The sequence below is a fragment of the Lampetra planeri genome, chromosome 70 (genome assembly GCF_965212315.1).
Source record: "Lampetra planeri chromosome 70, kcLamPlan1.2.h2, whole genome shotgun sequence".
NCBI classification, from domain to species: Eukaryota; Metazoa; Chordata; class Hyperoartia; order Petromyzontiformes; family Petromyzontidae; genus Lampetra; species Lampetra planeri.
Genome location: NC_136175.1, coordinates 672181 through 797273, shown reverse-complemented (window position 1 = coordinate 797273; position 125093 = coordinate 672181). Strand labels below are relative to the sequence as shown.

Sequence of the window (125093 nt, the reverse complement as noted above, 5' to 3'; positions counted from 1 at the left end):
TGGATGGCTTCATGAACAAAATCTCTGATGATAGCCGGTGGGTTTGTAGAGTACCTTCGTCTTGGGAAAATCATATTCGTGTGAGCCCACAGCGTTAAAACAATGATCAGCAACGGCAGAGGTGTAGTGACATAAGAAGGGAGGGGCTGCTGGGGGCTCTGGGACCCTGGGTGGGCCAGACGCTTATCTTGAGATGGTGACATGCTGCCAAGGATTTGGAATTGTCATGCTGGCTCTCAAATATCTTGGGGTGCAGATCCTGACCAGGATGGCCCAGCGGGTGTTGCGTGTCTAACACGAGAGTTGTGGTCCCGTCATGCTATGGCTGATGGCTTGACCTGACAGCCCGGAGATAGAGACACTCCGTGGCATGTCTAGCCTAGGGGGCTGTGTGCTCACATGGCTCGGAGAGTGTGGTCCCGTCATGCTATGGCTGACGGATTGACCTGACAGCCCGGAGATTGAAACACTCCGTGGCATGTCTAGCCTAGTGGGCTGTGCGCTCACAGGGCTCGGAGAGTGTGGTCCCGTCATGGAATAGCTGATGGCTTGACCTGACGGCCCGGAGGTTGAGACCCTCCGTGGTGCGTCTGGAGCAGTAGGCTCGCCCTGACGGCCCGGAGATTGAAACACTCCGAGGAGCGTTGAAACAGTGGGCTGGAGATTCGTGGTGTTCAGGTGTAGTTGTCCCATTACGTTGGGACTGTATTCCTCAGTTGTTAGGGTGCATGTAGTGCAGGGAGTGAATGATGGGTCGTCTCAGATCGGTCGGTACAGCTATATGCTGCGATGCGAGTCTTGGAGAGAGATTGGGTCTCAGCTCGGTCGGAACAGCTATATGCTGCGATGCGAGTCTTGGAGAGAGATTGGGTATCAGCTCGGTCGGTACAGCTATATGCTGCAATGCGAGTCTTGGAGAGAGATTGGGTCTCAGCTCGGTCGGTACAGCTATATGCTGCGATGCGAGTCTTGGAGAGAGATTGGGTCTCAGCTCGGTCGGTACAGCTATATGCTGCGATGCGAGTCTTGGAGAGAGACTGGGTTGAAGCCCCCCGATATGGCCGACGCGTGCTACTGGTTGTGATGCCGCGAAGGAAAGGCGGTGGGGTGGTAACACGGAAATTCCCCCCCGATATGGCCTACGTGCGCAGTTTTAGGATGGAGGTGCCACGTTGGAAAGGCGGGGGGTGCTAACGGTTGACATGTAATGTCGGTGGTGGTCCTCATTGAGGGCTGCTGGGACGCAAGCACGGGATGCCTTTTGGAGATGCGGTTCGTGCGTGCGGCCACCATTTATGGACAGGAGCAGGCAGATTTATTTTGTTTGTGTCATGTCAATTTAATATATATCTTTTAAAATGTAGATACTGGAGCAGCCCTGAAGTGCGACTTCTTTGCCCAGTACATAGGTCGGCCCTGAAGTACGACTTCTCGACCCGGGACGTAGACAGACGTCCAGATTAGTGTGTGTAGAGGGATGCTCGACATGTTGGTCTTCGCCTTCTCTCCACCTGACGGATGGGAGGCTGGCAGGGTGGTGTGGAACCCTGCCATCCATGCGGTGGTTGTGCATCCAACGCGTCGGAATCTGTATATTTGTTGTTGTTAATTCCCCGTTTTCTATGCTGATCCCAAGGAGGGCTAGGTGTGCCGCGGGTCGTTTGTTCACGTGTCATTGCTTCACCTTTTTGTTGATTGATGCTTGTATATAGTGTAGAGTTGTACAGGTTGGTTATGGTATTTATGGTTGCTTTCTTGTTCTCTTTTCTTTTCCTGTTGAGGCTCGCATATTTTTTTTCTCTCTCTCTCTCTCTCTTTCGTTAATTTAAACTTTCTAATTATTGACAGCCGGGACGGCTGGAGGCTACATAAAGGGGGGTAATGTAGTGACATAAGAAGGGAGGGGCTGCTGGGGGCTCTGGGACCCTGGGTGGGCCAGACGCTTAAGCCTCTTTGCACCAGGCGTTGGGTTCTCAGGCGGGTCCAGACGCTTAAGCCTCTTGGCACCAGGCGTTGGGTTCTCAGGCGCCTAAGCCTCTTGGCGCCGCCAACGGGGGGGGGGGGGGGGGGGGGGCTGTGTGTGCTCTGTGGGATGTCTGGTGGCGCACACGGCACCACCCCTCGTTGGACCAGGCATAAAAGGAGAGCTCCCTGGACGATCAGGGCCCAGTTGTAACTCAAGACCCAAGACCCACGACCAGCCATCTGAAGACCCTGGGATGCTGTGAGAGCCAGTGGTGGGACTCTGGAACTCCCGACTCTACGACCTTGTGAGGGTGAGTTCTAGAGCGTAGCCAGAGTAGTGTATCTAGGCTGTGTACCTAGGCTGTAACAGAGTATCAGGACTGTTGGAGAGTTGGAGTGTTGGACTGTTGGAGTGCTGGAGTAGTGTTGTATCGTAATAAAGAAGTTACATCTACAAGTGTCTCCGGAACCCGTTACAGAGGTATTGGCCCTACCGTGTTTCAGATCTGCCTTGTGTTCGCGAACGCGGTCCGAGACATGTCGTTTCGTTTCCCCAATGTAACTGCTGCCGCAGCCACAACATAATTTGTCAGGAATCACATCCTTTACAGATGGGATCAAATCACGGATTTTGTGTACTATGTTGAAACGAACCTGGATCTTGTGTTTGTTTAAGATTTTGGAAATATTTTTGGTAACCCCTGCTATGTATGGCAAGGTGATGGTTTTGATTGGATCCTCAGATGGTTGTCTCCCCATGGCTGGGGAGACAGCTTTGCAGATTGTACGATCAGAATATCTATTCATCCTGAGGGCTTGGTGTACGTGCACCAACTCACTTGTTAGGTGGTGTTGGTCGGAGATGCAACGGGTCCTATGGTGTAGTGTTTTGATGATGGAATTCTTCTGGGCTGGATGATGGTGGGAGTCAGGCTTTAGATAGGCATCCGTGTGGGTGGCTTTCCTGTAGACCAGGCATGTCAAAATTTCATACGGCCCGCAGCTTCGGTCTTATAATGTGTTATTTATGGCTCGCTAGCTCTGTCAGAATACAGAAATCAATAAACTTTAAAGATGTCATTCCTCCTTTCACCACACGGTGGCAGCACCATTCTAATGCTATCTGGCTCTGCATCCGTGCCACGAACCCTTCTCGAATCATTTCTGCCATGGCGATTGCAAAAAAAGAGAGAAAAGTTGACATTGAGGGCCGCCGCTTTCAGGAGCGGTGGGAATTACAATACTTCTTCACTGAAAATCGAGGCAATTGTGTATGTCTAATTTGTAAAGAGACGGTTGCCTTGTTTAAGGATTTCAACGTAAAGCGACACTACGAGACTAAACATGCTACAACATACGACAAGCTAACAGGGCGTGACCGAGCTTAAAAAGTGAAGCAACTCCAAGCTGCTCTGGCATCGCAACAGTGATTCTTCACGCGAGCCTGTGAGTCAAAGGAAAACTTCACCAAAGTCAGCTACGAAGTGGCCATGTTAATAGCTAAACATGGCAAACCTTTTACTGAAGGTCCGTTTATCAACTGGGTCATGAAAATGGTGGAGAACATTTGCCCAGAGAAGAAGCAAGAATTTATGAATGTTTGCCTGGCACGCAACACTGTGGCACGGAGAGTTGAGAACATATCGTCAGATATTCAGAGACAACTGGGGGAAAGGGGAGTGGCTTTTGATTATTTCTCATTAGCCTGCGATGAAAGCACCGATGCATCTGACACTGCACAACTACTTATTTTTTAAAGAGGAGTTGATGACAACATGAACGTGACAGAGGAGTTGCTTGACCTCAAAAGCCTTAAAGGGCAAACCAGAGGAACAGATGTATTCGTTTCTGTTTGTGAGGCTGTTGATGATATGAAACTACCATGGAGTAAAGTTTATGGGATCATTTCCGATGGTGCGCCTGCCATGGCTGGTGAGCGAAGTGGATTGTCCACACTGATCTGCAATAAAGTCAGCGAAGAAGCAGGCAACGCTATTAAACTTCAATGTATCATTCACCAGCAGGCTCTCTGCGCCAAACATCTCAAATTTGACGATGTTATGAAACCAGTGGCAAAGGCAATCAATTCTATTCGCTGTAAAGCTCTATACCACCGACAGTTTCAGCAGTCTTTGTGTGACATCCAGGCTGAATACGATGACGTAATATATCACAACGATGTGAGGTGGCTAAGTCGGGGGTCCGCACTGCAGCGATTTTTCTCAAAGAGGAAATTGGAGATTTTTTGGGTGAGAAGGGACAACCAATGGAAGAACTGTCCGATCCGGTATGGCTGGCAAATGTGGCTTTTTTGGTTGACATAACGAAGCATCTGAATGCGCTGAAAGTTAATCTTCAAGGAAAAGTTGCAGTGGTGAGCCAGCTATATGCTCACATCAAGGCCTTTGGAACCAAACTGCAACTTTTCCAAAGACACTTGTCCCAAACAGAGCCCTGCACCGCGCACTTCCCAGCTTTGAAAGAGGTCATTGACAGTTTCCCACAGGACAACATTGGTGCGCAAATGAAGTTATGCAACAGCTATCGCATCTCTTTCTGTGGAATTTAACAAACGCTTTCGGGACTTTGCAGTTATTGAAAATGACATTGCTTTTCTCTTCTCCTTTCTTTGTGGACCCTGATGATGCTCCACCACTGCTGCAGCTGGAGCTCATTGAGCTGCAGTGTGACGATGAGTGCCGCGTGAAACACCAGCAGTGTTCTCTTGTTGACTTTTACCGGCAGCTGGACAAAAGCAGGTTTCCAGAAATGCGGTCATTCGCTAATAAAATGCTGAGCTTATTCGGCTCCACATATTTGTGTGAGCAAACATTCTCAGTCATGAACTTATACAAGAACCGATTGAGGTCAAGGATGAGTGACTCCCACTTGCGTGACATTTAACGCATCTCAAACACTGCCCTCAAGCCAGACCTGGTCTCTTTACTGAACTCTAGATCTCAGTATCACCCTTCTCATTAGTGTCAGCAAGTTATCTGTTCCCTGATCAATCTGAAATTGAGTGTTTTGAACGGTAACATCTGTCACTATTAACAGTGAAAAGCCTAAAGCACACTAATGCACTTGGACTTATGGCACTTGTTTTATTAAACTATTGAATAAGATTTGGTTATAACTGTTGATGTTATGTACCTGTAGATGTGACAGAAACTATTGCTTTCTGAAAGATCTTGTAAAAGACAAGGGCAAAAATCACTTGTTTTAAAGTGTAATGATAACAGACCACTTTGCATTACTTATACAGTAACTCCTGTTTAAAATGTTCATGAGGCAAAGATATTTAACTCATGTAAATTTAAGGTATTCTATACAGTTTGTTCAATGTTATCTGACTGAATGAAAGGCAGAATTGTGTTTTTAGAGTTGTTCACGTCTGCCTGAGTGGCTTATATTTGGTTACATTGTCATTTGAAAAATAAAGGTAATTGTGACAATGAAAATTGTTTTATAACAGTGTGTATTTTCACGTAACTTTTGTGGTGAAAAAATGTCAGAAGGAACTATTGGCCCCGGGCATCTTCACTTAATCAAATTTGGCCCTCTTGGCAAAATTTTGGACACCCCTGGTGTATGCGGTCGGCTGAACGGTTAGGGTCTTCTGGGTTTACAGTTCCATTTCATGGGCAGGCTTTATGGAGAGGGAGCCGTTTTCTAACGGGGGAGAGGGAGAGGGTGAGAGGGAGCATAGCAAGAAAAACATTATTTGGAAGGCGTAAGTGGGGGGTGTGTGTTATGGACTAACTGCCAACGTGTTAGATGAGTTAGGGTGCTGTGAGCCTGCCAGCTTCCCGTCACACCGCCCCCTCTCTGCGCCAATAACGGGGGCTCCGGGGTGACTACTGCTCTTCTCTGTCTCGGGTCCTACTCCGTGGTACATCCGGAGAGGGGCTCGATTGGGTGGGCAGAAAAGGAAGTGGTTTCAAGATTGTTTTCGATTCTGCCGGCTTTATAACCGAGATGTTCCATTTAGGCCAGTGTGTACAATCAATGTTACCAATGTTTTAGGGAGGGAGGTTAAGGGTCCTTCCAATTGCTCAGTATGACCTTCCCAGTCAAGATGTTTCAAGGCCTGAAGTGGGGTGTGACTTTGAAATGAAAGGGGGTTTTTGACCCCAGGAGGGAGGAGTCGAGTGGTCGTACAGAGTTTGTGTTGCTAACTCTGTTATCGTGTCTAGTGATGTCTGCATAGGGTTCTGCCACGTCAGGACATGTCCAAAAGGCATGCAAATATATTTTGAGGTGGTGCCTTATGGGCACCTGGGGCAGTCCGGTGGAATTAGAGAATTTTACTCTCCTCTCATTAGTGACGTATGTTCCATGCGTACATTTAAACTCGTTTTTTTTTAGTGGGTGCGATCTAGGGCCTGTCGAAGGGGTACACCAATTTTGTGCCTACTGTTAGGTGGGGGGGGATAGGTTGACAGAGCGGTTTCTCCCACAGTCCCATAGTCCTTGGCCTAGCCAGGTCCACCTTTGAGTGGAGGAGCGGTATGCTTCTGCCATGTATTTCTCGTCACCTGACACTAGCCACTTGATCGGGGGTCAGGTGCATTGGAGATCAGTATTCAGGGTTTTGATAACAGCGTCCCTTGATCTAGAGTCTTACCTATAACAGTGGGAGTTTGCGAGGCCACACAAGTGGATGTGGTTCCTTTGCCCCTCAGTGTGGTCACGATAGAGAGGGCGTGGCCGTCTCACAACTCGCAGCCACAAGAGACTCTGTGGTCCTCGGCATGGCGTGTCCCCGCACTCCAGCAGTAGACACACTGCTCCGACGCGTCTCCGTACAGTACACTCAGCACGGGGTATGGCATTCGCAGTTTCTGAGGTGGCACTGCTTGAGGTTCCTGTAGCAGTGGGTGTGGCTCCTCCATATTCCAGCAGTGGACCAGACCCTCCTGCAGCACGAGGTTTGGTTGCTCCACACTCCGACATGTTCAGTCCTTCGTGCTGGTGGTTGTTGGCTGATGGCTGGTTCCTGTTCCTGCCGCGTGAGTCATCATTTCTCTGACTTCCCAAAAGTGCTCTTTGGTTCTTTCGGTAAAGTCACATATAAAGATAAAATAATAAATAAAATACTAGCATACGACGTTTTGATTGCAACACAAGCAATCATCATTAGGTATAAATGAAATAGAAACACAAATCTAGTATACTTAGAAATGTAATGTAATACAACAGAGAGTCGGATAACATAACAGTCAACACCCTATCTGGTTGATTACGTTCTTCCTGAGAATGCTAAATTTGAGAGAGAGATAAAACACAGAACCAGAGACATATAGACAGACATATAAGCAGACAGATATCACAGAGATACATAGAGAGAGAACAAACATAGGCACACAGAGAAACCACGCCTCTGTGTCGAGGCCTTAAATAGAGAGAGGGGGCGGGGGCGGAGAGAGAGGGAGGGGTTAGAGAAATTAGCATGTCAATGCGTAGCACGGTGAGTGGTACGGTGCCAAAGCTTGAGAGAGGGGGCGGGGGCAGAGAGAGAGGGAGGGGTTAGAGAAATTAGCATGTCAATGCGTAGCACGGTGAGTGGTACGGTGCAAAAGCTTGAAAAAATTAAGAGACAGGGAGAGAGACACACTGAATTAATTAACCTAGCAAAATTTCGAAATGTAATGTAATGCAACACAGATAGTCGGTCAACACACAATTAACGCATAGCCTGGTTGATTACGTTTTTCAAAGATTGCTAAGTTAGAAGTTAAGTGTGAAATTTTAAAGAGAGACAAGACACAAACACGAAAAACAGACAAAAGCAGAGAGGGAGAGAGGGACAACAGCCGATAACACACAGAGAGAGCAGAACATAACAACGACAAAACGAGTGGAGACAGAGAAAGTACACTAAATCAAATAAACCTAGCAAAATTTCGAAATGTAATGCAATGCAACACAGAGAGTCGGTCAACACACAATTAACGCATAGCCTGATTGATTACGTTTTTCCAAAGATTGCTAAATTAGAAGTTAAGTGTGAAATTTGAAAGACACAGACACGAAGACCGATACACAAGCAGAGAGAGACAATAAAAACCCAGAGAGAGAGAGAGAGAGAAAAAACAAACTTAAAATTTCCCCGTAGAAGTGGTTCAAACTTAATTTGGAGCTTTCATGACTGCAGGAATTACTCTTTGGTTCTTTCGGTAAAGTCACGTATAAAGATAAAATAATAAATTAAATACTAGCATACGATGTTTCGATTGCAACACAAGCAATCATTATTAGGTATAAATGAAATAGAAACACAAATGTAGTATACTTAGAAATGTAATGTAATACAACAGAGAGTCGGATAACATAACAGTCAACACCCTACCTGGTTGATTACGTTCTTCCTGAGAATGCTAAATTTGAGAGAGAGATAAAACACAGAACCAGAGACATATAGACAGACATATAAGCAGACAGATATCACAGAGATACATAGAGAGAGAACAAACATAGGCACACAGAGAAACCACGCCTCTGTGTCGAGGCCTTAAATAGAGAGAGGGGGCGGGGGCGGAGAGAGAGGGAGGGGTTAGAGAAATTAGCATGTCAATGAGTGGCACGGTGAGTGGCAAGGTGCAAAAGCCTGAGAGAGGGGGCAGGGGCGGAGAGAGTGGTCTTTGTGTTGCATTTTTTAACACTTTCATTTGCATAATCTGGAGCAGATCAAACCTAGATGCTTTGTTGAATGAATTATGCCCAGACTTGTATCACTTTTCATATCATATTTAGGCATGCTCCAACTCCCACTTTCACAAACAAGCAAAACTTTTCATACCCCCCCCCACCCTCCGCAAACACACATCGGACAAGCTGAATGTTGGAGGATGGATTCTCTTTCACCTCATCACAAGTGTAGTGTAATAGCGCCGGCCGGTGGACAGCAGCGACAGCTGTTGTGGACAGACAATACACATGCCGGTGAGGGCATGCACGGGGTGTGGGTAGAGAGGGGAACTAGGGTAAGGGTCAAGGAGAACGCAATCTGGAGGCCCCTGGAACTTGCTAGCGGGTTCGAAAATGGGGGCGTGGTCAGGGCGGAGCCAGGCCGTGCTGGGTAGCATAAAATGAGCCGAGAGCGGGGGGCTCAGGGCGGCCGGTTCTGGGAGTAGACTCGTCTCGTCGTTGCTGTCGTCTCGTCGCCCTCGTCGCTGCCATCTTAACGAGATATTTCGCTGCTGGAAGTTGTTACGTATCTCAGTCAGCACCATCAGTGTTTGACGGTTAGGGTTGTGTACAGGCTAGGCGAGTCCGCACGTGGCCCGACAATTATTTTATTTACCACTTCCATCCGCGCCTCTTTCCCGCACTGCGCACGTGTCTCAGTCATAGTTTTGGTAAGCACACAAGCTGCTAACTCCTAGCCAAAATGAGTAAAAAAACAAACGTCGCTGGAGAACTTATTTGAAAAGGGGGAAAGACCCAATGATGAACCTCCACCCCCCCCCCCCGGTCCGTGAAAAAATTGTCTTCCACAAAACTGGTCCCTGGTGCCAAAAAGGTTGGGGACCAAATGCACGTTGATTCTAAATATGGAGGGAAAAAACGGAGAAAATTCCACGTGACAACGGGGAGAACATGCAATATGTACAGGCTTCAGGATCTGATCGAACCCACGACTTTCTGTATACCAGGCGAGGTAGTTAACATCTCGCCACAGTGGCGCCCTTACGCTGGGCTTTGTCTACTTGCGATCTTACCATTTCACCCAACTCCAACACACTCGTGGTGCACTCTACTGGATGTGAATCCGCAAAAACTTTAAAATCACACGTTCTGCGGCTTGTTTCCCCAGGGTAACCTGATACTGCACCCCCTTCCCACAAATTTGTTATTTAAACCTTATGGCGGTACCCCGGGGTATCATAGTACCCCGGCTCTCGCATAATGTCCGTGATGCAGTCATTTTTAGTCTGTTGATGGCCAGCAATGCGGCAATCGACTCATCTCGACGAGCTATGCACAATGACTATTCAAAGTTGTATTTTTCGATAACAGATGTTTTTATGCTAATGTTTGGCGTTTCGACATCACGGAGTAGCACTGATTTCGTATTGATTGGTACCCCAGTCGCGGAGTTAAGTACACACCTGTAAAAAAGTAGTGTCCCAGAAATAAAATATTTAATTGCCTCGGCCATTTTGTATTATTATCGCCATAAGGATCCTTCGTCAGAAACACGATGACACAACAGCACCACAGTTCACCACATCCAATAGTACCGTCTACAACATTCGGCAGCACTGTCACCCACTGTCAGGAGATCGCGACCAATATCATCCATAACGGAGGTTTGTTTCTTGGGTTATATCGTGTAAATATATAAATGCGTCCTTAAACCCGCCTCTATATAAGAAACGAAACAGGTGGACTTCTCCACAAATCTGGCTGTCGCCTGGTGAAACTAGTTGCAATTACTGGCAAAACGTCGGACTCACATTGTAAATGTCGCTTGGCTCTCCAACACACCGGTGTGCTGTACTAGTGACAAATTGGCACGTTCTGTTTACGTCACAACCCTTACTAGTTGGCTGTGTCGGGTGGTGGCGGGTTTAACGACACATTTATATATTTACGCGATCTAACCAAAAAACAAAACCTCATGTCAAGAGATCCTGGCCAATTCCCTTGGCTCCCACTGGCTCGAATCCACCCGCTTGCACATACTCCTCTCTGGCACAGGGCGGCGCTAGAGACCGCTTCGCTATCCAGGGAAGTATGTCGGTTCACACCGGCGCCACTGACACCTGCAGTCACCCCCATCCGCTCCATCGCCTCCACTGTCTATGCCGGGGTCGGGGGGGACCAGCCAGCTGAGACGGCCGATGCCTTCCTCCCCCAGGGCCGCATGTGAGAGGAGGGGCGGCAGATCAGCCTCGGACGTGGATGTCGGGACATATAAGGGGCCGTCCTTAAATGACGTCACGCTATTTTGGACGATTTTTGACTCCCCCCCCCCTTCGTCACACGACGTCACAAAAAGTCAGACCCCCCCTCCCTCAAATATGACGTCACAAAGCTCTGCCCCCACCCCCCCAAAAAAACATGCTTCAAATCGCTTTAAACTATTGTCATTGTAGTGCGTATTTAATGTGGCGCTGCACTCTGATGTTGTAGGAGAAAACATTTGTTAAAACGTCTATTTAATTAAGTAGAACGTGTTGTCTATGTTAATTTAAAGATTCGCATTTTGATGTGACGTCACATTTCTCAACCGCCCCCCCCCCCTTCGTCACACATCGTCACAAATGTCTGACCCCCCCTTCTAGGTGCGTGACGTCATTTATGGACGGCCCCTAACTCGCACACGAGCCCTGAACATGGTCCCACGGTGATGGGTGGGGGGGGTGATTCAGCATTGGGAAGGGACCTCTTAGGATTCTTCAGGATGATTATCCTCCTGGTTCCCCAAGGCGAATGGGTTGCCAGGGATGTGGTTGCTGTTGACATCCGTCCGTGCGTTGTGTCACCCTGGCTGTCTTGTGTTTTTTTCCCACCTTCCCTCGCCGGAGTTACGCTGTGGGTGTGTTTCTGCCTGCAGGATTTGTCATTTTTCTTTCCATTTTAGAGCGTGAGCATGCTTTTGTTGTTTCCCGCTTTCCCCAGCCGTTGTGTTGCTCGAGCGCGAGTTGTCATTTGGGGAATGTGCTGCGGGGGGTGTGCGTCCGCGCGCCGAGGTGGGACGCACACACAGGAGAGCGATGCATTCAGGGGCGACTCGCGCCGACACTTTCTTTATTGGGGCAACATTGTGCAATGTATCTAGGTATTGGGCTTGCACCGGCGCCGTGCAGCGGGGTTGTTTCGTCGAGGAAGACTTCGCTTTAAAGGGGGGGGGGGGGGGTGGGGGGGGATGTAGGATACTCAGGGCAGATGTAATGACCACGGCTGTGATAACCTAGAAGAGGAAAGCAGCACGTAGCTAAGAAAAGAGCCTCATAGCTCTCCCATAATGTGTTGGAGGAAATGCCGTACGGGGGGGAGTCACGGGCGGAGAGAGATAGAGATGGCTGTGTAAGGGGAGCTGGACAAGAGACATAATTAGAGTTAATACTTGACTGTCTCCCTCGTGGAGTTCATTACACTGTTAACACTGTCACACTGTGCAGAAATCTATTCTCAGGTATTTACACTCACTGACACTGTTACCCTGCACTGAGAGCTATTTCCCAGCATCTCTTCATTGTCAGTGTAATGATGAATGCTACACTAAAACAACATATCACGAAATAAATTATCGGCTAAACAGTGTATCAAAAAGTGTAAGAACGTGTCAGTTGGTGATAGTCTGAGAAGTGCAATCAAACATGTTGAAGAAGCGTTGAAATTGAATGGGTACAATGATGCACAAAATCAAGAGGGCACTGAATGCTAAAAACCAAATCAAATAACACGACCATTGAAACTGACCAAGTAAATACAACTATGAAAACACCGTACATTATGGGGGTAGCTGAAAAACTAGCTATATGTTTGGAAAAACAAAACATCCTAGTCAACTTTGGCATGGTACATAAAATACAGAAATCAATATCTGGTACAAAAGATGTATTACCGAAGCTATCAACAGAAGGTGTGAACCGGATTAATTACTCTTGTGGAAAATGCTCTGTTGGGCAGAAAGGACGAAGGATCAGCATGAGACTAAAATAACACCAAAGGAATATGAAATACTCCCAGAACACGCATGCCAACAAGGATACTCAATTGATTTTGATAATGTTGAAGTCTGTGCAAACCTAATTACTACTGGCCAAGACTAATTAGAGATCTATTGAAATTGAGAGAAATAAAAATATTTAACCATTTGGATAGCGACAGACTTAGTGCTGCTTGGAAGCGAATCATCAAATAATACATTGTTTAAATACATGCCTATACAGGTCACCGTACTCTTTGGTTCTTTCAGTAAAGCCACGTAGTTAAAAATCAAATAAAACAAATCACGGCGTTTTGATTGCAACACAAGCAATCTTAATTAGGTGGGACAACCACAGCAAGAATTTTTTTTTGCTGACGTCGGCAAGAGAGCTGCCGTGGCAAGAGGTTATATAGGTAAGAAAGAAGGGAGGAACAAGGGGGGAGAGAGAGAGAGAGGGGGGTGGTGTAGGGGGAGGGGGGTGCTGCGTGAGCCCCCCGAGGGAGAGAGGACGTGAGGCTGGGGGGGGGGAAGTGGGCGGGGCTGGAAGTTGGAGGCTGGGAAAGCTAGGGATGCGGGGGGAAATTAACTCAGAAAAATAAACTTGTACCCGGCAGATATGGTGGAAACAACCGTACTTAAATGAGGATTAACTGTGAACGGACAATAACAGGTACTGCTATTTTAGTGCACACAAATGACAGGAGGTACAAGAACAATGGGATTGCATAATGTGCATGCATAATGTACATTTAATACCATATAAATAACCCAACCGGTAATTGAAACCTATTGTAATTTATATGCATTCATTAATCCCCCCCCCTTCGCACAAGAAGGGCTCACAAGCGACGTCATCACGTTTGCGCCTCTATTTAAGGAACGAAACAGGATTTCTTCACATCTGACTGCTGCCTGATGATGCTGGTTGTAATTACTGGAGAAACGTCGTACTCAGATTGTAAATGTTGTGGATTTTCTCTTCAACACACCAGTGTGCTGTACGAGTAACGAATTGTTATGTTCTGTTTACATGACAAACCTTACTAATTGGCTGTGTCGGGTGGTGGCGGGTTTAACGACACATGTATATTCACGTGATCTAACCCAACAAAAAAAAAACTTTTGATGGAATGTATCACTGTCTATGCAACCACTAATCTATCGCGCTTCCTCTGTCCTTTAACACCCTGGGGTACAGCACTGCATTAAACGAGGTGGTGTCCCCTGTATTTAACAAGGTGGCATTCTGTGTATATAAGAGGTGGAGAAAGACTCTTGAGTAGTAGCCAATGTGCATCTTCTTAAAGGCTCCCCAGACAGTTACAGGCAAGCATGAGGCTTACCACGAAGCACAATGCCTCAGTCTTCACCAGTTTAAGTCAGCAGCAGTAGCCAACCTCCAAATGTTCACACACAGCTCCAAAGTTGTCACAGTCTCTCCAGGTAGAAGGTCTGCTGGGATCTCCTGACAACCTCACAGGCTGGATAGAACACGCATCAGCCTCCCCCTGCACAAGATGGCGTCCGTCTCCTCTCCAAAGATGGCATCACCTATCCTGAGATGGCATCTCCTCTCCAAGATGGCAGACACCTCATGACCTCTTCCTGAAGATGGTTTTTACCACCAGAACATTCTCCCAAAATATATATTTATGGAGGCTGTGTGTCATTACCAAATCTTCCAGGAGAGCCCCATCCCACTCCTGAATTGCTGATGTAACCTGCTCACCCTATCCCTCTCCTCTCGTGATTGTGTAGTGACTGTGATTGTTACTGTGTGGTGCCGGGCTTACGAAGCCACGGTGGATAATGTGTTGGCATTATGTGTAGCTCGCTTACTGGGCGTAGTACCAGCCCTAGCGGGGCTTGGGTGAGCGTGTAATAATAAAAACGGCGATGACTGCTGCTGCTGTTTGTAATCCCAATGGAGTCATTTACGTAGCAATGTTCGAATTCGGAAAATTTAGTCAGCGCGGATGCACCACGCACAATGTGCGTGGTGATTGGCTTGGTAATTTGAAGGGAAAATAGTATGAGATGGTGGTCGGTGTAACCAGCTTGGAAAACTCCCAGTGCATGTGTAGAGGAGTAAAATGGGGACGTGACGTCAGGTGTGCCGTTCAGTGCGATGACGTCACGTCTCCTAGGGTACTTAAGGGATACCCCGTGACGTAAGCGGGGTCACTGTGGGAACGGGTAGAGTAAGCAGGGTGAAGAGGGAACCAAGGGTAGAGAGAGGGATCGAATAGTGAGTCGGAGGAGAAGCCGGTGGTAGCCATAGAGGTGCTTCTCTCTCCGGTCGGTGGAGTCGGCAGAGTCCACGATCCAACACGAGAGAGAGAGAGAGACCGGAGCTAGCCGGCAGGGACCCGGACTCAAAGTAGGACCCCTAGCCCCTGTGTAATATTGTAACAGCGTCGATCCTGGTCAGGTTCCAGAACCAGGTTGAACATACTCTCAACATTTGTTGAGGAAGCTCTGGTGGGGCCTGGTGATGACCAGGTTATAGCAAGCCAAGGTTGACTCGAGGTGGCTATCAATGGAGGCTGGGGTATTGCCAGGGCAATTAAAGTCTGCAGTAAGCACGAGCCTGTGAGATGGGTTAGGAATGAGGTAAATAAATTCGGAAAGCTCGTTTAAGAAGGTAGTGATGCTGCCATCTAGAGGGCGGTAGATGTAAATGATGGAAAAGCACTCAGTAGTGAGGGACACGGACTGGACCTCAAAGGTGGCGGGAGCCATTGCTAGAGCTCTTTAATTTTCAAGTGTGCATTGTAGACGTCCGCTAAGCCACCACCCCGCTGGTTAGTTGCGCGAGGTTTGCGAAGAACCTTGTATCCCGGGGGTACGATTTACAAAGAGATGGCTGGCGGGGAGTCTTGCCTGCACCAGGTCTCAGTGATGAGCAAAAGGTCGATGTGGTGGTCAGAGATATCGTCAATCAGGGCTGATTTGTTGGTAATGGATCATGCGTTAAGTAGGCCGAGGCGGATGGGTAAAGGTGGATGCGAAGATCCGAAGAGGCATGGCGTCAAGGGATCAGAGGAAATAGCTGGTTGAAGGTTGACCTGTGAACAGCCGCCCCGACTGCCTCTGCAACCAGGGTGCCGATGCAGTCTCTGACTGCATTGGTGTCTCCACTGTATGGCCTAAATTTGCCGAAATCGACAATTGCTACGTAAATTACTCCATTGGGATTACAAACAGCAGCAGCAGTTATCGCCGTTTTAATTATTACACGCTTTTTTTTTAACTCACTCTGTCTGTTGTTGTCGTTGTTGTTGTCGTATCCTCAAATCTTGTAACTCAATTTTAACCCACTTCTCAATGTGGTATCGACTGAAAACTTGGTATACTTATGTCATACTGATGACAATACCATATTCTATGATAAAAAAATGAAAAAATTAAAACTATCTTTTTACACACTTTCTATGAACTCACTCTGTTGTTGTATCCTCAAATCTTGTAACTCAATTTTAACCCACTTCCCAATGTGGTATCGACTGCAAACGTAGTATACTTATGTCATATTGATGACAATACTATATTCTATAAAAAAAAATTTTAAAAGTATTTTTAAACATTGATTTTTATATGTTATGATTCGGCTTGGGTCTAATTGTCCACGCTCAACTGATGTTGGCTGTAAATCACCACGATCCCTTACGTTATGGCAAGCTTTGCGGCCACTTCCTGGAGTCGTGGAGTTCTGCCATTACGAGTAGGGTCCATTTCATTAAAGCGTGTTTTAAAAAAAAGTATTTTTAAATATTACTTAAATCTGGCAACAGACGAATGCCCCAGGTCACTCTTGCACATGAATCTATCCATATCTCTCTCACCTTGAGTTCTGACCTGGTCACACAGATTCAACTTGACACTTGAATCCTCATTATCATGATAGTTGTAGTGATGCGTGTGGCTATGTTTACCACTCACAGAGCGTCATCGTGTTGCTGATGAGGATGGACGAGGTGAACCCCCAAGTCATCATGTGGCGAGGAAGAGAGGACGAATTCTGTGAAATAAAATCGGAACCATCATCAGCAACATTTATATCGTAATTTTCATCATCATCATGATCAACATCATAAGCAAGATTTATATTATTATCATCATCTACATGAAGAACATCATCATGTGTGCATTTTGTGAGCTTGTGTTGGAGTGCTTATTAACTAATATAGGTGTTTATTTGTTTTTATGGAAATATATGTTTTTGTAGGCTTCGGGCAGGCTGAAGCGTAAGCAAGGGGTGCTTATGTCTGTCTTCATGTTTATGTAGCGAGATCAGTTTGTGCGAGGGAAACCACTCCACCTAGTACTACTTCATACCAATATCCATCGTGGAAACACCCAATTAAGCTTGTGCTGGAGGCCGCAGGGCAACAGGTGTTTTCTGCCAAACTTCATTCGGTGGGGCCAGACTCTACCCTTCCCTCAGATATAGGGGAAGAATGACGTTGGCGATGTGGAATGTCCGAACGCTCACTGCGGAGGAGAGGCTGCCATTCCTCTGTCTGGAACTGGACCAGTACCGCTTGAACCTCTGTGGTATACAGGAGGTCGGGCAGACTAGCTCCAGACACCATGAGGGGTGGACAGTTCTCCACCTGGGGACAGAAAACTGCCAACAACGGAGAGTGGTTCTGCTTCAGAACTAAATAATGAAGGTGATATGGGAGCGTCGAGGCAACGTGTTAGAAGCTGCAAGTCCCAGCTGGTGTGGACTCGCTTATCCAATAATGGAAGGTGAGATATGGCTTACACATCTATAGAAAATGAACATTAGTGGAGGGATGGAGACAAGGCTGGATAAAGTGGCCGCTTGGGATAAAGTTATCTTGTTAAGTGATTGAATGCCCGAGTGGGTTATGGCATTTGGGCCAGAGTGATTCGAAGGCATGAGCCAGATCAGCTCAATTAACAATGGTTGGAAACTGATAGACTTCTATCTAGCCCATGGGCTCGTAATCACCACACTATTTTGGCATTGGGGCATTCACACAACATCATCGATGCATGCCGGGTCCAAGCAAGAACATCTTCTGGACTACATTGTGACGTAACAGAAGATGCAGTCCATTGTACTTCACACCAATACCTACAATGGAACTGATCTCCCTATTGACATTTGGCTTGTCATCTGTAATATTTGCCTGCTATGCGTTGACTATGATGACAAGCGTTCATCTAGGATCCCACAATAGCTTGGTCTCAGATAATGTATGATAGTTGCATGTATAGTGGGTCAATAACTAGAGGAGATTCTAGATTTGAAGCTTTCGTGACTGCAAGTATTCATATTCTTAGGTTTTTTCAGTAAAGTCACGTAGGTAAAAAAATCGAAATTAATAAAAGTAAAATAAAAACAAAATAAAAATCACGACATTTCGGAGGCAACACAAACTAGATGAGAGTCTCTCTGAGGCAAGACGTATTTTTATTAACAAATCCCTAACACAAAGGGGTAGCCTCTCACTGGCTATCCTAACCCTTCTTGAGTGAAGCTTGGTCTTCACTGGTATGTAAGCTGGAGCCGACCCTTGCCAAGGGTACGGCTCTGCCCGTGGGCTCTTCTATTCAGTCTTCACTGGTATAGCTTAGAGCCGACCATTGCCAGGGGTACGGCTCTGCCCATCGGGCTCTTCTCTTCAGGAGGCTCTTGATCTTTGGGTGGACGACGACTGCCGGGACCGTTCAGAGGTCCGGCTTTTATACAGGTTCGTGGCTCGCTCCGTCCCGGCCACACCTTCCTTCCAGAACCTTCCACCAGGTCCTGGAAGGGTGACGTCATCCCCTAGCCCCCTCCTGGGGTCTGGGGTCCGCGTCCCTGGATCCGCTATCCCATAGGGGTTGCCGTTGGCCCCATGGTACAGAGTCTTTCGACATTGGGCTCAGTCACTCGTCTGCTCCCTATATACACGTGTGGGATATTACCAAAAATGGATCTCATTGTATTTGGCAAGGAAGACCTCTGTTCAAATAGGCGAATCCACTATCACAAAGCACTTCTGTGGGGTCCTCCAGGGCTCCGTGCTTGGACCACTATGATGTGCTGTCTACACATCTAAAATCAGTCGACGAAGCTTTGGAGTTATGCTGATGACATTCTATTATACACATGGATAAATCCCGCTAATGGTCAAGGAATTGAAAATATCTCTGAGTGCACAACAGCCTTGCAGTTCGGGTCGCATGATCTTTATTTAAATGCAGCCAAATCTGAAGCCATACTCATTGGCACCCGACAACGGTTCAAGTCACCCTCTCTTCTGCACAACATCATGATTACCGGCACCACCATTCTCTTTACAAACCGCATCAAATACCTTGGTGTCACTCTGTATTTCGCCTTGTCTCGGGACATTTAAGTCAACTACATCATAACAACTCAAGGCTCTTCATCGCCTACGTCCACTCATTACCATCGATATTGCCAACACCCTTGCTTTCAGTATAGTTGGGTCTCGCCTCGACTACTTTAATTGCCATTCTCTCCAAGTCATCATCAAAGCAACATCCTGAAATTGCAACAGTTATGGAACAACCCTTGCTCGTGTCGTGGTTGGTGTCCATCATATACAACTCGACTCAGCCATCACTTTCCGTACTCTTCATGGGCTCCCTTTCGCCAGGAGGACAAATTATGAAATCGCCTGTCTTTGTCATCGCGCCTTAACCACCGGTTCCCCACCATACCTCGCCTCCCTAAGCAGCAGCACCACTCAAAATCTGCTTTGGCCACCAAGGACTCGAAATGTTACAGCCTCACGTCGGTTCTCTGCTGTCGCCCCCTCGGTGTGGCACTTTATCCCTTTGCACATCCACAACATCAAATGCGTTCCGACTTTCAAGAACCATCTAAAGGCCTCTCTGTTTGGTCAGGCTTTCGAGCAGCCGTGCACTTGGCACCGCGCCTCTGAGTTGTTAACTTGTCTGCAAAATCTCGCGCGTTATGAATGTCATTACTATTGTAGTGGCATAGCGATGGCTGCTGGCGGAAAGGGGTAACTGCAGTGTATGAGAGTACCCATGTCAGCAAGCCACGACAGTCACGAGAGGGGGACATCGAGGGGAAAGGTCACAGAGGGGGGCCCATCCGCTAGTAGGTTCCAGAGACGGAGCGTGGCCGGGGCGGAGCGAGGCCACTCTAAGAGTATAGGAGGGGCCCCTGTGAGAGACCTCGTGGCTGTTGCTGGAAGTGGGATCCCCGTTGTGCTGCTCAAGATCATCGTTACCATCTCGTCGCCATCGTTGCTGTCGTCACGTCGCCATCGTCGCTGTCGTCTTCACTCGATATTGCGCTACTAGATAGTTGTTGGTTGTAACGGTTCAGCGCTGTGAGTATTAGACAGTTAGTGTTGTGTATAGGCTAGAAACAGTAATAGTGTGTACCCACGTAGAGTTGTGTATAGACGAGCGACTGTAGAGTGTGCACCCACGTAGGGTGTGTACCATCTCGATAGTGCTCGTTAAATAAAAGAAGTGCCTCCAAGTCTAACTGTCTCCGATTTGAGTCACTACACTATCGTTAAAATAAGACTTAAAAAATTGGGGTTTTATTCAAAATCAAAAATTGTTTTCCCATTTAATTTTGCTGCTTATAGATCAGCTACTAACGAAACACCAACTTAAACCGCTTTCTCATTCTACTCTTCGATCTGCACTGGATGTACCATACAGGACTGATGATTGTGACCTCTACTTAAAATTAAATCTCACATCACTTGATGCAACAAGAAATATACATTGGGCCCTGTTCATCCATAAAATCCGAATTAACAAATATGTGCTATACTTAGCTAATGCATTAACGCATTGTCAAACTCAAGAAACATAATACATCAATTTAATTACCTTTTAACTATATCACAAACAAGAATTTGAAGAGGTGACAGTTTTTGCTATTGCAGCACCAAACGTTTTGGAACGGCCATATTTCCTCCCTTAATATCATAAAACCTCCTCCAAAACATACCCTGAAGCAGAAGATGAGTCCTGGACACAACTGCCTTTGTAAATGTGACTTTCATAGTTACATTTAATGTACAATTTTATTGAGCGAATGTGTGTTGCCTTGTTGTGGTCTGGGACTATTCTTGCTTTTGTTTTGCTGTCTTACCCAAGCTGGGGAATTGGCATATTCATGCCATTTGAACTTACATATTTGATCTATTTTACGTATTTATTTGAGTAATTTGCCTTCCTTTCCTATACAGATGTAGTGGTGGTATTGACGTGCGCCGACTGTGACAGTGATGGATCACGGGGCGGCGCGGGGTGCGGGGTTGGGCACGCGTTGTGGGCGTGGTGTGGACGCGCGCGCCGGGAGTGACAGATGACGAGGCGGCGCGGAGTGAGTGGTGAGGCACGATGAGATGTGGGAAAAGAGGATCGTAGCCAGCGCCCGGCGATTGGTCGAATAAGCGGGTGCTCGCAGCGACGTCCGCAGGTGGGGTATAAAGGGGGACGCGCGAGAGCACCCGAGGAGAGTTACCCAGTTGAAGACCCGAAGACGGAGCTGAAGACCTAGTGAAGCCGAGTAGCTCAGTGGCGTTAGTCGCCGAGTAGCTAAGTGGATGTTGGTCATCCGAGTAGCTCAGTGGCGTTAGTCGCCAAGTAGCTAAGTGGGTGTTTGTCACCCGAGTACTAAGTGGATGTTGGTCATCCGAGTAGCTCAGTGGCGTTAGTCGCCAAGTAGCTAAGAGGATGTTGGTCATCCGAGTAGCTCAGTGGGCGTTAGTCGCCAAGTAGCTAAGTGGGTGTTTGTCACCCGAGTACTAAGTGGATGTTGGTCATCCGAGTAACTCAGTGGGCGTTAGTCGCCAAGTAGCTAAGTGGGTGTTTGTCACCCGAGTACTAAGTGGATGTTGGTCATCCGAGTAGCTCAGTGGGCGTTAGTCGCCAAGTAGCTAAGTGGGTGTTTGTCACCCGAGATACAAAGTAGGTGTTAGTCACCTGTAACCAAGTTTGATAAAATAAAGAGTGTGTTACCCGTGAAGTCGTCTCCCGTGGAGTTACTACATTACAACTGGCGTCAGAAGTAAACCTGTCTTCAAGAAGTATGGACACAAGGAAGACTACCCGTACCCACGAGCGAGGTCGGGATGACGACGGCGTACCGGGGACACCAACCTCGGGAGGAGAGGACGAGGAGTGGCCGCCGATGCAGCACCTCGCGGTGATGGCCGACGCTCTGCTTGCCTCCGACACCAGCCTCCAAGACGCACACTCCCGGTTGGCGGAGTTGCTGCTCGCCGCCGCTGCAATCTTGGCCGAGATCTCCGTTCCAGCGGGCGGGAAAACGGCTGCGGGGTTGGAGGAAGGAGCGAGGCTGGCGGGATCCCGCCAAACGGCGCTTCGCGCCGAAAGCCTGGAAGTTCCCGCCGTTTTTGAGGGGCCGCCATTGATTGGCGGGAAAGACGGACGCCACGTGGCCGGACACCTCCGCGCAGCGCAGCCCACGTCATCAGCGCGCGCCGGAGCCCTCCATTTTGCGCCTGACAACCGAGCCGACATTTTACACAACTCCAGCGGAGCGCGGGAAAATCTCTCCGACGTCGACGACGATCGGGTCCTCCAGCAAAGATTGCCCGCGCTGTCGGCGTTCAAGGCGGATGGGGGCGACTGGGGAGCCTTCCAACGAAGGTTCCTCGCTCATCAGGAGATGTCGGGGTGGTCCGACACCACTGCCCTGCGTGCGTTGCCAGCGATGCTTGACGACGACGCGCTTGCAGCCTTCACATCTGCTGCAAGGTCGTCCCGCTCTACGCTCCAGGCCGCACTACACCTGATGGCGAAGGTGTTCGGGCCGCCCTCCACGTGCCGCCACCAGTTCTACGATCGGCGGAAGGTGGCTGGGGAAACGACGCTAGCCTACCGCACGGCACTGCTCGCCTTGGCGGACGCGGCTTTTCCCCGCATGGATAAGGAGGGGAAGGACGCCATGGTGACGGAGCAGCTGCTGGTGTTGGCCCACGAGTTGGGGGTCCCCATCAACGTGGCAGACGAGATGGAGATCTGCTCCCTGGCGATCGCCACGAGCATTCACGCGTACGAGGTCCTCAAACGCAAGCCGGGGGTCGTCTGCAAATGGCCGGGGAATGTGGCACTGGCCGCCACGATCGCCGAACCTCAGCCAGCTGCGGTGCAGGAGCGGGGCTTCGCTGCATCGTGTCCGGGGGAGTGGAGAACGGGAGGTCGTTCGCCCACACGTTTGCCCCGCAAGCTGGAGCAACCGAAACCTACGACTTCCGTCGTCTGCTACAACTGCGGCCTTCGGGGTCACGTCGCAGCCGGGTGCCGGGCCCCGCGTCCGCGCGCCGCAGGACCACGTCGGGACGACGACCAGGGCCACAAGTCATCCCAACAAAACCCGGCAAGTCGCGGCACCTCACACGTTCGGTCCACAAACACGGCACATTCGGGTCGCCGCTTCGCGGTGGGGGGTTCGCGGCTGGGTGCCGGGGGTTCAATTCGGCGAGGGGGGTCCGTACGCGGCCCGCAAGCAGTCGAGTGGTCCGAATTGGCCCACAGGATCGTGGCTGCGTCAGCCGGGTCGTCCGTGGTAACGGGGTTCATTGACGGGGTTGAGGTCCGGGTGCTTGTTGACACGGGTGCGTCGGCCACCATCATCTCGGACCTTATTTATAACATTCTTCCCGTCCAAAGTAGACCCCTTCTGCCGGTAGACGTGCCATTTTATGCGGCGAATGGGGGATCCCTGGGGATCATCGGCCAGATTCGGGCGACTATTTGCATTGGGGACATTAAATTAGCGGGCCCTATTTTTGTATCATCATCGCTGGCCGTTCCCTGTTTGCTAGGTACGGACTTTTTGTCAAAAATGCCCATCAAAATTCTTATTGATCAGGCCTGCATAGAGCTTCCGTCAGGTCGGCGGGTTGCCTTCTTGTCGAGCCCTATCAAAGTGCGCACGGTTTGTGCGACGGTGCAGGCGCTAGCGACTCACACTGTACGGGTACCCCCGGGATCGCAAATGTTAGTACCCCTTCGGTTCAGGAAGCCACTCGAGGTGGGTGCGGAGGCACAGGGGGTGCTGTTGGGGCCGTCAAACAGAGCCAGTAAGGGCCTCGACTTAGCGGTTGCTCAAACCGTGGTGAGAGGGGACAGTGAGCCGTTCGTAATGGTCCTGAATACGGGGTCGCGGCCGGCCGTAATTGCGCAGGGAACGGTGCTGGCTCACGCCGCGCCGCTGCCCGTTGAGGAACGGCTCGTGGCTCAAGCAGATTTTACCGTCGAGTCGCATCCTCAAAGTGATGAGGGGACTGAGTGGTTGGACTCGCTGTGTGCGGGTTCTGATAACTTGTCCGGGGTGCAATTGGGAGCATTGAGGGGTTTGCTCATCGAGTTTGCTGACGTGTTCAGCAAACATAAGTACGATATCGGCTGCACTGACCTGTTGCGCCACCACATAGCTATAGGGGACGCGGCCCCTATTCTTCAGAATCCCTTCCGGCTCAGCCCGGCCGAGAAGGAACATGTGCAATCGGCGGTTAATGATATGTTGGCGGCCGATATCATTTCGCCCTCTTCTAGTCCGTGGGGTGCTCCTATTGTCCTAGTAAAGAAACAGGACGGGTCCTTGCGGTTTTGTGTCGATTTCCGCCGCTTAAACAAAATCTCGATGGCGGATGCGTATCCGCTCCCCAGGATGGATGAGTCGCTGGATGCCTTGGCGGGAGCGCAGTTTTTTTCCACACTCGATCTGCTTTCTGGATTTTGGCAATTGCCACTCGATAACGAGTCTAAACCTAAAACTGCTTTCCGGACACCTGGGGGCCTTTTTGAATTCAACCGTTTGCCCATGGGCTTACATTCCGCTCCCGCCACGTTCCAGAGACTCATGGAATTGGTTTTGTCGGGCCTCCAATGGGATACCTGTTTGATTTATCTTGACGATATTATCGTCTTTAGTCGGACTTTCGAGGAGCACCTCCAGCGACTGAGAGCGGTGTTCCTCAGGATGCGTTCCGCTAAGCTAAAATTTAAACCGGCTAAATGTTTTCTGCTTCGGGAATCGGTCAGGTATTTGGGCCATATCGTGAGTCGTTCAGGGATCTCGACGGACCCTGCTAAGACGCATTGCGTCAGCTCATGGCCAACGCCAACCTCGGTCACGGAGGTTCGTAGTTTCATTGGTTTTGCCTCCTATTACCGTCGTTTTGTCAAGCAATTTGCCACCATAGCCAAGCCCCTGCACGCTTTGACGGCTAAGGGTGTGAGGTTTCACTGGGGGGCAGAGGAGGAGGATGCGTTCTGCTCCCTTTGTGACGCTTTGGTGCAGGCTCCCCCCTTGTGTTACCCCGATTTCACACAACCGTTTTTGCTTGACACGGACGCCAGCAATACGGGTATCGGGGGGGTGCTCTCACAGTTGGTCGGGGGGGTTGAACGGGTGGTCGCCTACGGTAGTAGGGTTCTTTCCCCCGCAGAACAACGCTATTGCGTAACTCGTCGTGAATTGTTAGCCATTGTGTTTTTTACACAGCAATTCAGGCCGTATCTTTACGGCCGTCATTTTACGGTCCGGACGGACCATGCGGCTCTACAATACGCTATGCACGTGGCGCAGCCATCGGGCCAATTGTCCCGATGGTTGGAGGTCCTTCAAGACTACCAATTCACGACGATTTACCGCAAGGGGTTGCGGCACTCAAACGCGGACGCCTTGTCGCGGTTGCCGCCGTGCACGGACTGCACATGTTTGTTGGGATCAGCGCGGTGCAAACCCCCGGTCGCCGGCACCCCGGGAGTTGCGCTCGCCGCCACTGACACCCCGGGAGAGGACGCGCCCACGGGGAGGGATTCGCTGTTGTCGTTGCCCCTCATTGAGTGGGGCCGCCTCCAGATGTCCGACAGCTCCCTACTTACGCTGCGTCGGAAAGTTGGCGCTCCCGAAGAAGGGGAGGCGCGGGTCGGTTCCTGGGTGTGCAGACAGGGCCTTTTGATGAGGTGGGACAACATGTCCCGGCGTCACGTGCTCGTTGTGCCTGTTGCTATGCGGGGTAGGGTTGTTCTGGCAGCTCATGAACGGCTCATGCATCTGGGTTTTCACAAAACGCTCGCCCTAATCCAGCGAGACTATTATTGGCCGGGGATGGGTAACGACGTGGCGAATATTCTTAAGGGATGCGTAGGGTGCGCAAAAAAGAAACCGCCACCATTGGCAGCTAATCCACCGCTGCAATCCATTCAGGTTTCGCGTATAAACGAATTGGTAGCGTTGGACATCTTGGGGCCCTTTCCGGTTACACCAAGGGGAAATAGGTTCCTGCTGGTTGGCGTGGAATACTTCACCCGATGGCCTATGGCATGGCCGCTCGCCAACCAGTCGGCTGCGGCGGTGGCGGACGCCTTTGTCCAGGGTTATGTGTTGGACAAGGGCGCCCCCGAACGCTTGCTGACGGATCAAGGGAAGAATTTTTCGAGCGTTTTGTTGCGCGAGGTGTGCGACCTGTTGGGTACAAAGAAAGTGCGTACTTCCCCCTACCACCCGCAGACTGACGGGATGGTTGAGCGTCTGAACAGAACGATTACGTCTATGTTGTGCCAACAGGTCTGCGACGATCAGGTTGATTGGGACTTACAGGTGCCGGGGGTACTCGCGGCCTATCGAATGGCCCCTCATGCGGCGACAGGGTTTTCCCCATTTTTTCTTATGTATGGGCGGGAGGCCGATCCGGCCATGGACGTCCAACTGGGGATTTCCCAGCCACGTGCAAAATCTAAATTGGCAGACCACATCAAATTTAATATCGCCAAATTGACTGAAGCGCGGGAGGCGGCAAGGTTGAATTCGCGGTCGCGGCAAATTGCAAACGAGAAATTGCATGAGCGGAGGGTGCATACGCATGATTGGAAACCAGGCGATAAGGCCTGGCTGCATTGTCCACATGCACCGTTGGCTACGTCCCCCAAGTTGTTGAGACCTTGGAGGGGACCGGTGGAAATTGTGCGGGTTGCACGACCCCAGAGTATACAGATTAAATGGGGGAAACGCCGTTGGTATGTGCACCCCTCCCGACTGAAGCCCTATGCGGCACCGTGTGACCCCGTTCTGTGCCGTGACGACCGGGCGTGTGATGTGACCGTCGACTCGGGGAGGGAGGTGTCGCAGGCTGCTCCTCACGTGTCTCCACCTGACCCACCCCCAGGTGCCTCGGGCTTGACGGCTGCTGACCGTCGAGAGCCTGAACCCCGGGGCACGCACGAGTCCTCGATGCCTGGCCGATGTCTTCCTGAACCGCCGGCACCACCGGACGTTCAACCGCGTCTGGTGCCGTACGACGGACCGGCAAGGCGGACTCGGGCTAGGTCTCAACAATTTTCATGAGGACGGTTTTTTTGTGCTCTACACCGAGCTCGCCCGGTGTTCCTCTCTGCCGGGGTAATGTCCCGTTGTAGGGACGCTCGGAAGAAAAGGGGACACTGCACGAGTCGAAAGAAAAAAAAAAAAAAAATTTCCATTTATTTTTTTGTATACACATTGCTATTGTCACTCGCCGGTTTGTATATATTGTTCTTGTTGTTGTGTTGTGTTACGGGGCACACAGGGAGGGTTTGTATATTTTTGTAGCAGCCGGGGCGGCTGCGAGCTATGTGGTAGGGGGTGATGTAGTGGTGGTATTGACGTGCGCCGACTGTGACAGTGATGGATCACGGGGCGGCGCGGGGTGCGGGGTTGGGCACGCGTTGTGGGCGTGGTGTGGACGCGCGCGCCGGGAGTGACAGATGACGAGGCGGCGCGGAGTGAGTGGTGAGGCACGATGAGATGTGGGAAAAGAGGATCGTAGCCAGCGCCCGGCGATTGGTCGAATAAGCGGGTGCTCGCAGCGACGTCCGCAGGTGGGGTATAAAGGGGGACGCGCGAGAGCACCCGAGGAGAGTTACCCAGTTGAAGACCCGAAGACGGAGCTGAAGACCTAGTGAAGCCGAGTAGCTCAGTGGCGTTAGTCGCCGAGTAGCTAAGTGGATGTTGGTCATCCGAGTAGCTCAGTGGCGTTAGTCGCCAAGTAGCTAAGTGGGTGTTTGTCACCCGAGTACTAAGTGGATGTTGGTCATCCGAGTAGCTCAGTGGCGTTAGTCGCCAAGTAGCTAAGAGGATCTTGGTCATCCGAGTAGCTCAGTGGGCGTTAGTCGCCAAGTAGCTAAGGGGTGTTTGTCACCCGAGTACTAAGTGGATGTTGGTCATCCGAGTAACTCAGTGGGCGTTAGTCGCCAAGTAGCTAAGTGGGTGTTTGTCACCCGAGTACTAAGTGGATGTTGGTCATCCGAGTAGCTCAGTGGGCGTTAGTCGCCAAGTAGCTAAGTGGGTGTTTGTCACCCGAGATACAAAGTAGGTGTTAGTCACCTGTAACCAAGTTTGATAAAATAAAGAGTGTGTTACCCGTGAAGTCGTCTCCCGTGGAGTTACTACATTACACAGACATGTATCGCCTAACGAGTACGATACGTTCCGCGAAAATTGCTTGTTAACAGAAAATTATTTAAACGACCATCGTTTTCCCATTGACTGCAATGTTCAAAGCTGAGTTACGTTTCCGTCCCAACATTTCCCACACTTTAACAACCTTTTTAACGTGAGATTTTTTGTATTTAATGTTATAAAACATTAAAATGCAACACTTTCCACATGAAGAACCACGATGTTTGCATGTGCATGTCCTCTGCGTATGCAATTAATTAGCACCGCCACCCACCCCCGCACCCATCACTTGCCCATCCACCCCTCCATCCATCCATCCACCCCCACCCACCCCTCCCCCCACCCCTCCCCCCACCTATCCATTTCAGTGCCACCACGAGGCAGCACAGCAGAGCTGATATGCATAGTGCACTTCTTTCGCACCATACGTAGCCAACCGTGCAAATCAGAGGTGCGGGGGGAATAGTTCCGGATTCAGGTTCTTGTAGGCCCTGAGCACTCCTGTTTCGTAGGCCATCAGTGATAAGTTTCTACAGTTGTTACTGCTGCCCATGTTACTCGCTTGTTTCACGCGTACTTAGTCCAGCCGCTGGACAGATGTCATTATTGATACCTTAATTATTTAGTCTGTGTCCCAATTCGATGAGAGTGCAGTAGGCCGCAGAGAAGCAGCTTTAATTTTAAATTATTGAAGAAAATACAAGGTAATCCTAAATTTTATTAAAGCAAAAATGTCTTTAACTATTACTATCGTCATTTTTTGGTTCTTTCGGTAAGGTCACGTAGAAATAAAATAAAATAAATAATAATGGAATACGACGTTTCGATTGCAACACAAGCAACCCTCATCAGTTGTGAATGCAAGCTCGGAGAGAGACACATATACAGAGAGAGAGAGAGACACATAGACAGAGACACACACAGAGAGAGAGAGACAAACACAGAGAGAGAGACACGCAGAGAGAGACACATAAAGGAAAGACACACATACAGAGACACACAGAGAAACAACGCCTTTGTAACCAGGAATTATATATATAGAGGGGGGGGGGGCAGAGAAATGTGCATGTCAATGAGAGCGGCAGGGGGAGAGAAATTGGAAGTTTGAGAAAACAAACCTAGTAAACTTAGAAATGTAATGCAATGCAACACAATAAGTCGGCTAACACAACAGTTAACACTTTACCTGGTTGATTACGTTCTTCCAAAGATTGCTAAGTTTACTAGGTTTGTTTTCTCAAAGTTACATTTTCTCTCCCCCTGCCTTCCACTTACAAAGGGGCAGCTGTTTTTATTTTTGAAATCGTTGCCTGTTTGTTGTCCGGATGTCTATATGACTGCCATGTTTCCGTTCATGTTTTGGGCAGCGTGTCTCCATCCTCTCATCACGGGTTGGAAGTAAAACAAAAATACCTTTACACCTCTTATAGCTTGGTGCAGTACCACTTTTTGTAGTCCGTGACTCTGCAAACGACTCAAAGTACGTTTTGAGCAACGTTAACAGCACTCATGTCGCGGTTTGGAACTCTTGCATGGTATTTGATATATTAGGGGAAGGCGCCCCCCCCCCCGCATACATAATTTACTGCTGTCTTATGCTATGTTAGCTACTGGAAGACAAAGGCTGTTGGTGACGCTCTGATCCTATGGAAAACATATGATCTTGGTCGTGTGTGATTGACATATTTCGCATTGTATCTCTTCTGAAAGACCCTAGGCTTAATACTCCCATAATTATTATTTGGTTTATGCTTAACCAAGATTTGTGGTATACCATAATTGTTTCCAAGGATATTCCGATGGTCCTATTAACCTTTGTTCCCCGTCTGTATCGCCAGGGATCCGCGCTTCTCAGTTATGTTTTGATATCCTGAGATTAAACATATAGCTAAGCTTGTCTCTACTTTTGGAATTTTAAACCCCAGTCAGCTCGTAATGATTAACTGCCCTTGGGTGGATTTCGCTGTCTGGCGGAGGTTCGTGACCCCTGTTGTTTCCGTCTTGTGTTTTTTTTGGCCTTTTGTTGTCTCGAGGGAGGAGTTGGCAGGTATGCGTCACTGCACATTTTTTTGGAACTCGCTGAATCCATATATATGTAGAAGAGTAGTGTGAGTAACCATGAGAGGGCATACAGAAGTAGGTGCGAACGAGTTGACGGCAGAGGATGACGTGATGTTAAGGGTGCTGTAAGGGGGTACCTTTGGGAACAAAGGCGGGTCCGAGTTAGGTGGAGGCGCCGCCCAAGGGGTACTTAAGGGGGACCCCGTGATGAGGGCGTGGTCGTTGTGGGAGCCCGGAGTAAGGATCGGCTGCAGGAGGTCTCTCCCACTCATCGCCGGACGGTGTTGGCTGAACCCCCGCCCGGGGCAGATGCGTGGGAGAGCCAAGGGGATAGCCGAGAGCGGGGTTCCAATTATTCAGTGAGGATCGGCTGAGAGAGAGTGGGTTCTTCTCTCCTCGTTGCCGGGCGGTATTGGATGAGCTCCCGCCCCGGCCCGTGTGAGAAAGCTCAAGGGACAGCCGAGAGTAGGACGACATAGTGTTCGAGGGTCCAGGGTAAGGGCCCAGAATAGAGAGTACCTACCCCTGGTGTGAGCTTGAGTGCTGAATGTAATAGCGTTTAATGAACGGCAACAGCTCTTATAGTAAATTATGTCTCCGCGTGGTTCTACGACACAACATATATATAAGAAAATCTATTACGTAAAAAATAGACAATATCACTCTTTATATTAATTTTTGTAAAAAGCATTTTTCCAACAGTCACCATACCATCCCCAAATGGACTGTATGGTGGAACGCCTGCATAGAACCCTGACATCCATGCTGTCAGGCGTCCTGGCAGCATACAGGATGACTCCCCACGCTTCCACGGGATTTTTGCCATTTTCCTCATGTATGGGAGAGAAAATGAACCCTCCATGGAGGTGCAATTGGGTCTGTCAGAGAAGAAGGGTAAGACGATATTGCCTACGCCCCTGCAAATTACGCTGAAGCGCATTTCGGCAGCATGCAAAGCGGCCAAGGTGAACACTGCCAAAGCGCAGGTGGCTATTGAAAGAAATGCAGGGCGGTATGACCATGTGCTGCCATGGGCCATAGGGGACCGGGCGTGGTTGCACTGCCCACAGATGCTGCTCTGAACGTCCCCTAAATTGCATCAGCCATGGCAGAGTCCCGTGGAAGTAGTGGAAGTCAAATGGCCGCATTGCGTGCATATACGGGTGGGCCGTCGCCGTTGGTTTGTCCACCCTTCCAAAACTGACACCTCATCTCCAAGCATTGTATGGCTGGTGTGTCAGAAGGATTGTGTTGTGCCGCCCACAATTTCTGAGCCCCTGAAGGTTGGGGGGCCACGAGGTCTCGCCGAATGCGAGGGACCGCCGGCTGCGACCTGGCCCACATCACCTGCGAAGTTGGGGATGGAGCCAACTCCTCCCGGGCTTTTGTGTGACCCCACATCACCTGTGAAGGATGTGAAGATTGCCTCCAAGCATGGACCAGCGTCAAGGACTCGGTCGAAATGTTCTATGTTCCGATGAAAGGAATATCCCTGTGTGTGTGTATTAGGGGGCTTTGGGGTCGCGTTCGCGCATTACGCAGACGGGGAATTTTTCTTTCTTTCCACCTCTCTTTTTCTCTTCTCTCCTCTCCCTACCTCTACCTTCAAGAGTTGTAGCTTGAGTCTTCCTTTTCGATTGCGGATTGTACTGCCCTAACAAAAACATTGTCATTGTCTTTTTTTTACTGTTTATTGTGGAACTTTTCTGTCCAACGTGTTTTGATTTTGTTAGTATTAGCCGGGACGGCTATCTTTTAAACATGGGGGGGGGGGGGGGGGGGTGATGTAATGACAGGGAACCATCTGTTAACCTGGAGGATTAATCACGGGTATGGGTGTGTTATATAATATCCAACTATAAGGGGGCGTAACTGGGCTAAGTTAAAGGTGAGGTCAGTCGGGAAGCTTCGGGAACCTGCAAGAGGGTTCTAGAAGGGGGCGTGGCCAGAGGCGGGGCCTGGCCACGCCGAGGAGTATATAGGGGGGGCGTGACCGAAGGTTCGGGGCTGTCGTGGGGTCCGGGTCCTGGCTGCCGTCGCTGTCTTCGCCGTCATCTCTTCTTCATCATCCGGCCGCATGTCCGATCCGCTGTTCGGCTCCCATCGTCGTCGTCGCTATATTCGTCAGCCAGCTATATAGTTAGATGCCGACGATGGGGCTGTGTTGATGGGTCAGCTATGCATAGCCCCGTATGTCGCTCAGTGATTGTGCCTCTAATTATGAGCAATAAATAAGGAGCTCTCTACACGTCGTGTCTCGGAAATCGCTCACTACACATGTGTTAAACCAATGGTGCTGATAAGATGCACTCAAAGATAAAAGACCATGTGGCTGATGGGATGTGTAAAAATAACTTTTATATTTTACATGGAGGGACAGATTTGATGTGAATGAGGCAAATTGTCTGATTATTTATGTATTTGAATCATGTCCACGTGATGCAAGCACATCCGATGAACTCCATCACAATCATCATCACTCTCATTAAGTCTATACATCTTTTATTACAAATAAATTTACATAACATCACTGAAATCAAGCAAATGTTATAAAGGCAATCACAAAACTCAGCAAATAGATAATTCCCTCAATACACAACACAACGTAATATGTACCGTCATTGTGGAGAATACTCTTTGGTTCTTTCGGTAAAGTTACGTAGGTATAAAAATAAAATAAATCACGATGTTTCGGGCGCAACACAAGCGTCCGTCATCAGGTGGGAAAGCATGGCCTGCTGCTGATGCAGACTGTTTAAAACACTTGATGCAGACTGTTTTAAAACACTGTTTTAAAACAGATGTATAGACTTAATGAGAGTGATGATGATTGTGATGGAGTCCATCGGATGTGCTCGCATCACGTGGACATGATACAAATACATAAATAATCAGACAATTTGCCTCATTCACATCAAATCTGTCCCTCCATGTAAAATATAAAAGTTATGTTTACACATCCCATCAGCCACATGGTCTTTTATCTTTGAGTGCATCTTACTGTTTTAAAACAATCCCACCTGATGACGGACGCTTGTGTTGCGCCCGAAACGTCGTGATTTATTTTATTTTTATACCTACGTGACTTTACCGAAATAACCAAAGAGTATGGATTCCTGCAGTCACGAAAGCTTAAAATCAAGATTGTGGAGAATTTATATGCTGATGAGACTCTGAATGTCGAAACCGGTCCAGAGTATTTCTCGTACTAAACTAATGGTTCAAACAAAAGCTTGACATTGCTGCTGATGTGTCACTAAATGTGGAAACTGATGTGTAATTTGTGGTGGAGAGAGTTTATTTGCTCACAGAGCTCGGCCAATAATTGGTTCGATGTTATTGTAATAATCAGTTTCATGTAAATTAGTGTTTATATGTAAGTATGTTCATATAATCGTGAATATATGTTACTTATGTTAATGTATGAATAATGATAATTGTCCCACGTTTTAACTCCCCAATTCCTAGCTCATTTGAATAAATCTTACTCAATTTCCCAAAACACATGTGTTTAGTAGGTATATCTTATAATCTGGTACATGTGTTTATGAGATGACTGTGTTTGCTGTGTTTAATTCTTGAGTACATTGCAAACATAATCAGCATCACTTCATAAGCCTGCAAAACACAGACACAACAGAGTTACACAAGGCTAATGGAGAGCCACAGCCTCGCACAAAAACACACAGACTCACTGACACATGCACTCACAGGGAAAGACGGAAACTCACATAGAGACATGCAGATTCACAGAGATGCACAAACTCACAACAAGACACAAGGACTGACAAAGACACAAATTCCCATACATAAACACACACACTCCCACAAATACATACGGACTCACACAGGGACTCATATACTCCCACAGTGACACAATTATAATCCTCATAGAGTGTCTCCATTGTATGGTCGTAATTTACTCCATTGCGATTACAACAGCATCAATCATTTCCCCTTTCTGGCAGCAGACAAATACACGAGGACAGCTGCCACTGGGGGTGCTATAGGCGAAACCATATTAGAGGTTTTGGGTTAGATCGCGTAAATATAAATGCGTTGTTAAACCTGCCACCACCTGTCACAGCCAATTAGTAAGGTTTGTCACGTTAATAGAACGTGTCAATTCGTTACGAGTATAGCACAATGGTGTGTTGGAGAGTAAATCCACAACATTTACAATTCGTGACTTAAAGCTTTCGTGACTGCAGGAGTTCATATTCTTTGGGTCTTTCGGTAAAGTCACGTGACTTTACCGAAAGACTCAAAGAATGTTTACAATTCGAGTATGACGCTTCGCCAGTAATAACAACTAGCATAATCAGGCGACAGCCAGGTTTGTGGAGCGATCCCATTGTTTTGTTTTTAACCACGCACTTGGGGTGCCATACGTTGACCACACAGCGGCAATCATCGCCCCCTACTGGCAACAGACGAATGCCCCAGGTCACTTTTGCAAATTCGACTATATTCTGATCTCTCAACTGGTTTCTCACCTTGAGCTCTGGCCTGGTCACACATTAAATTTGACACTTGAACCTTCATCTTCTTGGTTCTTTCGGTAAAGTCACGTAGAAGGCAAGTAATAAAATAATAAAAATAAAACATAATAAAATAATTCTCACGACGTTTCGGCCACAACGCGTGACTTTACCGAAAGAACCAAGAAGATGAATCCCTGCAGTCACGAAAGCTTAAAATCGAAATTGAACCTTCATCATTACTACGATGGCTGTAGTGATGCGTGTGGCTTTGTTTAACACTCACAGAACATCAGTGCGATACTGATGAGGATTGATGCGGTGAACTCCCACATCAACACACTGCAAGGAGGGGAGGACGAATTCTTGGTCGTTGGGGACCAATCCCTGGTCGTCAGGGACGATGTACTGGTCGTCGGGGACGATGTACTGGTCGTCGGGGACGATGTACTGGTCGTCGGGGACGATGTACTGGTCGTTGTTGGTGATATCTGTACATCATAAGCAGCATTATTAATATCATCATTAACATCATAAATAAGATTGATATTAAGATCAGCATCATTCTTATCAGCAAAAAAGAACATTATCATCATCATGAAAATCATCATCACCAACATGAATAATATCATCATCCGCAAGATCTCGATTTAAAGCTTTCGTGACTGCAGGGATTCATCTTCTTGGTTCTTTCGGTAAAGTCACGTAGAAGGGAAGTAATAAAATAATAAAAATAAAACATAATAAAACAATTCTCACGACGTTTCGGCCACAACGCAAGCAGCCGTCCTCAGGCGAAGAATGAAACACCACCAAGCTTGGAGCGTATATTTAAGCTGGGTTAGCTTAAATATACGCTCCCAGCTTGGTGGTGTTTCATTCTTCGCCTGAGGACGGCTGCTTGCGTCTGCTTGCGTTGTGGCCGAAACGTCGTGAGAATTGTTTTATTATGTTTTATTTTTATTATTTTATTACTTCCCTTCTACGTGACTTTACCGAAAGAACCAAGATGATCCGCAAGATCAATAATACATTTATTATCAATATCATCTGCAACTTGAAGAACATGACCATCGTGCATACGTTTTGTGAGTTTGCGTTCGGGTGCTTCATAAATAACAAAGTATGTGCGTGTTTATTTATCTTATCTTTTTTTCTTTTTCTTATATATAAAAGTCTCCGCGCGCTCGCGCTTGCGGTGGATTTGGCTCTCAGACGGTGGCCTTCACGTAGAATTTTTTTTGCCAGGCGGCACGTCCCAAGCCCCGCGGTGGGAATAGGCGTTTCCGTTTTCCCGTCCGTAAACTTTAAAGTAGTTTCATTAACACTTTTGTGCCGTTTCTATTATTAATTATTTACTTATTGCGCGCCATCGACCATACCAACTAACGACAATTGCGTTGGGGGGGGGGCGGACCCTGCCAAGTGATGCGCGTTCGCTCCAGCTCACGGTGGACATTTCCTTTTACGCGTTTAACAGCCAATACAAACACACATGACGCTGCGGATATTTCTTCACAGTGTGATGTCCTCTTGCCCCCCCCCCCCAACACGATGCGTCCAGTTTATACTACAGACTCCGTAGATCATATTTTTTTAGTGCTTACATAGCATTATTCTTGCACGCCCGGGGGATGCTGGGGGGGGGTAGAGGCCCAGCCCCTAGCCTGGCAACGTGCCAACTCCGCCGCCTCGCCAATGTAGGCCAGGACGGGGGCTACGCATGGCACAAGGCCTCAACATGGCTATGGTAAGTACAAAGTTCCTTGCTTCTTACGCTAACAACTCAAGTCCATTATTTACTATTGTTGTGCAGATAATTAATCACGTTCATTGCTTATTATTAAACAAATACCTTGCCAGATATTACATTAATTATGTTTGTGTGCAGATAACAACTCAGGTTCATTGTTTACCATTATGAAACAAGTTCACAGATGTTATAATAATTATGTTTGTGTGCACAAAACGAATTTTTCATTATTATGTTTATAAGTATTCGCTTTTTTTGCTGAGCTTTTATGACGCTGCGACGGTCTACTGCCAGTCTGTGATGTGGCCTGCTGCCTGCTGATTAATTAACGTCAGTGCACTGCCACTCTATTATCTACTCTGCTCATTTTCCTTTTGACCATTATGAGTGTATGCCAGTCTATAATCTGCTGCCTGCTTCTTTACCTCACCCAGTGTACTGCCAGCCTTTCATGTCGACTGTATTCTGCTTTTTCAGCTGCTGCCCGTATTGCCAGATTTTTATGTCGACTATCAATAACACTGGTCAACAAAAAAAGCATTTTTTTCCGGCTTGGACTTTTGTAGCTGTTTTAGACTAATTTCAGGGTGCCGATTCCAAATCTGATCTCAGATTTGCTGTATCACATCTCATTTTTATGCTATCGGCATACCCCATTTTCATTGATTTTACCCGAAATGAACTCCGTCACTTATGATTGCAAGTTGTTGCGAGTCAGTGACTGCTTTAGTGTTAAAATATGGTGCTGTATTTTTATGATAGTGTGTTTATAATATAATTGAATGTAGATATCCACATTTATTTAATATATTTCTTCTGCAGTTTTGATTGAAAATGCAATATTTGATATCTCGAAAACCTGATGTGATAGACAAAAACTGATGCCAGATTTGGAATCAGCACCCCAAACTTACATTAAAACCGTTGGAATACCTTATGCCAGAAAAAGTGTGTTGACCAGTGTAATTATGTCATTGAGTCGGGGTACTGGCAGTCTATAATCTAGACTGTAGCCTGCTTCTCAACTTACCTCTGCGCACTGCTGCTCTTTAATTTACACTTATTTCTGCTTATTTCTTCAATGCATTTCTATTGTTTCGATTGCTCACGTCACGCTATTTCCTCATACGTAGTACTGCCATACTGATAGCTGTGCCATCATCGGGGATTGCTGTGCACGTCGATGTGTGTGTGCGTCGATGTGTGTGTGTTTGAGTCCATATGTGTGTGCGTGTAGGTCCATACGTGTGTTTAAGTCCATGTGTGTGTCTGCCTTTTCGACCGGACAACGCCCGATGTGTGTGTGTACGTCGAAGTGTTTGTGTGTGTGTCAGTCAAAGTGTGTGTGTCAGTCCATTTGTGTGCGTATCAGTCGCTGTGTATGTGTGAGTTCATGTGTGTGTGTTAGTCGATGTGTGTGCATGGCTCCATCTGACTGTGTAAGTCAATGTGCGTTTGTGTGTCTATGTGTGTCAGTCGATGTGTGTGCGTACGTCGATGTGTATGTGTGTGTCAGTCCATATGTCTGTGTGTTAGTCCACATGTGTGTGTAAGTCCATACATGTGTGTGTCACTCGATGTGTGTATGTAAGTTAATGCGTGTGTGTCAGTCGATAGGTGTGTGTTAATCCAAGTGTGTGTATCTAAAGTACATGTCTGTGTGTCACAGTCCATATGTGTATGTGTGTGTAGGGCAATGTGTGTGTCAGTCTATGTATGTGTAGTGACAGAGAAAGGTCACTACTGTGTCGGCCCGTACGAAGGCTGGGGGCCCCAAGGGGGTGCCTGGGGGGTCACGTGGTGGAGGGATCCGGACCCTCCCAGAGGTGGGGGAAGTGAGGCGTGTCCTGGGAAGGGAGGCGTGGCCTGAAGAGAGCCAGCCACGCCGGGGCGGAGCCAGCCACGCCAAACCAAATATAAGGGTGGTGTGAACGCAGAGCGAGGCGGCTGTTGTACTGTACTCCAAGGTGAAGACATCTTCGGTCGTCAAGTCCCGAGTCGTCGTCCTGGGCCAGGCAGGCCGTTGCCTGCCTGGTCCAGTCTGTGTCGTGTTCCAGAGTGTTAGTGAGTTGAGGAAGGTGGTCACCACCTCATGTAGAGTGTTATATTATTTACCGTTTAATAAATAGTGTTGCCTCCTAGTTGCGTGTGTGTGCACCTAATTTGAACCTACTACATATGTGTGTGTAAGTCTAGTCTGGCAAAACAACCCCCTACCTCTTCGCGGTGCCGGACGGGCAACACTGTCGTGGATATTGCTGTGTGGGGAGGACCAATGCCCATTGGCCTCTCCCCTCATGGCGTCTGTGACCACCACAGTGGCTAAACGGTGGCTCTGGACGGGTGCGAGGGGCTGGTAACCCCTCCACCTTCAATTAATTACCACGAGACTACGATATAAACATAAAAATTTAACAAATAAGCTTGTGCCGGAGGCCCCGGGGGGACAGACTTCTATGACGTCTCCTGGCCAAACCCCAATTGGCGGAGCCAGGAGATTGAATCTTCACCCTCGGGGCTCCTCCAGAAACAACGAAAAACCACTGCGGATGGCCACGTGGAATGTTCGAACGCTCACTGCAGAGGAGAGGCTGCCACTCCTTTGTCGGGAGCTGGACCGATACCGCCTGGATCTCTGTGGCATTCAGGAGGTCCGGTGGACCGGTTCTGGCTCCTGCCACCATGAGGGGTGGACAGTCCTCCACTCAGGGCAGGAGACTGCCAAACAACAGGGTGTGGCTCTTCTTCTGAACAAAAGAATGAAGGGGGCGTGGGAGCGTGGCGGTGATGTGTGGGAAGCTGTAAGCCCCAGGATACTTTGGGCTCGCCTTCCCATCAACCGGAGGTGAGGAGTGGTGGTCGTGGTTACTTATGCCCCCACCGAAGACGAACATCCGTGGAGGGATGCAGGCAAAGCCGATGAGTCAGATGCTTTCTATGAACTCCTGTCACAGGTGCTGGCTAAAGTGGACACTCGGGACAGAGTCATCTTGTTGGGTGACTTCAATGCCCGAGTTGGTCATGATGCTGGCACCTGGTCTGGAGTAATTGGAAAGCATGGGCCAAATCAGCTTAATAACAACGGTAGGAGGCTGCTAGATTTTTGTGCAGCCCATGGGCTTGTAATTACCAACACGCTTTTCCGGCATGGGCGCATCCACACAACATCATGGAGGCATGCCGGGTCCAAGCAAGAACATCTGTTGGACTACATAGTGACGGACCAGCGGATGCGAGCCCATGTCCTTGACACCAGGACTTACCGTAGAGCTGATCTGCCCTCTGACCATCGACTAGTCATCTGTAAGATGCACCTGCCATTCTTCCACTCCGGTGGTTGGTGTACACCTAGGACCCCATTCCAACCTAAAGTGGCCTGGTCTCAGCTGATGAAAGTTGCAAGCGAGAATTTCATCATCGCTTGCAGCTGGGGTTGGCATCGTCCCCCACTCCTCCTGATGTCGAGGGTAAGTGGGCAAGGTTTAGGCAGCTGCAATGGCTGCTTTGGGTACGCGGTCCAGACCTCCCCAGAAACCCTGGCTGACAGAGGAGGTGTTCAGGTTAGTTGAGAAAAAGCGACAGGCCCACTCTCATTGGCTACAGCATCCCACGTCAGAGAATGAGGAGGTTTACCGCAGCCTTCGCTCGGAGGTTCGGAGAGCCGTAAGGCGCTGCAAGGATGGGTGGTGGTCGCGGGTTGCTGAGGAGATGGAGTCTGCCTCAGTGGCCTGCGATCACAAATCACTATTTAACTCCATAAAAAAGTAACCTGCAGCACCACACCTATTACCATCATTAGGGGAAAAACGGTGATCCAATCTCCGACCCCCAGGAACAGGTTTGCAGATTTGCTGAGCATTTCTGTGAGGTCCTTGGGGAGGGGAAATCCCTCAGCCAGGAAAACATCATGGCCCAAAGTGGGGATAACCCTGCTAGGGCTGCGGTGCCTCAAATATTGGAAAAGGTCACCCCCTGTGAGTGGCTGGCTGAGGTGCCATCTGTTGAGGAAGTACTGAAGGCGATCCGGAGTCTGAGACCAGGAAAGGCACTGGGCAGAGATGATCTCCCAAGCGAAATGCTCAGGGATAGTGGCGTTTGTGCACAGACTGCCCTATATGACATCATAACAACAGTCTGGACCACTGGACGGGTTCTGCAGGATTGGAAGGATGCCCTGGTGGTCCCCCTCTTTAAGAAGGGGGACCGCACAGACTGTAACAACTACAGGGGCATCTCACTCCTCAGTGTGCCGGGAAAGGTCATGCAAGGATTATTCAACATCGCCTTGCTAGGCACGCTGAGGAGAGGCTTGCGGAGCCCCAATGCGGTTTCAGGAAAGGGCGGTCCTACACAGATGCCATATTTTCTGTCCGTCTGCTACAGCAGAGGTGTAGGGAATTCCAACAAGACCTACATCTCTGCTTTATTGACCTGGTCAAGGCCTATGATACCATCAGTAGGCCTGGGCTCTGGGTTGTTCTTCATGCTTTCAGAGTCCCTGACCCTCTGCTCACGATCATTAAGGACCTTCATGATGGTGAGTGGGCCCGGGTAAAACTACGTGGCCGGGAGTCGGAGCCTTTCTCTGTACACCTGGGGGGTGCGACAGGGATGTCCTCTGGCTCCCACATTATTTAACATCTATTTTGACCGCGTAGTTCGTGAAGCCTTCAATAGCTGTACCGGGGGAATTTCCATCTGGTACAGATATAATGGGAGGCTGATCGGTGCCCGGGTGCGATCAAGGGATTGCTCCCTATTGGTCAACCACGTTATGTATGCCGATGATTTGGTAATATCTGCTCATTCAGAAGACGAGTTGGAGACGCTGCAGCTGAGACTGGAGCATGCCCCACCAAAACTAAGCACCTGCCTGGGTATTTTGTACCATTGGACACTCCACCCCCACAATTCCCAATCGGCGATGGGGCGGTAGTGGAGAGAGTGGAGAGTTTCCCATACTTGGGCAGTGTGCTTATGACTGGCTCCAGTTTAACAGCAGAGGTCTCAATCCAAATCAGTCGAGCGCCATTATCTTTTTATCGGCTGCGTTACGCTGTGTGGAAGCTACCTGGTCTCTCGCTCCACATGAAGCTCCAGGTCTTCTCGCCCACGCTAATTCCCTCCCTTCTCTATGCTTGCGAAACGTGCACCCCCCTAATGGAACATCTTCGCCGGTTAGAAACATTTAGGCTGGCCTGCTAACGATCCATCCTGGGTTCAACCATATGTGTGTGTGTGCGTCTAAGTCGATGTGTTTCTATGTGTGTGGGTCGATGTCTGTGTGTAAGCCCATTTGTCTGTTTGCCTTTTTCGCCCGGGCAACGCCGGGTTCTTAACGCTAGTATATATATACACATTGAGGTGCTGATCGATGCTCGGGTATGGTCAAGAGATGGCTCCCTATTGGTAAACCATTTAAGGTAATTGCTGCCCACTCTGAGAAAGTGTTGGACATGCCACTGCACCTGAAAAATCCTACTTAGAGATGGAGCCTTACCATCAACCCCACAAAAAAGGCACCTACCTGGATATTTTATGTCATTGAATGTCCTCCCCCCCCTTTCACTCTCTATGAGGGAAGGGGCAGTTATGGAAAGAGTGGAGAAGAGTTCGTACCTGGGCAGTGTGCTTATTACCAGCTCTGGTGTGGCATGAGAGGTCTCACTCTGAATCCGTCAAATGTTAATTATATTTTCATCAGCTGAATAATGCTGTGTGGAAGCTACCTGGTCTATTGCTCCATATGAAGCTGCGAGTGTTCTTGGCCCAAGTGAGCTTACAAAACATGGAGCCCTCCAAGGGAATGTCTGCACTGTCTTTAAACATTCAGGCTTGCCTGCTGATGATCTTTCTTGGATTTAAACAAATTGCATTGCGTGACAGACTCACATATCCTTGTAAGATCTGGACACACTCCAATTAATGAGTTCTTCCAGCAGTCGAGACTGCATTGGCTCAGTCATCTAGCTTGCATGCCCAACTACTACATGCCCAAGCAGCTTCTGTTTGGCCAGATAGATAGGGCTAAACAGGCGCGGTCAGGGCTAGAGAAGAGAGGGACTGATATAGAGCTGATTGGACTTGCCAATGACTGATACCAGCGATGTCCAGATTAGCCTCTGTGGAGGAGGTTCATGAAGGACGCTACTGGCCAGTTGGAGGCAGTCGCCCTCCAGCAAGAAAGGAGATTGCAGGAGTGACGCTCATAACAATAAGCTGGGTGCCTTGACAGCTAAAACGTCATATGTCAGTCAAACCATGGCATCTGGGTCTGTCCTGTGACCTACTGCCAAAAAGCCTTTGATACGACACGTGGCCTCAAAGTGGACTTAGCGTCGCACAAGCGCCGTGGTGACACCACTGCCACGTAGTGGATACGTAATCAACCAGGCTATGCGTTAATTGTGTGTTAACCGACTCTCTGTGTTGTATTACATCACATTTCGATATTTTGCTAGGTTATTTAATTTTCGTGTGCCTTTCTCCTAGTTTTCAAGCTTGCGTGCCCGTGCCACGTCGTCATCCATGTTTGCAGCAGCGGTACGTTGCCGTACACTCATTGATGTGCTGGTTTTCTCTGCCCCCTCCCTCTCTCCGTCCCCGCCCCCCCTCTCTATGTTTAAGGGACCGTCACAGGGGCGGCCCCTCTCTTTGTGCCGAGGTGTGTCCTCTCTCTGTGTGCCGTTGTGATGTCTGTCTGCTTGTATGTCTGTCTATAGTTTTCTAGTTAGATTTTTGTTACTATTTCTTTTATGCCTGATGATGATTGCTTGTGTTGCAATCGAAACGTCGCTATTATTTTAATTTATTATTTTATCTTTAGACGTGACTTAACCGAAATAAACAAAGAATAATTCCTGCAGTCACGAAAGCTCCAAAATTAAGATTGAACCACTTCTACGGGGAAGTTTTAAGCTTATCCTTTTCTCTCTCTGGCTATGTGTTCTCTCTGCCTGTGTCCTCTCTTTGGAATTTTCACACTTAAAATTCTAACTTAGCAATCTTTGGGATACGTAATCAACCAGGCTATGCGTTAATTGTGTGTTAACCGACTCTCTGTGTTGTATTACATCACATTTCGATATTTTGCTAGGTTATTTAATTTTCGTGTGCCTTTCTCCTAGTTTTCAAGCTTGCGTGCCCGTGCCACGTCGTCATCTTGTTTGCAGCAGCGGTACGTTGCCGTACACTCATTGATGTGCTGGTTTTCTCTGCCCCCTCCCTCTCTCCGTCCCCGCCCCCCCTCTCTATGTTTAAGGGACCGTCACAGGGGCGGCCCCTCTCTTTGTGCCGAGGTGTGTCCTCTCTCTGTGTGCCGTTGTGATGTCTGTCTGCTTGTATGTCTGTCTATAGTTTTCTAGTTAGATTTTTATTACTATTTCTTTTATGCCTGATGATGATTGCTTGTGTTGCAATCGAAACGTCGCTATTATTTTAATTTATTATTTTATCTTTAGACGTGACTTAACCGAAAGAAACAAAGAATAATTCCTGCAGTCACGAAAGCTCCAAAATTAAGATTGAACCACTTCTATGGGGAAGTTTTAAGCTTATCATTTTCTCTCTCTGGCTATGTGTTCTCTCTGCCTGTGTCCTCTCTTTGGAATTTTCACACTTAAAATTCTAACTTAGCAATCTTTGGGATACGTAATCAACCAGGCTATGCGTTAATTGTGTGTTAACGGACTCTCTGTGTTGTATTACATCACATTTCGATATTTTGCTAGGTTATTTAATTTTCGTGTGCCTTTCTCCTAGTTTTTCAAGCTTGCGTGCCCGTGCCACGTCGTCATCTTGTTTGCAGCAGCGGTACGTTGCCGTACACTCATTGATGTGCTGGTTTTCTCTGCCCCCTCCCTCTCTCCGTCCCCGCCCCCCCTCTCTATGTTTAAGGGACCATCACAGGGGCAGCCCCTCTCTTTGTGCCGAGGTGTGTCCTCTCTCTGTGTGCCGTTGTGATGTCTGTCTGCTTGTATGTCTGTCTATAGTTTTCTAGTTAGATTTTTGTTACTATTTCTTTTATGCCTGATGATGATTGCTTGTGTTGCAATCGAAACGTCGCTTTTATTTTAATTTATTATTTTATCTTTAGACGTGACTTAACCGAAAGAAACAAAGAATAATTCCTGCAATCACGAAAGCTCCAAAATTAAGATTGAACCACTTCTACGGGGAAGTTTTAAGCTTATCCTTTTCTCTCTCTGGCTATGTGTTCTCTCTGCCTGTGTCCTCTCTTTGGAATTTTCACACTTAAAATTGTAACTTAGCAATCTTTGGGATACGTAATCAACCAGGCTATGCGTTAATTGTGTGTTAACCGACTCTCTGTGTTGTATTACATCACATTTCGATATTTTGCTAGGTTATTTAATTTTCGTGTGCCTTTCTCCTAGTTTTCAAGCTTGCGTGCCCGTGCCACGTCGTCATCTTGTTTGCAGCAGCGGTACGTTGCCGTACACTCATTGATGTGCTGGTTTTCTCTGCCCCCTCCCTCTCTCCGTCCCCGCCCCCCCTCTCTATGTTTAAGGGACCGTCACAGGGGCGGCCCCTCTCTTTGTGCCGAGGTGTGTCCTCTCTCTGTGTGCCGTTGTGATGTCTGTCTGCTTGTATGTCTGTCTATAGTTTTCTAGCTAGATTTGTGCTACTATTTCTTTTATGCCTGATGATGATTGCTTGTGTTGCAATCGAAACGTCGCTATTATTTTAATTTATTATTTTATCCTTAGACGTGACTTAACCGAAAGAAACAAAGAATAATTCCTGCAGTCACGAAAGCTCCAAAATTAAGATTGAACCACTTCTACGGGGAAGTTTTAAGCTTATCCTTTTCTCTCTGGCTATGTGTTCTCTCTGCCTGTGTCCTCTCTTTGGAATTTTCACACTTAAAATTCTAACTTAGCAATCTTTGGGATACGTAATCAACCAGGCTATGCGTTAATTGTGTGTTAACCGACTCTCTGTGTTGTATTACATCACATTTCGATATTTTGTTAGGTTATTTAATTTTCGTGTGCCTTTCTCCTATTTTTCAAGCTTGCGTGCCCGTGCCACGTCGTCATCTTGTTTGCAGCAGCGGTACGTTGCCGTACACTCATTGATGTGCTGGTTTTCTCTGCCCCCTCCCTCTCTCCGTCCCCGCCCCCCCTCTCTATGTTTAAGGGACCGTCACAGGGGCGGCCCCTCTCTTTGTGCCGAGGTGTGTCCTCTCTCTGTGTGCAGTTGTGATGTCTGTCTGCTTGTATGTCTGTCTATAGTTTTCTAGTTAGATTTTTGTTACTATTTTTTTATGCCTGATGATGATTGCTTGTGTTGCAATCGAAACGTCGCTATTATTTTAATTTATTATTTTATCTTTAGACGTGACTTAACCGAAATAAACAAAGAATAATTCCTGCAGTCACGAAAGCTCCAAAATTAAGATTGAACCACTTCTACGGGGAAGTTTTAGGCTTATCCTTTTCTCTCTATGGCTATGTGTTCTCTCTGCCTGTGTCCTCTCTTTGGAATTTTCACACTTAAAATTCTAACTTAGCAATTTTTGGGATACGTAATCAACCAGGCTATGCGTTAATTGTGTGCTAACCGACTCTCTGTGTTGTATTACATCACATTTCGATATTTTGCTAGGTTATTTCATTTTCGTGTGCCTTTCTCCTAGTTTTCAAGCTTGCGTGCCCGTGACACGTCGTCGTCTTGTTTGCAGCAGCGGCACGTTGCCGTACACTCATTGATGTGCTGGTTTTCTCTGCCCCCTCCCTCTCTCCGTCCCCGCCCCCCCTCTCTATGTTTAAGGGACCGTCACAGGGGCGGCCCCTCTCTTTGTGCCGAGGTGTGTCCTCTCTCTGTGTGCCGTTGTGATGTCTGTCTGCTTGTATGTCTGTCTATAGTTTTCTAGTTAGATTTGTGTTACTATTTCTTTTATGCCTGATGATGATTGCTTGTGTTGCAATCGAAACGTCGCTATTATTTTAATTTATTATTTTATCTTTAGTCGTGACTTAACCGAAAGAAACAAAGAATAATTCCTGCAGTCACGAAAGCTCCAAAATTAAGATTGAACCACTTCTATGGGGAAGTTTTAAGCTTATCATTTTCTCTCTCTGGCTATGTGTTCTCTCTGCCTGTGTCCTCTCTTTGGAATTTTCACACTTAAAATTCTAACTTAGCAATCTTTGGGATACGTAATCAACCAGGCTATGCGTTAATTGTGTGTTAACGGACTCTCTGTGTTGTATTACATCACATTTCGATATTTTGCTAGGTTATTTAATTTTCGTGTGCCTTTCTCCTAGTTTTTCAAGCTTGCGTGCCCGTGCCACGTCGTCATCTTGTTTGCAGCAGCGGTACGTTGCCGTACACTCATTGATGTGCTGGTTTTCTCTGCCCCCTCCCTCTCTCCGTCCCCGCCCCCCCTCTCTATGTTTAAGGGACCATCACAGGGGCAGCCCCTCTCTTTGTGCCGAGGTGTGTCCTCTCTCTGTGTGCCGTTGTGATGTCTGTCTGCTTGTATGTCTGTCTATAGTTTTCTAGTTAGATTTTTGTTACTATTTCTTTTATGCCTGATGATGATTGCTTGTGTTGCAATCGAAACGTCGCTTTTATTTTAATTTATTATTTTATCTTTAGACGTGACTTAACCGAAAGAAACAAAGAATAATTCCTGCAATCACGAAAGCTCCAAAATTAAGATTGAACCACTTCTACGGGGAAGTTTTAAGCTTATCCTTTTCTCTCTCTGGCTATGTGTTCTCTCTGCCTGTGTCCTCTCTTTGGAATTTTCACACTTAAAATTGTAACTTAGCAATCTTTGGGATACGTAATCAACCAGGCTATGCGTTAATTGTGTGTTAACCGACTCTCTGTGTTGTATTACATCACATTTCGATATTTTGCTAGGTTATTTAATTTTCGTGTGCCTTTCTCCTAGTTTTCAAGCTTGCGTGCCCGTGCCACGTCGTCATCTTGTTTGCAGCAGCGGTACGTTGCCGTACACTCATTGATGTGCTGGTTTTCTCTGCCCCCTCCCTCTCTCCGTCCCCGCCCCCCCTCTCTATGTTTAAGGGACCGTCACAGGGGCGGCCCCTCTCTTTGTGCCGAGGTGTGTCCTCTCTCTGTGTGCCGTTGTGATGTCTGTCTGCTTGTATGTCTGTCTATAGTTTTCTAGCTAGATTTGTGCTACTATTTCTTTTATGCCTGATGATGATTGCTTGTGTTGCAATCGAAACGTCGCTATTATTTTAATTTATTATTTTATCCTTAGACGTGACTTAACCGAAAGAAACAAAGAATAATTCCTGCAGTCACGAAAGCTCCAAAATTAAGATTGAACCACTTCTACGGGGAAGTTTTAAGCTTATCCTTTTCTCTCTGGCTATGTGTTCTCTCTGCCTGTGTCCTCTCTTTGGAATTTTCACACTTAAAATTCTAACTTAGCAATCTTTGGGATACGTAATCAACCAGGCTATGCGTTAATTGTGTGTTAACCGACTCTCTGTGTTGTATTACATCACATTTCGATATTTTGTTAGGTTATTTAATTTTCGTGTGCCTTTCTCCTATTTTTCAAGCTTGCGTGCCCGTGCCACGTCGTCATCTTGTTTGCAGCAGCGGTACGTTGCCGTACACTCATTGATGTGCTGGTTTTCTCTGCCCCCTCCCTCTCTCCGTCCCCGCCCCCCCTCTCTATGTTTAAGGGACCGTCACAGGGGCGGCCCCTCTCTTTGTGCCGAGGTGTGTCCTCTCTCTGTGTGCAGTTGTGATGTCTGTCTGCTTGTATGTCTGTCTATAGTTTTCTAGTTAGATTTTTGTTACTATTTTTTTATGCCTGATGATGATTGCTTGTGTTGCAATCGAAACGTCGCTATTATTTTAATTTATTATTTTATCTTTAGACGTGACTTAACCGAAATAAACAAAGAATAATTCCTGCAGTCACGAAAGCTCCAAAATTAAGATTGAACCACTTCTACGGGGAAGTTTTAGGCTTATCCTTTTCTCTCTATGGCTATGTGTTCTCTCTGCCTGTGTCCTCTCTTTGGAATTTTCACACTTAAAATTCTAACTTAGCAATTTTTGGGATACGTAATCAACCAGGCTATGCGTTAATTGTGTGCTAACCGACTCTCTGTGTTGTATTACATCACATTTCGATATTTTGCTAGGTTATTTCATTTTCGTGTGCCTTTCTCCTAGTTTTCAAGCTTGCGTGCCCGTGACACGTCGTCGTCTTGTTTGCAGCAGCGGCACGTTGCCGTACACTCATTGATGTGCTGGTTTTCTCTGCCCCCTCCCTCTCTCCGTCCCCGCCCCCCCTCTCTATGTTTAAGGGACCGTCACAGGGGCGGCCCCTCTCTTTGTGCCGAGGTGTGTCCTCTCTCTGTGTGCCGTTGTGATGTCTGTCTGCTTGTATGTCTGTCTATAGTTTTCTAGTTAGATTTGTGTTACTATTTCTTTTATGCCTGATGATGATTGCTTGTGTTGCAATCGAAACGTCGCTATTATTTTAATTTATTATTTTATCTTTAGTCGTGACTTAACCGAAAGAAACAAAGAATAATTCCTGCAGTCACGAAAGCTCCAAAATTAAGATTGAACCACTTCTACGGGGAAGTTTTAAGCTTATCCTTTTCTCTCTCTGGCTATGTGTTCTCTCTGCCTGTGTCCTCTCTTTGGAATTTTCACACTTAAAATTCTAACTTAGCAATCTTTGGGATACGTAATCAACCAGGCTATGCGTTAATTGTGTGTTAACCGACTCTCTGTGTTGTATTACATCACATTTCGATATTTTGCTAGGTTATTTAATTTTCGTGTGCCTTTCTCCTAGTTTTCAAGCTTGCGTGCCCGTGCCACGTCGTCATCTTGTTTGCAGCAGCGGTACGTTGCCGTACACTCATTACTTCCCTTCTACGTGACTTTACCGAAAGAACCAAGAAGATATATACAATCAGCAGGGAACCCACCACGCACACAACACACGGTGAAGCCAACATATGTACATCCGAGGAGCGGGGAACACACCACCCACACAACACCCAATGAACACAACAGCTATGTACACATTTTCCGGCCTCACAACAGTTTGCGCATTTTAGCGCGCGTCCTTGCAGCGGGCCCCTCACACGGGGTAACCGCGCGTGGCGGACCATCAGGTGGCAATTGTCCGTCTTGGGGTGAGCATTCATCCGACTCCGCGTGACCCTCGGTATCCGCAGGAGGGGTGATCGGGCGTGAGCCCGTCACTCCTGATGCACCTGAAGGTGGCACAGCCGGCAAGGCATTAGGTGAGAGCGACGGAGACGGACCCAGCGAGTCGGCCGACCCCCCACATGTTTGGCCACGCGCGTGTGAAGTGGGATTGCGTACCGCAGCGAAGGGTTTTAACCTAGAGGGGTGCACGAACCATCGCCGCTTCCCCCACTTGATGCGCACGCACTGCGGTCGTAACACCTTCACCACTTCCACAGGGCCCCGCCACGGCCGCACCAGTTTAGAGGAGGTTGCCAGTGGCACCTGGGGGCAGTGCAGCCATGCCTTGTCCCCCGGCTTCCACTGCAGCATGTGCGCTCGACGCAATCTGAGGCGCTCATTCCCCTTCTGACGGAGGTCAGAGTTTTGCATTGCAGCATCCCGTGCCTCGGTCAATTTGTCCAGATTAAATTTAACGTGGTCAGCCAGATTAGTTTTTCCCTGCGGCACGGGGATCTGCAACTGGGCACGAACAGGCGGGTGTGGTTCTTGGCCGTACATGAGGTAAAAGGGAGAAAACCCCGTAGCTGCATGGGGTGCCATCCAGTACGCCGCCAAGACCCCCTGAATTTGTAGGTCCCAATCCGTTTGCGAGTCCGAAACTTGTTGTGATAACATGAACGTGATGGTGCGATGCAACCGTTCGACCATCCCGTCAGTTTGTGGGTGATATGGGGAGGTCCGAATTTTCTTTGTGCCCAGGAGATCACAGACTTGTCTGAGTAGTTTACCGGAAAAATTTCTGCCCTGGTTGGTCAGCAGCCTCTCCGGAGCACCTTTGTCCAGGACATAACCCTGAACAAAGGCCTCCACGATGGCTGCTGCCGACTGGTTGGCCAGAGGCCAGGCCATAGGCCAGCGTGTAAAATACTCGACACCAGTCAACAAATATCTATTCCCCCTGGGGGTGGCGGGGAATGGTCCCAAAATGTCCAGAGCGACCAGCTCGTTTATCCTGGACACTTTGATCGATTGCAAGGGCGGGTTAGACTCCCGTGCCGGCGGTTTGCGTTGTGCACATTGAGGGCATGATCCCAACAAATCCCCAACATCCCTCGTCATGCCAGGCCAATAAAAATCAAGTTGCAGCAAGGCGAGAGTCTTTTGGGTCCCCAGGTGTAGGAGGCGCTCATGAGCGGCCCATACCACCCTGCCCCGCAACCCAGTAGGGACCACCAGCCGATGTCGACGCGACTTCCCATCCCAATGCATCAGCAGGCCTTGGCACATTTCCCATGCGTCGGAACCACCTCTTTTTCCCCCCGCCGCACCGCCAACGCGACGTCGCCACCCGAGGAGGGAGACATCCTCCATCTGGAGGTGCCCCCATTCAATGACGGGCAACCCCAACAGGGAATCTTTGCCCTGTTGTTCGATCGAATTAGTAACTACTGTATCGTCGTCGTTGGCGGCCGCCAAGACAGGAACCGAGGAGGCATGCACACTCGGAGGTGGTTGGCAAGCGCGACAGAGCGTCCGCGTTGGTGTGGCGAACGCCCTTACGGTATGTGGTTTGGAAATCGTAATCCTGGAGGACCTCCAACCATCGGGACAATTGTCCCGATGGCTGTTGAACCCTCAGGGCGTACTGCAGTGCCGCATGATCTGTGCGGACGGTGAAATGCCGCCCGTACAGATATGGGCGATACTGTTGGATGAAATGGACAATTGCCAACAGTTCCCTACGGGTGACACAATATCGTTGCTCCGCTGGAGACAACACCCGACTGCCGTACACAACCACACGTTCCACGCCGTCAACCACCTGGGAGAGCACGCCCCCAATACCCGTGTTGCTCGCATCGGTGTCGAGCAAGAATGGTTTTGAAAAATCTGGGTAAATCAGGGGAGGAGCGTTTACCAAAGCGTCCCGAAGGGAGAAAAAAGCAGCTTCCTCCTCCTGACCCCAGCAGAACCGAACCCCTTTTGATGTTAAAGCGTGTAGGGGTTTTGCTATAGTCGCAAAATTAGCGACGAAGCGTCTATAATACAACGCAAACCCAATAAAACTCCTAACCTCCCACTGAGGTGGGAGTCGGCCAGGAGCTTACACACTGCGTTTTGGCGGGATCGGTAGAAATACCTGAGCGCCCCACGATGTGCCCCAAATAACGCACCGACTCGTGTAACAAATGGCATTTTTGGGGCTTAAATTTCAAATTAGCAGCCCGCATCTTTAGGAAAACCGACCGCAACCTCTGGAGATGTTCATCAAAAGTTTTGCCAAAGACAATGACGTCATCCAAATAAATCAGGCACGACTCCCATTGCAATCCAGCCAGAACCAATTCCATCAACCGCTGGAAAGTTGCCGGCGCTGAGTGTAAGCCCATCGGCAACCGGTTGAATTGAAACAGGCCGTGCGGAGTACGGAAAGCAGTTTCAGGCTTTGAATCATCGTCCAGAGGAAGCTGCCAGAATCCCGAAAGTAAGTCCAATGTGGAGAAGAATCGCGCTCCCGCCAAGGCGTCAAGCGATTCGTCCATCCGTGGGAGCGGGTATGCGTCGGCAACCGTAATTTTATTAAGGTGCCGAAAGTCAACGCAAAACCGCAACGAACCGTCCTGCTTCTTAACCAGGACGATCGGCGCTCCCCAAGGGCTGTTGGAGGGAGAAATGATGTCGGCGGCTAGCATGTCATCAACAGCCGATTTGACATGGTCCTTTTCGGCGGGACTCAACCGAAAAGGATTCTGGCGTATTGGCGCGATGTCACCCGTATCAATATGGTGACGCAGCAGATGAGTGCAGCCCAAATCGTATTTATCCCGACTGAAAACGTCGGAAAATTCCCTCAGTAGTGTCTTAAGACGTTGACGCTCTAAATTTGACAGGTCCGTCGATCCCGCACAAAGCGCCTCGAGCCACCCTTCATCGCTGTCCGAATGTGGACGCGGTGCAGGGACAGCGCCGACATGACTCGCAACGGGTTCCTCACAGGGCACCGGCGTTGCGTGAGCAAGCACGGTCCCCTGTGGGACCACCACCGTCTGCGAGCCCACATTGAGGACCGCGATGAAGGGTTCTCCTTCCCCTCTCACTATGGTCTGGGCCGGGAGTAAATTAGGTCCACTGACCCCGGCCCTAGACGGTCCCAACAGAACCCCTTGAGCCCCAATGCCCTTAGCGAAGGGCCGCCGAAGTTTCAAAGGAATCAACATTTGCGCCCCCGGAGGAACGCGCACCGTTCTATCTACGAACGCCGGCACCGTCGCGAACGCCGTCCGGCTCGTAGCGGGGGATGGCAGAAACGCCATGCGTCGGCCCGATGGGAGCTCAATGCATCCCTGGTCGATTAATATCCTAATCGGCATTTTGGCCAGGAAGTCCGTCCCCAGCAGGCACGGAACCGCCAGCGAGGAGGAAACAAAAATCGGCCCAGACAATTTAATATCCCCAACACAAATTTGGGCACGAATTTGTCCGATGATGCCAAGTGAACCCCCGTTAGCAGCAAAGAATGGCACGTTAACAGGCATCAAAGGACGGCTTTGGGCAGGGAGAATGTTATAAATCAATAATGGTCGCCGATGCTCCTGTATCGACCAGGATGCGCACCTCGACCCCATCGATGTGACCCACAACGGCCGACGACCCTGACGACGCGGCTACAACCCGATGGGCCAACACGGACCACTGGCTGGGTTCAATCTGAGTACCCAGAGCGGTGCGTGTTGGTGCCATGGTACGCGATATTGGCCCGCCCTTCGCTGCGGTGTTTGAGTGTGTGACGGGCGTGTGCGTGGGCCAAGGATGAGGGGTGCCGCGACTCGCCGGATTATGATGGTGGAGCTTGTGACGAGGGCCGGCGTCCCGTTGAGGTGTCGTCCTGCGCTGCCCAGGAGAGCGGCACCCCGAGGCGACGTGGCCCCGGATGCCGCAGTTGGAACAGCGTGGAAGCGCTGGTGACGACGATGGATGTTGTAGACGGCTTGAACCGGCCCGGTCCTCCCGTACTCCCGCTCCATGCTGCCGTCGATGGTCGATGGCGCAAATCTCTTCCGCCGGGAGGGTGGCCGCAGCGACGGCACGCCCGCTCGCCGCCTTGCTGGCCTTCCGTCGTTGAGAGGACAGGTTTGCGTGGAGAAGACAGGCCGCTTGGAGGGAGCACATCTCTGCATCGTCCTGTGCGACAATGACGATGTCTAAGTCGTCCGCCAGCAAAAGTATCTTCTCTGTCACCATGGCGTCGACACCCTCGTCGTCCATTCGTGGAAAGGCCTCCTTCGCCAGTGCCAGGAGGCTTGTGCGGTACGCCAGGGGCGACTCCTTCGTCCCCCGCTGGCGATCGTAAAAGAGTTGGCGACAGTCCGATGGTGGACCATATACCGCCGACAGCACCTGCATCGCCTTCCGCAGCGTGGAGCGCCTCTCCTTCGGAGCCGATGTTAGAGTGGCGAGGGCGTCGCTGTCGAGAAGTGCTGGCAGCTCGCGGAGAGCCTCGGCATCTGTCCACTGTGCCATCTCCTGGTGAGCGAGGAAGCGCCGCTGGAAGCCGCCCCAGTCGCCATCCTCGCCCACAAATTCCTTGAGTGGAGGTAGCCGCTGATGTAAGGCAGCGGCTGCAGAGGAAGAACGCACTCCCTCGTCCGCCTCACTCAACTCAGCGTCGGCACGAACCAGCGATGGCATCGCCGGTCGCACCCGTGGTGACGTTCCGCCCGTTGGTGGTGACGCGGCAGGTACTGTACTCCCGCCGTTGGGCGCGATGCTTAGAGCGGCCACGCCCTCAACAGCAGCTGCGGCGATGGCGGGAGTTTCAAAATGTTGCTCCGTGGAAATGGCGGGAAGGCGCTGTGGTCGTCGGCTGCCGTTGCCCCGTGGCGGTCCCGCAGCCCCCAGCTGCGTGATGGTGTCGAGCATGGCGGCTGCGGCGTACAGCAGCTCGGCCAGCTTCGCGTGCGCCTGCCTCAGCCCCTCCATCGACGGCTCCCCTTCCTCCAGCTGCTGTGGCGTGGATGCGCCCAGCCCCGGCTGGTCGATGGCATCTTCAGCCGTCTCGGGCCCTCCGACTGCAGTGGTGTCTTCTGCCTCTGGTACCCCGACTCGAGTCGTCCGGCGTGTATCCATGTTCGTACTTTGTTTCACTTCTGACGCCAGATGTAGTAACGCTTATGACTCGTTCACACCGGAGTTGGAGGCACACTTGTTTATTCAACACCAACGTTGTGACATACACATTTGAGGGGGTATCGGCCCCCTCACCCGTCTATCTGAGGACACACCTCTTAGCTAACCCTAGCCTGCCTCTGAGTCCTCCACTCATGGGCTAGGGGAGGCTATCTTGGCCCGACACTGGTCAGTCGGGCCCGGTACCCAGAGTCCAGACCAGCACTGGCTCTGGCTCTGGTACCACGCCACTGGCTCGAGCCTGCGCGGTCCTGATAAGGACGGCGTACCAGGGGAAGTCCAGGGCTCTATCTAAGACGTCTTCCGTCTTCTCTTCTTTAGCTCAACATCACTCCCGAGCCCTTCGATACATTCCCCTTTTATACTCAACCCCTCCCTGAGGGGTGGGGCCCCGGGGGATCATAACGACTGAATCGACCCCCCAGGGTGTCTGGCGCGGACGTCGCAGAGGGCACCTGCTCGTGCACTCATGTAGCCCCGCCTACTGTGTTTGTTTACCATAGGCTGCCATGCATAACGGGCTCTCTCTCTAACACCCCTACACTTCTCTGGGTATAGCTGTGTGTATCTCCGTCTCTTTGTGTGTATTCATGTTTGTGTGACTCTATCTGCGTCGGTGTGTGTCTTTATCTCTGTATATGTCTCCATGTTTCTCCGTGTCTTTGTGTGTCTCTCCGAGCCTCTTGTGTCTGTTTCTCTGTTTGTCTCCGTGTGTGTAGATGTCTCTACATGTATCTCCATGTCTGCGTGTCAACCGTATGTCTCAGTGTTTGTTTGCCCAATTTTGCATGCGCGTCTCAAGGAGTTGACAGGGCTGGGGTGGGGGCTGACGGCTTTCCGTCGTACATCGCCGCCACTAATGCAGAGGGCAGGGCGGGAGATGGAGAGTGGGGGCTTGAGTTGAGTGGGTGAGTCACTCTTCGTATGAATCAGCGGGTAACTGATAATTATCTGTGCGAGTGATTTTCTGTATGCGTGAGTGAGTAGGTGAGTGAGATAAAAGAGATGCACAGACTCGTACAGAGATGGGCATGCTCGTTATGAGTTACACACCGTCGTGGGGAACTGCATCCCCGTGATGGAGGTGATCCAGGCACTGTAGCCGGACACGCGGGTGAAGACGCTCGGCTTTGTGTCCAAGTTGCAGATGGAAGACCCGAAGCTCGTGAGGCCGTGCACCTCCCACCCTCTGTCCGTCTTACAGTTCAGAGGGCCCCCCGAGTCTCCCTGCATATAAGGACAATTTTAATAATAGTAACAATGACTTAGTTTTATACAGCACTAGCGGTTAGTACCCGGCGTTGCCCGGGCGAAAAAGGCAGACACATGTAGTTACACACGCAAATCCATTGATACACAAAAATAGAGTTACACACACAAATGGACTCGCACATACATACATAGACTGAACAACAACTGCCATTCGCCACTAAGTTGCGGTTACGTCACAACAACGCTTGTGCCAGGCTATGTGCACCTTGAGGCCATGTGAAGTGTCGAACGCCCGTTGGCAAGAGGTCACGGGGCAAACCCAGATGGCACAGGTCGACTGACTGAGACGACTGGCTGATGCAGCACCTGTGGCCCCTACTGTGGCAACTTTCTGTGCTTTAGCCACCCGGCGCTCCGCTCGTTGTTGTGAGCATCGCTCCTCCGCCCTCCGTTGTTGTTGGAGGGTGACTGCCTCCAACTGGCCAGTAGCATCTTTCAGGAGCCTCCTCCACAGTGGCCGATCTTGACACGGCTGGTACCAGTCATCCGCAAGTGGACTCAGCTCCAAGTCTTCCTGTAGCACATAACTCCATGTCTTCTCCAGCCCCTGCCGCACCCATTTAGCCCCCTCGATCCGGCGGAACAAAAGCTGTTTAGGCATGCGGTGGCTGGCCATGCAGGCTACATGACTAAGGCAACGCAGCCTTACCTGCCGGAGGTCACCGATGGGACTTTGTCCACATCTTTCAAGGATTTGTGAACTCCTCACACAATGCAGCCTGGTTAAAGCCAGGATGGATCATAGGCAGGCCAGCCTAAATGTTTCTAACCGGCGAAGATGTTCCATTAGGGGGGTCCAAGTTTCGCAAGCGTAGAGAAGGGAGGGAATGACCATGGCTGAGAACACCTGAAGCTTCGTACGGAGTGATAGACCAGGTAGCTTCCACACAGCGTTACGCAGCCATTGAAAAGATACTGCAGCTCGACTGATTCGGAGTGAGACCTCTGCTGTTAAACCAGAGCCGGTCATTAGCACACTGCCCAGGGAAACTCTCCACTGTCTCCACAACTGGCCCATCACCAATTGGGAGTTGTGGGGGTGGAGTGTCCGATGGTACAAAATAGCCAGGCAGGTGCTTAGCTTTGGTTGGGCTGATGGTAAGGCCCCACCTGTTGGTGGCAAGCTCCAGGTTCAGCAGCAGCACCTGGAACTCCTCCTCCGAGTGAGCAGCCATTAGCAGATCATCGGCATACATAACGTGGTTGAGCAATAGGGAGCCATCCCTTGACCGCACCCGGGCATCGATCAGCCTCCCACTGTATCTGTAGCAGATGGGAATTGTTCCGGTACAGGCATTGAAGGCTTGACGAACTACGTAGTCCAAATATATGTAAAATAATGTGGGAGTCAGAGGACATCCCTGTTGCACCCCAAGGTGTAAAGGGAATGGCTCTGACTCACGGCCACGTAGTTAGACGCGGGGCCGCTCACCATCATGAAGGGCCTTAAGGATGGTGATGAGTGTGTCAGGGACTCGGAAAGCACTAAGAGCAACCCAGAGGCCAGGCCTACTGATGGTATCATAGGCCTTGAGCAGGTCAATAAAGCACACGCATGGACTAAGATGCACACATGGACCTACAGACACGCTGTCGTCCACACCGGGCAGCCCGGGGTCCCACTCCTCAGCGGGGGTTGAGTATAAAAAGGGGATGTGTCAGAGGGCTCGGGGAGAATGTTAAAGCTAAACCAGTGAAGACCGAAGATCGTCTAGCTAGAGCCCTGGACTCCCCTGGGACGCCGCCCTTGTCAGGGCCGCGCAGGACCGAGCCAGCGGCGTGGTCCCGAGAACCAAAGCTAGTGCTCTGGGACTCCGGGTACCGTAGCCCGACTGACCAGTGTCGGGCCAGACAGCCTCCCCTAGCCCGTTAGTGGAGGACTAAGAGGCAGGCTAGGGTAGCTAGCGTGTGTATTCCCAGCTAGCCGGGTGAGGGGGCCGATACCCCCTCGAGTGTTATATGCCCACTGTTGTGCTGTGAAATAAACCCGTGTGCCTCCAACTCCGGCGTCAAGAGTCGTCAACGGTATTACATCTGGTGTCAGAAGTAAAAATCTACGAACATGGACACGCGCCGGACAGCTCGAGTCAGGATACCGTGGGCGGAGGACACCGCTGCAGTCGGAGAGCCCGGGACGGGTGAAGAGAGCACGGAGCAGTCGGGGCCAGATACGGCTACGCCGCAGCAACAGGAGGGTGGGGAGGTGTCGGCAGAGGGGCTGAGGCAGGCGCACGCCAAGCTGATGGAGCTGCTGCACGCCGCTGCCAGCATGCTGGACCACATCACTCAGCTGGGGGCTGCTGGACCGCCACGGGGTGACGAAAGCCGACGACCACAGCGCCTTCCCGCCATTTCGGCGGAACACCAATTTGAAAATCCCGCCATCGCCGCAGCTGCTGTTGAGGGCGTGGCCGGGTTGAGCATCGAGTCCAACGGCGGGCATACAGTACCTGCCGCGTCATCACCAACGGACGGCACGTCACCACGGGTGCGACCGGCGATGCCATCGGTTGTTCGAGCCGCGGCACAGCCGGGTGGGGGAGACGGAGTCGCGGCACAGCCGGGTGGGGGAGGCGGAGTCGCGGCACAGCCGGGTGGGGGAGACGGAGTCGCGGCACAGCCGGGTGGGGGAGACGGGGGAGTGCGACCTTCCGCGGCAGCCGCTGCGTTACATCAGCGGCTACCTCCACTCAAAGAATTTGTGGGCGAGGAAGGCGACTGGGGCGGCTTCCAGCGGCGCTTCCTCGCTCACCAGGAAATGGCGGAGTGGACGGACGCCGAGGCTCTCCGCGCGCTGCCAGCACTCCTCGACAGCGACGCCCTCGCCACTTTAACATCGGCACCGAAGGAGAGGCGCTCTACGCTGCAGACGGCGATGCAGGTGCTGGCTGCAGTTTACGGTCCGCCGTCAGACTGTCGCCAACTCTTCAACGATCGCCAGCGGGGGGCAAAGGAGTCGCCTCTGGCGTACCGCACAAGCCTCCTGGCACTGGCAAAGGCAGCCTTTCCACGGATGGACAACAAAGGTGTCGACGCCATGGTTACGGAGAAGATACTCCTGCTGGCGGACGACTTGGAGATCGTCATCGTCGCACAGGACGACGCAGAGATGTGCTCCCTCCAAGCGGCACGACTCCTCCACGCAAACCTGCTCGCGCAACGACGCAAGGCCAGCAAGGCGGCGAGCGGGCGTACCGTGGCCGCAGCCACCCTCCCGGCGGAGGAGATCTGCGCCATCGACCATCAACGGCAGCAGGGAGCAGGAGTACGGGCGGACCGGGGCGGCTCGAGCCATCCCGATCATCCGTCGTCATCACCAGCGCTCCCGCGCTGCTACAACTGCGGCATCCGGGGCCATGTCGCCTCGGGGTGCCGCTCTCCTCGGCAGCGCGGGACGACACCTCGACGGGACGCCAGCCCTCTTCCCAAGCTCCATCATCATAACCCGGCGAGTCGCGGCACTTCACATGTTTGGCCCACGCACACACCCGCCACACACTCATACACCGCACCGATTGGGGGGCCAATATCGCGCACCATCGCACCAACACGCACCACTCTGGGTACTCAGATTGAACCCAGACAGTGGTCCGTGTTGGCCCATCGTGTTGTAGCCGCGTCGTCGGGGTCGTCGGCCGTTGTGGGGCACATCGACGGGGTCGAGGTGCGCATCCTGGTCGATACGGGAGCATCGGCGACCATTATTTCGGAGTTAATTTACAATATTCTCCCTGCCCAGAGCCGTCCTTTGATGCCTGTTAACGTGCCATTCTTTGCTGCTAACGGGGGCTCACTTGGCATCATCGGACAGATTCGAGCCCAAATTTGTATCGGGGATATTAAATTGTCTGGGCCGATTTTTGTTTCCTCCTCGCTGGCGGTTCCGTGCCTGCTGGGGACGGACTTCCTGGCCAAAATGCCGATTAGGATATTAATCAACCAGGGATGCATTGAGCTCCCGTCGGGCCGACGCATGGCGTTTCTGCCATCCCCCGGTAAGAGTCGGACGGCGTTCGCAACGGTGCCGGCGTTTGTAGATAGAACGGTGCGCGTTCCTCCGGGGGCACAAATGTTGGTTCCTTTGAAACTTCGGCGGCCCTTCGCTAAGGGCATTGGGGCCCAAGGGGTTCTGCTGGGGCCGTCTAGGGCCGGGGTTAGTGGACTTCATTTACTTCCGGCCCAGACCATAGTAAGAGGGGACGGAGACCCCTTCATCGCGGTCCTCAATGTGGGCTCGCAGACGGTGGTGGTCCCGCAGGGGACCGTGCTTGCTCACGCGACGCCGGTGCCCTGTGAGGAACCCGTCGCGAATCACGTGAGTGCTGTCCCTGCGCCACGACCACATTCGGACAGCGATGAAGGGTGGCTCGAGGCGCTTTGTGCGAGATCGACGGACCTGTCAAATTCAGAGCGTCAACAGCTTAAAACGCTACTGCGGGAATTTTCCGACGTTTTCAGTCGGGACAAATACGATTTGGGTTGCACTCATCTGCTGCGTCACCATATTGATACGGGTGACAGCGCGCCAATACGCCAGAATTTGTATCGGTTAAGTCCCGCCGAAAAGGACCATGTCAAATCGGCTATTGATGACATGTTAGCCGCCGACATCATTTCTCCTTCCACCAGCCCTTGGGGAGCGCCGATCGTCCTGGTTAAAAAGCAGGACGGCTCGTTGTGGTTTTGCGTTGATTTTCGGCGCCTTAACAAAATTTCGGTTGCCGACGCATACCCGCTCCCACGGATGGACGAATCGCTGGACGCCTTGGCGGGAGCGCAATTCTTCTCCACATTGGATTTACTTTCGGGATTCTGGCAGCTTCCTCTGGACGATGATTCAAAGCCTAAAACTGGTTTCCGTACACCGCACAGCCTGTTCCAATTCAACCGGTTGCCGATGGGACTCCACTCAGCGCCGGCAACTTTCCAGCGTTTGATGGAATTGGTTTTGGCTGGATTGCAATGGGATTCGTGCCTGATTTATTTGGATGACGTTATCGTCTTTAGTAAAACTTTTGACGAACATCTCCAGAGGTTGCGGGCGGTTTTCCTAAAGATGCGGGCTGCTAATTTGAAATTCAAACCCCAAAAATGTCATCTGTTACGCGATTCGGTGCGTTATTTGGGACACATCGTGGGGTGCTCAGGTATTGCTACCGATCCCGCCAAAACGCAGTGCGTCAGCTCCTGGCCGACTCCCACCTCGGTGGGAGAGGTCAGGAGTTTCATTGGCTTCGCGTCGTATTACCGATGGTTCGTCGCAGATTTTGCGACGATTGCGAAACCCCTACACGCTTTAACATCAAAAGGGGTTCGGTTCCACTGGGGTTAGGAGGAGGAGGCTGCTTTCTGCTCCCTTCGGGACGCCCTGGTAAAAGCTCCTCCCTTGATTTACCCCGATTTTTCTAAGCCTTTTTTGCTCGACACCGATGCGAGCAACACGGGTATTGGGGGCGTGCTTTCCCAGGTGGTTGACGGCGTGGAACGGGTGGTTGCGTACGGCAGTCGGGTGTTGTCTCCGGCGGAGCAAAGATATTGTGTCACCCGTCGGGAACTGTTGGCAATTGTCTATTTCATCCAACAGTATCGCCCATATCTGTACGGTCGGCATTTCACCGTCCGCACAGATCATGCAGCACTGCAGTACGCCCTGCGAGTTCAACAGCCATCGGGACAATTGTCCCGATGGTTGGAGATCCTCCAGGATTTTGATTTTGAAACCACCTACCGTAAGGGCGTTCGCCACACCAATGCGGACGCTCTGTCGCGCATGCCAACCACCTCCGAATGTGCATGCCTCCTGGGGTCGGGACGTTGCAGGCCAGCAGGGGACATACCGGTTCCGGTCCTGGCGGCCGCCGGCGACGACGAAACATTGGTTCCTAATTCAATCGCACAACAGGGAAAAGATTCCCTGTTGGGGTTGCCCGTCAATGAATGGGGGCGCCTCCAGATGGAGGATACCTCTCTCCTCGGGTTGCGTCGTCGCGTCGGCTGTGCTGGGCAGGGCAGGGGTGATGCCGACGCATGGGAATTGGTGCATGGTCTGCTGATGCATTGGGACGGGAAATCCCATCGACATCGGCTGGTGGTCCCTTCGGGGTTGCGGGGCAAGGCGTTGTGGGCCGCACATGAGCGCCTCCTACACCTGGGGACCCAAAAGACCCTCGCCTTACTCCAACTCGATTTTTTTTGGCCAGGCATGACGAAGGATGTCGGGGATTTACTGGGGTCATGCCCTTGGTGCGCGCAACAAAAACCGCCAGCACGTGTGTCTAACCCACCCTTGCAGTCAATCAAAGTGTCCAGAGTTAACGAACTCGTCGCGCTGGATATTTTGGGCCCATTCCCCGCCACACCCAGGGGCAATAGATATTTGTTGACGGGTGTGGAGTATTTCACTCGCTGGCCTATGGCCTGGCCCCTTGCCAACCAGTCGGCAGCAGCCATCGTGGAGGCCTTTGTTCAGGGTTATGTCCTGGACAAAGGTGCTCCGGAGCGGCTGCTGACCGACCAGGGCAAAAAATTTTCCGGTAAATTGCTCAAAGAAGTCTGTGAGCTCCTGGGCACGAAGAAAATTCGTACCTCCCCGTATCACCCGCAGACTGACGGGATGGTCGAGCGTCTGCATCGGACCATCACATCAATGTTGTCACAGCAGGTGTCGGACTCACAGACCGATTGGGACTTGCAAATTCAAGGGGTATTGGCGGCGTACCGGATGGCCCCCCACGCAGCTACGGGATTTTCACCCTTCTACCTCATGTACGGCCGCGAACCTGACCCGCCTGTTCGTGCCCAGCTGCAGATCCCCGCGCCTCAGGGAAAAACTAAATTGTCTGACCATGTGAAATTTAATTTGGCCAAATTGACAGAGGCACGGGATGCTGCCATACAAAACTCTGACCTCCGTCAGAAAGCGAACGAGCGACTCAGACGGGGTCGGGCGCACATGCTGCAGTGGAAGCCGGGGGACAAGGCATGGCTGCACTGTCCCCAGGTGCCATTAGCAACCTCCTCTAAGCTGGTGCGGCCGTGGCGGGGCCCTGTGGAGGTAGTTGAGGTGTTGCGACCGCAGTGCGTGCGTATCAAATGGGGAAAGCGGCGGTGGTTCGTGCACCCCTCTAGATTAAAACCATTCGTCGCAGTACACATCCCCACTTCACACACGCGTGGCCAAACATGTGGGGGGTCGGCCGACTCACTGGGTCCGTCTCCGTCGCTCTCACCTAATGCCTTGCCGGCTGTGCCACCTCCAGGTGCATCAGGAGTGACGGGCTCACGCCCGATCACCCCTCCTGGGGATGCCAAGGGTCACGCGGCGTCGGATGAGGACTCACCCCAAGACGGACTGTTGCCACAGGATGGTCCGCCACCCGGGGTTACCCCGTGTGAGGGGCCCGCTGCAAGGACGTGCGCTAAAATGCGCAGACTGTTGTGAGGATGGAAGATGTGTACATAGGTTGTGTTCATTGTGTGTTGTGTGAATGGTGTGTTCCCCGCTCATTGGATGCGTATGCGTTGGGCTCACCATGTGTTGGGTGTGTGGTGGGTTCCCTGCAAATCGTATGTATGCTGTTTTACGGAATTCGTATTTATTTGGGGGGGGGGGGGGGGTGCGTCGGGTTGGTTTCTCTTCTTGCTGTTGCGTTCTTGTTGTGTTCTTGTTGTTGTTCTTGTTATTGTTGAAAAATAGTGAGGCACACACGCGGTCAGGGGGTAAATGCGCTTTTATTGTCGTTTTTTTTGTATGTTGGCAGCCGGGACGGCTGCAAGCTATGCGGGGGGGGGGGGAGGGGGGTGATGTAGGGGTGTTAGAGAGAGAGCCGTTATGCATGGCAGCTTATGGGAAACAAACACCGTGGGCGGGGCTACGTGAGTGCACGGGGGGGGGGGGGTGCTCTCAACGACGTCCGCACCGGGCAGCCCGGGGCCCCACCCCTCAGCGGGGGTTGAGTATAAAAAGGGGATGTGTCAGAGGGCTCGGCGAGAATGTTAAAGCTAAACCAGTGAAGACCGAAGATCGTCTAGCTAGAGCCCTGGACTCCCCTGGGACGCCGCCCTTGTCAGGGCCGCGCAGGACCGAGCCAGCGGCGTGGTCCCGAGAACCAGAGCTAGTGCTCTGGGACTCCGGGTACCGTAGCCCGACTGACCAGTGTCGGGCCAGACAGCCTCCCCTAGCCCGTTAGTGGAGGACTAAGAGGCAGGCTAGGGTAGCTAGCGTGTGTATTCCCAGCTAGCCGGGTGAGGGGGCCGATACCCCCTCGAGTGTTATATGCCCACTGTTGTGCTGTGAAATAAACCCGTGTGCCTCCAACTCCGGCGTCAAGAGTCGTCAACGGTATTACACACACACAGCGACTAACACACACGCACATGGGCTGAGACACACACACATATCGAGTCACACACACAAACACATCGACTTACAGACACACACACATATATGGACTCACACACACATAGACATGCACTTGAGATACACACACATGGAGTTACACACACATATCGACGTACACATACAGGGACTTACACACATACATACATAGAGTGACACACACATTGCCGTACACACACATACACATGTGGCCTATGACACATCGACTTGAGATATACACACATGGAGTTACACACAAACATATGGACTAAGACACACATACATGGACTTACACACACACACAGCGACTGATAGGCACACAAATGGACTGACACGCACACTTGGACTGACACACACACATAAACACTTTACGTACACACACACATGGGGTATTGTCCCTTCGAAAAAGACAGACACACACATGGAGTTAAAAACACGCATGGCTGTACACGCACACACATATGGCCTCAAAGACACACACATCGACGGGCACAGCAATCCCCGATGATGGCACAGCTATCAGTATGGCAGTACTACGTATGAGGAAATAGTGTGACGTGAGCAATGGAAACAATAGAAATGTATTGAAGAAATAATCAGAAATCACAGACTGGCAGTAGACCGTGGCAGCGTCATAAAAGCGCAGCAAAAAAGGGAAAATTGAGCAACGTAAAAATGCAAAAAGACTTTTGTGCACACAAAACAATTATTGTAACATCTGTCAACTTGTTTCATAATGGTAAACAATGAACCTGAGTTGATATCTGCACACAATATCTGGCAACGTATTTGTTTTGTAATAATAATAAGCAATGAACGTGATTAATGATCTGCACACAAACATTATTATTGTAATGTTTGTGTACTTATGTGTTTAAACAATAGTAAACAATGGACTTGAGTTAGCGTAAGAAGAAAGGAACTTTGTACTTATCATAGGCATGTTGAGGCCTTGTGCCATGCGTAGCCCCCGTCCTGGCCTACATTGGCGAGGCGGCGGGGTTGGCACGTTGCCAGGTTGCCATGCTAGGGGCTGGGCCGCTACCCCCCCCCCCCAGCATCCCACGCCCGTGCAAGAATAATGGTATGTAAGCAGTAAAATATTATTATCTAGGGAGTCTGCAGTATAAACTGGACACATCGTGTTGGGGGGGGGGGCGAAGAGGACATGACACTGTTAAGAAATATCCGCAGCGTCATGTATGTGTTGGCTTTAAACGCGTAAAAGGAAATGTCCCCGTGAGCTTGAGTGAACGCGCAACTTGGTAGGGTTCGTCCCCCCCACGCCATTGTCGTCAGTTGGTACGGTCGATGTTTCGCAATAAGTAAATAATGAATAATAGAAACGACACAAATGTGTTAATTAAACTACTTAAAAGTTTACGGATGGGAAAACGGAATAGCCTATTCGCACCACGGGGCTTAGGGCGTGCCGGCTGGCAAATTATTTCGGTCTTAAACCTCCCCGTCCGAGAGCCAAATTCCCCGCAAACGCGAGCGCACGGAGACTTTTATATATAAGATCGTTCATGACGATTGGCATCTTGTAGCGCATGACAATATGCAAGGTGTGGAGGCATGAGGAAGAACGGCAGACATGCCAATATAATTTGTGTTTCCAAGTGGGAGGAAACAAGAACACCTACATAAACAAAGCATGTTCGAGGTGGCAACAGCATCTGATACATCACATGCGGATGGAACAGATGGGGATTAGCAGGCTACACCAAGCGCCAAGGAAACTGTACAGCATTATAGGAAGCAACTGCACAGCAATTGTGAGTAGCACTCACGTGGCTCTGAAAATAGGGGCCTAGAGCACAACGTGAAGCCAGGAAGACAGGCCGGGCTTAGATGTCCTCGTGCCGAGCCACCAGAGCCCCAATGAGTTGGGCGAGTCTCATTACCCAACACACCTAACATTACAAAAACATATCAAATGCATTGTCATGCATTCTAAACGCATTCTACCGTAAACACTGTGAAATGTTGTCAAAGATAGTCTTGCAACCTACGGTGATATACTGTGTTGTGTTTATTTTGTACTGTGTGACATAGTGTGGTTATGTACAGTAATCACCATTCAAGTGTGTTGCCCTGCAAGTCATGAATCTCACAGTGCAAACATATGGAGCTTGAGATTCTAAAACGATCACAAACAGGGAGCTGCAATTCACTGGAAACACGTGGCAAGCATAGTGTCAGATAGGGATGGCTTCCTCGCACGAAGACTGTGTGGAGGCTATGTGAAATTAAGATATAATTTAGCCAACCTGGTGCAGGTGAATGCGAAATCCTACTAGCAGGTGTTTTGCTGCATTGGAATTGCAATGGCCTCTGATGACTGACACAAAGCCAGCGTCCTCTTGTTAATAATGTATTTGCATGAAGGGTGTATATAACTATTACACTCACTTGGCAAGTAGAGTGAAGGCTGTCGCCTGCACAGATCATGCTGGGCTTCACTTTGATCCCCCAATACTCGTTGCTGCTGCATTTGGCGTAGCTGATAAAGGGAAGCTTCGCTTGTTGAAGAGTGTCGGGCGATGGGCCATTGGCTGATGAAATGCAATAAATATGACAAATACAAAAGAAAAATTAGTGTTGTTGTGGTGTATACATGAAACGAAGTAGGGGCGGTGACATGGGCCAGCCGTAGCATGCTAGCATCTTATTGAAGAGGTTTGTGGTCCGACATCATCAGGACCCCTTGGTTATAACTGCAGGTGTATTTACCATACCATTCTAGGTTCTGTCTGTGTCACAGTGCACATTAACCATCCCATAACATCATTTGAAAACAGTATGCCAGCGTCGTGGTCCCAAATAAAAAAAAATGTATTTGTTTATTTCGGTAAAGTTACGTAGATAGAAAAAATAATAAAAATAAAGTGAATAAAAATACCACGACGTTTCGATCGCAACAAAAGCGGTCGTTATCAGGAAAAGGGGTTAGCCTCTAAAGGCACACTGTTTATAAAGGTTTGGAGATGGGCATAGCCCAAGTGTATCAGCAGCACAAGCAATGCATTGCTGCTGCATTGGCATTGCTGCTACATTGGCAATGTTGGTGCTGCCGCATTGGCATTGCTTGTGCTGCTGATACACTTGGGCTCCGCCATCTACAAATCTTTATAAAGAGTGTGCGTTTAGAGGCTAACACCTCTTCCTGATGACGACCGCTTGTGTTGCAATCGAAACGTCGTGGTATTTTTATTCACTGTATTTGTATGATTATTTTTCTAAGTACGTGAATTTACCGAAAGAACCAAAGAATATGAATTCCTGCGGTCACGAAAGTTTTAAGTCGAAATAAAAAAACAACTATTTGAAAATTGCTCAATTGGGATTACACATAGCACCGTGGCCCCTACTGTGAAACTACTGCAGACTATCTTAAAACAGCACCTTCATGATATCCTCGTCTCATAATAATAGCGTGAATATCAAATGTACTTAAACAATATTTTAGATCGGCAGACAATATGCCTCCCTCCACACAGATAAAATGTATTCGTGTTTTTTTATACATCTCATCAGACACACGTCCTTCTTGCAATGTATATTTGACCAGCATTGGTTTAAGCAAGCATGACTGCTGATAAGACACTGAATGTCGACAATGTTCCAGAGTTTTGATTGTGTGGAACTAATGCTGATGAAATTATGCACTCTCAGAGTCTTTGTTTTTTGGCGTGTTTCTAAATGTGAAAACTACATTTTAGGTGGGAATCAAGTAAGAACAAGAGGAATTTATAAGAGAGAACAACATTTTAAATTGAGGAACTGCAAAGAGTGAAAGAAAGTGTGGTTGATGAATTTGGAAATGTATGCATTCAATGTCAGTTGCCTTTTATAGAAGTAAATATTTACGCGATCTAACCCAAAAACCTCTATTATGGATAACCTAATGGCATTAATACTTCTATTAAAGGCAACCGACATTAAATGATACATTTCCAAATTCATCAACCGCACTTTCTTTCACTCTTTGCAGTTCCATAATTTAAAATGTTGTTCTCTAGAAGTAGGGTTTTACCCTTTAAGTGGTACAAAAACTGACACCTTTATACAAGGCATCATGTTTGCAATAACCACAACACAAGCAGTCAAAATGCAAACAAAAAGAGACAACTCTAATAATGATATGCATTGTCCTTGAAGTTGATTGGTCCACACCCGAGACAGCTTTTCTTAGAGCCTAGTCTCCATTGGTGTTGGACCAGATGACGCCAAAAGGCGTACAACTCAACATTGTCGACATTCATTGTCTTATCAGCAGTCAGAATTGCTTAAACCAATGCTGGTCAAATTATACATTGCAAGAAGGACGTGTGGCTGATGATATGTATAAAAAACACTAATTTTTTCGTGTAGGGAGGCATATTGTCTGCTCATCAAAATATTGTTACAGTACATTTGATATTCACGCTATTATTAATCTCAATAATGGATATTGGTCGCGAAAGCCTACGTGTTAAGCCATTTGGTTACGTAGGATAGTAATGAAATCATATTGCAGTTTCCTTTGTAAATTGAGGACAGAAGATTCAGGAAAATATAGGGTTATATCATAAGCATAGACATTTATTTATGTACGCAATTGCTTTATGCTGGCATTATTTATACAAAGGGAGAAGCATGATGGACCTTTGTTGAGCCTGGAAAAGACAGACGTTACCAAATATAATGCTTTGTTTGTTTGGTCCTTACTTGACAGACGTCCCCAGCCGGTCGCATAACACTCGGGGTTGTTGGACAGGATGTGTTCCGGGTAGGGCAGGGTAGCAGGTTGGGTCGTGTTGGTGATCGGCACAGATTCATTGAGCTCAATGAGTGCAATGTCAAACCTGGCATGGGGTGGTGCGGGCACGGTGAGTGGACAATGGACGAAGGGGAAGCGGAATTTACGGTAACAGTGCATGAGGAATTATACACGGGTCATTGCTTTCAGAATCATTCAAGTAGCATGGTGCATACGACTCCATTCACTGCAAGGCACATATCTAAGCCACCTCGTGATACATTTGCCCTTTATGTCCGAGTTCCAAATTAAGGGTTTGCACTACAATGTCTTCCTCACGCCACTGCTGGTGGAAGCGTCGCCACTAGAAGGAACTCTATAGGATGTTTGGTTCACTTTACTACGCTGAACAGATATAAAAGTTGGAAAGAGGTGGATATACCCACATTTGATGTCATCACAAAGGACCTGCCGATCGATTGCGCTGTATACATTTTTACTGCTAGGTGGGTAGAGGTGAGAACATTCAGCAATATTTTAATTTATTCAACTGCCGCGCCAGGAGATTGAATACAACTACGGACCTCTGGTTTGCAAGTCGAGTGTGATAACCATTGTAGCAATATGGCAGCTCCATTTGTTTATTAGTTAAGAAAATATAAAACATGTGATTATTGCTCTAGACAATCCTATATGTACGGCAAACTTGTAACTTCTTCTGCTTCTTTCGTATGGATTCATAGCAGAAGATAACATATATAAATTAATATTTGTTATCTACTCAATTGTCTGTTCAGACGCAGAGTGGATCTCGTCCGTTCCACCTTTAAAGGAGTTAAGACAGCAACTGTTTACAATGTGGTCGATCATTTGGGAGTTGGTGGCCGCACTCGCAGGCCGCCGAATCTTTGATGCACCATTTGTGCATCAGATGACCGCATCGGCCATGCCCAGTCCTGATTCGGTTGATGGTCGACCATTGGCGAAATGGAAAGTTGAAACCGGGAGGTTCGATGGTAGGGTCCTGTGTGAGATGTTTATTTTTGACATCGGCCACAGTCCAGACTTGCTTCCAGAAGGGGTGTCATGATTTTAGGCACTGCGTTTATGTCCCTATGTGTTCGAAGTTGTTTCACGACAGATTTGCGATGGAGCAATGTGGGTAAGCACTGGGAGCCACTGAGTCGGCGTCGACCTCAGCATACCTGAGATGGCACGCATTGCAATGTTCAGTTGCGTGTCGATAACTCGAGTGTGAGCGCTGCGTCCCCACACAGGTGAGCAATACTCTCCCAGTCGATTACACGAGGGCGAGTGTGGCAGTCCGTAGTGTTTGTGCATCACTGCGCCAACTAGTTCCCGGTAGTTGTAACTGATTATTTTTTCCCATGTTGTTGCACATGGGTACCAGTAACACAAAATAAACTATTGAACAACTTTCAAATTGGAAGAAAAATATGTTCCCCACCTCCACGGACCCACGCTGGACAGCGTGGTAGTGTATGCCCATATCACCTGCACATACCGCAGAGGTGTGAGAAGCCCTCATACAACAGTGAATTGACCAATGGGCTATACATGTATATACGTACCCATATTCTAGGAATTCTGCATTCCATTTCGGATGGACGTGTATATTCTTGATTTGCGCATGAAGTTGTCCCTCTTCAATCATTGACAAATCGTGTTTTCCAAGACGCACAGACTGAGCATAATTAGTGCTGTGGAGATAAAGGGCAGCAGGAGATTAGAAGTATTAATGACGTACAAGGATCGGTCGTTCACTTCATAACAGTTCTTCATTTGAAGAAAAAAAACATTCACTCCGGCCCTACCATGTGGCCGATATGTTTGATGCGTGATAGTCAACCCAATTTTTTATTATTATTATGAGAGCTGGAATTCAGCGAAATTAAGTAAAAATCTAAAATGTATTTCATTATTTTTTTGTACAGTCATTGTTGATCTCATTGAGACCATGAATAAATCACACTTGAGAACTGCGTTTAACCACGCCTCTGTATGTATAAGTTTATGGGTCTCGAGGTAAGACATGAGGTGACCAGGTGTCAAAGTGTCCACACGTGTGCCTTTGTATGTATGTATGTTGAACGTCTTTCTGACTAACCGGAAGTGCGGGGGAAGGACACCAAACTAATCACTAAAAGCAGTTATAAAGAAATGGGTTTCCAATATAGATTTACCAAAAAGCCACTGCGAGGATGACCAGAGTTTATATGATGGATTGTGGTCCTTAACGAGATCAACAAGGTTTGTGGTTCATTTATAGCAAGCACTTTGTGTGTAATGAGTGAGACGTTATAATGTATTCGTTCAGCAACCTGAAGCCAATGCAGCTTAGGAAACACCGGACGGAAGCTGTGCTTTCTGTGTGGAGTTTGTACGTTCACCCATGTAGAGTGTGAGAGTAAGTGTTTGATGTTTGGGCTGGACAGTCCTTCACTCGTTGCAGGAAACTGCGACAGGGAGTAACTATTCTCAAAAACAAAAGAATGAAGGGGGTGTGGGAGCGTGGCGATGAGCTGTCGGAAGCTGTAAGTCCCAGGCTACAATGGGCTCACCTCGCCCATAAATGGGAGGTGAGGAATAGTGATAGTGGTGGCTTACGCTCCACCAAAGACGAAAATCAGTGGAAGGATACAGGTGTAGTGGAGTAACGCGCGCGGGGGGTTGCAAAGAGTGTGCACGCATGCGTGAGCTGCGGACAGTGAGGTCACATCAGGGCGAGCAGGTGCAGAGAGGGAGACAGGGAGAGAGCAACCAGGGAGAGGCGACCAATGAAGATGCATAGCGGTGATTGGCTGGCTGCAAATGCAAACTCGGTGTAGGCGCCTGGCAGACGGGAGATGGAGGTGATAAGCGTGGCGGAGATGCCTCGTGAGCGACAGCTCAACGAGAGCCACCTAAGGTCTCTTAATGAGTGAGGGCATATCAGCTGATGTGCGGAGAAACGCAGTTGAGTTGGTTGGAGTGAAGACAGAATAATTATTACAAGAGAAGTCCGAGACCCCGCTCTCCACACCTCGTCCTCTCCAGCGGTGTTGGCTGATTCCCCACTGGAGGCATGGGCGAGGTTGGAGGAGTGAGGGTAGACAGGCTAGAAGTAGAGAGGCTAGTGTAGGTCTAAGTGTGATAAGGCTAGCAGTAGAGAAGCTGGCAGAGTGTATAGTAAGGGATAGTAGTGGAGAAGCTAGCAGAGTGCAACATAGCAGGCTAGCGGAGCAAGAGAGTGAGCGTAGCGTAGCAGACGAGCAGTACAAGAGGAAGAGTTGCGACGAAAATGCGTGGGTTTGAACGCGAGTTCTGTACGAATAAAGTGACACAGGAGAAAAAGAAGTTGTCCGCGCGAAAAAACACCACTACACAGACAAGGCTGATGAGTCAGATGCATTCTATTAGCTCCCTATCCCAGGTGATGGCTAAAATGTCCCTTAGTATAAAGTAATCTTGCTCGGTGACTGTAATGCTAAAGTAGATCATGACGCAGGCACCATGGCTAGAGTGATTGAAAAGCATGTGCCAGACCAGGTCAATAACAATGGTGGGAGGAAATTCGAATTTTGTGCAGCCCATGGGCCTCTACTCACCAACATAATGTACGAGCATTGGCACATCCATACAATATTATTTATGCACGCCGGAACCAAGCCAGAACATGTGATGTACTATATAGTGATGGAAAAGCGAATGCAGGCCCGTGTCCTTCACACCAGGACCTACTATGGAGTTGATCTGCCCACTAATCATCGGCTTGTGATTTGCCATTTTTTTGCTGTGGTGGTGGGCATCCACTTGGGACTCCACTCAAACCCACAATAGCCTGGTCTAAGCTCGCTGATAAAAGTTGCAAGAAATAATTTCATCATCGTTTTCAGCTGTGGCTGTTTTTTACCCCTTCCTCATGATGCCGAGAGGGAATCGGTGAAGGTTTAGGTCTTTAATTGCATTTAGTAGGCACTTCAAACCAAGCCCCATCTCACCATCGACAACATCTCACATCCGAGAAAGGACTGCATGGTTGAGGGGTGATATTGAGTTGCTGGGGAGATTGATCCTGCCTTAGCAGCAATCAATCAAGAATCGCTCATAATTCTAGAAAAAAATAACTGTCAGTACCACATCCATTAAAATCCTTAAGGGAAAAAAGTGATGATCTGATCTCTAATCCCCAGAAACAGGTTTAAGTATTGAAGGGAGCTCAGATAAAATCATGAGTTAAGGTGTATTTGACCCTGCCGGGACTATGCTACCTCAAATATTGGAGTAAATAACCCCACCCTATATGAGTGGCTAGCTGATGTGCCGTCTGTTGAGGAAGAACCAATAGCAATTTGAAGTCTGAGACCAAGTAAAGCACTGTGCAATGATGACCTCGCAAGAAAACTGCTGAAGTAGGGTGGCAATTGTAAGCAGGATACCACATATGACATTCTTACTGTAGTGAGTTCAACTGAGTCGCAGATGTATACCTGGAGGCAACACATGAATTTAACTCCAACACATGGGGTAACTTCCCCTTAACAGAATAACAACCTATGGTGGTGACCACCAGACTAACTACACTAATTACAACGTAACTAGCTACTACAGACCGGGACCACAACTCGGGTCCAGGTCCACGTGTTGGAGACTCGTTGAGTGGAGAACGAAGAACGTTGACGAAGGTTTCTTCAAGATGAACAACAACGCCGGTCTCTCTGGGGACCCGGCTTATATTCTCTCCGGCGTGGCTGGCTCCGCCCTTGGCCATGACCACCTTCCAGAATCCTCGAGCAGAATCTGGATCCCAACCACGTGACCACCCCTAGCCACCACTTGGGGCCCTTTTGGAGACTTAACCGGTCACGTGTCCTCTCGGGTCAACCAGAGTGGCATGGCCTTTAGCAACCTCATTCCTACGGCCGGTACTCCCACACCTTGTCCTATAGGGTTGGCACTGCACGCCAAGCGTGGTGTCATCTCGCGCTATCAATCAGCACTCACCGGGCCCCTCTAGGGCTGGTACTATACCCACACCATTGTGGTGTCCGCGATGTCGTTACACAACACGCCATCCCTCTCTAGGGCGGGCACTGCGCAGTGACATCCCACGATGTCACGACATTACAATCGTCTGATTCACAGATTGAGTTTCATATGATTGGAAGGATGCGATGTAGGTTTAAGAAAGAGAACCTCACTGATTGCAACCATAGCTGGGGCATCTCCCTTATTAGTGTGAGCCTAGTATTGGCCTCACCAAGCATGACGAGGAGAGGCTTTAAGAGCTCCAAAGTAGTTTCAGACTGGGTAGTTCCTGCACATATGCCATATTCTCTATCCATCTGCTACAGCAGAGGTGTGGGGAATTTTAACAAGACCTTTTATTCCTGCTTTAATGACCTGGTCTTGGCCTGTGATACCACCAATATGCTAGAGCTCTGAGTAAATGTGTATGCTTTCTGTATCTTAACCCTTTGCTCATATTCATTAAGGACCATCATGATGGTGGCAATGCCGAGGAAAAGAGTGAGAACAATTTCATGTTCACCTCGGGGTGCGACAGAGATGTCATCTGGTCCCTGCAACAATTCGACATATTTTTTTACCATGTAATTTAAGACGATTGCTATCTCTATACCAGAGGACGCTCCATCTGGTACAAATACAATGAGAGGCTGGTTGTTATGCATACTGATGTTTGCGTAATTGCTGCTCCCTCTGAATAGGCCTGGTGGGAGTTGGGGGGTGAGGGCAGGGCATAGCAGTGGGATGGGCAAGGAAAAAGAGATGGGTATTAATGGAGGAATGGAAGCAGGTGGTGAATGTGATTGTTTTATGTGCAGTTAGTTCCAGTGAAGGGTATGAAGAAGGGAAAGGTATGGGAGCGTGACTGGGTGCAGGGTGACAGAGACAGAGAGGGATAGTCGAGATTGGGAGCATAGAGGGAGGGATAGGACATCGTAAGATATGAGGCAAGCAAGATAACGTTGGGCAAGACAATGGAGGGGTTAATAAACTAGAGTGAGAAATTTAAATAGATGGTGACCGTAGACAGGGAGCCAGTTGAGTTGGCAAAGTAGAGCAGAAATGTGGGAATTGTCGGGGAGGCTAAAATTATACAGGATGCGGCATTTTGTAACTGTTGGAGAGGAGTGAAGGTGTAGGTATGAAGGCCGAGGAAAAGAGAATTGCAATAAAACGAGGGAATGAATCATAATCTTTATTTGTCCTTGATCAGTCCAATGAGCTATGAAGCTCTTTTCACAGATGTTCAGTAGGAGTTTAGCAGCAGAGAGCGACATGGGGAGACGGATTTTACGAATATTTAACAGGTGAAAGTGGCAAGTGGGGGTAGTGGCAGAGATGTGGCCAATCACTCCATGCAGGGCTCGGAGTCCTCTCGGCCACAGTTATGCCCTCCCTTACTCTTTGAGTCTTTCGGTAAAGTCACGTAGATAGAAGAAAAAAGAAGAAAAAAATCACGACGTTTCGATCGCAACAAAAGCAATCGTCTTTACCAAAAGACCCAAAGAGTATGAATTCCTGCAGTCACGAAAGCTTTAAGTCAAGATAATGCCCTCCCTTCTCTATGCTAATGAAACTTGGATCCCTTTAAAGGAAAATCTGCACTGGTTCTATACATTTAGGTTTTAATCAGACTAGATTGTTTGAGAAGCTCACATATCCTTGAGATATCTGGGCACAGTTACATAAGTGAGCTCCTCCAGAAGACGAGGCTGCATTGGCTGGGTCATGTAGCCCATATGCCCAGCCACCACATGCCCAAGCTGCTTCTGTTTGGCCGGACAGACGGGGGATAAATGGGCACTGCACGGGATGGAGAGGACATGAACTGATATGATACTGGATGATCTGAAGTTGAATGGACTTGCCGACAGCTAGTGCCAACAATATCAAGATCGGCTTCTCTGAAGGAGGCTCCCAAAATATGCTAACAGGAAGTTTGAGGCAGTTGCCCTGCAATAACAATGCAGGCAGAAAATACTCCTGGTTGGCACAGTGGGGAGCACAGGCAGTGCATCTGTCAGTCATCTCAGTCAGTTATTTATGACACCTCCTGTAGGGTCGACCCGTGACCTTCTAGTGAGAGTGCCCCTACTCTGGCACAAGCACCGTGATGGATGGCGACTGGTGTTCTCTTTCGGAATTTGTCTGCATTGTTTCCTCCAGGTTAGCCAAACATCCCGATGTATCAGGACCATCTTAGAAGTGTGTGTTCAGACGCAGTGTATCACGGGTACACTTGAATTTTATTCACTGTTGTGATAAACTGTAGGGCTGTGCCTTCTCTCTGTGTGAGCTGGTGGATGAAGGGAGTTTCCTGAACATGAGAGAATTCTTGCTCGACTGGTTGGCCATCTTTTGATGAACGACTGAATCAGCAGCTCATTTCAACCAAATTTTAACATAATTATTTAAATGTAGCGCCATTATTAAAGCGCTACGTGAAAGTTAGCTTGTAGGTTGAGTGGCATTTAAGCAAAGGTAACCCCCCCTGGGTATCTCGTGACCGGAGGGGTGGACCCCGGCTAGGGGCGGAGTGAGCCCCGACTCGGGCATAAAAGCCAGTCCTCTCAAAGGGACCGGCAGTTGTCGCCCACTCGAAGAATTGAAGCCCATGGGGGAATAGGACACGCTGGCCGGATATCGGGTGGAAGGGGCCGTACCCGGGACAACTGTTATTGCGTTTATTGTTAATAAACGTGTTGCCCCCAAGAGGAAGTCTCCTACAAGTTTGTACCCACTACATAAACATGCGAGAAGACGGGTCTGGAGGAGATGCATGGCAGAGGCTTGGTGGATAAAAGCTCTGGAGGCAGTTCAGTGCACAGAGCCACTAAGCATAAACTTCTCCCAGCTCGTCCAACACCACCATCAGCAGGAGTGAGCTGAACAGTGAACCCAGCTGTAAGTGCAGATAACTCGCGCATTTTTTTATCTCATTAAATTAATAACTTTTAAAACGTTATGAATATTATTTCTACATGGATGATGGCAGCGGGATTTTACCCTGTTCAAGTTTCTTATACGGGTCGAGGCAGTGGTAGAGACCCGAGACGACTCTTAGAGCAGCGTTTTGGGGGAACCAAAGGGTGAAAAGATCCAGCCTAGGCCTCTCATCCCTCCTCAGAGCGATAGCCAGCATGAGGCCACAGTGCTGTTCTCCAATCTGAATTGTTGTGAATATAATGCACTATGCAGCTATGCTGAGTCTGTGTTGGTTGTATGTGTAATGTAATCTGAGACAACTTCACTGCATTTAGCATCTGGATGACCAAGAGTGTGGAAGGTCAAACTAAACTATTTTCGATTTTACCACGTAATGCCCACTTAGCAATATAGCTTTTTTTCAGAAGGGGCATGACCACAAATGATAGCTCAAAGAAGTGGCTTATTGTGTGGAACTTCATAGCAGCCAAATACTCTCTGGGTATGTTTCTAAATGTGGAGGGTAAAACCGGAGGACCCTTAGAAAAATCCATGCGATAACATGAAACTCCAAATATACAGGGTTCAGGGTTGGGATCGAACCCACGACCTTGTATACCAGGCGAGGAAGGTAATATCTCGCCACCGTTAAGCTGTCTTATATATGAATAAATTGGTGTTGCGTAGGTAAACTCTTTAATGTCATGGTATGGCTGAGTTTACCATAGTTTTAAGCAGAGCTATGCAAGCAAAGAGTAAAACTGCTCAAATCCCTAAAAAAGCTTCCACGTTGCTTTGTTGTACCCTTACGTGTCCTTGCGTGTGCCACGCTGCCGATTTCCCTGCAACGTACTTCACCGTGGTGAGAAAAATCAGTGAATGGTGCTGGAAACGGACCAGCCACCACGCAGTCCATCTTTCTTGGATAAGTAATTAATATTTGTCACCGGGCTGAGATTTTGCAAGGTGTTAGACGTGACGTCTTAGCGTCACAGGATCACATTTGAAAAACATAGGCGGTAATGTGTGGTGTCTGCAGTGAATGGGTCACTCACAAGATGCAGTGGGCAGCAGTCAGCACCCAATCACTTTTGAGGAGGACGCCTCCGCACGTGTGGTAGATATCATCAGGACTTTCGGGATACCATGCAGTTGCGAGTGAGATCTGCAATGACATCACAATATACGTGAGAAGCTGTATCATATCACAAAAGAACAGCACGCATTTATTTGTCTGTCATAATGATGTTAGTACGATCGATATAGTATATATTGATTTTCACCCTTGCTGTGTTCAGCCACCAGACTGCTGAGTGGAGCAGCAACGGCCCAGGGAAACCACGTGGTGCATCTCTCGCGTTCCAGAGAGATCCGGTTTACTGGTAGGAACGCAGTGGACCAGCCTACAATAGATTATTTCGTCCGTCCGTCCGTCCAATGTCCGATTACGTGTAGCAACATCGCCCCCTACTGAAAACACTTGGCATGACCCTACAAAAACCTTTAGACTCTGTGAGGCTTTCCTGGCTAAACAAGTGTAACATTCCCTTATAATTCCCTCAGATAGCTTTTAATTAAAACATTTAAATTAATGAGGCTTTCCTGCCTAAACACGTGTAACATTCCCTTATAATTCCCTGAGATAGCTTTTAATTAAAACTTTGAAATTAAATTAAAAAAAAACTCACAGCGCCCTAAAGCCTACAGCTAGGCCTAAAGCTTAGAACTAGGCCTCACAGTCTCCCTTCGTATCGTACCCCTGCGTGTGTGAAAGGGAGTTAATGTTTAACAATGTTACATTCCCTGATGTTTTAAAATATAAACATTTACATTTAAAGCTTTTACATTAATAATTAAAACATTAAAATTATACATTAATAATTAAAACATTTAAATTAAAAATTAGGTCACAGCGCCCTAAAGCCTACAGCTAGGCATAAAGCCTAGAACTAGGCCTCAAAATCTCCCTTCGGATCGTCCGATTAGGTGTAGCAACATCGCCCCCTACTGCAAACACTTGGCAGGATCCTACAATAACCTTTAGACTCAGTGAGGCTTTCCTGGCTAAACAAGTGTAATAATACATTATGTTTATATTCTTTGGTTATTCGTTCCTACCAGCCCACCCCGCAGGGTCCTGTTTAAATCCTTTATATTAAGTTCACTTGCTTGCTTGCTTGCTTACGAACGTGCAAATCTTTCGGTCGTTTTTTAACCCACTTCTCGTGATCCAATCGAGCTGACATTTTCCACACAGACTCGTTGTGCGTGACAATTACTTTTCATGAAATTTTTTTTCCAAAATTTTACACTTTTTAGGACAAAAATATTATATTTAATTACCAATTGCTTAATGGTGGCATGCAATCATCTGACCCATAGGTGGCAGCCATCTCAAGCCAGAGGACGAGAGGACTCTAGCCGCCACGCATATAAAGGATTTATAGTGAAAAACTTTGTTTTTACGGGTTAATTTGTTTTACGAATGATCCCGTTTATCCAGTTTCTTGGATATTTTCCGTAGAGATTCACAGAGACTCATAGGGATACATTGAGTCTCATAAAGATACACCGAGACTCATAGATATGCATAGAGCCTACAATGATCAATAGAGATACATACAGATTAAGTGTTGAATTGATTTGATTGTTTACAAGGGTGGTCCTGTTTAGCCAGTTCCTGGCAATTTTACACGGGAAATCCGTGGTGCGTGAGTACAGCATTAATAACAAAACAAAGGCAAAACACATAAATAATCCTTATGAATTATTTCTCAATACACGAGGAATGTAACGGTCATAAACCAAAAAATTATACCAACATAAACGAGTGAAAATATGATAGCAAGAGGCCACAAAAAAAGTTAAGTATAGGTGCAATATAGCTCTGCGCTTTGGTTTAATCGGGAAGTAAAGAGGGGGAGTGAAGGGAGGGATACCGAGCTGTATATGAGCGGCAAGGCAATTCCAGAATCGTGGAGCAGCAACACGGACAGACTCTTTTAGCAAACAAAGTTTTAAGAAATTGAATTTTTAGTAGGGATAAGGAGGCACTTCTGAAGTTACAAGAAGGAGTTAAATGAACTCAGTGGTACTTTAGGTAATTTGTGGATTTGTTTACGAGGACCAGTAGGGTGAAGACAACCCAGTGATGTTTTTTCCAGATATCAGGGTGGACAAATTTTAATTAATGTCGAGGTTGTAATGTTGATTTCCATAGGGGGCGTCTAGGGACGCAAATAGAGAGTGGAGCTGCTTGTCTCTCCAGTCTGTGGTAGCATCAGCTCCTGGGGCGTGGACTACACCGGTTAGCTCATCATAACTCTAGCCATTTCAGACTGGTACCTGCAAAAAATATCTATTACAGGGCCCTGAAAAAAACTTGAGTATGGATAGCCGACTTCAGGATGAAAACGCAGAATAACATGAGGGACGTTGACGTTGTAAGAGTGAATGTGACAATATTGGACAAATTCAAGTCAATGGGGGTGCTTATAGGTAGTTTGATGTTTTTTAACTGCTTGAGTGTCTTTCAACACAAGCAGTGTGCAAAGCATGCAATTTCCATATCAGACCACACGCGCCATTTTTATCTGATTTCATGTTGCAATGACACTAGCAAGTGACACAGAAGGATCGCAGATAAGCTACTGCAATACTATAAAGCAGGGGTCCTCAAACTACGGCCCGCGGGCCACATGCGGCCCGCCGAGGAAATTTATCCGGCCCATGGTCACTAATTGGGCTGCGCTTGTGAGCACTAATTGGGCTGCGCTGGTGAGCACTAATTGGGCTGCGGTGGTGGGCACTGATTGGGCTGCGCTGGTGACCACTAATTGGGCTGCGCTGGTGAGCACTCATTGGGCTGCGCTGGTGAGCACTCATTGGGCTGCGCTGGTGAGCACTGATTGGGCTGCGGTGGCGAGCACTGATTGAGCTGCGGCGGAGGGCACTCATTGTGCCCACCGCACTGCGATCTGTGAACAAAACTGCAGGTGTAATTAACTTTTTAATGGCACCCGCACCAGTGTGAGCCTGGGGTAAAAGCGGAGTTCCCCCAATCAGACTGCATTGATGGGCAGTGCAGTCTGTATGTCTCTGTGTGGGCAAAGTTATTGCTGGTATATTGTTTTTGTAGCGCTGTATATATATATAGGTATTTTACTAATAGCAATTTTGACTCCCTAGGAAACAATGATGTCAAGAAAGAGAAAAATTGACTCGGAGTGTAGGATATTCAAAGAACAGTGGACTTTTGATTACTTTTTCATGCAGTACAAGGAAAGAGCTGTGTGTCTGATATGCCAGAATATAGTGTCTGTGTTCAAAGAATACAATTTACGTCGACACTATGAAACTCAACATGAAGATAAATATGATTGTTTGGTCGGAGAAGTGAGAAAAGATAAAATATTAAAACTGAAAAATACATTAACAACTCGGCAAAATACTTTTGTGAAGCAGAAGCAGCTAAATATTTCATCACTGCGAGCAAGTTTTCAAGTTGCCAAGCTAATAGCGTGCACTGGCAGACCATTCGTGGAGGGAGAATTTGTTAAAGAATGCCTTCTTTCTGTTGCCAAAGAGATGTGTCCAGAGAAGGCCGATTTATTTAGTACAGTGAGTCTTTCAGGACCTACAATTACACGGAGGATTGAAGAAATGGAAGACAATTTGCATCAGCATTTGCAAAACTCCACAAAAAAACTTTCCTATTTTTCCTTGGCACTCGACGAAAGCAATGATGTTCGTGATTCTGCACAACTTCTAATTTTTATTCGTGGGACGAATGACTATTTCGAAGTCACAGAAGAGCTTGCTGCACTGCAAAGCATCAAAGGAACAACTACAGGAGAAGATATCTATGAAAAGGTTTGCCAAACTGTGCATGGTTTGGAGCTGAACTGGGCTCAACTAGCCAGTGTGACAACTGATGGTGCTTCTAGCATGGTGGGGTCTAAGAAAGGAGTAATTGCTCGCATTAACCAAGAGATGGACAAACATAACCATTCTCGTCCAATAGCCATACACTGCCTCATCCACCAACAAGCGCTGTGTAGTAAATCACTGAAGTGGGACTCTGTTATGAAAATTGTGGTATCTTGTGTTAACTTCATTAGAGCTCATGCACTAAACCACAGACAATTTCAGGAATTTCTGTCTGAGCTAAATGTTGACTATGAAGATGTTCTGTACTACACAGAAGTCCATTGGCTGAGTCGAGGGAGAGTTTTGAAACGTTTCTATGACTTACTTACACAGATTACAGCTTTTCTGCTTTCAAAAAACAAAGAAGTACCAGAGTTCAATGATGCAGAATGGAAATGGCACCTTGCCTTTCTGACAGATGTAACAGAGCTACTCAACAGTTTCAATGTGCAACTTCAAGGAAAGGGGAAGCTCATCTGTGATATGCAATCACATGTCAAAGCATTTGAAGTAAAATTAGGCCTTCTCATCAAACAAGTGAAGGAGGAAAACTTCTGCCATCTCCCCACAACTCAAAATCTGTTAGCGGAAAAACCATTGGTTGCATTCCCAAACAAAACATGTGGATTCACTGGAAAAATTGCAAAAGGAGTTCCAATTTAGATTTAAAGAGCTTCATCTCCATGAACAGGACATACAGCTTTTCCGTAACCCATTTTCTATTGACATTGCAAATGTGGATACAATTTACCAAATGGAACTGGCTGAACTGCAGAATTGTGACTCTCTGAAAGATGCATTCAAGTCAAGCAGCCTTCATAATTTCTATGCATCTCTCCCCTCTGAGACATATCCTCATCGCAGGAACCATGCACTCAAAATGGCAACCATCTTTGGCAGCACTGATGTCTGTAAACAGACTTTTTCCAGAATGAAACATTTGAAATCTCCAACCAGATCTAGACTAACGGATGCACACTTGCATCACTTGTTACGACTAGCAGTGACAAATATGGAACCGGACATTGACCATCTCATTAGCCAAAAGCAGGCCCATATTTCCCATTGAAATACTGGCAAGTTTGTTGATTTAACTTTACTTGTTCTTCATTTTAAATATTGTATTTGTTCTCGTTTTGTTTCTTCACTTCAAAATAAGATATATGCAGTGTGCATAGGAATTTGTTCATAGTTTTTTGTAACTATAGTCCGGCCCTCCAATGGTCTGAGGGACAGTGAACTGGCCCCCTGTTTAAAAAGTTTGAGGACCCCTGCTATAAAGGATCAACACAATTTGGTTCGAGTTGTTACGCAGTCACCAAAGCAATTACTTCATTAACATATCTCAGGTCATGTATGATAATCTAATATTGCCATGAAGTACTCGTAATTGTACTTGTTTCATCACGTTATATTCCATATATAAAATGAGATATTGTAAAATAAAATAACATAATTCATGCAATTAAATTAACCTCAGCGTCAATTCCTGCCACTCCATGCTCCCTTGTGGACGCACATTAATGACGTCACACTGTCTCTTGAAGGTCCAAGATTGGAGGAATTTTTCACAGTTCTGGCTTCATGACATTGTTGTGACAAGTAGTAATAAAATTTCACTTTCGTTCACGTGATAACTTTATTTGTTGCTTGTGTTGGGTGGAGGAGGGTTTATAACACGCGTAATTATGAATCATAACATTGGTCGTGGAAGCCAACGTGTTACATTTATACAGATGATCTTATTATAACAAAAATACATTAAACTGATTTTCTCAAGTCACCCTCTAACTCACCCACCTATTCACTGACCCACTCCCTCACAAAACTTTCTTCTATTTCGCTTGCACTCCTCTGGAACTTTCTCCCATCATTGTCTCTGTTCCCAAGCGCTTATAATAACAACCTTGCTCAATACAAAAAAACTCGTTCACGTTGCTGTTTGTTGCTGACCCCTTGACATGTTGGGACTTTGTGCCTGTGCTCAGCAGCTGTGTTTACAAAAAGAGGAAGTACTGCATTTGCATGATGTGTACACGTGTACAACACAAGCGACTGTGAGACCCAGCTTAAACTATGCATTGCGTTTAGTGCCGCAAATACTTTTAAGAATCTTTGATTAAAATTCAATGAAGTGTTAACTTTTTAGCTCAGTCTGTCTGTCTTTAATGGGGGGTTGCGATACATCTCTAAACTATAAACAAAACTCGAGTATGAAGTTTAAATTGCGACGATGAACTTACCCTAGAGAAATTAGGTCCCTTTGCTCACAGAGTTATTTACGAAAAACTTGGCGACGAGAAACCAGCACTAACAGTATTCACCTTGTATAGGTTAGCACACAGAACCTGCCATCCACGGGCCATCAATTCGATTCCATCTCCTGGCGTGGCACTTTAAACAATGGTGCCACTTACAATCAGTGCATTTATTACCAAATTATACTGGCATTGGTTATGGGTTCCTGATATTGGGAAACGGTAAATTTTCCTGAAAATAATTTCTGATTTACACTTGTTATTGGAATTTAACGTGTAAAACATACGATAGCATTTAACTAGGGTGGCCTGTCGGGTTTGAACCCTCTGGACCTCCGTAATAAGTGGCAAATGCAGTACCAGTGGGCCATTTCACCACCCTGCACACCGGAGGTTTTGTTGATGTACTCTTACCTGCCAGGGCCAGCTGTTGGGTGTCGCCTCATCACCGTTGACGATGCGGCCCTGCTGGAGGTTAATTTTGATTCCTTGAAGCTTCAGGTTGCGCCGTGACGCAGCTCCATCCTCCTGGGCTGAGATAAAACCTGGGACACGGAGACAGCAACGCGATATTAATATCATAATTCAGAATGTGTAACCCGCTTTTTGTATTAAGAAATTGATATTTAGAGGTGCGGAGAACAACAGACAAGTGGGAAGAGCAGCCAGTGCCGACGGTAATAATTATATAATTTCCCAAGCGTTGTGGTCCAATATTGGTATGTTGTACCAACTCCTTAAATTCGTGTTTCTACATTTGGGAGGAAACTGGAGTGCCCGGAGAAAACCAATGCGTGCGGGAAGGGTAACACTCAATCTCCAACAATTTCCCAAGCTGTGATCCTATGTTGAAATGTTTCGCCAACTCTAAGTATAAAAGTGTTTATGCATTGGGGTGAATCAAAATTCCATTGCGTACGTATGTTTATGTCTATGTGTGTGTATGTCTAGTGGGGAGTGGGAATGTAGTGGTTAGCGCAATGCGCTACAAACCCGGCGATCCCAGTTCGATTCTCGCTCACGGCCAACACCAGTGACGATTATCTGAACCGGTCATGGACCTACCCTAGGTCGACTCAGCCTAAAATGAGTACCTGGTGCGGTGTGTAAACATCGCCACTCGGGAGACAAATGCGACCGTGCATGGTGCTGACCACCCACCCCCTCGTGTGCCTTTCCGGCCTTCATAGGTGCTCTCTAAGTGCACTTGCCCCAACAGTCTGTTTTGGCTATACGAGGGCTCTTTGCCGTTGTATGTCTGTGAGTCGGGAGTGGTAGGATAGTGGTTAGCGCAATGTGCTACGAACCTGGCGACCCAATTTTGATTGCCTCTCAAGGCCAACACAAGTACTTGGTGCGGTGTCTAAACGTCACCACTTGGGTTTGAAAGGCGGCCGGGCGTAGTGCTGGCCACCTGCCCCCTCGTGTGCCGTGCCGGCCTCCATAGGTGTTCGCTAAAACACTTACTCCAATAGCCTGTTACAGGCTATATGGAAGAATCTTTGTCATTGTGAGTGTCTGTTTGTCTGCGTGTAAGTTGGTTTGAGTCTTTCTGTGTGTTCGTGTCGTTTGTATCTATAAGTTTGAGAAATTAAGTGGTGTGTGAGTGTCTGTAAGTGTATGTGCAAGTTGCTTAGTATACAGTGAGGGAAAAAAGTATTTGATCCCCAGCTGATTTTGTACGTTTGCTCACTAACAAAGAAATTATCAGTCTATAATTTTAATGGTAGGTTTATTTGAACAGTGAGAGATAGAATAATAACAACAAAATCCAGAAAAACCCATGTAAAATTTTTTATAAATTGATTTGCATTTTAATGAGGGAAATAAGTATTTGACCCCCTCTCAATCAGAAAGATTTCTGGCTCCCAGGTGTCTTTTATACAGGCAACGAGCTGAGATTAGGAGCACACTCTTAAAGGGAGTGCTCCTAATCTCAGCTTGTTACCTGTATAAAAACACCTGTTCACAGAAGCAATCAATCAATCAGATTCCAAACTCTCCACCATGGCCAAGACCCAAGAGCTCTCCAAGGATGTCAGGGACAAGATTGTAGACCTACACAAGGCTGGAAAGGGCTACAAGACCATCGCCAAGCAGCTTAGTGAGAAGGTGACAACAGTTGGTGCGATTATTCGCAAATAGAAGAAACACAAAAGAACTGTCAATCTCCCTCGGCCTGGGGCTCCATGCAAGATCTCACCTCGTGGAGTTGCAATGATCATGAAAACGGTGAGGAATCAGCCCAGAACTACACGGGAGGATATTGACAATGATCTCAAGGCAGCTGGGACCATAGTCACCAAGAAAACAGTTGGTAACACACTATGCCGTGAAGGACTGAAATCCTGCAGCGCCCGCAAGGTCCCTCTGCTCAAGAAAGCACATATACATGCCCGTCTGAAGTTTGCCAATGAACATTTGAATGATTCAGAGGACAACTGGGTGAAAGTGTTATGGTCAGATGAGACCAAAGTGGAGCTCTTTGGCATCAACTCAATTCGCCGTGTTTGGAGGAGGAGAAATGCTGCCTATGACCCCAAGAACACCATCCCCACCGTCAAACATGGAGGTGGAAAAATTATGCTTTGGGGGTGTTTTTTCTGCTAAGGGGACAGGACAACTTCACCGCATCAAAGGGACGATGGACGGGGCCATGTACCGTCAAATCTAGTGTGAGAACCTCCTTCCCTCAGCCAGGGCATTGAAAATGGGTCGTGGATGGGTATTCCAGCATGACAATGACCCAAAACACACGGCCAAGGCAACAAAGGAGTGGCTCAAGAAGAAACACATTAAGGTCCTGGAGTGGCCTAGCCAGTCTCCAGACCTTAATCCCATAGAAAATCTGTGGAGGGAGCTGAAGGTTCGAGTTGCAAAACGTCAGCCTCGAAACCTTAATGACTTGGAGAAGATCTGCAAAGAGGAGTGGGACAAAATCCCTCCTGAGATGTGTGCAAACCTGGTGGCCAACTGCAAGAAACGTCTGACCTCTGTGATTGCCAACAAGGGTTGTGCCACCAAGTACTAAGTCATGTTTTGCAGAGGGGTCAAATACTTATTTCCCTCATAAAAATGCAAATGAATTTAAAACATTTTTGACATACGTTTTTCTGGATTTTTTGTTGTTATTCTGTCTCTCACTGTTCAAATAAACCTACCATTAAAATTATAGACTGATCATTTCTTTGTCAGTGGGCAAACGTACAAAATCAGCAGGGGATCAACTACTTTTTTCCCTCAATGTGTATGTGACAGAGTGTATGTGTGTGATCGCGTTTGAATCTGTCTGTGTGCGTGTATTCTTTGTGTGCATATGTCTGGGGAAGAGTGATAGAGTAGCGGTTAGAACTCCGTGTTATGAAGCGGAATTCGATTTCCCGCTCACGGGTAACACCAGTAAGGCTATATTATAACGATTGTCTTTGTCTGTGTGAGTCTGTGAGTCTGCGAGATACTCACCCTCACTGAGCAGCAGCACCAACAGGAGACTGAGGATTTTCACCGTGCACATATTTGCCTCTGAGGTCTCTGGGATTTCGTGTCTGTCCACTACCACCGAATGCACTGCTATTTAAACCTGTGGCCTCCTTCTCCTCTCACCTCCTCTAATATCACTCAATACCCCCTGTCAAAACACTCTCAGCGTTCACCCCCATCTCTGACACCCTTTCATTGCATGTGTTTATGAATTTGCATACTGCATAAGCACATTGCATCGTGCAGTGGTATTATGCAGATAATACTGAATTCATATCCGTAGTGCCATACATGATGTGCGTGTCCTCGTGTTTTACAATAGTGGGTGGATTTCCTTCCTGATTCCGGCTGATTTGGGTTGTTTTACCTGGCGCTTTCATGGATGTGGTGCAATCGCAACCTTCCCTCATTGTTTGTCCTGAGCTAGACAAATACCCACATAGCTGCATCACGTCAAAGCAATTTCATTTATTTAACGCAAGATGCAACATGTTACACGTTTACTTTTAGGTCAATGAGTTGTATAGATTCACACTCTTGAAGTTCCAGCAATATATTGTTTTTATGAAAATTACTTTTTTTTTTTCAAATGTCAAAAAGCTTTAGTTATAAATTCTTTTAGTGAGAGCGAGAAGTTGTTCATGTCAAATTGTGGTGGACTAGGCATAGCAGATAGATACTTTGAAGGTAAATCAAATATATTAGATTCTCTCAGGTGAACCTGTTTGGTATACTCTTAGGTTTTTTCGGTAAAGTAACGTAGGTAAAAAATAAAATAAAAATAAAATAATAATATATGAAAATAAATACATTTTCATCTATTATTATTATTATTTTATTTTTATTTCATTTTTTACCTATGTGACTTTACCGAACAAAACCTAAGAGTATGAATCCTTGCAGTCACGAAAGCTTCAAATCTAGAACTGTTTGGCATATTTGGACCAATGTCAAGATTTTTTTTTGTGATACTGGTAAGGAGAATGACCTACGTTTTGTACTGGATAATATCTGAAATCAGTAGAAACATGTTCCATTCATGTGGGTGGAAACTGGTCTGCATGCAAATGTAATGCGAGCGTAAGCGAGGTCCACCGCCCACCTCCGGTCCAATTGGATGCCCAGATGACCAGGGGCGGAGCCAGGCGGGGCGCTAAAAGAAGGGTGTGATCTGGAAAGTTCTGGGAGGTTCGGAAAGGGCGTGGTGGAAGGTGGAGATGGGATGACGATTAGGGGGGAATATAAGGGGGATCCGGAAGAGGCTCGGGGCAGTTGGCATAGGCTCGAGGTTGGACCACGTCGAGCCGTGGAAGGTCTCCAGCGCCATCGGCCACGTGGCTGGAGATGGCTCCGAGCACACTGTCAGCCAACGGTGTGCGGGAGTGAGTGGAGTGCAACTGACGGAAGGGGCACGCGAGGTGCGCCAGTGAGACAACTGGGCCACGGACGGGACTGGCGGAGTGTGAGCGACCTAATGCAAATAAAGACCGAGGCGGAGACCAACTGTGTGTCGTCAAGGTCCTTTATTACATTGGAGTCAGAAGTGGTTCGAGATGTCTAAGCACCTCAAAAAGCAGATTCAACCGGCACCTTCTTCTGGGGATGACGACAATCTGCCTCGTGATGTTGCGGTCCCGGGCGTGAAAGGCGCGGATGGGACGGTGACGGGCGACTCTGCGGGGGCGCAAGATGTCAGCGATGGAGCCGAGCAGTCACCGTCTTCGGGTGCCGATGAAGGCTGGCGGTGCGTGGCGGAGCAAATTGACTCGCTGCGGACTGTTCTGCTGAACTTGGTGACCCTGGTCGCGGCGGGGCCGGGACAACCACACGTCGGGCCGCGGGATGGGGAGACTTCGGGAGGGCCCAAGCCTTCCACCATCGCGGCCTTTGCGAGGCTTCCCGCCATCGCTGACACATGGCAGGGCGCCGCCATTTTGGGCGTGGCCGCGACGGAATCGGGGGATGCCGCCATTTTGTCCCCGCCGCATGGGGCACCTGGGTCCGGGGGTGGTGGCGGCGGGAGTCGCAGCCACCGCCTGCCGACTATTAAAGAATTCTGCGCAGGCGGGGACTGGAGCGCGTTCGCGTGGCGGTTCGAAGCGGCCGTCCGCACCGCCAGGTGGACGGAGGAGGAGGCGTTGGAGGCCCTGCCGATGCTCCTGGATGATGCATCCCTAAAGTTCTTCCGCTCCATTCCGGCTGAGAAGAAGACAACGCTGCGGGGGTCTTTCGACAAGACAGTGGAGGCCTACGAGCCTCCATCCGACGCTCACCGCAGGTTCGTCCAACGCAATCGTGTGCCGGAGGAATCTCCCGTAGCATACCATGGCGCTCTAATTGCGATGGCCATGTCTGCATACCCGGACACTAAGCCCGAATTGCTGGAGCCATTAATACTCGGCAAGATGTTGGAGCTGTCCAAAGACCTGGCCATCCCTATGCCCGTGTGTGGCCACGAGCCGCTAACCTCCCGGTTGGCGGCCAAGTGCCTCGATGCACAATTAAACTTGCGCCGCTGGGCACAGATGGCCGCCTGGACGGGCGATCCGGCCGTGGATGGGGAACCCGTGGGATGGGCACCGTCGCGGGTTGTCCTGACTCCGGACGTCGGGCCCGGCGACCTCACGGCTGCGGCGGGCCATTGGGTTCCACGGAGGGGAGCGATGACATGCTCGGCGCCCTCACCGGTGCCTCACCGGGACATCGGGGGGGCCAGCCGGCGGGCTGACATGGCGTGCTATCGATGCGGCCGACTCGGCCACTTCGCGCGCGACTGTCGGGGTCGACCTCGTCCACCTCCTCGCCCGGAGTTCCCGCCGGAGGACACGCCGTCGACGTCGAGAGGAGACCCTTGTCAGGCAAGTCGGTATGCATCGGACACCTGGCAAGGCCTGTCACTTCATTCATCGCTGCCTGTGTGTGATTTTGGGGCCCGTACTGCCGGGGGGTCCGTCGTCGGGTCGCCTCATATGGTAACGCAGTGGCAGAAATTGGCTCGCCGAGTGGTCGCAGCCGTGAAGGGCTCCTCTACCGTGCCGGGCTCTATTCAGGGTGTGGACGTGCGGATTTTGGTGGATTCGGGCACGTCGGCCACTATCATTTCTGATGTCATTTTCCATCTTTTGTCCATTCCTGCGTCGCGGGTACGTCCGGCGTTCGATGCATGTATTGCTGCTAACGGGGGTAGTATGGGCATTGTGGGCCAGGTTGATGTGCACATTTCCATTGGGGACGTATCGACTTTGGGGACGGTGTTGATTTCCAGGTCCCTCACTGTGCCTTGCCTACTGGGTACCGATTTCCTTGCTAAGATGCCGATACAAATTCTGGTGTATCAGGGTTGCATTGAGTTGTCGGCAGGACATAGGGTGGCCTTTTTGCCATCACCATTGGCCCGTTCGGAACCGGGCCTTCCGGTGCAGGCGCTGGCTGACATCTCCGTAGACATTCCTCCGGGATCACAAATGCTCGTTCCCCTGCGCTATCGTAAGCCCGTGCCTGGTATTGACGGGGCGGCGGGCGTGCTGCTGTCACCATCCAACACTGCGACCGGCGGCCTTGCGCTGGTGGCAGCTCAGACGATTGTCTTGCTGGGTCAAACCCCATTTTTACAAGTTCTGAACGGGGGGGCAGAAACTGTCGTGGTGGCGGCCCGCACGGTTTTGGCCCATGCTACCACCGCGTTCACAGCCCATGCTCTGGCGGGTCGGCACGGCCTTGCGGCGGGGGTTACAGCTTCAGGACCATCGGACGATCGATGGATCTTCGAGTAGTGTCAGGAGAACACGTCCCTGACTATGCACCAGATATCCGCGCTCCGTACACTGTTGTCGAAATACTCTGATGTGTTTAGCAAAAATGATTTCGACCTGGGGCGCACTTCGCTGCTTTCCCATCACATTGATACCGGGGAGGCTACCCCCATACGTATGATTCCGCACTGGTTGAGTCCCTCAGAGAGGGATCATGTACGCGGTGCGGTGGACGACATGCTGGCCGCTGACATAATCTCTCTGTCTAATAGCCCATGGGGTGCTCCCGTTGTTCTGGTGAAAAAGAAGGATGGTAGCCTTCGGTTTTGTGTTGACTTCCGGAGACTGAATAAGGTATCTGTGGTGGACGCATACCCCCTGCCGCGTATGGACGATTCTCTCGATGCCTTGTCTGGGGCGAGATTTTTTTCGACCCTCGATCTTTCCTCGGGGTTCTGGCAGCTCCCCCTTGACGAGTCATTGAGGGAAAAGACGGCGTTCCGTACGCCGCAGGGGCTCTTTCAGTTTAATTGTCTCCCCATGGGATTGAACGCCGCTCCCGCTACGTTCCAATGGTTGATGGAACTGGTGTTGACCGGACTCCAGTGGGACACCTGCCTGATATATTTGGATGACGTCATTGTGTTCAGCCGTACGTTCCAGGAACATCTTCAGTGATTGGAGGCCGTTTTTGCTAGGATGTGTTCCGCTAATTTGAAACTTAAGCCCAAAAAGTGCCACCTCTTGCAACATTCCATGCGCTATTTCGGTCGCATTATCAGCCAGGACGGAGTGGCCACGGACCCTGACAAAACGGCGTGCGTTCGGGATTGGGCTACTCCTACCTCGGTGGGGGACATACGCCAATTCGTTGGGTTCGCATCCTATTACCGTAGATTTGTGCCAAATTTTGCATCGATCGATGGGCTGCTGCACCTCCTCACGGCGAAAAATCAGAGGTTCAAATGGGGGCTGAAGGAGGAGAAGGCGTTTTGCGGCCTGCGCGATCGATTGGCGTCCGCACCAACGCTGGATTACCCTGACTTTTCACTGCCTTTTATTTTGGATATGGACGCCAGTAATATGGGCATTGGTGCTGTCCTATCTCAGTATAAGGGGGGCGTCGAACGCGTTGTGGCATACGGGAGCCGCGTTCTCTCTCCGGCGGAGACCCGCTATTGCGTCACCCACCGGGAATTATTGGCTATCTTTCATTTTGTTCGCCAATATCGGCCTTACCTATACGGCAGGAGGTTCATAGTGCGCACGGACCACGCGGCCTTGCAATACTCGTTGAAAGTCGACCAGCCCTCGGGACAGCTGTCGCGATGGTTGGAGACTTTACAGGAATTCTCGTTTGATGTTCAGTACTGTAAGGGTTCTCGTCACGGTAACGCGGACGTGCTTTCTCGGCTGTCGCATGGTTCTGCCTGCGTGTGCGCCTCGGGCACACATCGGTGCACGCGGCCCCCTCAGTCGCTTCGGCCTGTCATGTCCGCGGTGGATGAGTCCGCGGACCCGACCTGTCCTGAGCCGGCTGATTGGGTTTTGATCTTGCCGCGTTCCGTTTGGGTCTGTGAACAATTGTTGGATGATTCGCTTGCAGCTTTGTGGCGTCAGGCGGTCAAGGCTAAGGGGCGCACGTCATCGGAGGGGGCGCCTGGGGCGGCTCTCCGGGACGGATTGCTGGTGTGGAGGGAGGAGTTGCATGGAAATTGGCGCTTGGTCGTTCCGTTGCCGCTGCGGTACGAATTGGTCCGGGTCCTGCACGCCGAACAGTTGTTGCATCTTGGGATGCAGAAGACCTTGTTGACGTTGCAACGCGATTATTATTGACACGGAATGACGACTGACGTCATCGACCACATTCGATCGTGCTCCGAATGTGCTCGTAGGAAACCGCCTAAACAGCCTTATGTTCCTCCGTTGTAATCGATCAAAGTGACGTGGGTTAACGAGTTGGTGGCATTGGATAATCTTGGACCATTTCCTCCGTCCACTCGGGGGAACAAGTTTTTGTTGGTCGGGGTGGAATATATTTCGTGGTGGGCAATGGCTTGGCCGTTGCCAGACCAGGCGGCGGCGTCCATCACAGATGCATTTCTATACGGATACGTGATGGACAAGGGGGCGCCAGAACGATTGCTCACGGATCAGGGGCGCATCTTTTCATCGAAACTGTTGCGGGACGTGTGCAACGCTTTGGGCACAAAGAAGGTCCGGACTTCGCCGTACCATCCACAGACGGATGGGATGGTTGAGCAGTTGAACCGAACCCTGTCGGCCATGCTTTGCCATACGGTTAGCGAGAAGCAGGCCGATTGGGATTTGCATATTCCTGGAGTGCTCTCTGCTTACCGGATGGCGCCGCATGCGTCCACGGGGTATTCACCCTTCTTTTTAATGTATGGCCGCGAGAATGTTCCGCCTATTGACGTTACGGTTCGACACACGTGCGAAGGGTCCTGCAAAAACCCTTCCTGACCATATTCGCGATTCCGTTCATCGTGTTACGGAAGCGAGGGATGCGGCCAGATTGGCGACGGCAAAGACCCAGGCCCGGAACGAATGGTGTGCCCGGCGCTCCCATCGCACATCGCCATGGCATGTGGGGGACCAGGCCTGGCTCGACTGCCCACAGGTGCCGGTGGGGACCTTCCTAAATTACACAAGCCTTGGCAAGGTCCGGTGGTGTTGATTGAAGTTCCCAGTCCCCAGTCCGCACGCGTCCAGGCGGGGTCGCGCCGTTGGTACGTCCACACGTCCCGATTGAAGCCCTATGTTTCCGCTCGAGTCGATGCGTTATCTCCTAAAGTTGCCTTGCCGGTGTCTGATGTGTCCGACGCGCGACCACCCTTGCTTGTTCAACCTTCGAGTGCGCCTGTCATGCCTCTTGTAGGTGCGCTGCCCATGATGCTACCGGAGGATTCTGCACCGGGCGGTCCTCCACCTGCGACGGTAGACCTTGAGTCCGTCACTCTCCAAACCTCGCCGAGGTTGCAGTGGGAAGGAGCTCTGGTTCCTGCTCTCCCTGATGCACAGGATTCCGGACTGGGCGAGACTCCGCCAGGGGCGGAGTGTGATGATCCCGCTGCCCTTCTGATTCCTGATGCACAGGTTCCTGCATCGAACGGGCCTCCATCAGCGGTGGACGATTCTGGTTCCGCCGTTCTTCCAACCCCGTCCAGGTTGCAGTCAGCGAGGGCGCTGGCTTATGGGACAAACGGGCCGGCATTCCATACTAGATCCAAATCCCTTCCCTTTCGTTGACCGTTGCTGTTGTTATTGCGCTGTCCCGTTCCGTCTGTTCATGTTCGTGCGTTAACTCTGTTGCTCGCATTATGTCTGGTCCTAATTCAGCCGGAACGGCTGGTCTTTTACACCGGGTGGGGGGGGGGGGGGGGGTGATGTAATGTGAGCGTAAGTGAGGTCCGCCGCCCACCTCTGGTCCAATCGGATGCCCGGATGACCAGGGGCGGAGCCAGGCGGGGCGCTAAAAGAAGGGTGTGATCTGGAAAGTTCTGGGAGGTTCGGAAAGGGTGTGGTGGAAGGTGGAGATGGGATGACGAGAGGGGGGAATATAAGGGGGATCCGGAAGAGGCTCGGGGCAGTTGGCATAGGCTCGAGGTGGGACCACGTCGAGCTGTGGAAGGTCTCCAGTGCCATCGGCCACGTGGCTGGAGACGGCTCCGAGCACACCGTCAGCCAACGGTGTGCGGGAGTGAGTGGAGTGCAACTGACGGAAGGGGCACGCGAGGCACGCCAGTGGGACAGCTGGGCCACGGACAGGACTGGCGGAGTGTGAGCGACCTAACGCGAATAAAGACCAAGGTGGAAACCAACTGTGTGTCGTCAAGGTCCTTTATTACACAAACATTGCTTGCCTTATCCTGTTCAAATCCATTTCCCCATACCATGTTTGTACACTCGATTTAGATTATCTTCATAGTCAAATCGTTGAGGCTACAACAAGCACATACACCAAATATGAAACATTGATCATTACCATTTACTATGAAAAAAAGTGTTTCTGAAGAGAATACTAAATAACAAACAACTGCTTTCACACACGATGAGAAGAGACCTGATGGCTCTTTGGGACACTCTGTCTACAGGAAAGCCACCCACACAGATTCCTATCTGAAACCTGATTCCCACCACCATCCGGCACAGAAGAATTTCCTCATCAAAACACTACACCATAATGCCCACTGCATTTCTGACCAACACCGCCGAGCCAGTGAACTGGAACACGTACACCAGGTCCTTAAGATTAATGTATATATTCGGACTGCATTATCCGCAAAGCTGTTTCTCCAACCGTAGAGAAACAACCCCCTGAGACACCAATCAAAACCATCACATTACCTTACATAGCAGGCGTTACCAAAAATATTTCCAAAATCTTAAACAAACACAAGATCCAGGTCCGATTCAGTACAGTACACAAAATCCGTGATCTAATCCCATCTGTGAAGGATGTCATTCCTGACATGCAATATCCTGGAGTCTACAAACTAAGTTGCACTTGTGGTGATTGTTACATTGGGGAAACGAAACGACATGTCTCGGACCGTGTTCGCAAGCACAAGGCAGATCTGAAACATGGCAGAACTAATTCTTGCGCCGTGGCTGACCATTGCTATAACAATGTGGGCTGTCATGGTATTGTTTTCGCCGAGACCAAGGTGCTCTGATATCCTTCGGGCTATTATCAAAGGTGTGTTCATGAAGCCATCCAGATATATAAACATAGACATAAGTTCAACCAGGAAGATGGATACAGATTGAGCAATCATTGGAATGATGCTATTAACCAGGTAAAACCATAACTGCTTTTGGCCTGCCTTCATATCCGCATCTCCAGTTTCCTAACACTCTCACTCCCAGCCCCGCCCACTTCCCCTCACCACCCCGACATTTTTTGCCGTGCTTGTGTCTTTGCTGGTAGCTTCCACTCCCCCTTCTCTTTCCTACATGGTCTCTTGTTGCAGCAGCCCTTTTGCCCAATTCAGCAATTGTTTCTTGCTGTGGTTGTCCCACCTGATGACTGACACTTGTGTTGCACCTGAAACGTCGTGATTTAATTTATTTTATACCTACGTGACTTTACCAAAAGAACCCATGCGTACTTGATATAACTTAATACAATTACACCTTCATTTTATTATCACGATTGGTAATACCCCTAGACCATGAAGCAGAGCATAATTAGCATAAATGCATACATTTAGATAATTTCAGTCTGCATTCGCTTTTTTGCTGTTTCTGGAGAAACCCCGAGGGTAAGAATTCAATATCATAGCTCCGCCAAACGGGGTTTGGCCAGGCGATGTCATTGACACCTGTCCAACTGGGGCTTTTAGCAGAAGCTTAGTTGGATATTGTTTTCGTGGTTGAATGGTAATTAATTGAAGGTGAAGAGGTTACCAGCCCCTCGCAACCCATCCAGAGCCCCCTTTGGCCACTGTGGTGGCCACAGACGCCATGAGGGGAATGGCCAATCGAAATCCCCCCCCCCATGGCACTGCTAACCACAGCGTTACCGTTCAGCACCAACGAGGAGGCAGGTGGTTGTTTTGCCAGACCACACATACACAATCACACACATTAATAATATTTTTTTTATACACACACACATTCTTAATTACACTTTACACGCATTTTTGTTGATCACATTTAATTACATACTTTAACGTATGAAGCCATGTGAACATTACATTTATTTTTTATCACAAAATATACAACAGAATTAAGCCTTGATTATATTAAGTCAATTGAGAGTATTTACATTAAGTTACAATATATTGTTTCTGTGAAAATTACTTATTTTTTTTACAAATGTCAAAAAGCTTTAGTTATACATTGTTTTAGTGAGAACGAGAAGTTATTCATGTCAAATTGTGGTGGACTAGGCATATCAGATAGATACTCTGAAGGTAAAGCAAATATATCAGAATCTTACAGACGAACCTGTTTAGCATATTTGAAGATATTGTTTGCAATGTTAGCGATTTGTTAAACGATAACCTCCAATAAAAAAAATAATATACATATTTATTATAGAAGTTAGGCAGACATGTGGTTTTAGACTTTTGGGGTAGAAAGGAGAATAGGTTGTGCAAGATGTTCATTTTTATGCCTAAATTAAGTGTAAATACCACAATCCTACACATGAAAAAACAGTGACTTAGAACAACCTCAAACTGCCTAGTGTATGAGCTGTAAGTTTTTTCGAGTTTTTTTCATGCCCGTTTGTGTCAGCAGCTCTCCACTGCATTGCTTTTCTGTCACAGTGTGGCCGCGTGGGGGAGTGTTGCCACACTGGGTAGCGCACCACACTCGGGACCCAATGACCTAAGCTTAATTTGCATCCCACTTGCAGATAAAATTTGTTTCCAAAGATATCTGAACATGAGAACGCGGCTAAATCAATTTGACGATATTTGATTGAAAAAAATGTGCACACTCCTCTGATTCCGATTTCCTAAGTAACTTCTCAAAAAGAGGAGTGTATTAAATTCAAGAGTTATGTCCACTTACGATTAGTGAAAGCCACATTAATGTAGTTGAACCTGCCCAGAAGATTGACATCTTTTGAGACTACAACAAATCACACAAGGCAGTCTCTTTAGTCTTGGAAGATATTTGTTGTCAATAGAAGTGACTCATGATTAGTGGAACGCAGCTATAGGTAGTTGTGGCCACGTTAACTAATGGATGCTTTTTTATGCAATGTGAGGTTACCTGTAATTCATGGAGATTACCTTGGTGTTTTGAGGGCCACAAGGGAGTCCTACAGATTAACTAAGCAAATTGAAGGCACTTGAAATTTGTGCACGTTTTCAGCGCGAGAAATTAAATGTCATTTAAGTAAATTTTCCAAATAAGATGTAGAAAATGGATAATCAGACAATACATTAATTCATAGATTTGGATATTTACTAAAAAAATGACAAATAAAGACTTTTGGTCGACCAAAAATAACATTATTCGGAACAAGATACAATTCGCTCAGTCACGAGTCTCTAGAAAATGCACAAATAGCTGTTACTTTTATTTGTATACTTCATATTATTTTACCATAATGCCATTTCAATCTTTGAAAAAAATAAGTGCTTATCTGTCATATGTCAAACGTTACTTTGTGTAGGAAGATAGGGGAAAAGTATTGCCTCCTAATACATGGATCAGAGGTCAATTGAAAGTTAGAAAAAAATAGTTCTGTGATATTCATTACTGTTGGGCCTTCTCTAAAACGGTGGTTGCATTGCTCTTTGAGAGATCCTAATGAATATTTTTTCTTACAACATGACGCCAATTACACAATAAGGATACAACCGTGGTGAATTCTAAACCGTTCATGTTAGCTAGAAAAGCAAAACACATTTCCTCCTCAGCAAATTGACGCCCACACACATCGCTCACACAGCAGCAACCATGCATGACACTAACGCCAAAACATTGCTTTGTACAAATGTCCGTTCGTGACAATTTGGACCAATGTCAAGAATTTATTTTTTTATGCTGGTAAGGAGAATGACATATGTTTTGTACTGGATAATATCTGCAATCAGTAGAAACATGTTCCATTCATGTGGGTGGAAACTGGTCTGCATGCAAACATTGCTAGCCTTATCCTGTTCAAATCCATTTCCGCATACCATGTTTGTACACTCGATTCAGATTAGCTTCATAGTCAAATCGTTGAGGCTACAACAATAAAAAAAAGTGTTTCTGGACAGAATACTAAATTGCAAATAACTGCTTTCACACACGATGATAGGGCTTTTTAAATTTAGCCAGATCAGCGTATAATGTTTCATTAATACAGGTGGTACAAAGTTTTTCTGTGAAACTGATGAGCGAGACCTTTGTTTCCAAGATGAGGAAGCTTACATTTACCATTTTGGAGGAATCTTTGGTTAGCTTTTAAAGATATATTGGCAGTAATGCTGCCACTTCAAGTCTTTCAACGAGTTACAACTATTATTTGAAGCGATTATTTTAAAGTCGTTTTTTTGTGCGGTCTAAAATATATAACAGGTAACATATGGATTCAAAATTTCAAACCAGATCCAAATAAAAAAAAAATCAAAATCCTGAAACCCAACGTATTTTTTTCTGAAAAGCACCATAAAATTAGCGTGGTTGAAATTTAGGGAGGGTGAATAGCATAGTTTATTTCCATTGGTTAATGTTGTGCTAAATTATGGCTTCTTAAAAACACGTGAATATGGAAAATTTCAGCCATAAACTTAAAGGCACGGTATTTTTCGATTTAAAGCCTTCGTGACTGCAGGGAATCATCTTCTTAAGCGCAGCCGTCCTCAGGTGACGGCTGCGTGCGTTGTGGCCGAAACGTCGTGATAATTATTTTATTATGTTTTATTTTTATTATTTTATTACTTCCCTTCTACGTGACTTTACCGAAAGAACCAAGAAGATGGCACGGTATTTTATTACAAAAAGCACATCCTATAGAATCCCCAATTTAATTCTCGACGACAAGAATACAACTCGTTACATACTGACAGCAAAGTTCATTATATTGATGATTTTTGCTAAGGAATCAAGAAACATGCTGTTTTTCAGTGTGCATGTTTTTTATAAAGTAAATCAACAAGTTTAAAATTACTTAGACTTATTAATCCATATCAATGGAGCTCACATAATCGTTTAATTCCAATTTGCTATCTGTATTGTTTGACAAAAGTATCAACGTGGAAGTCATGTGGAGGAGTTTACCACGTAATTTTGCAGAATAGCACCCTGAAAGAGACGTGGTAATCCAAGTTCCATGGATATGTTTGTGTTCGACTGTGTAGGTGTGGTCGAGGCACACTATCTTCTTACCTATAAACGTCACTTTTTGTCTGTCTGTCCGTCTGTCCCTCTGTGTACGCTCGCTTGCGAGGGATTTGGCGCTCGGACCGTGTGGTTTAGGACGAAAAAAAATTGCCGGGAGGCACGTCCCGTGCCCCGCGGTGGGAATAGGCATTTCGTTTTTCGTCCGCCACCTTCAAAGCGGTTTAATTATAGATTTAGTGCGATTCCTCTTTATTTATTTATTATTTCCGGCCGGCACGTGACAAAGCACGCCGTTGCGCATGCGCGAGACGCCGACCAGGGCGGTTGCCCCTGGCTGCGGGGTGGACGCCATTTTTTATTCCCGTTAAAAAATATGCACACGCATTAACACGCGACGCTGAGGTAAATTCATTAAAGTTTCACGTCCTCTTCACTCCCCCCCCCCACCCCAATGTGTGCAATTACTATTATAGGGTCGGTAGATAATACAATTATAGCTATTAGACAGTATTATTGTAGCGCGGGGGGGGGGGGGGGGGGGGGGAGCGGCCCCAGCACCCAGCCTCGGCCGGGTGGGCAATCTAGGCGAGGCCGGAGGCTCTGCACGGTCCTAGGCCTCGACACCCCACACTTGTCAGGCGAAGACTTTGTGCTATAAACTCGATATACCCAGCGTTGCCCGGGGGAAAAATACATTTAAAATCGTCTGAAAACTTTAAAACATAACATACCAATGAAAATACAACTGTGTAATACAAATTTTAAACCTGAGCGCGCCAAGAATCGATTCTCTGAATCGCACAAAGGAATCGAAGGTTGTAGACTCCTTAAGAATCGGCTTATTCTTGTTAAATATAAGTTGGTTATAGAATTGATAAAAACTGCTACGAATGGGAAATATCCGGCGTTGACCGGGGCAAAAATATAATTAAAAACTCCTGAAAACTTTAAAACATAACATACCAATGAAAATAAAACTCTGTAATTAAAAATGTAAACCCCCAGCATGCCAGGAATCGATTATTTGAAACGCGCAAATGAATAATCGAAAGTTGTAGATTACTTTAGAATCACCATATTCCCGTTAAAAAAACTGCATGTCGCCAAGTTTGCTTAACATTTCCAACAGACACACACATTCACACATTTAGCTTTTACATTTAACATACAAAACGTCGCATGTACTGCTGTCATCATAGGCACAAATATATACAACCTCACCACTTTCCCTCACCACTCTCCCTCACCACTCACCCTCACCACTCTCACTACTCACCCTCACCACCACCACTCACTCTCACCACTCACCACTCACTCTCACCACTCACGCTCACCATTCACCCTCACCACTCACCCTCACCACTCACACTCACCACTCACTCACCACTCACCTTCACCACTCTCACTACTCACCCTCACCACCACCACTCACTCTCACCACTCACCCTCACCACTCACTATCACCACTCACGCTCACCACTCACCCTCAACACTCACCATAAAAACTCACACTCACCACTTCACCACTTACCACCTCACCACCTCACCACTCATCACTCACACCACAGACCACTCACACTCACCACAGACCCCTAACCACTCACCACTCACTCTCATCACTCACCCTCACCACTCACCCCTCTCCCTCACCACTCACCGCTCACCCTCACCAATCATCCTCACTACTCACCACTCACCCGCACCACTCACCCCTCTCCCTCACCCTCACCACTCACCCCACTCCCTCACCACTCACGCTCACCAATCATCCTCACTACCTACCACTCACCCTCACCACTCACCCCTCTCCTTCACCACTCTCCCTCACCACTCACCCCTCTCCGTCAACACTCATGCTCACCACTCACCCTCACCACTCACACTCACCACTCATCCTCACACTCAATACTCACCCTCACCACTCACCCTTACTACTCAACCTCACCACTCACCCTCAACACTACTCACCACTCATGCTCACCACTCACCCTCACCACTCACACTCACTACTCACCGTCACCCTCAATACTCACCCTCACCACTCACCCTTACAACTCACCCTCACCACTCACCCCCACCACTACTCACCACTTACCCTCACCACCCACCCTCACTACTCACCACTCACCCTCACCACTACTCACCACTCACGCTCACCACTCACCCTCACCACTCACACTCACCACTCACCCTCACCACTCACCCTCACCACTACTCACCACTCACGCTCACCACTCACCCTCACCACTCACACTCACCACTCACCCTCACCCTCAATACTCACCCTCACCACTAACCCTTACTACTCACCCTCACCACTCACCCCCACCACTACTCACCACTTACCCTCACCACCCACCCTCACTACTCACCACTCACCCTCACCACTCACCACTCTTCCTCACCACTATTCCTCACTACTCTTCCTCACCCCTCACCACTCACCGCTCACCCTCACAACTCACGCTCACCACTCTCCGCTAACCCTAACCGCTCACCCTCTCTACTCATTAATCGTCCTCACCACTCACCCTCACCACCACTACTCACCCTCACCACTCTCCCTCACCACTCACCCTCACCACTCACCCTCACCACTCACCCCTCTCCTCACCACTCACGCTCATCACTCACCCTCACCAATCATCCTCACCTTCACCACTCACCCTCACCACTCACCCTCACCAATCACTACACACCCTCACCAATCACCCTCACCACTCACCCTCACCGCTCACCACTCACCCTCACAACTCACCCTCACCACTCTTCCTTACTACTCACCCTCACCACTCACCCTGACCACTCACCACTCACCACTCACCCTCACCACTCACCCTCACCACACACCACTCGTCCTCACCATTCACCACTTACCACTCACCCTCACCACTCACCCTCACCACTCACCACTCACCCTCACCACTACCACTCACCCTCACCACTCACCCTCACCACTCACCACTCACCCTCACTACTAACCCTCACCACTCACCCTCACCACTCACCCTCACCACACACCACTCATCCTCACCATTCACCCTCACCACTCACCCTCACCACTACCACTCACCCTCACCACTCACCACTCACCCTCACTACTAATGCTCACCACTCACCCTCACCACTCAACCCTCACCACACACCACACACCCTCACCACTCACCCTCACCACTCACCCTCACCACTCACCCTCACTACTCACCATCACCACTCACCCTCACCACTCACCATCACCACTAACCACTCACCACTCACCCTCACCACTCACCCTCACCACTCACCCCTCACCACTCACCCTCAACACTCACCCTCACCACTCACCCTCACCTTCACCACTCACCCTCACCACTCACTCTCACCACTCACCCTCACCACTCACCACTCACCCTGACCACTTACCGTCACCACTCACCACACACACTCACCACTCACCACTCTTCTTCATTACTCACGCTCACCAATCACCCTCACCCCTCACTACTCACCACTCACCCTCTCCACTCACCCTGACCACTCACCCCTCACCACTCACCCTCTCCACTCACCCTCACCACTCACCATGACCACTCACCCTCACCACTCACCACACACGCTCACCACTTACCCTCACCACTCACCACTCTTCTTCACTACTCACGCTCAACACTCACCCTCACCACTAACCCCTCACTACTCACCACTCACCCTCACCACTGTCCCTCACCACTAACCCTCACCACTCACCACTCACCCTTACTACTCACCCTCACCACTCACCCCCACCACTACTCACCACTTACCCTCACCACTCACCTTCACTACTCACCACTCACCATCACCACCCACCCTCACTACTCACCACTCACCCTCACCACTCACCACTCTTCCTCACCACTATTCCTCACCACTCACCCTCACCACTCACCACTCTTCCTCACCACTCTTCCTCACTACTCTTCCTCACCCCTCACCACTCACCGCTCACCCTCACAACTCACGCTCAATACTCTCCGCTAACCCTAACTGCTCACCCTCTCTACTCATTAATCGTCCTCACCACTCACCCTCACCACCACTACTCACCTTCACCACTCTCCCTCACCACTCACCCTCAGCACTCACCCTCACCACTCACCCCTCTCCCTCACCACTCACGCTCATCACTCACACTCACCAATCATCCTCACTACTCACCACTCACCCTCACCACTCACCCTCACCACTCACGCTCACCACTAACGCTCACCACTCACCTTCACCACTCACCCTCACCACTTACCCTTACCAATCATCCTCACTAATCACCCCTCACCACTCACCCTCACCACTCACCCTCTCCACTCACCCTGACCACTCACACCTCACCACTCTCCCTCTCCACCCACCCTCACCACTCACCCTGACCACTCACCATCACCACTCACTACACACCCTCACCAATCACCCTCACCACTCACCTTCAGCGCTCACCACTCACCCTCACAACTCACCCTCACCACTCTTCCTTACTACTCACCCTCACCACTCTCCCTCACCAATCACCCTCACCCCTCACCACTCACCCTCACCACTCACCCTCACCACTCACCCTCACCACTTACCTTCACCACTTACCACTCAACCTCACCACTCACCCTCACTACTCACCCCTCACCTTCACTATTCACCCTGACCACTCACACTCACCCTCACCACTCACCCTCACCACTCACCACTCACCCTCACCACTACCACTCACCCTCACCACTCACCACTCACCCTCACCACTCACCACTCACCCTCACTACTAACCCTCACCACTAACCCTCACCACTCACCCTCACCACACACCACTCATCCTCACCATTCACCCTCACCACTCACCCTCACCACTCACCCTCACCACTACCACTCACCCTCACCACTCACCCTCACCACTCACCACTCACCCTCACTACTAACCCTCACCACTCACCCTCACCACTCAACCCTCACCACACACCACACACCCTCACCACTCACCCTCACCACTCACCCTCACCACTCACCCTCACTACTCACCATCACCACTCACCCTCACCACTCACCATCACCACTCACCACTGACCACTCACCCTCACCACTCACCACTCACCCTCACCACTCACCCCTCACCCTCACCTTCACCACTCACCCTCACCACTCACTCTCACCACTCACCCTCACCACTCACCCTGACCACTTACCGTCACCACTCACCACACACACTCACCACTCACCCTCACCACTCACCACTCTTCTTCATTACTCACGCTCACCACTCACCCTCACCCCTCACTACTCACCACTCACCCTCTCTACTCACCCTGACCACTCACCCCTCACCACTCACCCTCTCCACTCACCCTCACCACTCACCATGACCACTCACCCTCACCACTCACCACACACCCTCACCACTAACCCCTCACTACTCACCACTCACCCTCACCACTGTCCCTCACCACTCACCCTCACCACTCACCACTCACCCTTACTACTCACCCTCACCACTCACCCCCACCACTACTCACCACTTACCCTCACCACTCACCTTCACTACTCACCACTCACCCTCACCACTCACCCTCACCACTCAACACTCACCCTCAACAGTCACCACTTACCCCTCACTACTCACCACTTACCCTCACCACTCACCCTCACCACTCACCACTCTTCCTCACCACTATTCCTCACCACTATTCCTCACCATTCACCCTCACCACTCACCACTCTTCCTTACCACTCTTCCTCACTACTCTTCCTCACCCCTCACCACACACCCTCACAACTCACGCTCACCACTAACCCCTATCCCTCACCACTCACCCTCACTCCTCACTAATCATCCTCACCACTCACCCTCACTACTACTACTCACCCTCACCACTCTCCCTCACCACTCACCCTCACCACTCACCTTCACCACTCACCCCTCTCCCTCACTACTCACGCTCACCACTAATCCTCACCAATCATCCTCACTACTCACCACTCACCCTCACCACTCACCCTCAACACTCACTCTCACCACTCACCACTCACCTTCACCATTCACCCTTCATCCTCACCACTCACCCTCAACACTCACCCTCACCACTCACCCTCACCTTCACCACTCACCCTCACCACTCACCACTCACTCTTACCACTCACCACTAACCCTCTCTACTGACCCTCACCACTCACCACTCACCCTCTCCACTCACCCTCACCACTCACCACTCACCCTGACCACTCACCTTCACCACTCACCACACACACTCACCACTCACCCTTACCACTCACCACTCTTCTTCACTCCTCACGCTCACCACTCACCCTCACCCTTCACTACTCACCACTCACCCTCTCCACTCACCCTGACCACTCACCCCTCACCACTCATCCTCTCCACTCACCCTCACCACTCATCCTGACCACTCACCCTCACCACTCACCACACACCCTCACCACTCACCCTGACCACTCACCACTCTTCTTCACTACACACCCTCACCACTCACCCTCACCACTCTCCCTCACCCTCACCACTCGCCACTCACCCTTACTACTCACTCTCACCACTCACCCCCACAACTACTCACCACTTACCCTCACCACTCACCTTCACTACTCACCACTCACCCTCACCACTCACCCTCACCACTCACCCTCAACACTTACCCTCAACACTCACCACTCACCCCTCACTACTCACCACTTACCCTCACCAATCACCCTCACTACTCACCACTCACCCTCACCACTCACCACTCTTTCTCACCACTATTCCTCACCACTCACCCTCAACACTCACTACTCTTCCTCACCACTCTTCCTCACTACTCTTCCTCACCCCTCACAACTCACCACTCACCCTCACAACTCACGCTTACCACTCACCCCTAACCCTCACCACTCACCCTCACTACTCACTAATCATCCTCACCACTCACCCTCACCACCACTACTCACCCTCACCACTCTCCCTCACCACTCACCCTCACCACTCACCTTCACCACTCACCCCTCTCCCTCACCACTCACGCTCACCACTCACCCTCACCAATCGTCCTCACTACTCACCACTCACCCTCACCACTCATCCTCGCCACTCACCCTCACCACTCACGCTCACCACTCACCCTCAACACTCACCCCTCCCCCTCACCACTCACCACACACCCTCACCACTCACCCTCACCACTCACCACTCTTCTTCACTACTCACGCTCACCACTCACCCCTCACTACTCACCACTCACCCTTTCCACTCACCCTGACCACTCACCCCTCACCGCTCACCCCTCACCCTCACCACTCTCCCTCAACACTCACCCTCACCACTCACCCCTCACCTTCACCACTCACCCTCACTACTCACCACTCCCTCTCACCACTCACCCTCACCACTAACCCTCTCTACTGACCCTCACCACTCACGACTCACCCTCTACACTCACCCTCACCACTCACCCTGTCCACTCACCGTCACCACTCACCACACACACTCACCACTCACCCTCACCACTCACCCTCACCACTCTTCTTCACTAGTCACGCTCACCACTCACCCTCTCCACTCACCCTGACCACTCACCCCTCACCACTCACCCTCTCCACTCACCCTCACCACTCTCCCTCACCACTCACCCTCACCACTCACCCTTACCACTCTCCCTCACCACTCACCCTCACCACTCACCCTTACTACTCACCCTCACCACTCACCCCCACAACTACTCACCACTTACCCTCACGACTCACCTTCACTACTCACCACTCACCCTCACCACTCACCCTCACCACTCACACTCACCCTCAACACTCACCCTCAACACTCACCCCTCACTACTCACCACTTACCCTCACCACTCTTCCTCACCACTATTCCTGATCACTCACCCTCACCACTCACCACTCTTCCTCACCACTCTTCCTCACTACTCTTCCTCACCCCTCACCACTCACCACTCACCCTCACAACTCATGCTCACCACTCACCCCTAACCCTCATCACTCACCCTCACTACTCACTAATCATCCTCACCACTCACCCTCACCACCACTACTCACCCTCACCACTCTCCCTTACCACTCACCCTCACCACTCACCCTCACAACTCACCACTCACCCTCACCCTCAATACTCACCCTCACCACTCACCCTTACAACTCACCCTCACCACTCACCCTCACCACTACTCACCACTCACGCTCACCACTCACCCTCACCCTCAATACTCACCCTCAACACTCACGCTCACCACTCACCCTCACCAATCATCCTCACCACTAACTCTCACCTCTCACCCTCACCACTCACCCTCACCACCCACCCTCACCACTCACTACTCACCCTCGCCACTCACCACTCACCCTCACCACTCACCCTCACTACTCACCACTCACCCTCACCACTCACCCTCACCACTCACCCTCACCACCACCACTCACCCTCACCACTCATCCTCACCACTAACCCTCACCACTCACCCTCACCACTCACCCTCACCACTCACCACTCACCCTCACCACTCACCCTCGCTACTCACCACTCACTCTCACCACTCACCCTCACCACTAACCCTCTCTACTCACCTTCACCACTCACCACTCACTCTCTCCACTCACCCTCACCACTCACCACTCACCCTGACCACTCACCGTCACCACTCACCACACACCCTCACCACTCACCCTCACCACTCACCACTCTTCTTCACTACTCACCCTCACCACCCACCCTCACCACTCACCACTCACCCTCGCCACTCACCACTCACCCTCACCACTCACCCTCACTACTCACCACTCACCCTCACCACTCACCCTCACCACTCACCCTCACCACCACCACTCACCCTCACCACTCATCCTCACCACTAACCCTCACCACTCACCCTCACCACTCACCCTCACCACTCACCACTCACCCTCACCACTCACCCTCGCCACTCACCACTCACTCTCACCACTCACCCTCACCACTAACCCTCTCTACTCACCTTCACCACTCACCACTCACCCTCTCCACTCACCCTCACCACTCACCACTCACCCTGACCACTCACCGTCACCACTCACCACACACCCTCACCACTCACCTTCACCACTCACCACTGTTCTTCACTACTCATGCTCACCACTCACCCTCACCCCTCACTACTCACCACTCACCCTCACCACTCACCCTCACCACTCACCTCTCTCCCTCACCACTCACCATCCCTGCTCACCACTCACACTCACCACTCACCATCACTGTGGTGGTGTTACCTGCTATGATGACAGTAGTACAAGCTGACGTTTTGTATGTTAAATGTCTTAAGCTAAATTAATAAGAGTGAGTGGTGAGGGAGAGTGGGGAGTGGTGAGGGTGAGTGTTGAGGGTGAGTGGTGAGGAAGAGTGATGAGGGTTAGTGGTGAGGGTGATTGGTGAGGGTGAGTGGTGAGGCTGAATGGTGAGGGTGAATGGTGAGGGTGAGTGGTGAGTGGTGAGGGTGAGTTGTGAGTGGTGAGGGTGAGTGGTGAGTACAGTCAACATGCACTGCTGTAATCATAGCAGGTACCACCACCACAGTATGTGCTGCTCTCATCAGAGCAGGTACCACCACCAACACAGTATGTACTGCTGTCATCATAGCAGGTACCACCACAGTATGTACTGCTGTCATCATAGCAGGTACCACCACCACCACCACAATATGTACTCCTCTCATCAAAGCAGATACCACCACAATATCCACTGCTGTAATCATAGCAAGTACCACCACAGCAGTATGCACTGCTGTAATTATAGGTACCACCACAGCAGTATACACTTCTGTAAGCATAGTATGTACCACCACAGCAGTATGCACTGCTGCAATCATAGCATGTACCACCACAGTTAGTATGCACTGCTGGAATCATAGCAGGTATCACCACAGCAGTATGCACTGCTGTAATCATAGCAAGTACCACCACAATATGCACTGCTGTCATCATAACAGGTACCAACACAGCAGTATGCACTGCTGTTATCATAGCAGGTACCACCACAGTCAGTATGCACTGCTGTCATCATAACAGGTACCAACACAGCAGTATGCACTGCTGTAATCATAGCAGGTACCACCAGTCAGTATGCACTGCTGTCATCATAACAGGTACCAACACAGCAGTATGCACTGCTGTAATCATAGCAGGTACCACCAGTCAGTATGCACTGCTGTCATCATAACAGGTAACAACACAGCAGTATGCACTGCTGTAATCATGGCAGGTACCAACACAGCAGTATGCACTGCTGTAATCATAGCAGGTACCAACACAGCAGTATGCACTACTGTAATCATAGCAGGTACCACCACTCAGTATGCACTGCTGTCATCATAGCAGGTACCACCAGTCAGTATGCACTGCTGTAGTGATAGAAGGTACCACCTCAGTCGGTATGCACTGCTGTAGTGATAGTAGATACTGCTATCGAGTTGGTAGATACTGCTATATAGAGTTTGTAGATACAAAAACAGTCAGTATATACCACTACAGTCAGTCAATACTGCTACAGTCAGTATATACTACTATACAGTCAGTACATACTACCACGGTGAGTAGCTACTAGAGTCAGTAGATACTATTATAGAGTGAGTAGATACTGTTATAGAGTTAGCAGTTACTACTATAGTCAGTGGATACTACTATAGAGTCAGCAGATACTATACAGTTAGTCGTTACTATTATATAGTCGGTAGATACTAATATAGGCCCAGTAAATACTACTATGGTCAGTAGTTACTACAGTCACTAAATACGACTACACAGTCAGTAGCTACTACTGGCTCAGTAGATACTAGGGTACAGTCAGTAGATGCTACTACAGAGTCAATAGATACTACTTCCTCTGTTGTATGTAAGGTGTGTAGGTATATACCTATGCGGGGTAAAGATATCTTTTGAGGGGGGGGTCCACAATTTTCGGAAACCTTTTACATCAACTATTTACCCCACACTTTCTACAACTTTTTGGACTTGTGCAAACCTCTTATATATTTGTTGGTATAGAAATGTACAAACGGCCTACCGGGCTTTGACAATACCTTAGTATCTGTGTGTATATATATGTAAGGTTTTTAAGAAATATATTTTTCACCCGGGCAACGCCGGGTGCTTCTGCTATTCTTCTTCTTTTATATATGTCTCCGTGCGTGCGCGCTTGCGGGGGATTTGGCTCTCGGACGGAGGGGTTTAAGACCGAAATAATTTGCCAGCCGGCACGCCCTAAGCCCCGTGGTGGGAATAGGCTATTGCGTTTTCACGTCCGTAAATTTTAAAGTCGTGTAATTAACAAATTCGTGGCATTCTTATTTTAATTATTTACTTATTGCACGACATCGACCGTACCAACTCACGACAATTGCCTCGGGCGGGCGGACCCTGCCAAATGATGCTCTATCGCTCCAGCTCACGGGGGACATTTTATTTTACGCGTTTAACATGGAATAAATATACACATCACGCTGCCGATTTCTCTTCACAGTGTGATGTCCTCGTCCCCCCCCACCCCAATGCGTGCAGTCACTGCTATAAAGTCCTTAGATGTTAATTTAATATTATAAAAGTGCTTACATAGTACTGTATTATTCTGCCTCAGGCGGGGGGATGGTGGGGGGGGGGCGGTGGTAGCGGCCCAGCCCGCAGCCTGGCAATGTCTCACCTTCTCCGGCTTGCCAATCTAGGCGAGGCCGCGGGCTCTGCACGGGATGAGACGTCACCACGCCAATGTAAAGTACAATTTTATTGCATCTTTCGCTAATAATTGAAGGTTTATTGTTTACTATTATTAAGCAAATAAGTTTACAAATATTGCAATGATAATGTTTGTCTGCATGTGAGTCGATGGGTTTCTGTGTGTGGCTCCATGTCTGTGTGTAAGTCCATGTGTGTGTCTGTCTTTCTCAAACAGACAACGCCCCATGTGTGTGTACGTACAAGTGTTTGTGTGTGTATTAGTCCATTTGTGTGCGTATCAGTCGCTGTGTGTGTGTTAGTCCACATGTGTGTAAGTCCATACGTGTGTGTTTCACTCGATGTGTGTGTGTCTTAAGTAAATGCGTGTGTGTGAGTCGATGTGTGTGCATGGCTCCATCTGAGTGTGTAAGGCAATGTGCGTTTGTGTGTCTATGTGTGTCAGTCGATGTGTGTGTGTTAATCCATGTGTGTGTATCTAAAAGTAGATGTCTGTGTGTCACAGTCCATATGTCTATGTGTGTGTAGGCCAATGTGTGTGTCAGTCTATGTATGTGTGTGTAAGTCCATGTGTGTGTGTCTTAGTCGATATGTGTGTGTAAGTACATGTGTGTTTACGTCAATGTGTGTGTGAGTCCACGTATGTCTGTGTGTGAGTTGATGTGTGTGTGTGAGTCGCTGTATGTGTGTACGTCAATATATGTGTGTGTAACTCCATGTGTGTGTAGCGGTTAGCGCGCTGCGCTATGAACCTGGCGACCCGGGTTCGATTCCCGCTCACGGCTAACACCAGTGACGATTATCTGAACCGGTCCTGGGCCTTCCCTAGGTCGACTCAGCCTTACATGAGTACCTGGTGCGGTGTGTAAACATCGCCACTGGGGAGACAAAGGCGGTCGGGCGTGGTGCTGGCCACCTACCCCCTCGTGTACCGTTCCGGCCTTTATAGGTGCTCGCTAACAGCACTTGCCCCTACAGTCTGTTAAGGCTATACGGGGGATCTTTGTCTTTGTATCTAAAGTGCATGTCTATGCGTGTGTGAGTCCATATGTGTGTGTGTGTAAGTCCATGTGTTTGTGTGTGTGAGTCGATATGTCTGTGTGTGTCAGTCCATGGGCGTCTGTGTTAGTCGCTTTGTGTGCATTCCTCCATGTCAGTCAGTGTAAGTCCATTTCTTTGCATGTCTGTAGGTCCATGTGTGCGTGTGAGTGAATGTATGTGCTTTATTGACCTGCTCAAGGCCAATGATACCATCAGTAGGCCTGGCCTCTCGGTTGTTTTTCATGCTTTCGGAGTCCCTCAAACTTTGCTCACGATCCTTAAGGACCTTCATGATGGTGAGCGGCCCCGCGTCAAACTACGTGGTCGTCAGTCAGAGCCATTTCCTCTACACCTTCGGGTGTGACAGGGATGTCCTCTGGCTCCACATTATTTAACATATCTTTTGAGCACGTAGTTCGTGAAGCCTTCAATGGCTGTACCCGAGGAATTACCATATGGTACAGATACAATGGGAGGCTGATCGATGCCCGGGTGCGGTCAAGGGATGCCTCCCTATTGCTCAACCATATTATGTATGCCGATGCTCTGGTGATTGCTGCTCACTGCTGCTCAACCTGGAGCTTGCCACTAAGAGGTGGGGCCTTACCATCAGCCCCACCAAAACTAAGCACCTGCCTGTGTATTTTGTACCATCGAACAATCCACCCCCACAACTCACAATTGGTGATGCGGCAGTTGTGGAGAGATTGCCGAGATTACCATACCTGGCCAGTGTGCTCATGACCGGCTCCGGTTTAACAGCAGAGGTCTCACTCAAAATCAGTCGAGCGCCATTATCGTTTCATCGGCTGCGTTACACTGTGTGGAAGCTACCTGCTCTCTCGCTCCGCATGAAGCTCCAGGTCTTCTCGGCCACGGTAATTCCCTCCCTTCTCTACGCTTGCGAAACGTGCACCCCCCTAATGGAACATCTTTGCCGGTTAGAAACATTTAGGCTGGCCTGCAAACGATCTATCCTGGGTTTAACCATATATGTGTGTGTGCGTCTAAGTCGATGTCTTTCTATGTGTGTGGGTCAATGTCTGTGTGTAAGTTCACGTGTGTGTCTGCCTTTTTCGCCCGAGCAACGCCGGGTACTTACCGCTAGTGTGCTTATATACTGCCACGTCTGTGATCCCTGTCTTCACCAAACCGCACTTACGAATGGGGTGAAGTATGTGATCTGAAAGCTGTGAGTAGAGTCTCATCCGGCAGTGCAGATAAAAGGGCTGTGCATGTGCACAACACACTCTCTCATGCCCGTCTAAACACGGGGAATTTGTTTAACGAGGTGAGAACTTTAGAGACCAGGATATTTTCCTCTGTAAGATGGTAGCAGTTACACTCGCCTTGTAATGTAAAAATTACCCATTAAGTCCCCAGCTAATCTGATTTGGCCACTTATGCATCCACAACGCATGCATTTGCAGAGCATTTCGCAATTGCTCATTAATGTGTGACAGCTTTTTATTTGAGTGCAAAGGTGCATATCAACGTGTTACCTTACAAGCGTTGAACGTATAATCATAAATCATCTATTGACTCAATACACTGATGGATGCAGGCCTTCTGAAGGCGACGCCACCTCTCACGGTCATGATTTGTTTGCAACAGTATTTATTTTCTTTTTCAATGACTTATCTTCTTCTCTCAATATGATCCAACGTTTTGCAGATGAAAGTACACGCCATGTCTTCTACTCATTTAAACCATTAAATATAAATCTAGTTGCATTTTACCAGGTAAGGTCCACTAAGATCGAAAACTCTTTTTCAGGACAGTGCTGGGATCCCGTAAATAACCTCACACTGGCCAGTGCAGTGAAGTTTATGATCACTCAATACCCCTGTCGCAACGTGCTCAGTGCCCCCTATCTCCCACACCATTTTTATTACAGGTGTTTAGGAATGGATTTACATACTATGTAAGCACATTACCTCGTTCAGTGTTTTATTACTGAGAATACAGATCCATGCAGTCATAACTGTTGTGCATGTCCTCGTGTTTATAAGAAAAAGTAAGTAAACTTCGGTTTTATATAGCACCATTCATACAAGGCCTCACAGCGCTATACAACATAATCCCATCAAAAATCGTTACAATGAAAATAAGAGTAAAACAACCCTACACCGACGGATATGCAAGAGAGCGTAAATGTGTTTTCAGACGAGTCTTAAAAACATCGACTGATGGAGCGTCTCTAACCGACTGGGGCAAGACATTCCACAAACGAGGCACCTGACTACTGAAAGCTCTATCACTCATTGAATGCAGATTTGTCCTTGGTACAATCAGGTACCCGGACTTGGTGCATCGAAGTTACCGGACAGGGGCATACAGTTTCAGCAGTTTTCTGATATATAATGGAGCCAACCCTTTCAGGGCATTGAAAGCAAATACAAAACTATAAATTCGATCCTGTATTTTACCGGAAGCCAATGCAGGGAACATAGAATATATTTAATGTGCTCATATATCATCACTCCACACACTGCAATCGCTCGACACCCGGTCAGCAGAATTCTGGAGAAGCTGTAAGAGATTAAAACCATTCTGTGTTGCACCACTAAACAGGGCACTACAATATTCTAATTTTGATCAAATAAAATATGCACCAGTCTCTCACCATCGGAAATTTAGATAATTGATCTCATGCGTGAAATATTCCCAGATGAAAGAAGGAGACTTTAGTCACATACCTTGCATGGCACTCAAAAGTCAAGGTTCCAGACCTTAAATGAAAATATGATCTCAAGATCATCAATCATCCTTCTGAAACTATTTACTGGATGAAGCAGGTTAGGGGAACCCAGAAATATGACCTCAGTTGTCACAGACAAGCTTCAGGAAATTTTTATTCATTCACACCCTGACCTAAGAGAGACAATGAGACAAGACTGAAACAGCAGAATCAGCACCAGGCTTAGTCTGCAGATATATTTGGTTGTCGTGAAAATGAAATGATCATTCAGACCATAACGACGGAAAAGGCTCCCAAGTGGCAACCAATAGGTGAAAAATAACAAGGACCCTAAAATCGCCCCTGAGAGACACCCGTGACAACTGGGCGAGTCTCATATGTGTAATAACGGCCATAGAGGGTTCACGTGGGGATTGGCTTGCCGGTCCTGCTTGTAGCCATTAAGGGTTGAGATAGGGAGCATGGCCCAGGCGTGATCACGGCATGTCATCAGGAGTGATTGGCCTAGCCATTCGGGGCCCCAGCTAATGGGGAGCCGGATGAGAGGCGTGGTCCCGGGATTGACAGGAAACCATCGAGAATGGTCGAAGCTGTCCATGAACGATTGGCTGGGGGGACCACGTGACGAAGGGATTAAGAGAGAGTGAGAGGGAACGATCGAGAGCAGACTGGAGACCGACAAGAGCAGGGTCACGCGCGGACGGGGGCTCTGGGTGCCACGTGCGCGGTGGGGACTTAGTGCGAAGTCTGTCCTCTCTCCGTTGTCTGCCAGCAACGGAGAGTGAGTGAGTAAAGTGTATTGTGGAGTGGAAATAAAAAGGACTGATTCCGAAGCCGTCTCAAGAAGGATTATTACACTGGTGTCAGAAGTGATTCTGCGACTGTTTGGACGATCGTCAAGATGTCTAAGCACCCCAGAAAAAATAACCTGCCCGTGCCTCTATCGGAGGAAGAGGTCGAGACAGATGAAGATGAGCTTTGGGAGCTACAGCCCTTATGCCGCCTGCTGATGACACTCGCCTCGACGCCTCTCAGCGTCGACCGGGGGAGGATGCGACAACCGCAGGACCAAAAGACGAATGGCGGCTGATGGCAGAGCAGATTGAGTCGTTGCGCGCCATTCTGCTAAGCCTGGTGACCGCGGTGGCGTCCTCACCAGCCGTGGGTCGCCAGATCGCCGATCAGCTGGACGCCGCGGGAAGGGGTCCTGCTATGGAATCGGGACCCGCCATTGCTCCTGCCACGCGGGAGGACGCCGTCGTCTTGGGTGAGGCGGCTGCGCCGGAGTCGTCGGCCGCCATTTTGGGTGCGCCTACCACCACGCGGCCGCCGAACGCCATTTTGCTTGCACCGAGTGGAGAGCGGGAACGGCAGTCGGAGACGCCCGCGGCACGTGCCTGCCACCGCGGACATCGCCTTCCACAAATAAGAAAATTTATCGCCGGGGGCGATTGGAGTGCTTTTACGTGGCGCTTCGAGTCAGCTTTTAGATCTGTGAACTGGACGGAGGAAGAAGCGCTGGGAGCGCTACCTACGCTGCTCGATGATGTGTCTCTGGGAGTCTTCCGCTCCATCCCAGCGTCCAAGAAGAAGACACTGCGGGATGCGTTCACAGAGATGGCGGAATTTTATGACCCGCCGACATCGGCCACCAGAAAATTTATGTCGCGTCGCCGAGCACCGGAGGAATCGCCGTTGGCCTATCGGGGGGCGTTGATGGCGATGGCCATGGCCGCCTACCCCGACGCAACGGCCGAGCATTTGGATCCGCTCATCCTTTCCCGCATGCTGGAGTTGTCTCAGGAGCTCAACATCTCTCTACCAGTGTGCGGCCATGAACCGCTTTCATCGCGGTGGGTGGCGCACTGCCTGGACGCTAAGTTTAATATCAAGCGTTGGGACCAGATGGCGGCGTGGACGGGGAAACCCGAGATCGATGGGCCGCCTCTGGGGTGGTCTCCGCGACTGGTTGTCCACTGCTCCGACGACTAGGGCGACGACGACATGCTGGCTGCTCCTGTCCCGCATAGGATTCCGGGACGGCGGCTGCGCGACCAGCGGGGCGACTACACGGGCCGGCCACATGCGAGGGGAGGGTCGTCCGACCACCGGCCGACGTCGGCCGCGTGTTTCAAGTGCGGCAGACGGGGCCACTTCGCCCGTGACTGCCGCTGCCGACCTCTGCTGTCGCCTCTTCCGCCAAGGGGACCTCCATCTCCTCTACCTGCTGCGGAGCTGCAACAACCTCGGGCGAGTCGGCACAAATCGGACACCCGGCAGGTCGTGTCACATCACTCATCCACTCGCACTCATTCTTACACTCCTAAGGATAATTTTACTTCTCCTGCTCCATTGACACGCTCTGCTACACAGTGGAAGAAATTGGCTCGCAGGATAGTGGCTGCGGCGTCGGGCTCGTCGACGGTACGAGGTACCATCGACGGCGTTGACGTCCGTATCTTGGTGGACACTGGCGCATCGGCTACCATCATTTCTGATGTTATTTTTCATTTGTTGTCCATTCCTGCATCGCGGATACGCAAGGTTAATGATGCGTGTGTTGCCGCCAATGGGGGGAGCATGGGTATCTGCGGACAGGTGGATGTGAGCATCGCTATCGGAAATATTACCGCCGCAGGACCTGTGTTAATTTCTCGCTCGCTAGCTGTTCCATGCTTGTTGGGTACTGATTTCCTGCGCCGGATGCCGCTGAGAATACGGATCGACCAGGACCGTTTGGAAATGCCGGGGGGTCGTAGGATGGCGTTCCTGCCTTCCCTGCTGGCCAATGCGCCTACAGGTTACGCAGTTACTGCTGTCGTTGCGGCTACGGTGGAGGTTCCATAGGGAGCGCAAATGCTTATCCCGCTGCGTTACCGAAAACCACTTCAAATGGGAAGGGATGCGAAGGGCGTGCTATTATCCCCATCGAATTCGGTATCGAAATCTTTTTCTTTGGCGGCGGCACAAACGATCGTGCGGCCAGGTCAGGCACCTTTCATACAGGTCTTGAATGGGGGACCTGACCGCGTTGTTGTTCCGGAGGGATCGGTGCTGGCTCACGCCACTACCGATTTCGCCTCTTGTGACAAACCGCCGCGCGCTCGGACGCCCGCGGATGGGCCTCCGCATGATCGTTCACAAGAACGCTGGATCGCAGATTTATGCGGAGAGAATTCTTCATTGTCAAATGAACATAGGAACGCCTTGCGTTCGCTATTGCTGCGGTACGCTGATGTTTTCATCAGAAATGATTTGGACCTCGGCCGCACGTCGCTTTTGTCGCACCATATTGAAACCGGTGCGGCGCCTCCCGTCTGTATGCACCCTCACCGCATGAGCCCGGCGGAAAGGGAACACGTGCGTGGGGCAGTAGATGAATTGCTGGCGGCGGATATTATTTCTCCGTCCAACAGCCCCTGGGGCGCGCCCGTCGTTCTGGTTAAGAAGAAAGATGGTGGTACGAGGTTTTGCGTTGATTTCCGCCGGTTGAACACAATTTTGGTAGCGGACGCGTACCCCTTACCGAGGATGGATGACTCATTGGATGCTTTATCGGGTGCTAAATTCTTTTCCACCCTTGACCTGTCCTCGGGCTTCTGGCAGCTTCCCCTCGATGACGAGTCTAAAGCCAAAACTGCATTCCGCACGCCGCAAGGTCTCTTTGAATTTAATCGGTTGCCTATGGGCCTGAACGCGGCTCCGGCCACGTTTCAGCGGCTCATGGAATTGGTTTTGGCGGGACTGCAGTGGGAAACGTGCGTCATATATCTAGACGATATAATTGTCTTTAGCCGCACGTTCGAGGAACATCTCCAACGCCTTGAGACAGTTTTTCAAAGAATGCGTGCGGCTGACCTTAAGTTTAAACCGAGGAAATGCCACCTTCTGCAACAATCCGTCCGTTACCTGGGTCATATTGTCAGTTCGGACGGTGTATCCACTGACCCTCTGAAAACGAAGTTTGTATATGAGTGGCCCACACCCACCTCGGTGGGTGATGTTCGGCGGTTAATTGGATTCGCTTCATATTATCGCCACTTCGTTAAGAACTTTGCGACGTTGGCAAAACCATTACACGTTCTAACTGGCAAAAATCAAAGGTTTAAATGGGGTGCGGAGGAAGAAAGTTCCTTTATGGCACTTCGGGACCACCTCGCCACGGCGCCTACGTTAGATTACCCAGATTTTTCGCAGCCGTTCATCCTTGATACGGATGCTAGTGATATCGGCATTGGGGCCGTTTTGTTGCAACGCAAGGACGGGGTTGAGAGGGTGGTGGCGTACGGCAGCAGGGTTCTATCCCCTGCAGAAACGCTATATTGCGTGATAAGGTGGGAACTTTTGGCAATTGTCCATTTTGTTCGATTGTACCGGCCGTACCTGTATGGACGGAAATTCCTGGTCCGCACTGATCATGCGGCTTTGCAATATTCCCTCAAATTGGATCAGCCGTCAGGCCAATTGGCCCGGTGCTTGGAATCATTACAGGAATTTTCCTTCGATATAACATACCGAAAGGGGGCCCGTCACGCGAACGCTGACGCGCTCTCAAGGCTGCCGCCCGTTCCTCCGTGCACTTGCCTGACGGGCATGCACCGTTGCGCGGCACCGCCCACGTCGCCCTGCCTGGTTATGGGGGCGATAGCGAATGAGGACGACGCAGGGGCGAAAGCGAAGGAGGAGGAGCAGCAGTTGTCGGTGGACACCGATGATACCTTACGGCTGCCGCACGCGGTCTGGTTGCGCGAGCAGGAGGCCGATGCCTCGCTGTCTCCGCTACGTAAATTGGTTGGGAAGCAGAAATCGCAATTGGCGGGCTGGAAGTGGCAGATGTTCCGGGGTAAGTCGGGATTGTTAATGTGTACCGACGGGTTGTCTGACCGACCACGCTTCGCTACGACCTGCTCCGTGCTCTGCACGCTTATAAGTTGATGCACCTCGGCGTTCAAAAGACTGTGGCCGCGATGCAAAATTATTTTTTCTGGGCCGGTATGACGGCAGACATCAATGATTTTGTCCGCTCGTGCCATGATTGTGCGAAGAGGAAGCCGCCTCGGAACCACTATGTACCACCGTTGCGTTCCATTGAAGTGTCCCGTATCAACGAATTAGTGGCTCTCGACATTCTGGGGCCGTTTCCCCCGTCGGCTAGGGGCAATAAATACCTTCTGGTCGGGGTGGAATATTTTTCTCGATGGCCGATGGCCTGGCCTCTGCCCGACCAAACGGCAGCATCCATCACCGACGCTTTCTTGAACGGGTATGTCATGGACAAGGGGGCACCTGAGAGGCTGCTCACAGATCAAGGGCGGAATTTCTCCTCTAAATTGCTTAGGGAAGTTTGTGACGCGCTAGGTACAAAGAAAGTCGCACCTCCCCATACCATCCACAAACAGATGGTATGGTGGAACGATTCAACCGTACCCTTTCGGCTATGCTTTGTCACACGGTCAGTGACAAGCAAACCGATTGGGACCTGCACATACCAGGCGTCTTAGCGGCATACCGCATGGTTCCGCACACGTCCACGGGATACTCACCATTTTTTTTGATGTATGGCCGTGAAAATGTTCCACCCATCAATGTGCAACTGGGGACGCCGAGTAAACAACCATCCCGCTCCCTGCCTGACCACGTGCGTGACTCGCTTGAACGAGTAACGGAGGCGCGAGAGGCTGCCCGGTGTGCGACGGCCCGTGCTCAGTAAAGTAACGAACGGTATGCGCGTCGATCGCATACTCGCATGCCTTGGTCAGTGGGAGACCTGGCGTGGCTCCACTGCCCCCAGGTACCGGCGGGCACATCCCCTAAACTGCACAGGCCGTGGCGGGGGCCTGTGACGCTGGTAGATGTTCGGAACTCGCAAAATATCCGCATTCAATACGGAAAACGTTGGTGGTATGCTCATTCCTCGCGACTTAAACCCTATATTGACGCGCGTGTCGGTCCTTCATCCCCACTAGCTGACCTGCCGGGTTCTGCTGGGCCGACTACGCCGCTTGACACGCCCGTTGATCCCAGGGGGGACTGTGTTGTGCCTCCTGCAGATGAACAGGTTCTGAGGGCTGAGGAAGCCCCCGCTGCCCCCCCTCCAACGGGGCCCGCCCTGGACGTGACCAAGCACCAACAACCTACTTCTTCTTCGAGCCTGCGACCTCCTGTCCATCCGGAAGCAAAGCGACCTTGCGCTGGGAGCGGAGAGGGTCCCGCGTCGCGTACGCGGTCGAAATCTCTTCCGTTTCGTTAACGTTTGATCGTTTCGCTAATTTCCCTGTCGTTACTGCGCTGCAGGGGCGCCCTAATGTATGTCGTGATTTTTTTGTTATTATGGGTGACTGTTTTAAATGTTGTTAGGCGCGGGAACGCCGGTTCACCCTTGAATTGTTAAACGCACCTTGGTGCCCTAATAAGATGTTGCGGAATTGGTTCTTCACCCTTTTCCCAGCCGAGACGGCTAAATATTTTTCACCGGGGGGGGGGGGGGGGGGGGGGTGATGTAATAACAGCCATAGAGGGTTCACGTGGGGATTGGCTTGCCGGTCCTGCTTGTAGCCAATAAGGGTTGAGATAGGGAGCATGGCCCAGGCGTGATCACGGCATGTCATCAGGAGTGATTGGCCTAGCCATTCGGGGCCCCAGCTAATGGGGAGCCGGATGAGAGGCGTGGTCCCGGGATTGACAGGGAATCATCGAGAATGGTCGAAGCTGTCCATGAACGATTGGCTGGGGGGACCACGTGACGAAGGGATTAAGAGAGAGTGAGAGGGAACGATCGAGATCAGACTGGAGACCGACAAGAGCAGGGTCACGCGCGGACGGGGGCTCTGGGTGCCACGTGCGCGGTGGGGACTTAGTGCGAAGTCTGTCCTCTCTCCGTTGTCTGCCAGCAACGGAGAGTGAGTGAGTAAAGTGTATTGTGGAGTGGAAATAGAAAGGACTGATTCCGAAGCCGTCTCAAGAAGGATTATTACATATGTATGGCTCCCCAACGTAACGGACTGTTCCCGATCACATTCGCCTGTGACTAAATCAACCAGTGTTCAACAGATCTTATCAACTCTCATGAGTTAAAGAAGAGTAGAGGCTGGAATGGTGCTTGAATGGGCGATCATCATGCATTACATGCGTTATAGGCTACGGGGTTATGCGGCGAGCAGCGGAGGGAAATGGAGAACATCCATGTTAGTAATGTGCTTATATACTGCCACATCTGTGATCCCTGTCTTCACCAAACCGCACTGACGAGTTGGGCGAAGTTTGTGATCTGAAAGCTGTGAGGAGAGACTCATCCGGCAGTGGAGATAAAAGGGCTGTGCATGTGCACAACACACTCTCTCATGCCCGTCTAAACACGTTGATTTTGTTTAACCAGGTGAGAACCTTAGAGACCAGGATATTCTCCTCTGTAAGATGCCAGCAGTTTCACTCACCTTTCAATGCAAAAATTAACCCTGACGACCCCCGCTAATCAGATTTGGGTACTTACGCATCCACAACGCGTGAATTTGCATAGCCTTTAGCAATTGGTCATAAATGTGTGGCGGCTTGTAATGTGAGTGCAAAGATGCATATCTACGTGTTACCTTACAACGTTGGAAGTATACATTATCCATTGTCAATCCCAGTGGCGGGCCGTGTATTTTACACCTAGGCCTTTAGTGCTATCCTCCCGCAATTAAACCGCTTTCGAATAACCTCACCATGACACTATGGCTATAGTCTATTGTCATTCTACGTAACCACCCCATATCTCACAGTGACAATAAGCTTCATGGAGTGGAATACAGTGATTTAACACGAGGCGCAACAACTATGAGAGTTTCAGAGACATGAATACATGGTGATTAAAACCATCAAAGATGTCCCACTATTCCGTAGTATGACAGGATTCTGCATCGCAAATAGACATCGCATAGCCCAAATCAATGTCATTACCAAAGAAACAAGAACAAACTCACAACAACAGTCAAGCTAGCAAAAATGCCTTAAAACACAAATAACACAATCAGGATTCAACAGGCTTCCCCACAGATTCAAGCCAAGCTGCTGGGCCCCAACGCACATGCCACCAGGCACACGCAAAGGCACAGCCAGGCCACGGAATATGAATATCATTCACACCAGCACCAAATCTAAAGCAAGCAATAATAATATACATCGCTAGTAGCAGGCACGTCGCCAGGATCCTGGCTCCACACAAAGGACCGGGACCAAAAACATGAGTTTCTCTACTCTTTAGTACTTTCGGTGAAGTCACGTAGGTAGAAAAATAAAACCAAGTAAAAATAATATGTCACGACGTTCCGATCGCAACTCAAGCGGTCGTCCTCAGCCAGAAAAAAATAATCCAGCAGTGGAACTGCTGAACCAGGAAGAGAGCTGTTACAATAAGGTGATATTTGTGGCGATGGGCAAGCAAGCGGGATCTGAGCTGGAAAGGAATTCCATCCACGGACGCAATGCACGTCAGTTGTCTAAGTTAACCTGATTGCTAAATTTAACATCCTATCAAAAAAGAAGCCAGAGCCACACGTTAAAAAGTTAGATGTTAACAAGATTGTCATCAATCATAGTGTAATAAACGACTGGACCACGATGTCTGGCTCAGTGTCCTTTATTCGGTTCGTGCTGTACACCCACACGGCTGTCTTTACTCTGTAGCTTCTCCACGGTGCTGACTCCAATGTCGGCCCGATCCACAACAGCAGCTCCGCTGCTGTTTCTCTCACACAGCCCCCCTTGGCTGTACTCGCTGCAACTCCTCTCCCTCCGCAGCTCTGACAGCCTCTTGCTGTCTCTCTCTCTCTCCGCAGCTCCTCCTGGCATCCACACCGCTGCCTCTAACACGCAGCCCTCTCTCTCTCTCTCTCCGCAGCTCCTCCTGGCAGCCACACCGCTGCCTCTAACACGCAGCCCTTCTGGCTGTCTCCTCTCCAGCTGCACACTACTCCGCAGCTTCTTCTTATCTTCGGGGTTGGCTCCCGATGGCCGTCGGCGCCCCCCCCCTCTCCACACTCGCCCGCGTGGCCTCACTCTTTTCCGCTCACACCCCGACTGCCTTCCCCTTCCGGTTTACCCGCTTAAGGACCCGAACCTTCCACCCACGTCACATGACTCCACCCCCCGTGACGTCACATCCGGAAGGTCGCTTACGCCCGCATTACACCACCCTCCCCCGTAGAAAAATCCCAGCCGACCTCGGCTGACCAATAGCAAATCGTAATGCGGCGAACCGAGCTTCCCCCCCTAAAGGACACTAAGCATACAATGTAACAGCAAGAACAACAACAACAACGCAATTAACATCAACGAAC

General features: G+C 49.3%; 2 protein-coding genes across 2 annotated transcripts in view; one reads left to right on the top strand and one right to left on the bottom strand.

Moving 5' to 3' along the window:
- Window positions 1-32631: 32631 nt before the first annotated feature.
- Window positions 32632-87968, bottom strand: LOC144737503 (elastase-1-like). Its single transcript, XM_078620221.1, has 9 exons — window positions 87757-87968; window positions 84709-84839; window positions 78163-78272; window positions 70747-70875; window positions 69124-69260; window positions 66826-66968; window positions 55815-55988; window positions 34914-35118; window positions 32632-33764 (listed from the first exon to the last, which is right to left on the bottom strand). Exons 1-9 carry the CDS (start codon window positions 87806-87808, stop codon window positions 33757-33759), a joined length of 1089 nt encoding a protein of 362 aa, XP_078476347.1. The 5' UTR covers window positions 87809-87968; the 3' UTR covers window positions 32632-33756.
- A 27049-nt stretch (window positions 87969-115017) lies between these two features.
- LOC144737494 (uncharacterized) overlaps window positions 115018-125093 on the top strand; it is a 10229-nt gene continuing 153 nt past the window's right edge. Inside the window, exons 1-2 of the mRNA XM_078620210.1 lie at window positions 115018-118056; window positions 121827-125093. The exon at window positions 121827-125093 is cut by the window's right edge and continues 153 nt beyond it. Coding sequence (XP_078476336.1) covers window positions 116773-117768 — 996 coding nt within the window. The 5' untranslated portion in view covers window positions 115018-116772 and the 3' untranslated portion in view covers window positions 117769-118056; window positions 121827-125093. The remainder of the gene's footprint in view (window positions 118057-121826) is intronic.

What these genes read in the sequence shown, in the direction of transcription:
- LOC144737503 (XM_078620221.1), bottom strand. Translation starts at nt 87,808, where the DNA reads ATGTGCACGGTGAAAATCCTCAGTCTCCTGTTGGTGCTGCTGCTCAGT. An exon ending in ACTGCTGCCCACTGCATCTT is followed by an intron (nt 70,876 to 78,162) that starts GTGAGTGACCCA and finishes TTATCTCCACAG; the next exon opens with CACTAATTATGCTCAGTCTG. An exon ending in GGATGCAGTTCCCCACGACG is followed by an intron (nt 35,119 to 55,814) that starts GTGTGTAACTCA and finishes TATGATGTACAG; the next exon opens with ATATCACCAACAACGACCAG.